The sequence below is a fragment of the Oncorhynchus clarkii genome, chromosome 8 (assembly GCF_045791955.1).
Source record: "Oncorhynchus clarkii lewisi isolate Uvic-CL-2024 chromosome 8, UVic_Ocla_1.0, whole genome shotgun sequence".
In the NCBI taxonomy this organism is placed as follows: Eukaryota; Metazoa; Chordata; class Actinopteri; order Salmoniformes; family Salmonidae; genus Oncorhynchus; species Oncorhynchus clarkii.
The window spans coordinates 13,656,200-13,798,755 of NC_092154.1; the positions used below are offsets into that span (position 1 = coordinate 13,656,200).

The 142,556-nt window shown below is 43.0% G+C and overlaps 3 protein-coding genes across 8 annotated transcripts; 1 reads left to right on the forward strand and 2 right to left on the reverse strand.

Annotated features, from left to right (window-relative positions):
- Positions 1 to 2,363: 2,363 nt before the first annotated feature.
- LOC139414977 (calpain 3b) lies at positions 2,364 to 37,310 on the reverse strand. Its single transcript, XM_071162658.1, has 23 exons — positions 36,751 to 37,310; positions 29,797 to 29,866; positions 27,763 to 27,881; positions 25,858 to 25,991; positions 25,440 to 25,608; positions 25,255 to 25,338; positions 24,700 to 24,797; positions 24,447 to 24,524; positions 24,159 to 24,319; positions 23,793 to 23,965; positions 22,031 to 22,042; positions 20,691 to 20,899; positions 17,106 to 17,142; positions 13,489 to 13,518; positions 12,044 to 12,136; positions 10,973 to 11,050; positions 10,819 to 10,876; positions 10,405 to 10,469; positions 10,034 to 10,102; positions 6,942 to 7,020; positions 3,972 to 4,088; positions 3,542 to 3,600; positions 2,364 to 3,428 (listed from the first exon to the last, which is right to left on the reverse strand). Exons 1-23 carry the CDS (start codon positions 37,117 to 37,119, stop codon positions 3,402 to 3,404), a joined length of 2,388 nt encoding a protein of 795 aa, XP_071018759.1. The 5' UTR covers positions 37,120 to 37,310; the 3' UTR covers positions 2,364 to 3,401.
- A 2,609-nt stretch (positions 37,311 to 39,919) lies between these two features.
- On the forward strand, positions 39,920 to 55,158 carry LOC139414978 (nuclear receptor binding protein 1). Of its 6 annotated transcripts, none has more exons than XR_011634924.1 (19): positions 39,920 to 40,468; positions 40,820 to 41,071; positions 41,218 to 41,340; positions 44,146 to 44,247; positions 44,350 to 44,439; positions 46,491 to 46,531; positions 46,669 to 46,763; positions 47,008 to 47,091; positions 47,187 to 47,245; positions 47,446 to 47,544; positions 48,957 to 49,089; positions 49,176 to 49,266; positions 49,500 to 49,550; positions 49,667 to 49,802; positions 50,262 to 50,315; positions 50,526 to 50,589; positions 53,137 to 53,192; positions 53,344 to 53,918; positions 53,975 to 55,158. XR_011634924.1 is itself a non-coding variant. In XM_071162662.1 (18 exons), exons 2-18 carry the CDS (start codon positions 40,841 to 40,843, stop codon positions 53,437 to 53,439), a joined length of 1,605 nt encoding a protein of 534 aa, XP_071018763.1. In that variant the 5' UTR covers positions 39,937 to 40,468; positions 40,823 to 40,840; the 3' UTR covers positions 53,440 to 55,158. The 6 variants fall into 6 exon arrangements, 4 of the variants coding, with proteins under 4 accessions (XP_071018763.1, XP_071018762.1, XP_071018760.1 ...); XR_011634925.1 differs by having other exon boundaries at positions 39,941 to 40,468; positions 40,823 to 41,071; positions 53,975 to 54,245; XM_071162662.1 differs by having other exon boundaries at positions 39,937 to 40,468; positions 40,823 to 41,071; positions 53,344 to 55,158.
- Positions 55,159 to 63,011: 7,853 nt separating this feature from the next.
- On the reverse strand, positions 63,012 to 79,308 carry LOC139415526 (macoilin). The gene is made up of 11 exons (XM_071163632.1): positions 79,142 to 79,308; positions 77,305 to 77,446; positions 76,827 to 76,953; positions 76,302 to 76,437; positions 75,846 to 76,024; positions 74,309 to 74,807; positions 73,729 to 73,887; positions 72,534 to 72,707; positions 68,184 to 68,310; positions 66,870 to 67,047; positions 63,012 to 64,714 (listed from the first exon to the last, which is right to left on the reverse strand). Exons 1-11 carry the CDS (start codon positions 79,216 to 79,218, stop codon positions 64,524 to 64,526), a joined length of 1,989 nt encoding a protein of 662 aa, XP_071019733.1. The 5' UTR covers positions 79,219 to 79,308; the 3' UTR covers positions 63,012 to 64,523.
- Between the last annotated feature and the right edge of the window lie 63,248 nt (positions 79,309 to 142,556).

Sequence of the window (142,556 nt, forward strand, 5' to 3'; positions counted from 1 at the left end):
GACCCTGATCTCTCTTTTGAAGAACATATCAAGACCATTTCAAGGACAGCTTTTTTCCATCTACGTAACATTGCAAAAATCAGAAACTTTCTGTCCAAAAATGATGCAGAAAAATTAATCCATGCTTTTGTCACTTCCAGGTTAGACTACTGCAATGCTCTACTTTCTGGCTACCCGGATAAAGCACTAAATAAACTTCAGTTAGTGCTAAATACGGCTGCTAGAATCCTGACTAGAACCAAAAAATTTGATCATATTACTCCAGTGCTAGCCTCTACACTGGCTTCCTGTCAAAGCAAGGGCTGATTTCAAGGTTTTACTGCTAACCTACAAAGCATTACATGGGCTTGCTCCTACCTATTTCTCTGATTTGGTCCTGCCGTACATACACGTACGCTACGGTCACAAGACGCAGGCCTCCCAATTGTCCCTAGAATTTTTAAGCAAACAGCTGGAGGCAGGGCTTTCTCCTATAGAGCTCCATTTTTATGGAACGGTCTGCCTACCCATGTCAGAGACGCAAACTCGGTCTCAACCTTTAAGTCTCTACTGAAGACTCATCTCTTCAGTGGGTCATATGATTGAGTGTAGTCTGGCCCAGGAGTGTGAAGGTGAACGGAAAGGCTCTGGAGCAACGAACCGCCCTTGCTGTCTCTGCCTGGCCGGTTCCCCTCTTTCCACTGGGATTCTCTGCCTCTAACCCTATTACAGGGGCTGAGTCACTGGCTTTACTGGGGCTCTCTCATGCCGTCCCTGGAGGGGGTGCGTCACCTGAGTGGGTTGAGTCACTGATGTGGTCATCCTGTCTGGGTTGGCGCCCCCCCCCCCCCCCCCCCCCCCCCCCCTTGGGTTGTGCCGTGGCGGAGGTCTTTGTGGGCTATACTCAGCCTTGTCTCAGGATGGTAAGTTGGTGGTTGAAGATATCCCTCTAGTGGTGTGGGGGCTGTGCTTTGGCAAAGTGGGTGGGGTTATATCCTTCCTGTTTGGCCCTGTCTGGGGGTGTCCTCGGAGTGGGCCACAGTGTCTCCTGACCCCTCCTGTCTCAGCCTCCAGTATTTTTGCTGCAGTAGTTTATGTGTCGGGGGGCTAGGGTCAGTTTGTTATATCTGGAGTACTTCTCCTGTCCTATTCGGTGTCCTGTGTGAATCTAAGTGTGCGTTCTCTAATTCTCTCCTTCTCTCTTTCTCTCTCTCGGAGGACCTGAGCCCTAGGACCATGCCCCAGGACTACCTGACATGTTGACTCCTTGCTGTCCCCAGTCCACCTGGCTGTGCTGCTGCTCCAGTTTCAACTGTTCTGCCTTATTATTATTCGACCATGCTGGTCATTTATGAACATTTGAACATCTTGGCCATGTTCTGTTATAATCTCCACCCGGCACAGCCAGAAGAGGACTGGCCATCCCACATATGCTCTCTCTAATTCTCTCTTTCTTTCTCTCTCTCGGAGGACCTGAGCCCTAGGACCATGCCCCAGGAATACCTGACATGATGACTCCTTGCTGTCCCCAGTCCACCTGACTGTGCTGCTGCTCCAGTTTCAACTATTCTGCCTTATTATTATTCGACCATGCTGGTCATCAATGAACATTTGAACATCTTGACCATGTTTTGTTATAATCTCCACCCGGCACAGCCAGAAGAGGACTGGCCACCCCACATAGCCTGGTTCCTCTCTAGGTTTCTTCCTAGGTTTTGGCCTTTCTAGGGAGTTTTTCCTAGCCACCGTGCTTCTACACCTGCATTGCTTGCTGTTTGGGGTTTTAGGTTGGGTTTCTGTACAGCACTTTGAGATATCAGCTGATGTACGAAGGGCTATATAAATACATTTGATTTGATATACGGTCTGATATACCACGGCTGTCAGCCAATCAGCATTCCGGGCTCGAACCATCCAGTTTATGATTAGAGTTGACGATCTAGCTAATGTGTTTTGCGTTTCCACTTCCTCATGTGGTGAATTAGCACTAATTGGCTTTAGGCCTATATATAATATTAGCGCACATAAAGATTAAGGCAAATTCATCTCTCCTGAACAAAAACATCTGAAAATTCAGGAGCCCTATTTTGACCATAAAATATAAAAGCATCCTAATTGTCAACCCAACAACTTATTTTTCTAATACCATCCTTAAAGCATTGTGAATGACTTTAAAAGATTACTCAAATGTATTCTATTGTGTGACACTGCACGAAAACATAATTTTTGGTACCACCAACTAAAAAAAAGTGTGGGAACAATGTTAGACTAGAGCCCTGTTCATTATAGACCATCTAACCGTTGTTCACATCAATGTTCAGTTCTGTTGGAGAAAACCAATCCGCCTTATTGGGTAGATGAGTTATCGGGTAATTGTGGCAATGCTTAATTTACATCATATTTATTTGAAATCTTAAACATTCATTATACAATTCAACATTAAGAGATTTGGTTTAGCTTTCAAGACTCAACAACTCTCATCCCATACTGTACATACTGGGACACATTCGTAAAAGTTTGAATTTAATGGAAGAAAAAAAAATGCTTCTGAAACAATCCAGTCCAACAACGTCATCACGGTCTCTCGAGATCTAAGTATCCACATGATATTATCACAGAGACTTACAGGAACACAACATTGATCTTGTAATGTAGTTACCACCAATGACTTAAAGGGGAATGGAAACACATCAGGAAGTAAAGCTAAGCAATGATATGTATTCAATCCACTAATGCTAAACATGTTATTTACAGTGAGCTGGCGTTCTTAAACCTTCCCCTTTAAGGACAGGCAATAACACTTGAAGGCTTGTAATTTAAAGCACTAGCCAAATGTACTGGAGCAAGGGTTCCCCATTCAAGTCCCTCGGTGCTGCCAGGGTGATACCTCTCACCAGTCGACACAAGTTGACATTCCAGGTGGTCTTTCTCTCCAGCCAACCTGTGTGTCTTAGAAGATCGCTATATCGTGTTAATATACTTTCTTGAGACATTACACACTTCTCTCGGCGTTGTGAGATATATCATTTGTGCAGCGTGACTGCAGAACATATCACCATTGCATTTCATTTGTTTTCTATGCTAGAATGAGAGTAATGGCAATGTCTTGAGAGAGAGAGAACATGGGGAATTGGCTGAGGTAGAGGAAGGCGATGTTGGTAGAAGCATGGCTGAGGGTAGACCAGAGAGCAGGACTCCCCTGATGGCTGGGTGATCTAAGCGATGTTGGTAGAAGCATGGCTGAGGGTAGACCAGAGAGCAGGACTCCTCTGATGGCTGGGTGATCTAAGCGATGTTGGTAGAAGCATGGCTGAGGGTAGACCAGAGAGCAGGACTCCTCTGATGGCTGGGTGATCTAAGCGATGTTGGTAGAAGCATGGCTGAGGGTAGACCAGAGAGCAGGACTCTGATGGCTGGGTGATCTAAGCATACATGGTCAACTGGAGCCACTGTAACAAGAGATGAAAAACAAACAGATTAAGACGAGATGAAAGAAAGCAGAAGAGGACAGGTGTTAATGGAGTGAATTCCTCTTTGTATGGACGTGACGTGACCTTTTTACCTCGAGGACGTTGAGCTTGATTGTGCCGTCTCCGTTTTTGTCAAAGGCATGGAACGTCCCTGCAAAGAGACCTCATACAGATCAAACAGTAGCTCTATCAATGGAGGCTGCTGAGGGGAGGACGGCTCATAATAATGGCCGGAATGGAGCAAATGGAATGGCATAAACACATGGAAACCATGTATTTGATACCGTTCCACCAATAGCTCTCTGGTCAATATCACAAGTCCTTCCTCTGCAATTAAGTTGCCACCAACCTCCTGTGACCGCCACCTATCTTTCTCTGTTATCTCTGACTCTTGTTCAATGAGATGAATGCCTGTTGATGTTTCTGGTGGAATTTACATTTATCAAACCAGTGTGAACTAACTGAATATTCCCTCTAGCCTGACGAAACAGGAAATGGTGTCAAAGTCCAGTGTGTACTTACTGAACATGCCTTCTAGCCTGACGAAGCAGCAGATGAAGCTGTCAAAGTCGATGTTGAGGTGCTCATCAGCGTAGCGCATCGTGATGATGTCATACAGCTGGTTGTTTAAGCGGAACCCTAAATGGAATGGGGGGGGGAAGTGGAATGGATACAAGATGAAGGATTTGCTGTAACCACAGTGGAAGATATTTTGTCATGTGCACAAGTACAGTAAAATGCCTTGCATGCTCTTTCCCAACAATACAATAAATCAATACACTGTATGTAGTACTCAAAAAAATACAAAAGTCAAGAAGAACTGTGATGGAAAATTGTGTGAAGAGACAGCCTTAAATGTTATTTTTGTCTTCAGTGTCATACTTAATCCTTGGTCCTGCCTGTGCTTAGTAAAGATATGTGGCAGAATGCCCTAAATATGTTCTATAAGTTAAAAGAGGAGACAGTCCCAAACACATGCAGGAACCAACCCTATGAACCATGCAAATATAACTTGTCTGTGTTAGCAGTATATAAGACAACTAACGGGACTGCCCCAGCAGAGCTCCTGACAGATGTGTACTGTGGTGCATCAAGTTTGCTGGAACCTCTCCAGTTAAATCAATCATCCTTTATTGTCAGTTAAGTTTGACTTTGAATGTCCCTGTGTAGAAGTTCCACGACATAACAAAAATACACAAGAATAGAAAGATCAAGAGAAAGTAAGCTATATACAGGGTCAAAGTTCCAGGGTCAGTGCCAGTACCATATTTACAATGCAGGGATACTTTTGGTCATGTAGTGTATGGGCATAAAAATGTAAAAAATCATGGACAGACAATTTTTACGCGCCAGGCTCCGTTCTGTGAGCTTGTGTGGCCTACCATGTTGCGGCATTGTTGCTCCTAGATGTTTCCGCTTCACAATAACAGCACTTACAGTTGACCGGGGCAGCTTTAGCAGGGCAGAAATTTCACAAACGGACTTGTTGGAAAGGTGGCATCCTATGACAGTACCACGTTGAACATCACGGAGATCTTCAGTAAGGTTTGAATGTAAATAAGAGTCCTTACAGTTTGAATTTAGTGGGGATTGAGATTCTACTACCAACGTTTGTCTATGAAGATTGCATGGTTGTGTGCTCAATTTTATGAACCTGTCAGCAATGAGTGTGGCTAAAAAGAATCCAGAATCCACTCATTTGAAGGGGTGTCCACATACTGCTATATAGTGTATGTATACGGGTAAGGTGACATCAGGATATCGACTCAGCAAAAAAAGAAACGTCCTCTCACTGTCAACTGCTTTTATTTTCAGCAAACTTAACATGTGTAAATATTTGTATGAACATAACAAGATTCAACAACTGAGACATAAACTGAACAAGTTCCACAGACATGTGACTAACTGGTGAGGACCTGCCTTACAACAGACCTACAAGCCCTCAGTCAGGCCCCGCTCAGCCTATTACGGACAGTCTGAGCACTGATGGAGGGACAGTGCGTTCCTGGTGTAACTCGGGCAGTTGTTGTTACCATCCTGTACCTGTCCCGCAGGTGTGATGTTCGGATGTACCGATCCTGTGCAGGTGTTGTTACACGTGGTCTGCCACTGTGAGGACGATCAGCTGTCTCCCTGTAGCGCTGTCTTAGGCGTCTCACAGTACGGACATTGCAATTTATGCCCTGGTCACATCTGCAGTCCTCATGCCTCCTTGCAGCATGCCTAAATCATGTTCACGCAGATGAGCAGGGACCCTGGGCAACTTTCTTTTGGTGTTTTTTAGAGTCAGTAGAAAGGCCTCTTTAGTGTCCTAATTTTTCATAACTGTGACCTTAATTGCCTACCGTCTGTAAGCTGTTAGTGTCTTAACAACCGTTCCACAGGTGCATGTTCATTAATTGTTTATGGTTAATTGACCAAGCATGGGAAACAGTGTTTAAACCCTTGACAATGAAGATCTGTGAAGTTATTTGGATTTTTACGAATTATCTTTGAATGACAGGGTCCTGAAAAAGGGACGTTTCTTTTTTTGCTGAGTTTATGATCAACAGAGTAGCAGCAGCGTATATGAAGATTGTGTGTGTATGTGTAGCGTCTGTATGAATGTGTGCTGGAGTGTCCGTGTGAGTGAGTGTGTAGCATGTGCATAGAGACAGTGCAAACGTAAATAGAAGGGTCATTGCAGATAGTCCATGTAGCCATTTTATTAGCTATTTAGCAGTCTTATTGCTTGGGGATAGAAGCTGTTCAGGAGCCTGTTGGTGTCAGACTTGAATCACCAGTAGTGGTTGCCGTTCTGAAGCAGAGAGAACAGTCTATTTGGGTGGCTGGAGTCCGAGCCTTCCTTTCACACCGCCTGATATAGAGGTCCTGGATGGCAGAGAGCTCAGCCCCAATGATGTACTGGGCTGTCTGCACAAGCCTCTGTAGCACCATGTAATCGAGGGCGGTACAGTTTCCGTACTAAGCCGTGATGCAGCCAGTCAAGATGCTTTCAATGGTGCAGCTGTAGAACCTTTGGAGGATTTGGGGGCCAATGCCCAATCCTTTCAACCTGACTGTTTGTGTGTGTGGTTCATAATACCCTTTTTACACTAGTACTGAGCCAAGACAAGCTTCACTGGCCTGGTTAAACATCCACTATAGCTGTTGGATTGGAACCATGCTGGAAAGGAAAATGTGAAAAGAAAATATCTAAGCCAACACTGTGTGCCATGGTTCGGGCCAGCACTCTAGTGTGAAAGGAGTAATCAACTCATGGCTCTCTGGGAAGACTTAAGTCCATTCACCTGGAGGCACGTTCAGCAAGACAAAACATTTTGGAACGTTCAGATACAAATATGTAGAACAAACACGCGTCTGACAAGTAGAATAATAAATCACGTCGACTCGATTCATGGTATTGCTATCTGTAACGTTAGAAAACGTTTGGCAACTGAACGTGGCCCTGCTGGGACTAAACGGCTGAACAAGTTTGTCCATGGAACTCACCTGCGTCATTGACTGCGTTCCTCATCTCAAAGCTGCTGATGGTGCTGGATTTGTCCTTGTCATACTTCTTGAAGATCAGCTGCACACAGTGAACACATAACGGTCAATCTCAATGAATTTCAATATTGGTCTGAAAATGATCTGTTGATGATCGCTGTGAATCCATCTCTCTCAAACTCTAGGTGGCATTCTGCCTACAGCTATTACCTTCGCCCACAACTACCTCATGTGAACTACAATCCCCACGCTGTGTTTTAATGTTTAATAAGCATTGCTTACGATATGGTTTTCAAAACATATGACCCTTATCTTATCTTTCATCAGCAAGAAAGAATCCTTCAAATAAAAAAGATGCACTTCCCGTAGCAGTTACAGATCCATACAGGTATAGAGCCTTCATCCTACTAAACTACACTGTAGCAGTTACAGATCCATACAGCTATAGAGCCTTCATCCTACTAAACTACACTGTAGCAGTTACAGATCCATACAGCTATAGAGCCTTCATCCTACTAAACTACACTGTAGCAGTTACAGATCCATACAGGTATAGAGCCTCCATCCTACTAAACTACACTGTAGCAGTTACAGATCCATACAGCTATAGAGCCTCCATCCTACTAAACTACACTGTAGCAGTTACAGATCCATACAGGTATAGAGCCTTCATCCTACTAAACTACACTGTAGCAGTTACAGATCCATACAGCTATAGAGCCTTCATCCTACTAAACTACACTGTAGCAGTTACAGATCCATACAGCTAGAGCCTTCATCCTACTAAACTACACTGTAGCAGTTACAGATCCATACAGCTATAGAACCTTCATCCTACTAAACTACACTGTAGCAGTTACAGATCCATACAGGTATAGAGCCTTCATCCTACTAAACTACACTGTAGCAGTTACAGATCCATACAGCTATAGAGCCTTCATCCTACTAAACTACACTGTAGCAGTTACAGATCCATACAGCTATAGAGCCTTCATCCTACTAAACTACACTGTTGCAGTTACAGATCCATACAGCTATAGAGCCTCCATCCTACTAAACTACACTGTAGCAGTTACAGATCCATACAGCTAGAGCCTCCATCCTACTAAACTACACTGTAGCAGTTACAGATCCATACAGCTAGAGCCTTCATCCTACTAAACTACACTGTAGCAGTTACAGATCCATACAGCTATAGAGCCTTCATCCTACTAAACTACACTGTAGCAGTTACAGATCCATACAGGTATAGAGCCTTCATCCTACTAAACTACACTGTAGCAGTTACAGATCCATACAGGTATAGAGCCTTCATCCTACTAAACTACACTGTAGCAGTTACAGATCCATACAGCTATAGAGCCTTCATCCTACTAAACTACACTGTAGCAGTTACAGATCCATACAGCTATAGAGCCTTCATCCTACTAAACTACACTGTAGCAGTTACAGATCCATACAGCTATAGAGCCTTCATCCTACTAAACTACACTGTAGCATTTACAGATCCATACAGCTATAGAGCCTTCATCCTACTAAACTACACTGTTGCAGTTACAGATCCATACAGCGATAGAGCATCCATCCTACTAAACTACACTGTAGCAGTTACAGATCCATACAGCTAGAGCCTCCATCCTACTAAACTACACTGTAGCAGTTACAGATCCACACAGCTAGAGCCTTCATCCTACTAAACTACACTGTAGCAGTTACAGATCCATACAGGTATAGAGCCTTCATCCTACTAAACTACACTGTAGCAGTTACAGATCCATACAGCTATAGAGCCTTCATCCTACTAAACTACACTGTAGCAGTTACAGATCCATACAGGTATAGAGCCTTCATCCTACTAAACTACACTGTAGCAGTTACAGATCCATACAGCTATAGAGCCTTCATCCTACTAAACTACACTGTAGCAGTTACAGATCCATGCAGCTATAGAGCCTCCATCCTACTAAACTACACTGTAGCGGTTACAGATCCATACAGCTATAGAGCCTCCATCCTACTAAACTACACTGTAGCGGTTACAGATCCATACAGCTATAGAGCCTCCATCCTACTAAACTACACTGTAGCAGTTACAGATCCATACAGCTATAGAGCCTCCATCCTACTAAACTACACTGTAGCAGTTACAGATCCATACAGCTATAGAGCCTTCATCCTACTAAACTACACTGTAGCAGTTACAGATCCATGCAGCTATAGAGCCTCCATCCTACTAAACTACACTGTAGCGGTTACAGATCCATACAGCTATAGAGCCTCCATCCTACTAAACTACACTGTAGCGGTTACAGATCCATACAGCTATAGAGCCTCCATCCTACTAAACTACACTGTAGCAGTTACAGATCCATACAGCTATAGAGCCTCCATCCTACTAAACTACACTGTAGCAGTTACAGATCCATACAGCTATAGAGCCTTCATCCTACTAAACTACACTGTAGCAGTTACAGATCCATACAGCTATAGAGCCTCCATCCTACTAAACTACACTGTAGCAGTTACAGATAGGTTAAGATAAGGTAGTTAAGCAAAGATCCATACAGCTATACAGTAGGCGCCTCTATCTGATGAAATTACACTTCCGCTACTCTTCCTGAGTTACACTTACGCACAGGTGTTCGGAGCATGCTATAGATAGCTAATTCGCACAGGTGTTCAGAGCATGCTAGATAGCTATATCGCACAGATGGTCACCTCTTGTCTTCCGTCTGTTTTCTGTAAACAAGTGCTGTAACATGGAGATATGGCCATGTGGGAACACCAATCCTATCAAGGTGGGTTTCAATTTAACACTTTTTAATTTTTTTAAATATTATTTCTCGCTGAAATGAAAGATAAGGTCCTTATGCTTCCAAAACCGTACTGCAAGTGATGCATGTTAATGTTCCGTTTGAGCGTCGGGGCTCTTAACAAAAAAAATGCAGAAGACTCCTCCTTCATCCTAACTTCCATTTAAGTCAACATTTCACTTAGTAGTGATGGCAACGGGAGACTAAGGGCAAATGCGATTTAAGGGGAAGTTTTCCCCTAAACCATCAGGCTCTGGAGAGCTATGGACCGGAGGATCCTACCTGCCAGGCTTTGATCTTACTCCACAGGTGTTTGAACTCCTGCAAGTTCAGTTTTCCTGTGCCGTCCGTCTGAGAAGTAGTTAAGGAAGAAACACCAGCCAATATTTTACCGTGTGAAGTAGTGGAGGCTGGTGGGAGGAGCTATAGGAGGATGGGCTCATTGTATTGACGGGAATGGAATTAATGGAGCAGAGACCATTTATGTGGTTTCCATGTTTGATGTGTATGATACCTTCCATTAATTCCATTCCAGCTATTACAATGAGCCTGTCCTCCTATAGCACCTCCCACCAGCCTCCTCTGGTGTGAAGAACTGCATTTCATTAGAAACGTTCAAATATAGTTCCAGTATTAATCATATGGGAGGATACATCCATCAAAGCGATCATGCTCCGGCAACTCTCTAAGCTGAAGCCGTCCGTCTTCATGTCATTATCTGTGGAGAAAAATATCATTTGGAAGACAAGTGCATACTACAGAGTGGACACTACGTAACAAGTGTACAAAAAGGACATGACAGGTGGACATCACAGGAGATTGGTGGCACCTTAATTGAGGGAGGACAGACTCGTGGTAATGGCTGGATCGGAATAGGTGGAATCGTATAAAATGTGTCAAACACATGGTTTCCATGGTTTCCCTGTCTTTGATGCCATTCCATTCGCTCCACTCCAGCCATTATTATGAGCCGTCCTCCCCTCAGCAGCCTCCACTGACGGACATAGTGGGCACAAGGGAAGAGGGAGGGTCTGGCATTAAAAATGAGGGATCATGACAGCACTCACGTTTTTCCAGTACCCTTTTCATGACCACCTTGAGCTCGTTGGCACAGATCTGCATGTCCTAGAGAGGGGACATATCTCCTTTGAGCTGTGTGCATGTAGACCCCTCAGTATAACCTATCCTTATCGCCCCCTCGGGTGTCACACCATCACTCACCTCCCCAGCAATCTGCTGGTAAATGGCCCTGAACATTTTGTGTTCTCCGCTCTCCTCATCCGGTTGCTGTGGTTTTGGCTGATTGGGAAAGTGAAAGAAAGAAACATTTAGAGAAGATCGATGGAAGTGAAGGCATGATGTTATCAGGTTTCAGGCTGGTTTAAAAAGTGGTATATCCCAACATGCACTACACAAAGCCATGCTAATTTTGATTGAATTGTGGATATCCATAGACAAATGGCAAAAGTAAAATCTGCCCTAAATGTCTATCATTTGTTTATTCATTACCCCTTTCCACCAGAGGAGGATCCGTGGTAACCAAACAATGGCAGATATCAGTATGTAAATACACAGTTCTGAGAACAGGTGCATTGTTACTGGAGATAGGTTGACCTTTTAGAGCTGATTGTGGATCAGTGGGGGTGTCCGGAAGTCTCTCCCTGGTCAGGACAGGAGATGCTATGTGGCCTGGGGTAGATTTGGTTTCAGCCCTGTCACTGACCCCGTATTTTAGTAGGTCAGAGGTTACACTGTGCTAATGGCTACATTGGAGAATGCAAAATGGTGTAAAATACCTACAGGTGGAATTGTGTCAAGTGCAACTTCACTGGCATGGTTTGGGTGCGTGCACACGCATAAACACACACCTACACACATATACATTCATGCTACACACACATCACAACTGATGCTACTAGACTCTTATTATTATGCAAATTCCCACCCAATTTAAACACTTGCCCCCCAATCCCCTCCCTATCTTGGCCACCTTGACAAACACATGCCTTCACAATAGGTTTCACCACAAACACCCCTCCCCTCTGCCCCCCTCCTCTCTCAAAGGAGAATACCCCTCCCCTCTGCCCCCCTCCTCTCTCAAAGGAGAATACCCCTCCCCTCTGCCCCCCTCCTCTCTCAAAGGAGAACACCCCTCCCCTCTGCCCCTCTCCTCTCTCAAAGGAGAATACCCCTCCCCTCTGCCCCCTTCCTCTCTCAAAGGAGAATACCCCTCCTCTCTCAAAGGAGAATACCCCTCCCCTCTGCCCCCCTCCTCTCTCAAAGGAGAAAAACCTTGACTTTCTCTTTCTTCTCCTTCTGAACCTCGATGTCATCTTGCTCAATCTCCTTGTTGGCCTTCGCTCTGTCTGATACAAACACGATGGGCTGGGGGTTGGGTGGATGGTGGGGGTGGGGTGGTAATGGTTGGGTGGATGGTGGCAGAATGGTAGTGGTTGGGGTGGTAGTGGTAGTGGTGGGGTGGGGGTGGGGGTGGTAGTGGTGGGGTGGACGGTGGTGGTAATGGGGGGGAAGGGGTGGATGGTGGGAGGGGGTAGTTGAAGTGACACACAGTGGTTAGAGATGATTGGTGGTATAGGTGGACATGTGACACAGGGGTTAGAGAGGATTGGTGGTAGAGGTGGACATGTGACACAGGGGTTAGAGATGATTGGTGGTAGAGGTGGACGTGTGACACAGGGGTTAGAGATGATTGGTGGTAGAGGTGGACGTGTGACACAGGGGTTAGAGATGATTGGTGGTAGAGGTGGACGTGTGACACAGGGGTTAGAGATGATTGGTGGTAGAGGTGGACGTGTGACACAGGGGTTAGAGATGATTGGTGGTAGAGGTGGACGTGTGACACAGGGGTTAGAGATGATTGGTGGTAGAGGTGGACGTGTGACACAGGGGTTAGAGATGATTGGTGGTAGAGGTGGACGTGTGACACAGGGGTTAGAGATGATTGGTGGTAGAGGTGGACGTGTGACACAGGGGTTAGAGATGATTGGTGGTAGAGGTGGACATGTGACACAGGGGTTAGAGATGATTGGTGGTAGAGGTGGACGTGTGACACAGGGGTTAGAGATGATTGGTGGTAGAGGTGGACGTGTGACACAGGGGTTAGAGATGATTGGTGGTAGAGGTGGACATGTGACACAGGGGTTAGAGATGATTGGTGGTAGAGGGGACGTGTGACACAGGGGTTAGAGATGATTGGTGGTAGAGGTGGACATGTGACACGGGTTAGAGATGATTGGTGGTAGAGGTGGACGTGTGACACAGGGGTTAGAGATGATTGGTGGTAGAGGTGGACATGTGACACAGGGGTTAGAGATGATTGGTGGTAGAGGTGGACATGTGACACAGGGGTTAGAGATGATTGGTGGTAGAGGGGAAAGACACAGAATAGAAGGAGAAAATGACAGTAAACTCACTGGACGTAGAACAACATTTCCATTAGCCTGGATCCCTTTCTGTTTGTGCTGTATAGCCAACTCCTGTGTTTGGTATAGTAATGGCCGTAGGAGTTGGGCTTCACAGCTTGAAGAGATCAGGGGCCACCGGGCTAATGTTCAATTGGCTTCAAGTCTACATGTGAAATGACACTGGTCGCAATGGTAATTTATTTAATCTTGCGAGAAGTGAAAGAGGATGTCATGAAAAACATCCAATATTCAATGTCTCGTCATAATTTGGGTAAATCAAAAGAAACTATGATGATGATGCACACACTGTACCTTTCCTTTCTTTGTCCTGTGTTTGCCTTGCTGTCGGCGTGAGGAAGAAATGGACAATAAACATACAAATGAAATGGAGAAGTTAACATTGAAATGAACAATGAACCATCAAACCCTGGTCAGTAATAGTAAAGAGGGAGAGAGAGAGAGAGAGAGAGAGAGAGAGAGAGAGAGAAGGGGAGAGAGAGAAGGGGAGAGAGAGAGAGAGAGAGAAGGGGAGAGAGAGAGAGAGAGAGAAGGGGAGCGAGAGAGAGAGAGGGGAGGGGGGTGGGGAGAGAGAGAGAGGGGAGGGGGGAGGGGAGAAAGAGAAAGGGGAAGATGTGGGGAGAGAGAGAGAGAGAGAGAAGGGGAGAGAGAGAGAGAGAGAGGGGGAGGGGGGAGGGGAGAAAGAGAGAGAGAGAGAGGGGGAGAGAAAGAGAGAGGGGAAGATGGAGAGAGAGAGAGAGAAGGGGAGCGAGAGAGAGGGGAGGGGGGAGGGGAGAAAGAGAGAGAGAGAGAGAGAGAGAGAGAGAGAGGGGGGGGGGAGAGAAAGAGAGAGGGGACGATGGAGAGAGAGAGATTGTCAGTGGTGGGACTATATTTTTCATTCAAGTTTGAGTGATGTATTAATTGTAGGCGGAGGACAAAGACGCAGACATACAGACATGAACAGGTGCATATGGACAACAGGTTGATTTGATTTGATTTATTAGGATCCCCATCAGCCGACGCCAATGGCAACAGCTAGTCTTACTGGGGTCCGACACACGAAAAAGACATTACAGACAAAACACTTTACAATTTAAAAACATGAACATGTAGTGTGTGTGTGCATCTATCAGTTCCACATACGTGTCAGTACATACACACAACTAGTAGGTCACATGAGAAAGAGGCGTTGTGCCGTGAAGTGTTGCTTTATTTGTTTTTTGAAACCAGGTTTGCTGTTCACTTGCTCTATATACAGTGCCTTGCGAAAGTATTCGGCCCCCGTGAACTTTGCGACCTTTTGCCACATTTCAGGCTTCAAACATAAAGATATAAAACTTTATTTTTTTGTGAAGAATCAACAACAAGTGGGACACAATCATGAAGTGGAACGACATTTATTGGATATTTCAAACTTTTTTAACAAATCAAAAACTGAAAAATTGGGCGTGCAAAATTATTCAGCCCCTTTAAGTTAATACTTTGTAGCGCCACCTTTTGCTGCGATTACAGCTGTAAGTCGCTTGGGGTATGTCTCTATCAGTTTTGCACATCGAGAGGCTGAATTTTTTTTCCATTCCTCCTTGCAAAACAGCTCGAGCTCAGTGAGGTTGGATGGAGAGCATTTGTGAACAGCAGTTTTCAGTTCTTTCCACAGATTCTCGATTGGATTCAGGTCTGGACTTTGACTTGGCCATTCTAACACCTGGATATGTTTATTTTTAAACCATTCCATTGTAGATTTTGCTTTATGTTTTGGATCATTGTCTTGTTGGAAGACAAATCTCCGTCCCAGTCTTTTGCAGACTCCATCAGGTTTTCTTCCAGAATGGTCCTGTATTTGGCTCCATCCATCTTCCTATCAATTTTAACCATCTTCCCTGTCCCTGCTGAAGAAAAGCAGGCCCAAACCATGATGCTGCCACCACCATGTTTTACAGTGGGGATGGTGTGTTCAGGGTGATGAGCTGTGTTGCTTTTACGCCAAACATAACGTTTTGCATTGTTGCCAAAAAGTTCAATTTTGGTTTCATCTGACCAGAGCACCTTCTTCCACATGTTTGGTGTGTCTATCAGGTGGCTTGTGGCAAACTTTAAACAACACTTTTTATGGATATCTTTAAGAAATGGCTTTCTTCTTACCACTCTTCCATAAAGGCCAGATTTGTGCAATATACGACTGATTGTTGTCCTATGGACAGAGTCTCCCACCTCAGCTGTAGATCTCTGCAGTTCATCCAGAGTGATCTTGGGCCTCTTGGCTGCATCTCTGATCAGTCTTCTCCTTGTATGAGCTGAAAGTTTAGAGGGACGGCCAGGTCTTGGTAGATTTGCAGTGGTCTGATACTCCTTCCATTTCAATATTATCGCTTGCACAGTGCTCCTTGGGATGTTTAAAGCTTGGGAAATCTTTTTGTATCCAAATCCGGCTTTAAACTTCTTCACAACAGTATCTCGGACCTGCCTGGTGTGTTCCTTGTTCTTCATGATGCTCTCTGCGCTTTTGACGGACCTCTGAGACTATCACAGTGCAGGTGCATTTATACGGAGACTTGATTACACACAGGTGGATTGTATTTATCATCATTATTCATTTAGGTCAGCATTGGATCATTCAGAGATCCTCACTGATCTTCTGGAGAGAGTTTGCTGCACTGAAAGTAAAGGAGCTGAATAATTTTGCACCCCCAATTTTTCAGTTTTTGATTTGTTAAAAAAGTTTGAAATATCCAATAAATGTCGTTCCACTTCATGAGTGTGTCCCACTTGTTGTTGATTCTTCACAAAAAAATACAGTTTTATATCTTTATGTTTGAAGCCTGAAATGTGGCAAAAGGTCGCAAAGTTCAAGGGGGCCGAATACTTTCGCAAGGCACTGTAAGATGGAAGGGAGTTCCACATGGCTCTGTATAATACTGGACGTTTCCTTGAATTTGTTCTGGACCTGGGGACTGTGAAAAGACCCCTGGTGGCATGTCTGGTGGGGTAAGTGTATGTGTCACTGCTGTGTGTAAGTTGACTATGCAATCCATTTGGAATTTCCAACTCATTCATGTTTCTTATAAAAACAAGAAGTGACACAGTCATTCTTTCATCAACTCTTAGCGAAGAGAGACTGGCATGCATAGTATTAATATTATCCCTCTGATTAGAATGAATAGCAAGACGTGACGCTCTGTTCTGGTCCAGCTGCAGCTTAACTAGGACTTTCTTTGCAGCGCTTGACCATATGACTGGACAATAATCAAGATTAGACTAAACTAGAGTCTGCAGGACTTGACCACATGACTGGACAATAATCAAGATAAGACTAAACTAGAGCCTGCAGGACTTGACCACATGGCTGGACAATAATCAAGATAAGATTAAACTAGAGCCTGCAGGACTTGACCACATGGCTGGACAATAATCAAGATAAGATTAAACTAGAGCCTGCAGGACTTGACCACATGGCTGGACAATAATCAAGATAAGACTAATCTACAGCCTGCAGGACTTACTTTGTGGAGTGTGGTGTCAAAAAAGCAGAGCATCTCTTTATTACAGACAGAACTCTCCCCATCTTTACAACCATTGAATCAATATGTTTTGACCATGACAGTTTGCAATCTAAGGAAACGCCAAGTAATTGAGTCTCCTTAACTTGAACAGCCACACCATTCATTACCAGATTCAGCTCAGGTCTAGAACTTAGGGAATGATTTGTACCAAATACAATACTATTACTTTTAGAGATGTTCAGGACCAGTTTATTACTGGACACCCATTCCAAAACAGACTGCAACTCTTTAAGGGTATCAGTGACTTCATTAGCTGTGGTTGCTGATGTGTACATGGTTGAATCATCAGCATACATGGACACACATGCTTTGTTTAATGCCTGTGGCAAGTCAGAGAGAGGAGAGAGAGACGCAAGTCCATTTACTAACCTCTATATGGTCTGACCTAATTGTATTTTCGGTTTCCCTGAAAGAGAACAGACAGACATTACTCATCACCATCGAAGGCACAAGATCAAAAGCATGGAAGCTTCATTTTTTCTGTCACCCATGACTGGCATGCCACACATACACACACACACACACACACACACACACACACACACACACACACACACACACACACATAAATGGCCATCCACAGAAACAAATTCATCCACACACTCATTCATAGAAACACCAACACACTGAAATACCCCGCCACCATAGCAACCCAGCCCCCCTCTCTCTCTCTCTCTCTCTCTCTCTCTCTCTCTCTCTCTCCCCTAACCCCTCTACCATAGCAACCTCTCTCTCTCTCCCCTAACCCCTCTACCATAGCAACCCAGCCCCCTTTTCTCTCTCTCCCCTAACCCCTCTACCATAGCAACCCCTCTCTCTCTCCCGTAACCCCTCTACCATAGCAGCCCTTCTCTCTCTCCCCTAACCCCTCTACCATAGCAGAACCTCTCCCTCTCCCCTAACCCCTCTCCCATATCAACCCCCCCCCCTCTCCCTCTCCCCTAACCCCTCTCCCATATCAACCCCCCCCCCCTCTCTCTCTCCCCCAACCCCTCTACCATAGCAACCCCTCTCTATCTCCCTTAACCCCTCTACCATAGCAACCCCTCTCTATCTCCCTTAACCCCTCTCCCATATCAACCCCCTCTCTCTCTCTCCCCTAACTCCTCTACCATAGCAGACCCTCTCTCTCTCTCCCCTAACCCCTCTACCATAGCAACCCCTCTCTCTCTCCCGTAACCCCTCTACCATAGCAGCCCTTCTCTCTCTCCCCTAACCCCTCTACCATAGCAGAACCTCTCCCTCTCCCCTAACCCCTCTCCCATATCAACCCCCCCCTCTCCCTCTCCCCTAACCCCTCTCCCATATCAACCCCCCCCCTCTCTCTCTCCCCCAACCCCTCTACCATAGCAACCCCTCTCTATCTCCCCTAACCCCTCTACCATAGCAACCCCTCTCTATCTCCCTTAACCCCTCTACCATAGCAACCCCTCTCTATCTCCCTTAACCCCTCTACCATAGCATCCCCTCTCTCTCTCCCCTAACCCCTCTACCATAGCAGCCCCTCTCTCTCTCTCTCTCTCTCTCTCTCTCTCTCTCTCCCCTAACCCCTCTACCATAGCAGACCCTCTCTCTCTCTCCCCTAACCCCTCTACCATAGCAACCCCTCTCTATCTCCCTTAACCCCTCTACCATAGCAACCCCTCTCTATCTCCCTTAACCCATCTACCATAGCAGCCGCTCTCTCTCTCCCCTAACCCCTCTACCATAGCAACCCCCTCTCTCTCTCTCCCCTAACTCCTCTACCATAGCAGACCCTCTCTCTCTCTCCCCTAACCCCTCTACCATAGCAACCCCTCTCTATCTCCCCTAACCCCTCTACCATAGCAACCCCTCTCTCTCTCCCCTAACCCCTCTACCATAGCAACCCCTCTCTATCTCCCTTAACCCCTCTACCATAGCATCCCCTCTCTCTCTCCCCTAACCCATCTACCATAGCAGCCGCTCTCTCTCTCCCCTAACCCCTCTACCATAGCAACCCCTCTCTATCTCCCTTAACCCCTCTACCATAGCATCCCCTCTCTATCTCCCTTAACCCCTCTACCATAGCATCCCCTCTCTCTCTCCCTTAACCCCTCTACCATAGCAACCCCTCTCTATCTCCTTAACCCCTCTACCATAGCAACCCCCTCTCTCTCTCCCCTAACTCCTCTACCATAGCAGACCCTCTCTCTCTCTCCCCTAACCCCTCTACCATAGCAACCCCTCTCTATCTCCCCTAACCCCTCTACCATAGCAACCCCTCTCTATCTCCCTTAACCCCTCTACCATAGCAACCCCTCTCTATCTCCCTTAACCCCTCTACCATAGCATCCCCTCTCTCTCTCCCCTAACCCATCTACCATAGCAGCCGCTCTCTCTCTCCCCTAACCCCTCTACCATAGCAACCCCCTCTCTCTCTCTCCCCTAACTCCTCTACCATAGCAGACCCTCTGTTACGGATACAGGTATCCTGTGTCTGTGTGTATCCTGTGTGTGTTTCTTTTCTCTCCTTCTCCCCTCACAGGTGAAAATCATTACTCCCCAATCAGTTAACAATCAACCCATCAATCAGAAGACACACCTCCTCCTGTTTCCTACCCTATCACAGTTCCTTTCCCATGGTTTAAAAACCCCATCATTTGTTTGCTCTAGAGCTCAATCTTTGTAATGCCATGTTGGTAGATCTCTGCTCTTGATAGATTTCAGTAGCACAATCTCTTTGTAATGCCATGTTGGTAGATCTCTATTCTTTATAGATTTCAGTAGCTCAATCTCTTTGTAAATGCCATGTTGGTAGATCTCTCTCTTTGCGTATTAACCTCTCTTTTGTTTGAGCACCTCCATATCACTTTGTCATCTCCTGTGAGTATTGTTTTTGCTTATGGTGTTTGCTGGTGGGAAAAGGGGAAACCAAGACAAGTCGCCCATGGGCATACACTACCCGTAGGTAAACTTTGTTAAAAACACTAGTTAGAACTGGGTGGACCACCCACTGTATTTTTGGTTAGTTAGTTAGCTGTTGTTGAAATAGGCTAGTCTAGCTTAGGGGTGTTTTTGCATATTTGTTTCTTTCCTTGGGTCCAGCTCAGCCCCTTTTCCTGCTCCCCCCCCCCCATTACCGTGTGTTTTACAATAAACCCTGAGTTTGACGGTATTATTTCAGTTGTCCTGGTTATTACGTTCACACTTTTACTTTGTCACAATTATAATTTACATGAGTTATGTTACGCGTCTCATTACCATCCCCCCTAGACTGTCGGGCCAAAAAGGGATTCGTAACACCCTCTCTCTCTCTCCCCTAACCCCTCTACCATAGCAACCCCTCTCTCTCTCCCCTAACCCATCTACCATAGCAGCCGCTCTCTCTCTCCCCTAACCCCTCTACCATAGCAACCCCTCTCTCTCTCCCCTAACCCCTCTACCATAGCTGCCCCTCTCTCTCTCCCCTAACCCCTCTACCATAGCAGCCCCTCTCTCTCTCTCCCCTAACCCCTCTACCATAGCAGCCCCTCTCTCTCTCCCCTAACCCCTCTACCATAGCAGCCCTTCTCTCACTCTCTCCCCTAACCCCTCTACCATAGCTGCCCCTCTCTCTCTCTCCCCTAACCCCTCTACCATAGCAGCCCCTCTCTCTCTCCCCTAACCCCTCTACCATAGCTGCCCCTCTCTCTCCCCTAACCCCTCTACCAATAGCAGCCCCTCTCTCTCTCCCCTAACCCCTCTACCATAGCTGCCCTTCTCTCACTCTCTCCCCTAACCCCTCTACCATAGCTGCCTCTCTCTCTCTCTCTCTCTCTCTCTCTCTCGCTCTCTCTCTCTCTCTCCCCTAACCCCTCTACCATAGCTGCCCCTCTCTCTCTCCCCTAACCCCTCTACCATAGCTGCCCCTCTCTCTCTCTCTCTTTCTCTCTCTCTCTCCCCTAACCCTTCTACCATAGCAGCCCCTCTCTCCCTCGACTCCCAGTCACTCACTCTGAGGTGCTGTTCTTCTCGGAGAAGACTCTGAGGATAAACTCTCCCTCCTCGTGGGGGTCAAAGGTTGAAGGGATGATCACGTACTCCCCGGGGGGCAGGCAGAATCGCTCGCTCACCTCACGCAGGTTGATGTAGGACTTGCATTTGGCCTTGGAGGCATTGTAAAGGAAGAAGTCTTTCTGCAGGTGCTGCTGGCTCCCAATCATCTGTAGAGAGAGAGGGGGATAGAGGATGGAGGGATAGAGAGAGAGGAGGGATAGAGGATGGAGGGATAGAGAGGAGGGATAGAGGATGGAGGGATAGAGAGAGAGGGGGATAGAGGATGGAGGGATAGAGAGAGAGGAGGGACAGAGGATGGAGGGATAGAGAGAGGAGGGATGGAGGGATAGAGAGAGAGGAGGGACAGAGGATGGAGGGATAGAGAGAGAGGAGGGACAGAGGATGGAGGGATAGAGAGAGAGGAGGGACAGAGGATAGAGGGATAGAGAGAGAGGGGGATAGAGGATGGAGGGATAGAGAGAGAGGAGGGACAGAGGATGGAGGGATAGAGAGAGAGGAGGGACAGAGGATGGAGGGATAGAGAGAGAGGAGGGACAGAGGATGGAGGGATAGAGAGAGAGGAGGGACAGAGGATGGAGGGATAGAGAGAGGGGAGGGACAGAGGATGGAGGGATAGAGAGAGAGGAGGGATAGAGAGAGAGGAGGGATATAGGATGGAGGGATAGAGAGAGAGGAGGGATAGAGGATGGAGGGATAGAGAGAGGAGGGATAGAGGATGGAGGGATAGAAAGAGAGAGGGGGATAGAGGATGGAGGGATAGAAAGAGAGGAGGGACAGAGAGAGAGGAGGGACAGAGGATGGAGGGATAGAAAGAGCGGAGGGACAGAGGATGGAGGGACAGAGGATGGAGGGATAGAGAGAGAGGAGGGACAGAGGAGGGATGCACAGGCACTGACTTATCATACTAGATAAAGGAATTTAAAAAAGTACTGAATCAGTGTAATAGAATAAAACAAATGTCTAAGGTAGACCTGGGTAGAATATGTTCAAGTATTTCACATATGTATTTGACACAGTTCTGCTAAAAGAATATGTGTTGTTTTCTGAAAGTCTCTTGTGTGTTTTTGGTGTGTTGTGTGTCGGCAATTTTATAACTAAGGTTTCATGTTGAACACACCAAGACAGAGCTACAAGTTAAGACAGAGGTACACCAAGTTTTACATTCTGAAGCGGAGGTAGACTGACACACATAAGTAGCACTTTGACCACAGTCAGGTGACTACTTGGATAGCTCTGACATCATCACAACAAGGTCCTCCAATCCTTGGCCATCATACCTCTTTGGGCACCTGAGGACAAGAACATAAGTCACTATCACCATGACTACATTGCCTATATGGTACACAAACACACTCCAGACCAGCTTGAACAAAACGGGAATTAGGTGCTCGACTGAGGGACTTGAAAATCCCCAAAACATTCCTTGCCCCAGGACACGCCAATGGGTGACTATCCAGGAAAATAAAGAAAAGGGCGCACTCAGTTTATGTATAGATCTGATCATTTATTGAACGAACATACAAACAGGCTTAAGTTTTGAGCGATTAGCTCTTTGGCTTAGAGTTTCCTTTCGCGAGGAAGGAGACTTCGTAAACCAGAAATCTCAATTTCTAACACGCTTCCTTCCAGAACCTAATTGAGCATCTGACCAAATGACGCACTATTTTAATTCTGGGTTAACCAAGATGAATATATGACTGATTTGATTTGAAATGCTAGAGCTAGGAGTTTTCCTAACCATACCACCTGACCTGGGCCATGTTCAGTAGGGCGCACCGTAGCAACATGTTTTGAAATGGTAAATAAATGTGAATATTTCTTCAGTAGTTTCGCCCCCTTCCACTCAATTTCGAAAATATGTATGTTGTTTTGTACCGACTGGTCACCACCCAGAAGAATGTCCCAGCATTTATCCTGGTTAGGTGATGGAGAATACCTCCAGTTGTGTCCTGTGGTTTATCAGGGAGTATAACCCACCTCGTAGATGGAGAATACCTCCAGTTGTGTCCTGTGATTTATCAGGGGGTATAACCCACCTCGTAGATGGAGAATACCTCCAGTTGTGTCCTGTGGTTTATCAGGGAGTATAACCCACCTCGTAGATGGAGAATACCTCCAGTTGTGTCCTGTGGTTTATCAGGGAGTATAACCCACCTCGTAGATGGAGAATACCTCCAGTTGTGTCCTGTGGTTTATCAGGGAGTATAACCCACCTCGTAGATGGAGAATACCTCCAGTTGTGTCCTGTGGTTTATCAGGGGGTATAACCCACCTCGTAGATGGAGAATACCTCCAGTTGTGTCCTGTGGTTTATCAGGGGGTATAACCCACCTCGTAGATGGAGAATACCTCCAGTTGTGTCCTGTGGTTTATCAGGGGGTATAACCCACCTCGTAGATGGAGAATACCTCCAGTTGTGTCCTGTGGTTTATCAGGGAGTATAACCCACCTCGTAGATGGAGAATACCTCCAGTTGTGTCCTGTGGTTTATCAGGGGGTATAACCCACCTCGTAGATGGAGAATACCTCCAGTTGTGTCCTGTAGTTTATCAGGGGGTATAACCCACCTCGTAGATGGAGAATACCTCCAGTTGTGTCCTGTGGTTTATCAGGGAGTATAACCCACCTCGTAGATGGAGAATACCTCCAGTTGTGTCCTGTGGTTTATCAGGGGGTATAACCCACCTCGTAGATGGAGAATACCTCCAGTTGTGTCCTGTGGTTTATCAGGGGGTATAACCCACCTCGTAGATGGAGAATACCTCCAGTTGTGTCCTGTGGTTTATCAGGGGGTATAACCCACCTCGTAGATGGAGAATACCTCCAGTTGTGTCCTGTGGTTTATCAGGGGGTATAACCCACCTCGTAGATGGAGAATACCTCCAGTTGTGTCCTGTGGTTTATCAGGGGGTATAACCCACCTCGTAGATGGAGAATACCTCCAGTTGTGTCCTGTGGTTTATCAGGGGGTATAACCCACCTCGTAGATGGAGAATACCTCCAGTTGTGTCCTGTGGTTTATCAGGGGGTATAACCCACCTCGTAGATGGTGAATCCGATGGTGTAAAGCTTGGCACCCTTGCTGCGGTCTTTCCTCCGGCCCTTCTGCATCAGTGCCACCATGACGGTGCACGCCACATGCTCGGGGTCGTCGGGGTCGTCGTCCTCCTCATACAGACGCATGCGGTACTGCGGGTTGGTCCAGAACGTGTCTGTGGAACATCAGAGACGTGGTCAGTGGGGGTCAATGTCTTCATTCTTACTAGGTACTAGTTTTGGCTAACAAGCAGCTGAGAAAGTGTGTAGTTGAAGCAGAATGAAGAGGGCATTATAACCATGATGTGCACCACTACAAATCAGTGTAGTTCAAACACTATTTTTTCCAGCCCAAAGTCAACCTTGTACCTGGGAAGTTCCTGCAGCCCCCGGCGGAGCTGCCTCGTACCCAGCGGCCCTCGTTGACCGCCACCGTCCAGCTATGGGACCTGTCGTCCAGAAGTGTGTCAGGGGTCAGGTTACAGATCTCCAGCTTGGTGAAGTTCTTTTTGAAGTCCTCAAAGGATATCCTATACGGAGAATATAGTAGAATAGAATAGATTGTTGTTTATCCATTTGCACAGGAATCCTTTGTTACAGTGCCCAGCCCTGATGTCAGAAACATTGACAATTATCAGAGGGCTTCGTTCAGCTCACCAAGTCTCGCTCGTCTCAACCGTCTTCTTCTTCAGCCTGGCCTTGTCTGAGCTGGAGATGGTGGACCATTCTTTGGACCTGCGGAGAGAAAATAAAAGTCCCCTTGTTACATGTAGGCCACGTTGTTATGTTATGACTATGTTATGTATTTTATGTTTCTCTTGCTGCGCAACCAGTTTCTGGAAGAATAAAAATGATGGATTGTTTATTGATTTGAAGAGTTGATTGGTTGGTTGATTGATTCTGCACTCACTTGGCATTCCACGGCCCTTTCCATAGCACCATTCCCCAGGGGTTCCGCATTTGAACTAGGCGAATCTTGGTATCCTTGGTAACCTTAAGCTTGTCACACTAAGAAAGACACCACTGGTCAGCAGTGAAAGACAGTTTGGCCCGCACCTCATATTAGTAGATACTGTGTTGTAACATATTCATAGACTTGTTGTTCTTTATTTATTTATTTGTTTTATGCCAGGTTTTATTTTATGCTATTTTCAAAATGCAATGTACAGATTCAATCAACAACAATACAATAACATTAATTCAGGTTGTTTATCTGTCTAATAATGTAAAGTGCTACGTTACAGTTTGGTAGAGGTTTGACCAGAGGCTTTGGCTTTGACCGTGGCTCCATGACCATAACCGTACCTCCTCTAGTGGCTCCATGACCATAACCGTACCTCGTCTAGTGGCTCCATGACCATAACCGTACCTCGTCTAGTGGCTCCATGACCATAACCGTACCTCGTCTAGTGGCTCCATGACCATAACCGTACCTCGTCTAGTGGCTCCATGACCATAACCATACCTCCTCTAGTGCAGTGATAGAGTAGGCGTGGCCTCTGACCAGTCCATTCGCAGTTTCAGTCTCACAGTGACTCGGCAGCAAGGCCTGCGAGAGAGATAGGATGGACAGACCATCAAAACAGAGATACAGGGTCGTGTGGTGCCTGGGTTCAGTCACAGTAGAAAGCACAGAGCAGACTGACTCACGTCTATGGAACAGCCCATCAGAGAGCCTCTCTCCAGGGCTTTCTTCATGATCTTGTAGAGTTCTTTTGGAGCCTCGGACATCTCAAAGAACTCTGTCACACCCCCAGTGAAGTCCTCCATGGCCTCCAGGGTGTTGCCACCTTTCAGGGCCTCGTAGGAACCGTGCAACCTGACCAGGAGACAACCATACAGTTTATGATTTTGTAGTAAACTTTACAAATTGTACATCATCTTGTATGATTAAGTGGAGAATACAAAGGTGTGAATTCACTTTGGTCAATCTGAACCAGGTTATGCAGGTCAACAGTGACGCAGAGGCTGGGTTGTCGTTGCTGCGGTTGTTGTTGTTGAGCACCCTTATTTTCCCCAAGGTGTATTATTAATAGACTTGTGTTGTGGCATCATCATTCACACTTACTTGGCGTAAGCCTTCTCCAGCAGAGCGCTCCAGAACTCGTTCTTCCTGAAGGACTTGGTGAACACCAGCTGGTTATTGGAGGTGGGGATACGGTCGTCCACCACGACGTCCACCCATTCGCCATAACGCCAGAACTGAGGGATAATGGAAGCAAGGGAGGTGATGAGAGTGAGTGAGAGCTGGGTTGTGTTCAGTAGGGAGAAAATGAGAAGAAAATATTGACACAGGGAGGTTCTACCTGTACTTTTCCAATTAGATCACAGAGTTTCATATTCCCATTGCAACATTTTTTTTAAGTGTGCCCTACTGAAGGTTCAGTGATTTATATTCAGTACAGGGAATATTTTTTGGCAAACATGAATAAGATGTAAACTCAGCAAAAAAATAAATGTCCCTTTTTCAGGACCCTGTCTTTCAAAGATAATTCGTAAAAATCCAAATAACTTCACGGATCTTCAATGTCAAGGGTTCAAACACTGTTTCCCATGCTTGTTCAATGAACCATAAACAATTAATGAACATGCACCTGTGGAACGGTCGTTAAGACATTTCAAACAGCTTACAGAAAGTAGGCAATTAAGGTCACAGTTATGAAAACTTAGCACACTAAAGAGGCCTTTCTACTGACTCTGAAAAACACCAAAGAAAAGATGCCCAGGGTCCCTGCTCATCTGCGTGAAGGTGCCATAGGCATGCTGCAAGGAGGCATGAGGACTGCAGATGTGACAAGGGTAATAAATCACAATGTCCGTACTGTGAGACGCCTAAGACAGCGTTACAGGGAGACAGGACGGACAGCTGATCATCCTCGCAGTGGCAGACCACGTGTAACAACACCTGCACAGGATCGGTACATCCGAACATCACACCTGCGGGACAGGTACAGGATGGCAACAACAGCTGTCCGAGTTACGCCAGGAATGCACAATCCCGCCATAAGTGCTCAAACTGTCCGCAATAGGCTGAGAGAGGCTGGACTGAGGGCTTGTAAGCCTGGTGTAAGGCAGGTCCTCACCAGACATCACCGGCAACAACATCGCCTATGGGCATGAACCCACCGTCGCTGGACCAGACAGGACTGGCAAAAGTGCTCTTCACTGACAAGTTTTGTCTCACCAGGGGTGATGGTCGGATTCGCATTTATCGTCAAAGGAATGAGCATTACACCGAGGCCTGTACTCTGGAGCGGGATCGATTTGGAGGTGGAGGGTCCGTCATGGTCTGGGGCGGTGTGTTACAGCATCATCGGACTGAGCTTGTTGTCATTGCAGGGAATCTCAATGCTGTGCGTTACATGTGGTACCCTTCCTGCAGGCTCATCCTGACATGACCCTCCAGCATGATAATGCTACCAGCCATACTGCTTGTTCTGTGCATGATTTCCTGCAAGGCAGGAATGTCAGTGTTCTGCCATGGCCAGCGAAGAGCCCGGATCTCAATCCCATATTGAGCACGTCTGGGCCCTGTTGGATCGGAGGGTGAGGGCTAGGGCCATTCCCCCCAGAAATGTCCGGGAACTTGCAGGTGCCTTGGTGGAAGAGTGGGGTAACATCTCACAGCAAGAACTGGCAAATCTGGTGCAGTCCATGAGGAGGAGATCCAATCCAGTACTTAATGCAGCTGGTGGCCACACCAGATACTGACTGTTACTTTTGATTTTCAGGGACACATTATTAAAATTCTGTTAGTCACATGTCTGTGGAACTTGTTCAGTTTATGTCTCAGTTGTTGAATCTTGTTATGTTCATACAAATATTTACACATGTTAAGTTTGCTGAAAATAAACGCAGTTGACAGTGAGAGGACATTTCTTTTTAGTAGGTTTTAGTAGAGTTTAGTAGGTCCTGAGTCTACATATATCGATTGAATAGTTCCCAGGTGATTTTGACCATGACCATACAGTACCTGGAAATGGAAGATACCAGCGTAGTTCTCTGTGAAACTCTGGTCTGATGGGATAACTCTGTACAGCAGCTTGTCATTCAGTGTCAGACAGGCAATAGCAGCAAGCAGCCAGCAGTCACCTGCAGGGAACAACAAAACATTTTGCCTCAGAAAAGAAAAAAATGAGCGTACACCCAGCCCATTTCAGTCAGCTTTCTTCCCTTTGGTGCCTAATGAATATGACCCTGATCATAGCACTGAATTCAACTGTAAGTGGATATAGGACTATGTAGCGCTATGGAATGTGTATGTTCATTCTTTATTGACACTGCTCCTTGAGGTGTGATCTAGAGGGAATGGACCCCCAGACAGAAACAGTAGCCTACAGTGCTACATCTACCTACAGCAAAAGAGGGTGAGACCATATGGTAAGTACATAGTACCATGGCTGAGTCAGGATCCCTATATACTACTGACTCTTTACGCCCAGCTTAAGGGTATCTACTTGCATGGCTATTTTCTGAACTATGTCAAAAACATGGTCTGGTGTAGTTTGACTGCGGCAGCCCCAGTGCGTTCTCAAGCAGGCATTTAGCAGATGTTATGGTAGAGGGGTTTCTGTTACACAGCACTCAAACACAAGTGCATGCCACGCGCGCAACACACACCCCACGCACACTGTGCACACACACACACACACCCTGCTGCAGGTGTCAGTCTTTTACAGTGAACAGTGTGGTTACTAGGGGGGTAACTTTTTGTCTCTCGTGCCTTAATTTCTCACACCATCTTTCCATCCTCACTGTCAACACAAGAGCTCCTTAATTGCATCCCCAGCTGTCTGTGCGTCGCAAACTTTGTCTGCCCTCTCCTTTTTCACTGTGCCGAGACACTATGGCTTCAGTTTGAACAGGGGCCGCTAATTAGCGAATGCTATTTGTGCTGTTAGATAACACCTGTCTAACTTTTGATTTTCTCACATCCAAGTCTGGCATGACTCAATGCTGAATCCTCACTGTCTACTTGTACTTGTCTACAGTACTCTACAGATGTTATTAGTCAGATGTTGCTGCTTCATACCATCGACCATGAGCATACTTTTAGCAACAAGAGTCTTACCCAGTGATGTCATACAGTGCATGATTTCTGTGGTCTTACCCAGTGATGTCATACAGTGCATGATTTATGTGGTCTTACCCAGTGATGTCATACAGTGCATGATTTCTGTGGTCTTACCCAGTGATGTCATACAGTGCATGATTTCTGTGGTCTTACCCAGTGATGTCATACAGTGCATGATTTATGTGGTCTTACCCAGTGATGTTATACAGTGCATGATTTCTGTGGTCTTTCCCAGTGATGTCATACAGTGCATGATTTCTGTGGTCTTACCCAGTGATGTCATACAGTGCATGATTTCTGTGGTCTTTCCCAGTGATGTCATACAGTGCATGATTTCTGTGGTCTTACCCAATGATGTCATACAGTGCATGATTTCTGTGGTCTTACCCAGTGATGTCATACAGTGCATGATTTCTGTGGTCTTTCCCAGTGATGTCATACAGTGCATAATTTCTGTGGTCTTACCCAATGATGTCATACAGTGCATGATTTCTGTGGTCTTACCCAATGATGTCATACAGTGCATGATTTCTGTGGTCTTACCCAGTGATGTCATAGAGTGCCTGATTTCTGTGGTCTTGCCCAGTGATGTCATACAGTGCATGATTTCTGTGGTCTTACCCAGTGATGTCATACAGTGCCTGATTTCTGTGGTCTTGCCCAGTGATGTCATACAGTGCATGATTTCTGTGGTCTTACCCAGTGATGTCATACAGTGCATGATTTATGTGGTCTTGCCCAGTGATGTCATACAGTGCATGATTTCTGTGGTCTTACCCAGTGATGTCATACAGTGCATGATTTATGTGGTCTTACCCAGTGATGTCATACAGTGCATGATTTCTGTGGTCTTACCCAGTGATGTCATACAGTGCATGATTTCTGTGGTCTTACCCAGTGATGTCATACAGTGCATGATTTCTGTGGTCTTACCCAGCTCTCCTTGACAGATGTCTGTCCTACTAGCTCCGTCTATGATGAACTGGGGGTTGTCACAGATTTCCTGCCAAACAAAGAAACAGAAGAGCAGCTGTAGCCATGGTAATGTTGTTGGGATGTGCTACGGGGTGTGGTACGTCTTGTGAGAGGGTCAATTAATTATCAGATAGTACTATGTCTTCTGGGGAATATCTTGACTGTACCATGATAATAACATGACTTACAAAGATATCACGCTACATTACTAGATGGATAAATGATTGTCTTATGCACAGCTTGAAGGCCTAAAATAGTCCGGTGTACTTTGGCAGAAACTAGGGTTGCACATTTTGGGGAATATTCAGAGGTGGAAACTTTCCGTGGGAATTAATTGAAATATATGCAAATTAATATTAATCCCATTTAAATGTAGATGTTTTTTTGCATTGGAAATATGTACCATATATGGAGACAGAAACAGAAACCTTTTACCTTATCATAAGTATACATAATTGCAAATGATTAAATCCTTCCAACATATTTTTTGTTTTTGTTATGAATTGAACTTTCATTAAATGAGTTGACTCTTCCCATGGGATGATTTCACTGAACAACAAAAGAAGGGGAATATTGAATGATTCCCAATGATCTCCCAAAAACGTTTTCAACATACATCTGTAAAATGATAGTCTAGGAACTAAAGCTTTGGTTGTCTTCCTGTCAGGCTTCCATGTCTTCTCCCTGGACCTCCTCAATGTCCACTTCCAGAACATCCGACTCTGAGGCCTCATCTTTACTGTCACTTTCCAACCTTGTTGAGGATGGCTTGTTGTCAGGCTCAAAAAGCCTCAAATTTGCCCAGATGGCCACCAATTTTAAAATCCTTGTATTGGTCAGCCTTTTGCGTGCTTTGGTGCGTGTGTTCCCGAACAAGAACCAGTTGCCCTCTGAGGCGGCAGATGTTGGTGGGATTTAGAGGATGATGGAGGCAACAGGGGAAAGAGCCTCAGACCCACAAAGTCCCTTCCACCAGGTGACTGATGAGATACGTTGGCACGACTGCCATATTGGATCTGCATCCCAAAGCCCTTGCTTGGAAGTGTACTTCGCCAGACTGCCAAGAACCTTGCCCTCATCCAGGCCAAGGTGGCGAGACACGGTAGTGATGACACCATAGGCCTTCTTGATCTCTGCACCAGACAGGATGCTCTTGCCAGCATACTTGGGGTCCAACATGTACACTGCGGTGTGTATGGGCTTCAGGCAGAAGTCTTCACGCTTTTTGATGTATTTCAGAACTGCAGTTTCCTCTGCTTGGAGCAACAGTGAAGTGGGCAGGGCAGTACAGATTTCTTCTCTTACATCTATCTGCAAGCAGTCTGAACATCAGACAGGATGGCATCGTCTCCCTCAATCCGTGCAATGGCTACTGCAATAGGTTTCAGGAGTTTCAGGCTGCTTACCCCTCTCTCCCAAAATACATCATCCAGGAGGATCCTCTTGATGGGGCTGTCCACATCGGCAGATTGGGATATGGCCATTTCTTGGAGAGACTCCTTCCCCTCCCGGAGACTGTCAAACATGATGACAACACCACCCCAACGGGTGTTGCTGGGCAGCTTCAATGTGGTGCTCTTATTCTTCTCACTTTGCTTGGTGAGATAGATTGTTGCTATAACTTGATGAACCTTCACATACCTAATGATTTCCTTGGCTCTCTTGTAGAGTGTATCCATTGTTTTCAGTGCCATGTTGTCCTTGAGGAGCAGATTCAATGCATGAGCAGCACAGCCAATGGGTGTGATGTGAGGGTAGGACTCCTCCACTTTAGACCAAGCAGCTTTCATGTTCGCAGCATTGTCTGTCACCAAGTGCAAATACCTTCTGTGGTCCAAGGTCATTAATAACTGCCTTCAGCTCATCTGCAATGTAGAGACCGGTGTGTCTGTTGTCCCTTGTGTCTGTGCTCTTGTAGAATACTGGTTGACGAGTGGAGATGATGTAGTTAATTATTCCTTGCCCACGAACAGTCAACCACCCATCAGAGATGATTGCAATACAGTCTGCTTCTCTATGATTTGCTTGACCTTCACTTGAACTCTGTTGAACTCTGCATCCAGCAAATGAGTAAATAAAGCATGTCTGTTTGGAGGGGTGTATGCTGGGTGAAGAACATTCAGAAATCTCTTCCAATACACATTGCCTGTGAGCATCAGAAGTGAACCAGTTGCATTCCTGCGTTCCTCCATTGAGTCAAAAAAACATAGGATTTGAGGACCTTGAGCTGTTTCTATCGAAAAGATGTCTGATTCATCATTGTCACCTCAAATAGAAGTAGAGGGACCTTTGTCAGAGGTTGATTGTTGTGAGTGCTGAGGGAACTTTATGCACTTGGCCAGATGATTCTGCATCTTTGTTGCGTTCTTCATATAGGATTTGGCACAGTATTTACAAATGTACACAGCTTTTCCTTCTACATTAGCTGCAGTGAAATGTCCCCACAGATTAGATAGCGCCTGTGGAATTTTCCTGTAAAGATTAGAAAGAAAATAGTAAAAAAAAAAAAAACAATTCCATGTACAGATAAATTGTTAAGAAGTTAAACAACTCCTTTATAAGATAAATGTTTTGAAATGAAACATGTATGGAAACAGGTGAATTAACACTCCTCAGTAAGCCAACTCAAGCAAACTAAAACCCACATGGTAGCAAAAACTAACTAGCAGAAATTGTTCACAAGTTAGTAATGATTTAAACACACTTTTCTGTATGCTACTATTTACTAGTTAACAAAAAAATAATTTATATCATATAAAATATATTCACCCCAGCCAGTATTGTAATCAAAGCTTACCATAAAGCATGTAGTCCTTGGCTCAGACAGTGTAGTAGTGTGGGCTCAGTAGCATCTCATTAGTGTGCAAGATCTTGAGAATCAGCTGTACATGTGATGGAAGAGTGCACTGTGTGTGCAGAGGGTTGCAATTCCATTGAATTGGGGACAGTTTAACTAAAATATGCCACAACACCTAGAATTGTCTTATATGTATCCCACAATAAAAGTTCACTGTTATGAGCAATCTTTTTTGATGAATTTAAGCTTAATTTACCATGAAAAATTCCAGAAAAATTCCGGAAATTTCCGGGAAAGTTTCCGATCCGTTGCAACCCTAGCAGCAACTAAGAGGCGTTTATTTTATACAATCTCCTATAGTGATTAACAGGTGTTGCCCAGGCATAAAACGTTGGTCAAAACACATGCATTCAAAACTGGAGTCAACCTCACTTTATAATCATGTCTTTATGAGTGGAATATGAAGAAGGGATGCAAGGCCCTGCCAAAAAAACTCTTTGCACAACCTAAGTGATAAGTGATAGATCCATAGGGAAAACATAGTAACAGTAGACCAAGCCATCTGCTCACAGCTATTTTAAGTGATACAGCGAAATGCAGTAGCGGCCTTAAAGTGGGGTTCTCATACCAAACATAGAAATAGTTATTCTACTGTATTTCTAGGATGCCAACAGAGCTGGGAAGGGCTGGCACAAAGAGGTATTGTGTTAAACTTTACATCCAGTTTTACAGTACAACGTAGCTGGTGACCGGATGTAAACTCTGTCATGTAAAGGCCTAACAGTATAAACATACTGTAGGTTTGCTTGCACAGTCATTTCAAGACAGGATTAAAAGTAGGAAGATCATGCACATAAACAAATTATACCACCTGGCAAACACAGTGTGCAGGTTTTTCTTAAAAACGAAATGACAAAAATAGGAAGAATTTGCACCGAAGCAGTCTGGCGACAGGAAATTATATAGGAGAGAAAAGGACTTGACCCCTGGGGAGAGGACTTGACCTCTGGGGAGAGGACTGGACCCCTAGGGTTGTTTCAGAGTCTGGTTGGTTGCTCTTATTCTTTGGTTGGGTTGAAGAATACTAGTTACAACCATGAATGAGACAACTTAGTGAATTATGACCTCTGCCATTAAAAGCAGCTGTCACAGGTCACAACCTCTAGAGTTTTCCTACCAAGGGTTAATGTATTTGGTAATACCTCTGGACTTCTCACTTAACCTGGACAAATGGATGCCAAAGGATCTACGTTGAGGGGAATGAGTTGAACTACAACCATGTTCAAATAGTTTGGCCTGCCTGTAGTGCAAGAAGGGTGGGCTTTGTGCTTTAGTGACTATTCCATTGGTTCCATTGCACCAGAAAATATCTAATATTATTTGAACCCAGGTCTTGATCTCATTATTGACGATAGAGAAAGTGAAAGTCCATCTACAGTCCATAATAATACCTGAATGAAATGTAATGTTCTGTTATTGGTGTGGATATATTTCGGTGTTTGTAGGAGTGTGTAGTGGTCACATCTTGTTTTATGGAAGCATATGTTAAAGCAGTATTGGAGGAGGTCATTATTAAAAGGGCTTGAGTTTCACGACTCAGTCATGGCTCAAGGGGACGAGTCAGCAAATTGACAAATACTTGGATCGGATCCATATGCACCAGCATGATTTCTCCACAACTTTAAGTGTGCAAAGAACGATTGCTTCACCACCAACTTAGACCAGTCTTACTGCTGACTTTGTGAGAGAGTTGAACTCGCATGGGCTTAAAATGGTTCAACTTCATCAGTGCTGGTGGATTTATAAAGGTACAATTTTGACCCAATGGCAAATTTCTCAATTTTTTTCTGCAACCTGATCAGGGCCAAATTCCGGAGCTCCCCGGGGTGGTTATATATAACATACAGTACAGTAGTTCTAATTATATACACCATCTGGAAAAATAGGTTGGATATACTGTTGGTACATACCAAGACATCATCTTTGTCTTAAGATGTCTCGAGACATCTTGAGACATAAAATTAAGATGTATTGAGACAGTTTGAGACATTGCAAATTTTCAAGACATCTAAATACATTTAAAGGTGCAATCCGCATTAGAAAACAATACAAAAGTGGGCCACCCTGCCTCTGTTTTGGTAAAAAGCTGAGGGATGGGCCTGGAGAAATGTAACCAATCAACATAGACAGAGCTAAGACTGACCAGCCAAGAGATCAAAATGTTAGCTTTAACCATATTCTGAGGTTATACATTGTTTACACAAGCTTATATTTTAGGTTCTTATGGGGTACGAACATTTAACTAAGCTCTTGAGGCATTAATAGTTATATTCTTCAATAATCAGTGGGTACATATCATTCATTTAAAAGTAAAAAAAATGGATGTAGCAACTGCAGATTGCCCTTTTTAAGAAACATTTTGAAGGCATGTCTTTTAACTTCTAATGGATATATGTATGGTTGACATGGTGTGGTATAGTTTTGTACACATGGGACGAAAGCGTAACACAATTCAGACCAGCTTGAACAAAAAAGGGAATCAAGTGTTCAAATGACGGCCTTGATAATCCAAAAAAAGCATTTCTTACCTCAGGACACTTCATGAGGTGACTATCCCAGAATGAGTTTTAGCATTGTTTTAGGTGCTAAATCCCTGAATGAGGCAGGTGCAACGTTTGCATCTGATGCAAAGGCTTAGTAAATCTGGGCCTTCAACCAAGTTTTCAATATCAAGTTAGTAAAGATCTGAGTTATGGTGGATAGAATGTCAGGTCAGCCTGTCCACTCCGGCAGTAAACCCCTCTTTGGCACCTACCTCATCACATGAGGTGCCCCATGGGTTCACAGGAAGGCTAACCTCATACCCCTGATTTAGACCTTGGATAATGTTGACCCTTTGGCTTTAAGTTAAACTTGGTCACATCGAGGTCAAGCTATCATGACTGCAAGTCAGTAAGACACCATTAGTCCTGTGACATTCCATGACTGGAAAACATTTGAGTAACACCAACTGTAGGCTTAAGCAATTTAATGCACTAACACGAGTCACTCCAGATTAGAGCTTTTGCTAAATGACTAAAATGTTCCATAGAAATGCAAACACACCCATGTATGAGCCTTCACAATGTCTTATTACAAGGACTCTTGTGAGGTTTATAATATGTTATCTCTCTTTGAAGTAAAATGTTCAACTGACTCAAAATGGCTGTTATTGTATTTAGTCAGGATCATCAAGAGATGATAATAAGACATTGTAAGGGATCATGCATGCTTACGACAAGTGTTACGCAATATAACAGCATTATAATGCATTGTAACTGCATTACACTTGCAGGCTTTGAGGTAACGTGTTACCCTATCCTTATTTTCATCTTGGAATGAGAATCCACCAACAACTACAACATAAGATTCACATACTGTTGTCTTACATGAATACCAAGACTGCAAACTCAAAAATACACTGGTTTTGCCAGTCGGAGAGTCTTGTAACAGCACACTGCCTAACAAGACTGATTATTGGTTGACTATAATATCCCAAATCTCCCTCTGCTCTCTCGCTGTAAGCCTCGTGGCGTGACTGGCGGTACCTTAGTGAGGCCTGCCTGTTGCAGAGTCTCAGCTGTCTGTGATTCTAGAACCTGATGATCCGCAGCTATGAGCCTACAAATATTCAGCAGAATTGCTCTCGCTTTCCCCCAGGTTATTTACCAGAAGTGATGTCATAACAATGTTTTTGCAGCTAATGAAGAGAGATTTGATCTTAGGCTGAGTGATAATACCTTACCACAAGTGGGTTGCTGTTTTTGTTAATCTACTTGTCTGCAGCCTTCAGCCCTAATATGTTTTTTAAAAACTTTGACACACTTCATCAAGAGCTGGGGTGGTAGGTGTAACAGAGTAGGTCCCATCCCTGGCCCGACTAGGGCTCAAACCAGGGACACATTGACCAAAAGCATTTCTTACTCAAAAAGGACAGAGAAGTTCTTTAGTAGAATCTAACTATCTATTTATTTTCCTTTTGTGATACTGTGGTCCAGTCTTTATTGCAATATACGTTCCAACCTTGAGGCAAGGTGTACTTCACCCCTGCTAGTGGGAAAACAGATGGCACTCACCGTTGGGCGCTTCCACTCAAATTCAATGGGAAATTTGCTGCTGTACCAAAGAGAGGAATCATTGGGTGGGAACAGAGGGTCTTCAAACAGGACTTTCTTGTGTACGTATTTGTCTCGCAACTCCAAGAAGTTCTTCAGGCGCTTGGCATCTTTGACGGCCTCGTTTCTGCTCAAAATGGCAGTGTAGATACTGTTGCTGGCCGTGAAGGGGTAGTCAGTCTTACCCTCAGGTACATCAGGTGATGCTTCAGTTTCCAACGCCACCTTCACTGAAGTTTCCTCAACAAGGGCCATCTTGGCTTTGTTTTCCCCCTTATGCGTGTCCTTGTTCCCCCTATCAGTGTGAGCTGCCCCCTTTAGTATGTACATTAGTCAGTCCAAATGAATGAAAGTGAGGATTCTTTTCAGATATCAATGCAAGAGCATGAACTTGCAAAACATCCCTGATAAACTTCCCTTCGTCCTTCCTCGTGCTTTCCTCTCACTCTCAGTTCCTTTATATGCTGGGGGCACTCACAATACCAAACACACCCTCCAACCCACACTCATAAACACACACTGACACTTTTGCCTTTGCAGGTCTATAAATAGGCCTCTTGAAAAGTGGGGAGGAGGCCGCTCTGAAAAGGACTACCGCTCCGAACATTTCTAAGTCTACAGTGTAGGTCTACAATTCACTAGGTGGGAGATGGCAGATTGGGAAAGCAGGCTTGGGCGTGGGCAAGCAGGCCCCACATACCAATATTATACATACCATGTAATGATACCTACACTAACTTTACCATGTCTCTCCATGATATCAGCTACAGTCAAGAACAATTTTGCTGATTGAATTTGAGTTCTTGGGTTGTGAAATGGATTTGTGGTGGGCCTGTAGTGTAGCTGATGAGGATGATGAATTGAACCTGTGGATTGCAAAAGCATTTTACATGACTCTCTGTCGTTCTCTGTGTCCAATGTTTAGTCTGTCCATCTGGGTGGTGTGCACTGTAGCCTTTACCAGTATGCACCAGGCAGGGGCCTGTACTGCAGCGCCAGCTGTGCCATCAGAGTCCCTGGGTTCGCGCCCAGGCTCTGTCGTGACCGGCCGCGACCGGGGCACAATTGGCCTAGCGTCGTCCGGGTTAGGGAGGGATTGGTCGGTAGGGATCTCCTTGTCTCATCGCGCACCAGCGACTCCTGTGGCGGGCCGGGCGCAGTGCGCGCTAGCCAAGGTTGCCAGGTGCACGGTGTAGCCTCCGACACATTGGTGCGGCTGGCGGAGGACGCATGACAGTCAGCCTTCGTCTCTCCCGAGCCCGTACAGGAGTTGTAGCAATGAGACAAGATAGTAGCTACTACAACAATTGGATACCACGAAATTGGGGAGAAAAAGGGGTAAAAATAAAAAAAATTAAAAAAAAGTATGCACCATTGATAAACATGAACCATATTGATCTGAGGGAAACAATAGCCATAGGATAATACAGTGCATTCAGAAAGACTCTTCCTAGAGCTGGCTGCCTGGGCCAAACTGAGCAATCGGGGGAGAAGGGCCTTGATCGGGGAGGTGACCAAGAACCCGATGGTCTCTCTGAGTTCCTCTGTGGAGATGGGAGAACCTTCCAGAAGGACAACCATCTCTGCAGCACTCCATCAATAAGGCCTTTATGGTAGTGGCTAGACGGAAGACAGTACAAGGCACAGTACAGCCCGCTTGGAGTTTGCTATAAGGCACCTAAAGGACTCTCAGACCATGAGAACAAGATTCTCTGGTCTGATGAAACCAATATTGAACTATTTTGCCTGAATGCCAAGCGTCACATCTGGAGGAAACCTGGCACCATCCCTGCAGTGACGCATGGTGGTGGCAGCATCATGCTGTGGGGATGTTTTTCAGCAGCAGGGACTGGGAGACGAGTCAGAATCGAGGAAAAAATGAACGGAGCAAAGTACAGAGAGATCCTTGATGAAAACTTGCTCCAGAGACTGGGGTGAAGGTTCACCTTCCAACAGGACAACGACCTGCACACAGCCAAGACAACACGAGAGTGGCTTCGGGACAAGTCTCTGAGTGGCCCGGCCAAAGCCCAGACTTGAACCTGATCGAACATCACTGGAGACACCTGACAATTGCTGTGCAGTGATGCTCCCCATCCAACCTGAACAGAGCTTGAGAGGATCTGCAGAGGGAATGGGAGAAATTCCCCAAATACAGCTGTGCCAAGCTTGTAGCGTCATACCCAGGGAAGACTGTAAGGCTGTAATCACTGCCAAAGGTTCTTCAACAAAGTATTGAGTATGAATACTTATGTAAATGTTGTATTTCCAGGGTTTTCAAAAATTGTCAAACATGTATAAAAACGTGTTTTTGCTTTGTCATTATGGGGTATTGTGTGTAGATTGATGAGGGAGAAAACAAAACAATGTAATCAATTTTAGAATAAGGCTGTAACATAACAAAATGTGGAAAAAGTAAAGGGGTCAGAATACACACTATGATAGGGCCAATGTCATATGGCAACTCCTGCTCTCTCTCTCTCTCTCTCTCTCTCTCTCTCTCTCTCTCTTCAGGCTCTCAGAATGACTTATTTGAAGGATTAATTGCTAGAATCTTAATTTGATTATGTGGATAAAGAATGTTTCTGCGTGGGGCATGCTAAAGGCTATGAGTGTCCCCTACTGGCTTACTAATTCCACTTCAAGCAGCTGATCTTTATGTTTTCAGAAGTCCTGACTCATCTACCCTGGTTGCAACCTGTTAGTTCATAGCAGAGAGTTGCAGGACAGTGTGTTGTAAATCGCAATCTCGGTTTGAGATGCACTTGATAGCTGATATCTTGTTGTGTAACGAAGTAGTTACACCGCGTGTTTTCCCTTTGGGACCTACAAAAAACGTAATACCTCTGTGAAAAGGTAGCTTGGCCTCACAATAGATGTATCTTGGGCCCTATGGGCCTAACCCACAGTGAGCACTATACTGACCTCTAGTGGCGATGACAACAGAATGCATGTCTGGCCCAATAATTGATTTTCTCCCCTACTGTGGGAATGGCCTATTAGAACGACAACAGTAACTCTGACCAATCAAAAAGCATATTTTACTTATTGGTACTATGATTCGGCCTATGAAATGTCAATCTAGACTATCATCGAGTAATAAACCAACGTGGAAGGAAAATCCACGCCCACTGCCGTCTCCGTTTTGATTACTTTTGTAGTGATTTGAGCCGGTGTGTGTATGTCGCCATTATTTTATCAACCGTGTAGACCTCGGTTCATAGTAACCTATTGCTTTATAATTGTGATATTAAAAAAATGATTTCATTTCGATTGTTTTTTTTTCTCCAACATAGGACTTTGATGTTTTTGCAACAACCGCAGTACTATAGTATCTAGCTAGCTAACTGTTTTTCGCTAGTTTGGCTGACTGGCCATCCAGCTAGGGACAAGGTTAGCAAAAATCTAGCATAATCTGTCATTTTTGTTTTAACAGCAATTCGGCGTGTTAAGTAGTTGGTGAGGTTAGTTAACTAACTGTCATCTTGCCTTTTGGTTAGCTAATATCCTCAAGGCGGCAAATCACGACATTATAGTTACGGTAACTGGTGGTGGCTACATAGCTAGCTGACTAGCGGATATAACTAGCTACAGTAGCTTGTTAGCAAATCGGATTTGAAAGAAGTTTGTAGTTGGAGTCTACTGATACGGAGCTGACAACATCATTCAAGTTTACAAGGTAGGTAACTATGCTAACTTCACGTTAGCCATTTTTAGAGGGGCCCTTTTTCATGTTACGCTGGAGAGGAGAACTAACGTTACCTAACTAGTTTATTCTGACTGAATCAATGTCTGAAATAAGCTGTCAGATAGTCAAGCCCGTCGTATCAGGTGCGTGGACAATATCAGGTTCAGCCCTGTTGAAGCAACGTAGCTAAATTCAACTGAATTTAAGAGTGCCTCAGCCTTTGACATAAATGTAATATCCGGGGTGGCAATACTGTGTGTGTGTGTGTGTGTACACAATACATTTACTCTTCTGGCAATGATGCATGAAGCATTTGAGTCTACAATTTGCCGGGTTTTGCAGTAGGTGTCCAAGCTTGACAAGATGTCAGAGGGAGAAGGGAAGCAGGTGTTGGACTCTGTCCAGGAGGGGAAACCAGAGTCTATGGTTGCTTCCCCCACCGGTCAGAGTGTGTCATCCGTGTCCCCCCCAGTGTCCACTGTGACACAGCCCCCTGCAACAGCGGCGACAGAGGACGAGGAAGAGGAGAGCGAGGACGAGTCAGAGATTCTGGAGGAGAGCCCGTGTGGGCGCTGGCAGAAACGCAGAGAGGAGGTATTCAATGAAAGAGAAAGGAGAAGGGTTACTCTTTGTGTAGTTAGACTTTTGGCCCCACAAATTTTGAACTTGTTTTTTTTACACAACTACTTTGAATCAGATGGAAAATTATTAGTGTAATCCAACACTGTTCTTAATTTTAGGTGAACCAGCGCAATGTCCCTGGGATTGACAATGCCTACCTGGCCATGGACACAGAGGAGGGTGTGGAGGTGGTGTGGAATGAGGTCATGTTCTCAGAGCGGAAGAACTTCAAACTGCAGGAGGTGGGTTGGGTTCTCAACCAGGGCTCAGCTGCAACAGAACCATGCTCTATGATCAGTTATCACCCATTCATCACCACCTCTGCTGACCGTCTAGCTATGAGCTTCCAGATCTTCTCATGACTGCAGATGCCCATCTGCTTCAAAAAGCACTCAAACAGACTTTATCAAGCTACTGTTGTAGCATTTATTTATTTTTAAATTACCTGATGTTTATTTGGTTAACATACACTTTGAGATTGCATTGTTCATTACAGACAGAGTTAAAAAGTAAGAACAATTTGTAGAAAGAAAAAAAAAGAATAGTAACACAAAATAACAATGTTATATACAAGGAGTACCAGTACCGAAATGTGCAGGGGTAAGAGATAATTGAGGTAATATGTTCATGCAGGTAGGGGTAAAAGTGTAAAGGCAATCAGGATAGATGATAAAACAGCAGCAGCCGGTGTGTGTGTTGTGAGCGTATGAGTAGAGTCAGTGCCCCCCTTCAGATTTGTGATGAACTGTTCAGCATTCTTATGGCTTTGGGGTTGAAGCTGTTCAGGAGCCTTTTGGACCCAGACTTGGCGCTCTGGTACCGCTTGTTGTGCGGTAGCAGAAAGAACAGGCTTTTACTTGGGTGGCTGGAGTCTTAGACTATTTTTAGGGCCTTCCTCTGACACTGCCTGGTAAAGGTCCTGGATAGCAGAGAGCTCGGCCCCAGTAAAGCACTGGACAGTTGGCACTACCCTCTCTAGCGCCTTATGGTTGGATGCCAAGCAGTTGCCATACCAAGCGGAGATGCAGCCAGTCAAGATGCTCTCAATGGTGCAACTGTAGAACTTTGAGGATTTGAGGACCCATGCCAAATCTTGTCAGCCTCCTGAGGGGAGATGAGGCATTGTCATGCCCTCTTCACGACTGTGTTGGTGTGTTTGGACCATAATAGGTCCTAAGTGAAGTTGACACAGAGGAACTTGAAGCTCTCGACCCGCTCCATTACAGCCCTGTCGATGTGAAAGGGGGTGTGCTCGGCCCTCCATTTCCCGTAATTTACGATCAGCTCCTTTGTCTTGCTGGCGTTGAGGGAGAGCGCTTGTTGTCCTAGTACTGTAGCCTGTCTCGTTGTATGTGATCAGGCCTACCACCATTGTGTTGTTTGCAAACTTAATGTTGGAGTCGTGAGCCACGTAGTAATGGGTGAGCAGGGAGTACAGGAGTGGACTAAGCATGCACCCATGCGGGGCCCTGTATTGATGCTTTGCCTTTTTGATGGTTCGTCAGAGTGTGTAGCGGGATTTCTTCTAAGCGTCTGGATTAGTGTCCCGCTCCTTGAAAGTGGCAGCTCTAGCCTTTAGCGCAGTGTGGATGTTGCCTGTAATCATTGGTGTTGAGCGTGTCACTGCTTTTCCTGCTTGAGTTTTTTGCTTGTAAGCCGGAATCAGGAGGATAGAGTTATGGTAAGATTTGCCTAAGCTCCTTAGTGCTCAGACACACCAATGGCGTTTGCTGGCCCAGAGTACTTAGCACCTGAACAGAGTGCGGGCTGTAATTTGTGAACCGACGGAGCACCTATTTTTGCATGTATATTCACGTGAAAATGTCTGCAGTCAGATGTCTACAGCATATGGTCGCTAAAGATCCACATTTGGTGCGACATGAGCGAGCCTTAGGCAAAGTGTTCCAACCTGTTGCTGCCAAACATATAGCAAAGTACTCTTTACAAAGTGTTATGAAAACCGTTCACAGAGGTTGTTGCATAATCCTCAGGCACAATCCTCTCGCACATTGTTTTTAAACCTTTGTCTGTGGGCTGGGTCATGTTCATAAGGGCGCATAACGTTTAAAAATGTTGTGAACGCAAAACAAAAATGAGCATTTCTTATTAGACAAGTCCAGATGGTGGTCCGTCTTCTGTTTGGTGATGAATAAACAAGACCCTGTCCTTGGCTGTGTTCCTCTCTGACTGTCTAGGCACTGAGCAGTCTGTTTGGAGCTTGTCAGTGTGCTCTCAGGCAGTGTAGTCTGCTTTCTGTTCTGCATGTCAACATGCTGTGTTGGTGTGTGTTGAATACAGGCTGAGCATTGAGTAGAATGAGCTCCCTTTAGTTTGATTAGTTTTTGTTGATCATTTTTAATAGTTCCCAGAATTCTCCCGATATTGCGTTTCTGAGTTTAGGTGGCAGGTAGCCTAGTGGTTAGCGCAGTGGTCGAATACCAGAGGCGACAAGCTAAATCTGTCGATGTGCCCTTGAGCAAGGCACTTAACCCTAATTTGCTCCGTAGTACATACTATGTACTACGACACCTATCCGGTGTATGTGACAACTTTAAAAATATATGTTTGTTTGACTCTGTGGGGAAAGTATGACTTGCAGAGATCCTGAACTAACCTTTGCTTTACCTCTTGCTTGGCAAGACCAGATCATATTCTGAGTTGCAATACCCTCCAATGTAATATGTGCAAGAACATTCTTGGCATTTCTTACAAGTCAAGATTGTTATCAGACATATAAGCCCTAGTTATTAAAAATATCCTGTGGCCACATCACCCACAAACAAATGTAGACCGGGTTAGACAATGTTTAAATAAATTACATCCCCATGGAGAAAAAAAGCAGGAACAGACATTAACCCAGGTTAAGGGGTTTTGTTTGTTATATTGAGTTTGTCTTAATTGGCCTTAACTTAGTGGATGATGAGAAAATGTAAATTTGGACTGAACGGTTGAGCTCATTGACATCAATCATGTTTATTAGTTGAAGATTGAGGTATGTTTGATTGCAAATATGTATATTTTTCCTTCTCCTTTTTATCACTGTCCAGGAGAAAGTCAAAGCGGTGTTTGACAACTTGATCCAGTTGGAGCATCTGAACATTGTCAAGTTTCACAAATACTGGGCTGATGTGAAGGAAAATAGGGCCAGGGTAAGAGATTTCAAATGCAGTAAAATAACTACCTTTTTTAATAGTAAGAAATATAAATGGAATGTATTACACAGGAAATGAACAACTTTTTTCCACTTGCAGGTCATTTTCATCACAGAATACATGTCTTCAGGAAGCCTGAAGCAGTTTCTGAAAAAGACCAAGAAAAACCACAAGACAATGAATGAGAAGGTACGGGGTGGATTATTAGTCTGTTTGGATCTTAAAAGGGCTGTTATTGCTAGATCATTTAAAAAACAACTTAAATGAATGATACAGTGCATTTGGGAAGTATTCAGACCCTTTCACTCTTTCCACATTTCATCACGTTACAGCCTTATTCTAAAATTGATTCATGTTTTTACACACACAATAACAAAGCAAAAACAGGTTTAGAAATTTCTGCTAATATTTATTAAAAAAAAATCTAAAACAGTTACATACAGTAAAAGTCAAAGGTTTGGACACCTACTCATTCCAGGGTTTCTCTTTATTTTTACTTTTTTCTACGTTGTAGAATAATAGTGAAGACAAACTATGTACACATATGGAATCATGTAGTAACCAAAAGTGTTAAACAAATCAAAATATTTTTGATTCTTCAAAGTAGCCAGCTTTGCACACTCTTGGAATTCTCTCAACCAGCTACATGAGGTAGTCACCTGGAATGCATTTCAATTAGCAGGTGTGGCTTGTTAAAAGTGAATTTGTGGAATGTCTTTCCTTAATGCGTTTGAGCCAATCAGTTGTGTTGTGACAAGGTAGAGGTGGTATACAGAAGCTAGCCCTATTTGGTAAAATACCAAGTCCATATTATGGCAAGAACAGCTCAAACAAGTGAAGACATGACAGTCCATTACTTTAAGACATGAAGGTCAGTCCGAAACGTTTTAAGAACTTTGAAAGCATCTTTAAGTGTAGTCGCAAAAACCATCAAGCTCTATGATTAAATTGACTGGTACTCAGACTCTTTACTCAGTACATTGTTGAAGCACCTTTGCCAGCGATTAGCCTCAAGCCTTCTTGGGTATAAAGCTACAAGCTTGGCACACCTGTATTTGGGGAGTTTCTCCCATTCCTCGCTGCAGATCCTCTCAAGCTCGTGTCAGGTTGGATGGGGAGCGTTGCTGCACAGCTATTTTCTGGTCTCGCCAGTGATGTTCGATCGGGTTCAAGTCCCTGCTGCTGAAAAACTCCCCAACAGCATGATTTGCAAATAAATTCATAAAAAATCCTACAATGTGATTTTCTGGATTTTTTTTCTCATTTTGTCTGTCATAGTTGACGTGTACATATGATGAAAATTACAGGCCTCATCTTTTTAAGTGGGAGAACTTGCACAATTGGTAGCTGACTAAATACTTTTTTTGCCCCACTGTATATACTGTACTCTATACCATCTACTGCATCTTGCCTATGCCGTTCGGCTATCGCTCATCCATATATTTTTATGTGCATATTCTTATTCATTCCTTTACACTTGTGTGTGTATAAGGTAGTTGTTGTGAAATTGTTAGATTACTTGTTAGATATTACTGCATGGTCGGAACTAGAAGCACAAGCATTTAGCTACACTCGCATTAACATCTGCTAACCATGTGTATGTGACAAATAACATTTTTATTTGTTTTTACAATATTGTTTGTAAGAAATGTAAGTGTAAACACTGTATAGCCTCTAGACATGGTGTAAAATGTTGATGTCATTGATGGGCAGTCCTTGCATCTATAGCTTTGTATATGACTGAGTGGTTCCATTTCTCCAGCTCCACCCAAGTCAAAGTTTATTGGTCGCGTACACAGCTGTTTACTGAAGAAGTGGCTGGGTGGCCGCTTTGCTATTGTTTGAGCCGTGCCCTTTTAAAGAACTGGTTTTAAATTGAAATTAACAAACAAAAATGAAACCAGGAAACAGGACTGACACAGAAAAAGCTGTATGCAGAATGTATGTCACCTGTATGCTCTTCCTGGTTTCCCAGTAGCTCAGTAAAAATCCCCCTCTTGGCTGCAGGCTGGGCAGTGTCCCATTTTATTTCATCTTGTGACAGCCCTATTTTTAACCGAACCTACAAAAGCCCACTGTTAATGCAGAACTTTCCCGCTGTTGCAATTTATACATTTTTTGCAATTAATTGCAGCCTATTCTGGTCATTTGACAGAAGTAACACTTCAAGAACCACATGGTAATCACATTTCAATTAGGTTTGAATATCATCTCTGTGCTGTCTGTCTGTTGTCTATCAGGCCTGGAAGCGCTGGTGTACACAGATACTGTCTGCTCTCAGGTCAGTCTCTCTCTCTCACACACAGCAGTACATATATCCATATTGGACAGAGCCAGTTCTGTTTTTTTCAAACTCTAAATTCTACAAATTTCACACTTCTCTTGAAGCTTCCTGTAACCTTTTTCTCCTCTCCCCAGCTACCTGCATTCCTGTGACCCTCCCATCATCCACGGCAACCTGACCTGTGACACCATCTTCATCCAGCATAATGGTCTCATTAAGATTGGCTCAGGTGCGTCTCAGATCTGTCAATCACGCTAAATGTCAACCTTTTCAGAGGTGTTGGTCTGAAGGGTTAAAACCGGGGCCTTGTTCAGTAGGGAGGAAACATTTTGAAATGGAGTAGCTGAACACAGATTTCATTATCCATTGCAGAAATGTTTTGCTACGGTGCACCCTACTGAACATACCCCAGGTGGCCCTTGCAACCTAACGTTCCCCATTCTCTTCGGACTAATTTGTGACTCGTCTGTTAGTGGCCCCAGACACCATCAACAACCACGTCAAGACCTGTCGGGAGGAGCAGAAGAGCCTGCATTTCTTTGCTCCTGAGTATGGAGGTAGATAACCTTTTGACCTTAGACAAATGGTCCCTTTTGAGAAACCATGTAGTTGAGCTGTTTTTCTACTGACATTGATTGACGTCTTTTTCTAGCTGTTGCAGACGTCACCACTGCAGTGGACATTTATTCCTTTGGAATGTGTGCCTTAGAGGTGAGTGAAGAGTGGTTTTGTTATTCTCACACTCGTATGACGGACAACTGAAAGAAATGAGATGCAAATCAACTTAATCATGAAGTCGATGACTAGCCTTGCTCCATGGAAACTGGAAGTTTTGTAGTCCAACAGTTTTGTCGTGTACTTCTTGTCCTGTTTCAAATCTTCTATTCCCCACATTCTCCTCGTCTCTTCAGATGGCTGTACTGGAGATCCAGAGCAACGGCGAGTCGTCGTATGTGTCCCAAGAAGCCATCAACAGTGCCATTCAGTTCCTGGAGGATCCACTGCAGAGGGTGAGTCGGGGACCCTGGCCTAGCAGCTAACACCCGCTGCTTGTTGCTGAAAGGGTATTACCCAGTCCAGCCATAACATAACTATAGTCCGCATAGACAGGTTGCCTGACAGGTTGCCTGACAACGTCACGAAAATGATGCGCTCGCATCGCAGGGGTAAAAGGCTGTGTTATGATTCTGAACGGACAGATGGCTAGCAACAATGACAAGTAGCAGCCATGTAGGGAATCGTAGGTTGCTCATTCCAGCTCGTATCTTGTTCTTTACACCATGTCTTGCTTTTGAAGTGTTTTGACTGTCTATGCTTATATGGCAAACATTCACTAGCTACCTAACCAACAAGGTATTTGAGAGACAAGTGCTTATTGTGCGACTGTATTTTTTTCAATAAACATTTGGAGACTAAATAGAGTTGACTTGTTGTCCGTAATCCTTCAAATTTAAGCCATCCCGTCTGTTTTTCCCCAAAGTTGGTTTTGTTGCTAAACAAACCACTATAGCCCATAGTGTTCTTAAAGGGATAGTTCACTCCAAAATCAACATGTCACCAGACCATTTTTGAGCTCTGAAAACATTTGAGAAACTTTGATTTTATTATTTACATTTCTCTTTATTGCCTGTATGTGTGTGTTTACCTGTGGCAGGAGTTCATCCAGACATGTCATTTCTCTTTAATGCCGGTGTTGTCCAGGACTGAACCTTGTGTTGTCCAGGACTGAACCTTGTGTTGTCCAGGACTGAACCTTGTGTTGTCCAGGACTGAACCTTGTGTTGTCCAGGACTGAACCTTGTGTTGTCCAGGACTGAACCTTGTGTTGTCCAGGACTGAACCTCGTGTTGTCCAGGACTGAACCTCGTGTTGTCCAGGACTGAACCTTGTGTTGTCCAGGACTGAACCTCGTGTTGTCCAGGACTGAACCTTGTGTTGTCCAGGACTGAACCTCGTGTTGTCCAGGACTGAACCTCGTGTTGTCCAGGACTGAACCTTGTCTTGTTAGTACCGGTGTTGTCCAGGACTGAACCTTGTCTTGTTAGTGCCGGTGTTGTCCAGGACTGAACCTTGTGTTGTCCAGGACTGAACCATGTCTTGTTAGTGCCGGTGTTGTCCAGGACTGAACCTTGTCTTGTTAGTGCCGGTGTTGTCCAGGACTGAACCTTGTCTTGGTAGTACTGGTGTTGTCCAGGACTGAACCTTGTCTTGTTAATGCCGATGTTGTCCAGGACTGAACCTTGTCTTGGTAGTGCCGGTGTTGTCCAGGACTGAACCTTGTCTTGGTAGTGCCGGTGTTGTCCAGGACTGAACCTTGTCTTGGTAGTGCCGGTGTTGTCCAGGACTGAACCTTGTCTTGGTAGTGCCGGTGTTGTCCAGGACTGAACCTCGTCTTCTTAGTGCCGGTGTTTTCTTGTGGTAGGAGTTCATCCAGAAGTGTCTGGAACAGGACCCCAGCAAGCGGCCCACGGCCAAAGAGCTGCTGTTCCACCAGGCCCTGTTCGAGGTGCCCTTACTGAAGCTGCTGGCAGCGCACTGCATCGTCAGCCACCAGCGTGAGTAACAAGACACACGCACACAGACACTGAAACACACTGCGACACACACAAACTCATTGGACTATCACTATCTTGTCATGTAGACATGATTCCAGAAAATGCTCTTGAGGACATGACGAAGAACATGGACCTCAACCTGGTGATCGTGGAGGTCAAGGACGGAGTTCAGATGAAGTGAGTCTTAGATCCAACTATCTCTTGGAATCCCAAAAAGATTGAAATGACTGTTAAAATCTTAAATTAATTTCAGATTTTTAGCCATCTCCACTAGCACATAACTGAGAAGGGAAGGAACTTATGGTCCCCAACTGCTGTTTAGTCTCCTATTGAGACACGCTTGATGTTGTTGTGCCTTGGACAGTGTGTTCCTGGTTAGTCTGCTGTTCACAATCTGTTGATGTCCACAGGCTTTCCCAGTTCCCTGCTCTTGAGCTGGACAAGTTCCTGGAAGATGTGAGGTAGGGGAATGTGTGTGTGTTTTTGTAGAGGGGTGTGTGTTTTTGTAGAGGTGTGTGTGGGGCGTCTAACTCACCCCCCCCCCCCCCCCCCCCCCTCTCTCTCTCTGGTGTATCAGGAATGGGATCTACCCGCTGACAGCTTTTGGGGTACCCGGCCCCAAGCAGCCTGAGCAGGAAGCAGTGAAGTCCCCCATCGTGCCCCCATCAGTCAAAAGCCCCACTCCTGAGCCTGCAGAGATGGAGACCAGGAAGGTAAGTCCTAAAGGAGGAGGGGGAAGTACAGAGCTGGAGACCAGGAAGGTAAGTCCTAAAGGAGGAGGGGGAAGTACAGAGCTAGAGACCAGGAAGGTAAGTCCTAAAGGAGGAGTGGGAAGTACAGAGCTGGAGACCAGGAAGGTAAGTCCTAAAGGAGGAGGGGGAAGTACAGAGCTGGATTGAAAGGCACACTGGACAGGGAAAAGGGGATTGATTGGGGAATTGAGTAGTTCAAGTATTGTTGAGACCCACATTGCAGTCAAAACAGGCTGAACTCCATAGGCATAATATAGAAAATCAACAAGTGTAGGTAGTAGATACAAGACACAAAATGTAGTACATATAAATGAAATAGATCAGTGTGTGTTTTTTAAAAGGGAGAGATATATTTTTGTCCAAAAATGTGTTATCTACTGGTTTGAATTGGCTTTGGACTACAAAACTCTTTCTGCCCAGGTCCTACAGATGCAGTGCAACATCGAGCCTGTTGATGAGGGCGCCAAACATCACGTAAGTTTCTCATGACTATTCATCGATGCTGATCTAGGATCAGGTCCCATCCGTCCATGTAATCTTATTCATTATGATTTAAAAGCCCTCCAACTCTGGGACGCTTTGTGAATACAGCCCGGGGTAAAGCCTGTCCTGTTCAGATTTCAAACCTTTAAAAAAATAGATAATCTATATACACACACATCTCTATTTTACGTCTTTTTCCAGCTTACACTGTTGCTGAAACTTGAGGACAAGTTGAACAGGCACTTAAGTTGTGATTTGTTACCAAGTAAGTATCCACACGTCTTTAGGGTTGATTTGGGGGTGTACAGAGCATGCTGTATTTATAAATACTTAGGCATTTGGATTGACATGGATTTAAAAAACAAACCTATACATGAGCTGCTTAAGAAGCTGAGATTTAAAGTTGCCTTTTCCAAAACAAATCGTGTATTTCTCTAAGCAGTAGGAAGCAGATTATTCAATCAACCTTTTTGTCTGTTGTTGATTATGGTGTTATTATTTATCAAAGTGCAGCTGAAACTACTCTTAAACCTTTGGATGCCATCTATCATAGTGCCCTTCGTTTTGTTAGACGACAGTTTTGATACCCATCACTGTATCCTGTATCAAAAGGTTGGCTGGACTTCGCTAAAGACATGTAGATCTCTACATTACTCTTTGTTTACAAGGCCGTACTTCAGAAACTTCTGTCTTATCTAACTTTGCTGCTAAAGTATAGACATCTGAGTTGCCTAACACGTTCACAGGGTTGGTAAACTCTCAAGGTTCCTAGGGTCTCCACCAAACTAGGTACAATGGGGAGAACAAGTATTTGATACACTGCCGATTTTGCAGGTTTTCCCTACTTACAAAGCATGTAGAGGTCTGTAATTTTTATCATAGGTACACTTCAACTGTGAGAGACGCAATCTAAAACAAAAATCCAGAAAATCACGTATGATTTTTAAGTAATTAATTTGCATTTTATTGCATGACATAAGTATTTGATCACCTACCAACCAGTAAGAATTCCGGCTCTCACAGACCTGTTAGTTTTTCTTTAAGAAGCCCTCCTGTTCTCCATTCATTACCTGTATTAACTGCACCTGTTTGAACTCGTTACCTGTATAAAAGACATCTGTCCACACACTCAATCAAACAGACTCTCCACAATGGCCAAGACCAGAGATCTGTGTAAGGACATCAGGGATACAATTGTAGACCTGCACAAGGCTGGGATGGGCTACAGGACAATAGGCAAGCAGCTTGGTGAGAAGGCAACAATTGTTGGCGCAATTATTCGAAAATGGAAGAAGTTCAAGATGACGGTCAATCACCCTCGGTCTGGGGCTCCATGCAAGATCTCACCTCGTGGGGCATCAATGATCATGAGGAAGGTGAGGGATCAGCCCAGAACTACACGGCAGGACCTGGTCAATGACCTGAAACCATTAGTAACACACTACGCCGTCATGGATTAAAATCCTGCAGTGCACGCAAGGTCCCACTGCTCAAGCCAGCGCATGTCCAGACCCGTCTGAAGTTTGCCAATGTCCATCTGGATGATCCAGAGGAGGAATGGGAGAAGGTCATGTGGTCTGATGAGACAAAAATTGTGCTTTTTGGTCTAAACTCCACTTGCTGTGTTTGGAGGAAGAAGGATGAGTACAACCCCAAGAACACCACCCCAACCGTGAAGCATGGAGGTGGAAACATCATTCTTTGGGGATGCTTTTCTGCAACGGGGACAGGACGACTGCACCGTATTGAGGGGAGGATAGATGGGGCCCTGTATCGGGAGATCTTGGCCAACAACCTCCTTCCCTCAGTAAGAGCATTGAAGATGGGTCGTGGCTGGGTCTTCCAACATGACAACGACCCGAAACACACAGCCAGGGCAACTAAGGAGTGCTCCGTAAGAAGCATCTCAAGGTCCTGGAGGGCCTAGCCAGTCTCCAGACCTGAACCCAATAGAAAATCTTTGGAGCGAGCTGAAAGTCTGTATTGCCCAGCGACAGCCCTGAAACCTGAAGGATCTGGAGAAGGTCTGTATGGAGGAAGTGGGCCAAAATCCCTGCTGCAGTGTGTGCAAACCTGGTCAAGAACTACAGGAAACATATGATCTCTGTAATTGCAAACAAAGGTTTCTGTACCAAATATTAAGTTCTGCTTTGCTGATGTATCAAATACTTATGTCATGCAATAAAATGCTAATTAATTATTTAAAAATCATACAATGTGATTATCTGGATTTTTGTTTTAGATTCCGTCTCTCACAGTTGAAGTGTACCTATGATAAAAATGACAGACCTGGGTTTGTAAGTAGCAAAATCGGCAGTGTATCAAATACTTGTTCTCCCCACTCTATATCTACTTTAAGTTTTAATGCACCTTATTGCTGGAACAAAATTTGAAATAGAGTTCATCTTGATGTTCTGGGGCCGTCTGGGCAATTTAAAGTATTGATTGGGGATTTATTTGTGGATAAATATAACTGTTTTTCAGGGTGATTTGTGATGTTATATTTGTGCATACCATGATTGTGTGTATTTTATTATACAGGGTGCATTTTGGTCTCTGTCTTCCCTGTCAAAATAAAGGTTAAATACAAAAGAAATGGACACATCAAGAGTTGTACTTTACCTTTTAAATGTATTTTCAGATTTTTATTGAACATGTAGAAAGAGTGACTGGTGAGAGATGGATTTTGTTTGAGGGCAGAAGGCCAGATTCAAACCTTTGCCAACACTGTAGATATGTGTGCCGGAGGGTGTAACATTATCACTAGACCAGCCAGGTCACAGGGTTTTTGACCTGTGTGTTTTGTGTACAGATGAGAATGTGCAGGAGCTGGCTGTGGAGCTCGTTCAGCTGGGATTCATCAGCGAGGTAAGACAAGGGGTCACAATCCCTGTGACCCCACAGCATGCCTGCAGCCCCAGGCTCAAAACACTCCAGCAGGATACAGAGGGCTGAGGATGAGGCATTCTGACACTTTGCCTTTCAAATGGGGTCCTGAATTCTCTTTTCTCTCGTCCAGGGCGACCAGCCACGACTCGCTTCGGTTCTGGAAGAGGCCTTCTCTAAGTTCTACAGCCGGAACGGATTCTTGAATCCGGTCACCGTCTCCTCATAGCAGAGGAGCCTCACCCTCTCTGTCATCAACACCCCCCCCCCCCCCCTTGTCCTCATCCTCTCACACAGGACTTTGCTGTCGTTCACAAAAAAAATTTGGGAAAGCTTTGCAGGGACACAGGGGAAGGTCTTGGCCTGTCCCTGTCCCACCCCTCACTAGGTGTTTTAGTATTTTTTTTTTGTACTTATGCTTCTAGTATATTTTGTGTAGCCATTTGCTTCTGTTTTAAAAGAAAAACGACTCGTCACTTTAGTCAGTATTATGAGCTATATTTTGAACATTTTTAAGTAGTTTTTACACACAACTATCAGAATTTTCGGTCTGTGAGCGAAAATAGCTTCGGTCTCGCGATGTACTTATGCATGGTGCTGTGTGTGGGCGGAGTCTGGTTGTGATTGGTCCTCTTCTCTACTTTCTCCCAGCAAACGAGGCATCTTCCTTTGATGTGAGTGTGATGCGCCCCCCCCGAACTTCCTTTTGTATTATCAGAATGAGATGTAGCTGTAGTTATGACGACACCTTTACCTGAGCTCAGGTGGGGAGTGGGAGAGCTGAATGCAGTCCAAATGTTGGGATTATTAATAAGTTATTTATCAATATGGTCTATCATGAACTTTCAGCACGGCGCCGGTTGGTTCTTTTCGTGAATGCTTAGTTCATTAGGATCCCCAGTAGTTGTTGCCCATGCAGCAGCTACTCTTCCCGGGGTCCACATACAAACGTTTCAATTTGAATTATTCTATGAGAAGGAACTTTGTCACTCGACTGTTTCTTACTCTTTAAAGTTTTATTTTGCAAATGTTAAAGTGGTCATGTGTTTTTTCCAATGTATGTTTTGGTGCCATTTCAGACGCAGTGAAACAGTATTCACGTAAGGACCTCTGGTTTACACTTTAAGACTATTGGCTTACCTCAGTAGTCACATTCCTTAACAAATAAATTGACTCATAACGTGTAGTGAATACATGCATGCACTCTTTATACCTTAAACTAAACTGGCTGCAAGTTAACAATTATCACTCCCTAATTAACACTACATTCCTATTCAATCAACCATTGTGAAGGGAAGATCTTTTTTCTTTACAGAAACTAAAGTGAGGAATGTGGTGTGGGCGAAGGCCTGTATGTTAAACTGAGAATAATGTATTGTCATAACAGACATACAGTATCAGTGTGGGAGTTACAGGACTGTATCGCTGATCCTCTGAAAGCACATGTTCTGCTTGAAATCAGATGCAGCACAGAATATACAAAGTCACAAACACCCACTTTCCTAGTATCTGTCGAGTCCACTTGCTGCTAGTTTGCACTAATGTACTGTTTTGGTTGTTTTAACTCGTCTTTTCAAATACAATAACTACTACTGCTTAGGTATGGTTTTAACCAGCAACGTAACGATTTGCATGTGTTAGGGGAGGGAGGGGTGTGGGTTTGGTAAGCGGGATACATGGGTTGGTATTTTTCTTCTATAGTGTATGTCATGCTGGACATAATGCTGTGTCTCGGGTAGGCAACCCTGGTCCTGGAGGGCCAGGTGTGTTGAATATTTGCAATCACTGAACTGATCAATTAGCTCCGTTGGTCAGGTGTGGTGCCTAGTTGGAACAAAATGTCAATGCACTCCAGGAACAGGGATGCCTCTGCTGTATCTGGCTCTGCAACACCTTTCTCCTTTTTAAATTTCACTTCCTGAAATAAACACGACACCTAGCACTTCAATGACTTGTTTGACTCCCTTCTGGTTTCTGTTGATTGTCTGTTTTGTATTTTATGTAATAGTGTTTTCCTTTTGAATGTTTGTCTGCTGAAGAATAGATAAACTGATGTCTTGCACAGGGTTAGGGTCGGTTCAGTCAGTAAACTGAAATTCGAATTTCACATTTTTTCATAGAAGTTGGTATTGGAATTTCAGTTTACTTCGGGAATGTAATTGACCCCAGCCCTGCTTGCATACCTATCATATTACCAGGTGCATGCAGAAAAACGGCATGCTCAAATTAGATAACTCCAGGTAACTGATGATGCGCCACTGATGGAATTGATCTTATAACCAACGTGTTGGTCTCAATAACCTGAATGAAGGTTTTTTTTCTGCAAAGCTCATTTCAAACTTAAGAAAAATCAGGTTCTGTGGTAACTGGTTAATGTGTACATTTTTATTATCAACTGTTTCATCAGAATAGTAAGAACAGTTGGAGTATGTATGTACTGCACAATCTTTGGGCACAATGTCATTGGTGACTAAACAACTAGTACTGTATTACACACACCAGTGTCATGCTGACAGAAACATTGATTTACTAAATTTAAAGCAATTACATCAAGCCTAAAGTATTGTTTCAGTAAACTGGAAACATTAATTCTAACAAAATGTAAATCTTTACATTTTGTGTGTGTGTAAAAAAGACTACAAAAACATTACATATCACTTCAATTTAAACACATTACTGTCTCACATTAAATAGTGTTTTAAATTTACGGGTAATTTTGCACATCGCTACACAATTTTTGGTCCACAAAATTCCATGTTATTCACAACGCTGACCAACTTTTATAGACAATATCAATTGTCAGATTACTTAACATGACTGGTAAATGGTACAGTGGTGTCAACCACATCTGTGTTCAAATACTATTTGAAATCTTTGAAATACTGTAGCGTTTGCTTTAGTCTGTCTCGAAGACTCAGATGGTCTGGGTTTGAACTCTTGCAACTAAGCTATTGGTTCCATTGTTCCAGACAAGCTCAAGGAAGTATTGATTTCAAATAGTATTTGAACCCAGGTCTGGTAGGACCTGATCTTCCTTTAACTTGAAGTGACACTGTCCAAAGGACCCAAAAGGTTGATAATCAAGGCCAGGGGTTTGTCCACTGGCAATACATGCACTGAATAAACGTTGCCCATCAATATAAGGCAAATGAATAAGAGAGAGAAACCGAAAACAACGACATAAGGACAGAGTTGCTAAGAGTGAGCTCAGACAGCCCAATTCTCTTCCAACCTAATCTTGCTCAACCCAAATCACATTACACGGTACATTGTGTCAGGATTCTGAATTGAAAAGCCAACAGTGTCCTAACGGACGAGCATCTATGAAATGTCATATTTACTGTAGCCAAGGGAGCTCAATGTTACATTAACACATCGCCGTAGGCGTCAGTAATCTCACAAGTCCTCTAAACTCAAATACTTATTCAGAGGAAAGACTGAGGAATATTTGCTTTGTGAATTAAGCACCTGTGAAGCAGCCAAAGGCTTTTTTGTTTCCCACCTCGCCAATGATTTATGGAGGGTTACTGAGAAGGTAATCATCTCAGACAGTTTATGTTTGGTGAGAACTACCGTATACAAATCCTTGAGACTGAGAATGTTGTTGAGCACTGTGACATCATCGCCACAACCAGGAAGTCTCTTGGGTGCTCTCCCGTTTCTAGGAGATAGACGTGTTACAAGTGACTGCACAGGCGGAGCCCTGCTCAAGAGAAGGCTTAAGATGGTCTACCGCATGTTTTCAACAGGTCGTGGTGGATTCTTATTTCTTAAGACACTGGTACATCAGCGCTCGTGGGTTGAGCACATAGCGCTCTGAGTTGAGGAACTTGGTGAGGTACGGCGGGCCGCGGCGTCATGAAGGACATGCCAGGACTGACAGCCATGACCTCGGCGATCTTGCGTTTCATCTCGCCAATCTCCTTATCCTGCTTGAGTACTTTTCTTGTGGGACAGAGGTACAGTAGAGTCACGATAAGCGATGGAGTTATAGATAAAAAATATAATTTATGAAGTCACTGAATTACTGTATCTGAACTCTCCTTACAGTGTCAAATCCTCACATAATAATCGGGCATACAGTATAACTGGAATATTCAAGCAAATCTTCCATTGATATCAATGCAAGATTTAAGTGAAAGTTCAAGCTACACGTGCATATCTCAAATTGGCAATCGGCTAAATCAATGCTATATAGAACTATAACATAATTCTACAAAGCTATAACATAATTCTACAGACCTATAACATAATTCTATAAAGCTATAACATAATTCTATAGACCTATAACATAATTCTACAAAGCTATAACATAATTCTATAAAGCTATGACATAATTCTGTAGACCTATAACATCATTCTATAAAGCTATAACATCATTCAATAAACCTTTAACAATTCTATAGACCTACAACATAATTCTATAAAGCTATGACATAATTCTATAGACCTATAACATAATTATACAAAGCTATAACATATTTCACAATCCAGACTACAATAAATGGTTTCCTAAAGAAAATCAAATCCAAACCTGGCCAAGAGAGCACTCTTCCTTGGCTAAATGGAGAAATCTGGAAATTGATGAAAGAACGAGATTATGCTCTAAAAATAGCCCTAAGATCCAAATTAGAGCATGACAGAACAGACGTAGGTTTACCATGTTGAGAAATAAGGTGATGAAAGAAATCAGACAGGCCAAGGCAAACTTTTTTATTAACATAATTGGTGAAGCAAAGGGAAATTCTAAACTGATCTGGGAGAATCTAAAAAAGTTAGCAGGGAAAGACCATAGTAACACTGCAAAAAGATTAGAAATCATGGTGAATAACAATCTAACACAGGATGCAGTCGAAATAGCAATCGCCTTCAATTCCTGCTTTATTGACTCTGTCAGGGTACTGACACAGAACCCCTCAACTGGTTTCTTGGGCTCAGTGCTAGTGAATGATGCTCAACCTGTCTTCATCATAAGGGAGGTTTCTGAGTCAAAGGTGAACAAGGTGATTAGCTCACTAAAGAACTCTAAAGCCAAAGATGTGTTTGGGCTGGACTCTACCTTTCTTAAAAACTACAAAGAGTCACTCATTGGCCCCATTACTAAGGTCACCAACACATCTATTGGTCTCGGGATGTTTCCAAGGGTATGGAAGTCGGTCATAATAACGGCCATCTTTAAATCAGGCGACCCTGCCGACGTGAGTAACTACAGGCCCATTAGTATACTACCTGTGGTGTCAAAGGTTGTTGAAAAGTGTGTAGCAGAACAACTGATTGCCCACCTCAACAACAGCCCCTTCACATTACACTCCATGCAGTTTGACTTCAGAGCGAAACTCTCCACAGAAACGGCCAACTGCTTTCTTCTTGAAAATGTGAAGTCCAAGATGGACAAAGGGGGTGTTGTTGGGGCTGTGTTTCTGGACCTAAGGAAGGCTTTTGATACTGTTAACCATGAGATTCTCATCACAAAATTGTCCAAGTTCAACTTTTCCCCTGATGCTTTGAGATGGATGAAATCATACCCTGAAGGCAGAACTCAGTGTGTCAGAGTGAGCAATGAGCTGTCGCCCACTCTTAGCTATGATGTGGGCGTGTCCCAAGGGTCAATACTGGGGCCCCTCCTGTTCAGCCTGTACATTAATGATCTGCCTTCTGTCTGTACTGGGTCTGAAGTTCAAGTGTATGCAGATGATACAGTGATACGTATATGTGCATGCAAAGAGCAAACAACAAGCTGCACAAGAACTCACTACTGTAATGGTCCAGGTTACAAAGTGGCTCAGTGACTCGTGTTTGCATCTCAATGTGAAAAAAACTGTTTGCATGTTCTTCACAAAGAGGGCAACAGATGCTACTGAGCCAGATGTCTATATGTCAGGGGAGAAGCTCCAGGTGGTATCTGATTTTAAGTACCTTGGCATCATACTTGATTCCAACCTCTCTACAGAGCTATAACATAATTCTATAGACTTATAACATCATTCTAGAAAGCTATGACATAACTCTATAGACCTATAACATAATTCTATGAAGCTATGACAATTCTACAAAGCTATAACATAATTCTATGAAGCTATGACAATTCTACAAAGCTATAACATAATTCTACAAAGCTATGACATAATTCTATAGACCTATAACATAATTTTATAAAGCTATGACATAACTATATAAAGCTATGACATAATTATATAGAGCTATAACATAATTCTGTAGACCTATAACATAATTCTATAAAGCTATGACACAGTGCCAGTCAAAAGTTTGGACCCACCAACTCATTCAAGGGTTTTTCTTTATTTCTCCTATTTTCTACATTGTAGTATAATAGTGAAGACATCAAAACTATGAAACAACACATATGGAATCATGTAGTAACCAAAAGTGTTAAACAAATCAATGTATATTTAATATTTGAGATTCTTCAAAGTAGCCATCCTTTGCCTTGATGACAGCTTTGCACACTCTTGGCATTCTCTCTACCAGCTTCACCTGGAATTATTTTCCAACAGTCTTGAAGGAGTTCCCACATATGCTGAGCACTTGTTGGCTGCTTTTCCTTCACTCTGCGGTCCAACATATCCCAAACCATCTCAATTGGGTTGAGGTCGTGTGATTGTGGAGGCCAGGTCATCTGATGCAGCACTCCATCACTCTCCTTCTTGGTCAAATAGCCCTTACACAGCCTGAAGGTGTGTTGGGTCATTGTCCTGTTGAAAAACAAATTATAGTCCCACTCAGCGCAAACCAGATGTGATGGTGTATTGCTGCAGAATGCTGTGGTAGCCATGCTGGTTAAGTGTGCCTTGAATTATAAATAAATCACTGACAGTGTCACCAGCAAAACACCATCACATCTCCTCCTCCATGCTTCACGGTGAGAACCACACATGCGGAGATCATCCGTTCACCTACTCTGTGTCACACAAAGACACCGAGGTTGGAACCAGAAATCTCAAATTTGGACTCATCAGATCAAAGGACAGATTTCTACTGGTCTAACGTCCATTGCTCCTGTTTCTTGGCCCAAGCAAGTCTCTTCTTATTAATGGTGTGCTTTAGTAGTGTTTTTTTTTGCAGCAATTCGACCATGAAGGCCTGATTCACACAGTCTCCTCTGAACAGTTGATGTTGAAATGTGTCTGTTACTTGAACTCTATACTGCATTTATTTGGGCTGCAATTTCCGAGGCTGGTAATTCTAATGAACTTATCCTCTGCAGCAGAGGTAACTCTGGGTATTTCTTTCCTGTGGCTGTCCACATGAGAGCCTGTTTCATCACAAAACTTGATGGTTTTTGCCGACAACACTTGAAGAAACTTTTAAAGTTCTTGAAATGTTGCCTATTGACTAACCTTCATGTCTTAAAGTAATGATGGACTGTCGTTTCTCTTTATTTTTCTTTGAGCTGTTCTTGCCATAATATGGACTTGGTCTGTTACCAAATAGGTCTATCTTCTGTATACCACCCCTAACTCTTCACAACACAAGTAATTGTCTCAAACGCATTAAGAAGGAATGAAATTCCACAAATACATTTTTAACAAGGCACACCAAGGCACATCATGAAGCTGGTTGAGAGGATGCCAAGAGTGTGCAAAGCTGTCATCAAGGCAAAGGGTGGCTACTTTGAAGAATCTCAAACATAAAATATATTTAGATTTGTTTAACACTTTTTTGGTTACTACATGATTCCATATGTGTTATTTCATCGTTTTGATGTCTTCACTATTATTCCAAAATGTAGAAAAAAGTAAAAATAAAGAACTTGGAAAGAGTAGGTATATCCAAACTTTTGACTGGTACTGTAATTCTATAGAGCTATAAAATAATTCTATAAAGCTATGACATAATTCTATAAAGCTATGACATAATTCTATAGAGCTATAACATAATTCTAGAGCTATAACATAATTCTATAAAGCTATAACATAATTCTAGAGCTATAACATAATTCTAGAGCTATGACATAATTCTATAGAGCTATAACATAATTCTAGAGCTATAACATAATTCTATAAAGCTATAACCTAATTCTAGAGCTATAACATAATTCTATAAAGCTATAAAATGATTATATAGCGCTTTAACATAAATGGGGAGGGGGACCTTGTGTTATCTCCAGCTGCCTGCGGGTGTCTCCCAGGGCTGAGAACAGGTCCAGTTTGATACGCGTCTCTGCACTCAGGTTGTACTCCAGGTGCTGAGCCTTGTCCTGCAGGGCTGACAGGGCAGAGAGCAGCACATCCTGCTCCTCCTGTTCCACATAACGATACTTCCCCAGGGCCTGGGATGGGATCGGGGAGAGAGACACTCGCAATAGCCCCAGGGCTACATAGAAGCAGACTGGTTGGCACCCAAATGGAGTAAGCTATATTTCACTGTTGTTGTAAAGCGAAGCGATGGTGAAACATAGCGAATTCAGTTTGGATGTCAGGCTAACAAGGGAGCGTGGACTAACAGGGCCGTGTTCAGTAGGTACGATACAGGAGAACACGGTTTGGAATTGAGTGTAAGGTGGTGGTTGTGCCTCCCGTTGTCCAAAAAGAAACGATTGGTTTCGTTTTCCGTTTTAAACCGTGTGTCCTACTGAACATGACCCTGGTGGTTTAGCAGTCATTCTGAGGTGCTTTTAACAGGATGTGCTTTGGTTCCCCAAACTTGTAGAATGCATTTTTTTTAATACTCGTTTTTGAGTGCTGAAGAATTGCAACGCCCTCATTAGAAAGCCAATTTTCCCAGTTCGGGAACATTACCACAATATATATTTCCAACAGTGATGGTGGATTGGTGGATGGCCAGCCATTCAAAAAACAATGTGAGCTGAATATTTTTTTAAACGCTCTAAGGACAGGGGTTCTCAGGGATCCGCGGAGGTACTGCAGGGGGTCCGCTGTCAGATCTCATTTAAAAAATATGAATATGAACAACAACAGATTAAATTAATTTTGGCCAAGCGATCCAAATAACTTTAGAGGGTGCTATACAATACAATGCAATATTATTAATCTACAATGTATGTTCTTAACCCTGGGCAACATGGGCCTGGGAGGGTCACAGGGTTATTGGTATCCACAGTACTCCACCAATTATATTTTTTCAACTCAATAGGTCTTGTATTGAATACTTCTCAATACATAAATGCACTGTAATTTCAGCTTGAAAACTACAACATTTTCTCTCCGATGCCAAGAGGCAGGCCTTTAAAATGTTCCTTCCCAGGGCCTGAAACTTGGTTAGTCTGGCCATGCACTACCGAAGTCATAGTAAAACTCTTTGTATGCTATTTTTTGTGTTTTGATTATGAGGGTCCCTGATGAATTTTCTCCGACCCCAAAAAGTTTGAGAAGTTTGAGAACCCCTGATCTGTAACATTGACTGCCTTCAGATTATTCACGCTTTTTCCAAAATGTGTTGTGTTACAGCCTGAATTTAAAATGTATTAATTTGAGATAAAAGTTTGACAAATTAATACAAAATGAAAAGCTGAAATGTCTTGGCTCCATAAGTATTCAACCCCTTTGTTATGTCAAGTCTAAATCATTTCAGGAGTAAAAATGGGCTTAACAAGTCACATAATAAGTTGCATGGACTCACTCTGTGTACAATAATAGTGTTGAACATTATTTTTTAAATAACTACCTCATCTCTGTACCCCACACGTACAATTATCTGTAAGGTCCATCAGTCAAGCAGTGAATTTCAAACTTAAGAAAAATCAGGTTCTGTGGTAACTGGTTAATGTGTACATTTTTATTATCAACTGTTTCATCAGAATAGTAAGAACAGCTGGAGCCCTTGAACTATAATATGTATGTACGGCACAATCTTTAGTCACCAATGACATTGTGCCCAAACAACTAGTACTGTATTACACACACCAGTGTCATGCTGACAGAAACATTGATTTACTAAATTAAAGCAGCAAACTTCCATGTGAAAAGTACACCAAGCCTAAAAAGTATTGTTTCGATAGAAAACTGGAAACATGAATTCTAACAAAAAGAGACCAAAAAATGGTAAGATTAATTTCATTAGTATTCATCAATTTGAAAAACAATTCGGGGTGTGTTTTCAAATTCTTTACATTTTGTGTGTGTGTGTGTGTGTGTGTGTGTGTAAAAAAAGACTACAAAAACATTACATATCACTTCAATTCAAACACATTACTGTCTCACATTAAATAGTGTTTTACCTCATATTTAGAAAGTAATGTGTATAGGCACATTCAATTTACGGGTAATTTTGCACATCGCTACACAATTTTTGGTCCACAAAATTCCATGTTATATCCATGTTATTCACAACGCTGCCCAACTTTTAAAGACGATATCAATTGTCAGATTACTTAACATGACTGGTAAATGGTACAGTGGTGTCAACCACATCTGGGTTCAAATACTATTTGAAATCTTTGAAATACTGTAGTCTTTGCTTTAGTCTGTCTCGAAGAGTTCAAACCCAGATGGTCTGGGTTTGAACTCTTGCAACTAAGCTATTGGTTCCATTGTTCCAGACAAGCTCAAGGAAGTATTGATTTCAAATAGTATTTGAACCCAGGTCTGGTAGGACCTGATCTTCCTTTAACTTGAAGTGACACTGTCCAAAGGACCCAAAAGGTTGATAATCAAGGCCAGGGGTTTGTCCACTGGCAATACATGCACTGAATAAACGTTGCCCATCAATATAAGGCAAATGAATAAGAGAGAGAAACCGAAAACAACGACATAAGGACAGAGTTGCTAAGAGTGAGCTCAGACAGCCCAATTCTCTTCCAACCTAATCTTGCTCAACCCAAATCACATTACACGGTACATTGTGTCAGGATTCTGAATTGAAAAGCCAACAGTGTCCTAACGGACGAGCATCTATGAAATGTCATATTTACTGTAGCCAAGGGAGCTCAATGTTACATTAACACATCGCCGTAGGCGTCAGTAATCTCACAAGTCCTCTAAACTCAAATACTTATTCAGAGGAAAGACTGAGGAATATTTGCTTTGTGAATTAAGCACCTGTGAAGCAGCCAAAGGCTTTTTTGTTTCCCACCTCGCCAATGATTTATGGAGGGTTACTGAGAAGGTAATCATCTCAGACAGTTTATGTTTGGTGAGAACTACCGTATACAAATCCTTGAGACTGAGAATGTTGTTGAGCACTGTGACATCATCGCCACAACCAGGAAGTCTCTTGGGTGCTCTCCCGTTTCTAGGAGATAGACGTGTTACAAGTGACTGCACAGGCGGAGCCCTGCTCAAGAGAAGGCTTAAGATGGTCTACCGCATGTTTTCAACAGGTCGTGGTGGATTCTTATTTCTTAAGACACTGGTACATCAGCGCTCGTGGGTTGAGCACATAGCGCTCTGAGTTGAGGAACTTGGTGAGGTACTGCGGTACGGCGGGCCGCGGCGTCATGAAGGACATGCCAGGACTGACAGCCATGACCTCGGCGATCTTGCGTTTCATCTCGCCAATCTCCTTATCCTGCTTGAGTACTTTTCCTGTGGGACAGAGTAGAGTCACGATAAGTGATGGAGTTATAGATTAAAAATATAATTTATGAAGTCACTGAATTACTGTATCTGAACTCTCCTTACAGTGTCAAATCCTCACATAATAATCGGGCATACAGTATAACTGGAATATTCAAGCAAATCTTCCATTGATATCAATGCAAGATTTAAGTGAAAGTTCAAGCTACACGTGCATATATCAAATTGGCAATCGGCTAAATCAATGCTATATAGAACTATAACAATTCTATAAAGCTATGACATAATTCTATAAACCTTTAACAATTCTATAGACCTACAACATAATTCTACAGAGCTATAACACAATTCTATAAAGCTATGACATAATTCTATAGAGCTATAACATAATTCCACAAAGCTATAACATAATTCTATGAAGCTATAACAATTCTATAAAGCTATGACATAATTCTATAAAGCTATAACATAATTCTATGAAGCTATGACAATTCTACCAAGCTATAACATAATTGTATAGACCTATAACATAATTCTATAAAGTTATAACATAATTCTATAAAGCTATAACATAATTCTATAAATCTATGACATAATTATATAGAACTATAACACAATTCTATAAAGCTATGACGTAATTCTATAAAGCTATGTATGACATAATTCTATAGACCTATAACATAATTCTATAAAGCTATGACATAATTCTACAGAGCTATAACACAATTATATAGACCTATAACATAATTCTATAAAGCTATGACATAATTCTACAAGGCTATAACATAATTCTATGGAGCTATAACATAATTCTATAAGGCTATAACATAATTTTATGAAGCTATGACAATTCTACAAAGCTATAAAATAATTCTATAAAGCTATGACATAATTCTACAGAGCTATAATATAATTCTATAAAGCTATGACATAATTCTACAAAGCTATAACATAATTCTATAAAGCTATAACATTATTCTATAAGGCTATAACATAATTGTATAGACCTATAACATAATTCTATAGAGTTATAACATAATTCTATAAAGCTATAACATACTTCTATAGACCTATAACATAATTCTATAAAGCTATGACATAATTCTACAGAGCTAAAAACACAATTCTATAGACCTATAACATAACTCTATAAAGCTATGACATAATTCTACAACGCTATAACATAATTCTATGGAGCTATAACATAATTCTATAAGGCTATAACATAACTTTATGAAGCTATAACATAATTCTATAAGGCTATAACATAACTTTATGAAGCTATAACATAATTCTACCAAGCTATAACATAATTGTATAGAACTATAACATAATTCTACAAAGCTATAACATAATTCTATAAAGCTATAACATAATTGTATAGACCTATAACATCATTCTGTAAAGTTATAACATAATTCTATAAAGCTATAACACAATTCTATAAAGCCATGACATAATTCTACAGAGCTATAACATAATTATATAAATCTATAACATAATTCTATAAAGCTATGACATAATTCTACAGAGCTATAACATAATTCTATGGAGCTATAACATAATTCTATACGGCTATAACATAATTTTATGAAGCTATGACAGTTCTACAAAGCTATAAAATAATTATATAAAGCTATGATATAATTCTATAGACCAATAACATTATTATATAGAACTATAACATAATTCCACAGAGCTATAACATCATTCTATAAAGCTATGACATAATTCTACAAAGCTGTGACATAATTCTATGAAGCTATGACAATTCTACAAAGCTATAACATAATTCTATAAAGCTATAACATAATTCTATAAAGCTATAACATAATTCTATAAAGCTATAACATAATTCTATAAAGGTATGACATAATTCTATAGAGCTATAACATAATTCTATAAAGCTATAACATAATTCTATAAAGCTATAACATAATTATATAGAGCTATAACATAATTCTATAAAGCTATAACATAATTCTATAAAGCTATAACATAATTCTATAAAGCTATGACATAATTCTATAGACCTATAACATAATTCTATAAAGCTATGACAATAATTCTACAAAGCTATAACATAATTCTATAAAGCTATAACATAATTCTATAAAGCTATAAAATGATTATATAGCGCTTTAACATAAATGGGGAGGGGGACCTTGTGTTATCTCCAGCTGCCTGCGGGTGTCTCCCAGGGCTGAGAACAGGTCCAGTTTGATACGCGTCTCTGCACTCAGGTTGTACTCCAGGTGCTGAGCCTTGTCCTGCAGGGCTGACAGGGCAGAGAGCAGCACATCCTGCTCCTCCTGTTCCACATAACGATACTTCCCCAGGGCCTGGGATGGGATCAGGGAGAGAGACACTCGCAATAGCCCCAGGGCTACATAGAAGCAGACTGGTTGGCCCCCAAATGGATTAAGCTACATTTCACTGTTGTTGTAAAGCGAAGCGATGGTGAAACATAGCGAATTCAGTTTGGATGTCAGGCTAACAAAGGAGCGTGGATTAACAGGGCCGTGTTCAGTAGGTACGATACAGGAGAACACGGTTTGGAATTGAGTGTAAGGTGGTGGTTGTGCCTGGAGTTGTCCAAAAAGAAACGATTGGTTTTGTTTTCTGTTTTAAACCGTGTGTCCTACTGAACATGACCCTGGTGGTTTAGCAGGTGCTTTTAACAGGATGTGCTTTGGTTCCCCAAACTTGTAGAATGCATTTTTTTGGAGTGCTGAAGAATTGCAACGCCCTCATTAGAAAGCCAATTTCCCCAGTTCGGGAACCAATGCACCACATGACCACAATATCTATTTCCAACAGTGATGGTGGATTGGTGGATGGCCAGCCATTCAAAAAACAATGTGAGCTGAATCTTTTTTTAAACGCTCTAAGGACATGATTCTTTCTTTGTTTTTTGTAAAAGAGGTTTTTAGATATTCACAAGTTAAGTGGAAGTAGTAACAGTTGTATTGGGTTGTATTACTAAATAACTAACTAGTAGCCTATGATGAATTCACTTTAAGATGTACAATGTTTTATGAAAGACTTGGCTTCTGCCTCTGCAATGTCTGCATGCTTCATGATGTATATGTCACCACAAGAAAACAATAATCACAAACAACAAGATATTAATATATGTGAAACGAATACAGTTAGCATACAGTATCGATGAATGCAAATACAAAGTTCCCACATTACAGTACGTTGAGTTCAGGCCAACACAAACAAAACTGAAGATCTGAAAGTCCTCAAAGCACTGGCCCAAACACCATTTCCTGCTACTCAAATCCACAAACACAAATAATGACACAGATAGTCACACGCAACAAGCCACAAGTCTACAAAACGGCATATCCAAAAACACAAGACAACGGAGTATCATTTCAACAACGAGCAAGACGTGAAAACTCACAAACTCGACACGTACATTCGTACGGAACCCACTCGTGTGAAAGAGTAGTACTTTTTTTGTTTTTACCTCCACTTCATTCACTAGAGCTATTAGACGGCCCTCTTTCCCTTGACTCTCCAGCTGTAGTTGTTTGTACTCTGTCTCTAGATCTTTTTCTTTTTTCCTTAACATTAGGGTCACAGAGTGTTCCTGCCTAGTGTGGTGGAAGATAGAGAGAATAGTACATGCTTTGTTTCAGGTGGTCAGAGAGGTGCTGCTTATTTGTGGGATTTGGGAGGTGGTTGGGGAGGTGGTTGGGGAGGTGGTTGGGGAGGTGGGGTAGTCCAAAGACAAAGAAACAGGACAACATCAACAGCAAGCGATCTTGGGATTTTTTTTGGGGGGGGGGGGGGGGGGGGGATTTTGAAATCCATCTGTACTTTTGTTTGCGTAAAACAAATATTATACTTCACTAAATATTATGCTTTTTTTTACTATGATTGTTGTTACCGGCTGCAATGAAAAGAAAGTTAATAGTACAGCAAATAAAAGAAAGAAAAGCAAGTGTTGGTGAAATTAGGATCTGGAGCAGGGGTTCTCAGGGATCCCTGGAGGTACTGCAGGGGGTCCGCTGTCAGATCTCAAATGTTTTTTTAATGAATATTACTAACAACAAGAGATGAAATTCATTTTGGCCAAGCGATCCAAATAACTTTAGAGGGTGCTCTATACAATACAATGCAATATTATTAATCTACAATGTACAGTGCCTTGCGAAAGTATTCGGCCCCCTTGAACTTTGCGACCTTTTGCCACATTTCAGGCTTCAAACATAAAGATATAAAACTGTATTTTTTTGTGAAGAATCAACAACAAGTGGGACACAATCATGAAGTGGAACGACATTTATTGGATATTTCAAACTTTTTTAACAATTCAAAAACTGAAAAATTGGGCGTGCAAAATTATTCAGCCCCCTTAAGTTAATACTTTGTAGCGCCACCTTTTGCTGCGATTACAGCTGTAAGTCGCTTGGGGTATGTCTCTATCAGTTTTGCACATCGAGAGACTGAAATTTTTTCCCATTCCTCCTTGCAAAACAGCTCGAGCTCAGTGAGGTTGGATGGAGAGCATTTGTGAACAGCAGTTTTCAGTTCTTTCCACAGATTCTCGATTGGATTCAGGTCTGGACTTTGACTTGGCCATTCTAACACCTGGATATGTTTATTTTTGAACCATTCCATTGTAGATTTTGCTTTATGTTTTGGATCATTGTCTTGTTGGAAGACAAATCTCCGTCCCAGTCTCAGGTCTTTTGCAGACTCCATCAGGTTTTCTTCCAGAATGGTCCTGTATTTGGCTCCATCCATCTTCCCATCAATTTTAACCATCTTCTCTGTCCCTGCTGAAGAAAAGCAGGCCCAAACCATGATGCTGCCACCACCATGTTTGACAGTGGGGATGGTGTGTTCAGCTGTGTTGCTTTTACGCCAAACATAACGTTTTGCATTGTTGCCAAAAAGTTCAATTTTGGTTTCATCTGACCAGAGCACCTTCTTCCACATGTTTGGTGTGTCTCCCAGGTGGCTTGTGGCAAACTTTAAACAACACTTTTTATGGATATCTTTAAGAAATGGCTTTCTTCTTGCAACTCATCCATAAAGGCCAGATTTGTGCAATATACGACTGATTGTTGTCCTATGGACAGAGTCTCCCACCTCAGCTGTAGATCTCTGCAGTTCATCCAGAGTGATCATGGGCCTCTTGGCTGCATCTCTGATCAGTCTTCTCCTTGTATGAGCTGAAAGTGTAGAGGGACGGCCAGGTCTTGGTAGATTTGCAGTGGTCTGATACTCCTTCCATTTCAATATTATCGCTTGCACAGTGCTCCTTGGGATGTTTAAAGCTTGGGAAATATTTTTGTATCCAAATCCGGCTTTAAACTTCTTCACAACAGTATCTCGGATCTGCCTGGTGTGTTCCTTGTTCTTCATGATGCTCTCTGCACTTTCAAACGGACCTCTGAGACTATCACAGTGCAGGTGCATTTATACGGAGACTTGATTACACACAGGTGGATTGTATTTATCATCATTAGTCATTTAGGTCAACATTGGATCATTCAGAGATCCTCACTGAACTTCTGGAGAGAGTTTGATGCACTGAAAGTAAAGGGGCTGAATAATTTTGCACGCACAATTTTTCAGTTTTTGATTTGTTAAAAAAGTTTGAAATATCCAATAAATGTCGTTCCACTTCATGATTGTGTCCCACTTGTTGTTGATTCTTCACAAAAAAATACAGTTTTATATCTTTATGTTTGAAGCCTGAAATGTGGCAAAAGGTCGCAAAGTTCAAGGGGGCCGAATACTTTCGCAAGGCACTGTATGTTCTTAACCCTGGGCAACATGGGCCTGGGAGGGTCACAGGGTTATTGGTATCCACAGTACTCCACCAATTATATTTTTTCAAGGTCTTGTATTGAATACTTCTCAATACATAAATGCACTGTAATTTCAGCTTGAAAACTCCAACATTTTCTCTCCGATGCCAAGAGGCAGGCCTTTAAAATGTTCCTTCCCAGGGCCTGAAACTTGGTTAGTCTGGCCATGCACTACCGAAGTCATAGTAAAACTCTTTGTATGCTATTTTTTGTGTTTTGATTATGAGGGTCCCTGATGAATTTTCTCCGACTCCAAAAAGTTTGAGAACCCCTGATCTGTAACATTGACTGCCTTCAGATTATTCACGCTTTTTCCAAAATGTGTTGTGTTACAGCCTGAATTTAAAATGTATTAAGTTGAGATAAAAGTTTGACAAATTAATACAAAATGAAAAGCTGAAATGTCTTGGCTCAATAAGTATTCAACCCCTTTGTTATGTCAAGTCATTTCTGGAGTAAAAATGGGCTTAACAAGTCACATAATAAGTTGCATGGACTCACTCTGTGTACAATAATAGTGTTGAACATTTTTTTTAAAATAACTACCTCATCTCTGTACCCCACACGTACAATTATCTGTAAGGTCCCTCAGTCGAGCAGTGATTTTCAAACACAGATTCAACCACAAAGACCAGGTAGGTTATCCAATGCTTGCAAAGAACGACGCCTATTGGTAGAGGGGTAAAAATGTAAAAACAGACAATGAATATCCCTTTGAGCATGGTGAAGTGTGGATGGGTATACACCCAGTCACTACAAAGATACAGGCGTCCTTCCTAACTCAGTTACCGGAGAGGAAGGAAACCGCTCAGGGATTTCACCATGAAACCAGTGGTGACTTTAAAACTCTTACAGAGTTTGGCTGTGATAGAAGAAAACTGAGGATGGATCAACAACATTGTAATTACTCCACAATACTAAGCTAAAATGAGAGAGTGAAAAGAAGGAAGCCTGAACAGAATAAAAATATTCCAAAACATGCATCATGTTTGCAACAAGGCACTAAAGTAATACAGCAAAGAAATGTGGCAAAGCAATTAGCTTTTTATCCTGAATACAAAGTGTTATGTTCGGAAAAATCCAAAATAACACATTACTGAGTACCACTCTCCCTATTTTCAAGTATAGTGGTGGCTGCATCATGCCATGGGTGTGCTTGTAATTGTTAAGGGCTGGGGAGTTTTCAGGATAAAAAAATAAATGGAATAGAGCAATGATCATGGCAAAATCCTAGAGGAAAACCTGTTTCAATCTGCTTTCCACCAGACACTGTGAGATGAATTCACCTTTCAGCAGGACAATAACCTAAAACACAAGGCCAAATCTACACTGGAGTTGCTTAGCAAGAAGACAGTGAATGTTCCTGAGTGGCCGAGTGACAGTTTTGACTTAAATCTACTTAAATATATGGCAAGACCTGAAAATGGTTGTCTAGCAATAATCAAAAAACAATTTGACATAGCTAAAGAATGTGTATAATAATAATGGGCAAATGTTTCACAATCCAGGTATGGAAAGCTCTTAGAGACTTACCCAGAAAGACTGTAATCACTGTCAAAGGTGCTTCTACAAAGCATTGACTCAGGGGTGTGAATACTTACAGTATGTAAATTCGATTTCTCTATTTCTTTTTCAATACATTTGCAAAAATTTCAAAAAACATGTTTTCACTGTCATTATGGGGTATTATGTGTAGATGAGTGAGAAAAGAATATTGAATCCATTTTGAATTCAGGTTGTAACACAACAAAATGTGGAATAAGTCAAGGGGTATAAATACTTTCTGAAGGCACTGTATATAGTGTGCACTACTTTTGACCATAGTACTATGGGCCCTGGTCAAAAATAGTGAACTACACAGGGAATAGGGTGCCATTTGGGACGCAGCCTCAATAGCATCTGAGGGTAAAGGTTGTTGCGTTACATGCAAGTCATACATTTATATGCATTTGAATACAATATAATGGCGGAAGGTGAGAGAGTGAGTGCCATACCTGTTTGGTAGACTACTACGAGCTAAGATGGCCGCCTCCTCTAGTTTGTGAGCCTGGAGTTCGGCCAGCTGTTTCTCTATGGAGAGCCTGGCCTCTGTCTCTGCTCTGGTCTTCTTCTCTAGCACGGCGCTGATCTGCTTGTCTTTCTGCTTGGTCTTGGTCAGAGACAAGATCCTGAAACACAGAGTCAAACCACAATGTTCTAGACCAGGGATGGGCAACTGTTGCATTCCCCCTTTTGTAGGCCTGAGGCCTGTGGGTACGCAGACTCATGAGCCACTGCGGCCTAGTGGTGGCCCTCACCCACATCAAAGTTGCCCATCCCTGTTCTAGACTATTTGGTCTGTAACCTACATGGTACCCAGAGCCCTATGGGCCCAATAAGGTGCATTTTGCATGCAGCATTGGTGTATGTGAATCAATACATTCCATTCCCACTAAATTGGTTAGAAGGTTCAAAACGTGAAAAAGATTTCAGTAGCACTTCATGTGATTTTCCAAAGCTAAAGTATAATTTCAGCCAGTAGTTTTGAAAGAAGTGCTCACGAGCCAAAACGGGTCCCTGAAAATGTTGCACAATTGGGTACTACGTAATTCATTTCATGTTCCGTCCTGTTTTTTTGGGCAATTTGTATGAAATGTTTTGAATTCCAATGTGTAAAATATGTTATGAATTTGTAAGTGCTTAAGATCCCGGACTGCATCTTTAATTAACATAGTTATTTCATTTTAGTATAATCACATTATTGTATCAAGGTACTGCACCACTTTGCTTACTTGTGCTAACCTGGCTTGAGTACAATACTCAGTGTAATAGTGCCATATGTGGAGGGTGGTGGGGTAGAGGGGGGACATGACATAACATTTCAAACAGAGTGTCAGTGCATATGATAATTATAAACAGTAAATGTTTTATTGTCACATCCACTAGAGAGGTGCATGGAATGTGTTGTTTTACAGGGTCAGCCATAGCAAGTGACTTGCTCAAGGGCACATCTACAGATCTTTCACCTTGTCGGCTCGGGTATTCAAACCAGCGACCTTTCGTTTACTGGCCCAATGCTCTACCCACTAGGCTACCTGCCTAGTAACCAGCAGGGGGAGCCAAAAACAGTGTATGGCAGACAGACAGGGCACTAGGGTCACTATGTGAGGCAAAACAAAATAGACCATAAAATGCAATGTTATCACTCACTTGCTCTGGAGCAGATCGTTGTTCTGCCTGAGCAAAGACACCTCGGGCCTCAGGCTGTGCTCGCTGTTGGTCAGGTTGCAGACGTGGCTGCGCAGCTCCTGCTCACCTTGTCTGCTGGCCTGCAGCTCGCCCTTCAGCCTCCTCATCTCCTGCTCCAGCCTGGGAAATGGGGGAGAGGGGGAGGGAGAAGAGGTGTAGAGAGAGAGGGGGAAATATATAGAGGGAGGTGGAGAGAGAGGGAGGTGGAGAGAGAGGGAGGTGGAGAGATAGGGAGGTAGAGAGAGAGGGAGGTAGAGAGAGAGGGAGGTAGAGAGAGAGGGAGGTGGAGAGATAGGGAGGTAGAGAGATAGGGAGGTGGAGAGAGAGGGAGGTGGAGGGAGAGGGAGGTAGAGAGAGAGGGAGGTGGAGAGAGAGGGAGGTGGAGAGAGAGGGAGGTGGAGAGAGAGGGAGGTAGAGAGATAGGGAGGTAGAGAGAGAGGGAGGTAGAGATAGAGAGAGAGGTAAAGAATAAGAAGAGACATCTCTCTGTGTGTCTCCAAAGCCAATGAAATCAAAGTGAATGGCGGCGGAGTATCCCTACTTCGTGATTTGGTCAGCGTGAGGATTTGGCGTGACCGGGCCCTTGTCTGTGGCGTGCCGATTGGGGCTGACCGTTTTGGACCCGTTCTTCTGCTTCCTTTCAGACCTGCCAGTGGGAGGAGGCGAAGGGATGTTAGCGGCGCCAGGGGACATCCTGCGTGCTTTGGGGGAGGAGGATGAGCTTTTGGCAGCACGGGGGACTTTGCCGCCTTGCTCCTCCTGAGGTAGATTTTCGGTGGTGGCCGAAGACTCAGTCGACCCTCCTCCTGTCGACCTTCCTCCTGTTCCACCGTCGGTGGGGGGGTCTCTGGGTTTGGAGGACGGGGGTGGCTGGGGATTTGAGTCTCCCAGCGTTGTTGCCTCCACACCCCTCTCGGTCCCTCCCTGCTCCACTCCACTGTGGATCTGGAGGCAGTCCATGGTGAGTCTCTCGTCAGACGCCACAGCACCGTTCTGACACTGGTACTGACTGGACTCAGGTTTAGGCCTCCACTTTGAGTCTGCAGGGGGAAAGAGCTATATTTCAAAGACAATATCTAGCTACAGAGTATTGGACTCACAGTGAGATGTAACATTTATCTGCTTCCTACACGCATAGAGATATTAAAGTGGAGCATTAACTAAAAATGTCCTCCTTTGGCATTATATGAGTTCCAAATGGCTCCACTTTCTCTATGTACTGAACTACTTTGACCAGGGTCCATCTCAAGGGTTTAACCTGAAAACAACTGCCTTACCAGGGCCCATTTAAAGGGTTTAACCTGAAAACAACTGCCTTAGCAGGGCCCATCCAAAGGGTTTAACCTGAAAACAACTGCCTTAACAGGGCCGATCTAAAGGGCTTAACCTGAAAACAACTGCCTTAGCAAGGCCCATCTAAAGGGTTTAACCTGAAAACCAGGGACCATCTACCAGGGCCCATCTAAAGGGCTTAACCTGAAAACAACTGCCTTACCAGGGCCCATCTAAAGGGTTTAGCCTGAAAACAACTGCCTTGGCAGGGCCCATCCAAAGGGTCTAACCTGAAAACAACTGCCTTAACAGGGGCCATCTAAAGAGTTTAACCTGAAAACAACTGCCTTACCAGGGCCCATCTAAAGGGTTTAACCTGGAAACAACTGCCTTGGCAGGGCCCATCCAAAGGGTTTAACCTGAAAACAACTGCCTTACCAGGGCCCATCTAAAGAGTTTAACCTGAAAACAACTGCCTTGGCAGGGCCCATCTAAAGAGTTTAACCTGAAAACAACTGCCTTACCAGGGCCCATCTAATGGGTTTAACCTGAAAACAACTGCCTTGGCAGGACCCATCCAAAGGGTCTAACCTGAAAACAACTGACTTACCAGGGCCCATCAAATGGGTTTAACCTGAAAACAACTGACTTACCAGGGCCCATCTAATGGGTTTAACCTGGAAACAACTGACTTACCAAACAAAGTAGTACTACCATTGGGGAATCATCTCATAACAGTGTAAAACAGTGCAGAAATTAATGAGTAGTAGGCACGCTGTACTTACTGCCTTTGCAGCTGTACTTACTGCCATTGTCGTCTGTGATGCTCTTGGGGTAAAGCTGCAGGCCCAGAGGTAGGGACTGTTCCAGGAGGTGCATATGGAAGTTGTTTTCGCTCTGCACAGCTTTCTGCGTCCGCAGTTTGAAGATGCTGGTGAAGTAACATGTGGCGTCGAACCCCAGATAGACAACAGGGTAGCCAATGCTGGGGGGAAGGGGGGGGGAGCAGGAGAGAGAAAATAAATATTAAATAATGGCCTACATTATTGTGTGTCATGATGACAAACACGTGCATGAGCAGAGTACGCCACTTGTGATTCATTGCGATTTTAAGACGTTAGCTTAAACCCACTCAATTCAAGCGGTTGTGAAAATCCTTGGCATTTAGAAAGTATTTACAGTGTATAAACTGGGTTTGTTTGGAAGATTCTGCTCGAGGGTGAATATTTGGTGAGAAGTGCTTTGTGTTTCAATCGACCTACCAGTGCGCGGCGAAGAGATGAGACAGGTTGGCGTGGGAGTTGTTCAGATCTTTGAGCCTCAACGAAGCATCCGTGTACACCAGCATCACCCACAGGGACACCCACAGGGACACCGTTGACATACAGATGCCTTTCTCTGAGAAGAATAAATCTATTATTATAAAAAACATCACAACTTACCAAGAGAAAATACTAAGCTATGTTCATAGCTAGTGTAGCTACCACCAGAACTGTGCTTTTACAAACAAAACAGCATAATGTGGTTCCATTTCTATGTAACAGGTTGAAACATTCAATTACGTCAAATTTCATCATTTATATTATGTCAGATTTCATAATTGTAAAAGTTTACATAATGGAAGGTTTCATCTGTTACCGGAATGGTTTGTTTAAACTCTTTACAGAAACGTGTGACTTGTTAGACATCAATTAAATAACATTCCACATTATCCTTATCTAAGGCATTCCACAGCTAGGCAATACAATACATATTGTTAAGCTGTAAAACAGGCTTGATATACTTACCTGTGTGCCAAATGTAATTGAATAAGACATATGTGCTGGCTGCGAAGAACAACCAGTGGAGGGGGACAAAAATGAAACAAAAGATGTCCAGGGTGAACGCCGCACACACAAACACCACACAAATCACCTGCAACAGAGAGACATTATGTTGGTGCTGTGTTGGACAGCTACATTTTATTCTGTCTTGCTTGAGTTTCGAACAAGATGACAATGGCTGTGGTATATAACAGGTTTATAACATTTATATAACAGGTTGCAAGGCCTAAAACTATTTTCAACAATATTTTGATCTCAATACTTTACTGTTATTGACTTCCATCTAGTAGACCATTAAGGTAGGGTTGAATCCCAAATGGAACCCTATTCCCTGTGATATAGTGCACTACTTTCAAAAGTAGGGTTCTGGTCAAAAGTAGCGCACTATATTATAGGGAATAGGGTGCCATTTGGGACACAAGATAACTGATAAAGTCCTCACCAGCCCATGGCAGTGGAAAGTGGTGTAGACGCTCCTGAAGAATAGCCAACAGGGCCACAGGTATTCCAATCGAAACTCCAGTATAAAATCTGCCAGGAGCACCAGAGTCCACACGATCATAAACTTCAGAAAGGTGTAAGCGCTGCAAAACAGGCATAAGAGGAGGATATGAAGAGTTTAATTCCAAAACGCTATATATCCATTTTCAGAAATGTTGCTAAATTAGTTTTTTTTTTTGTTTAAAGAACTATGGTGGAAAAATGTCAAAATCATGTTATAATACTTTTATTGCATCAAATGGTTGTTTTATCCAACAGAATAGAGTATTTTGTTAACTATTGCATGTGTGTTCTACTGAGGATGGGCCTCTGGGAAATAACACTGACAGGAGATTTACCATGTCTTTTGGGTGATAGAACCTAAAGAGCATTCCAGAGCATGAGTTCTATACAGGGCCAGACACTTGTCTCTACACAATGAAAACTGCTGACACAGCAGATGCTGTCTGCTATGTATTATAGGTATCTTTCATACAGATCTGAACCTTGTGACCAATTCTATATATCTGTTGTTCGTCATGTAGGTTGGAAGGGGTGTATCTTAGCTATAAAAGTCCTTTGTACTTTTGTCTCGGGGCTCTCAACGAATCATCTGAGCGTGAATCTTCGACCGGCCATGAGCAGCCATCATTATCGTAGAGCATTACATCTATTCACATTATATGTGTGTGTTGTATTGACCTGCTTCCTTATTAATAAGTGTTTAAAGATTTTTAAGTATAACTGTGAAAGATACTGTTACTTTTATGTAAAATGTGTGCAAAACATTTGGAAGTCTTGCTTCATTAAATATAATAAACAAACTTATGCATATAAAGCTTCATTAAATTAGGTGATCCATAGACTCATATAGGGATTCATCTCATTAGGCAAATAATGTAATCACTAAATCATGATTCATGACATTATTTTACATTTGGGAACCCAACCTAGTTTTATATAGGCTATCATCTTGGAGAAAATAGACACTTGGATAAGATAATGCCTACATTCTCTCATTATAGACTACACTCCTGTCTTGTTTTCAACAACTCCTTTGTTCGTGCGCTCGACACCTACATAGCGTACTGTTATTACATCAACCCCTTTTTTGTTTGGTAACCATGACAACGTTTCATCCGCGATACTGGGTACCAACCCCCCCCCCCCCACACACACACACACACAAAGGAAATGAAAGAGGAGATGATCTCAATTGAAATGTATATTCTAGTCCTTTTTACCAGACGCGCTTTTCCAGAGCAACTTCCAGTTCGTGCATTCATACACTGAACATACCTCAGCGCTTTGTCTCGTCACAAAGCGGACATCGCGAATTCTCTATTGGTCTAGACACGCTGTCTGTAACTAAATGCCTGAAATGCCTACCTGGTAGTAAGCTGACGTTGTACGAATAGGTTTAAGTAGGCCTATATCTATTAAGGTCAGAGCATATAATAATAATAATAATAGCCTACACGATTTTTGATTATTGTAGCATAATTGAATGGTTAGCCTTCAAATGAGAGAATATAGCCTGAATCATGTACTGTAAAAACTACCCACATCAAGTTGCAAAGGCTTATTTTTCAAGTTGACTCCACTATAATGTTTGTAGGCCTATTTAGCAACCACAATGTCATTTTCCATATCATACAGCGTCCAAGAGTAGGCTAAAGGGAAGAAGCAATTATTGTGATAAAAATAGACATCAGGTGAGAATGACGAAGATGCGCATTACACAAAGCCTAGCAACAACAAAAGCAACGGCATCCGGTCGATGCGTCACCTCACTATACCTTTCAGATATCTCCTCCGTAATTTTTATCTTTTTCATTTTCCGTAGCTTGCTTGCGTCCACATAACGTTTCTTCATTGTATGGCTTCTATTCCTTGTGCTCTAATAAACCGCAAAAAGCGGCAATCAATGTAGAAAAAAACGAATATGGATGGCCTTGTTAGAAAACAACCTGATATTTTGAGTCTTTGTGTATGAATGAAACTCCACCACGGATGCTACTGTGCGCATGTGCAGTACTTCGACGTCTCAAGCGCGCGATGGAGACAACACTCACATGAGTGCTATACGGGATCATTGGGATGTCGCTACCCCAAACCCTAGGATTCCGGATAGCACGGACCCTTCTGTGGCCACATCCTTTTATTATAAACTAGTGGCTACATCGAGCTGAGGGGAGAATCATAGTACTTAGGCTATGAAAAATGTTTGAAAGCAAAGAGAAACGGCCCAATAGTCGAGGAGCTGGACAAGGACGACAAAATATTCCCCTTTCAGCTCAGGTACGAAATCTTGCTATCAGCTCTCTCACTGATACAGTTTGAGTTAAAGGGATTATTCCAGGTCATAGGTTAGGTGTCTTCTAGGCCTATATGTGTCTCGTCATAGCCCTATTCGGATGATTCGTTTTCATGTAAGGAGTACACTTTTTTGAAATAGAGGAAAGTAGAGAACAGCTGTGTAGGTCACATGTAGACCTACTAAATAGCCCTAAACATCAATTTACATTAGTAGGTACTTAAACCTGATCTGGAGCCTTTATCAGGGGTATGCTCATCAAGGTTGGGATCAATTCCATTTCAATTCGGTCTTTTCTGGAAGTACATTTAGGCTTAACTTCAAACATGTCAGCCTCAGCTGTAAGTGCATAGATCATAAACGTGCAAAAGATATATTCAACATATTCATAAAGTCTTTAGGTAGTTACTATTCACTTATGTCCCTCCCCATCTCATGGGAGAATAATTGATGTGTCTGAAATGGCATGCTATTCCATATAGTGAACTGCTTTTGACCAGGGCCCATGGCTTTGGTCAAAATAGTGCACTAGGGCATACCCACTCAGCACAAACTCAGTTCAACATCTAGTTTTGATTTACATTTGGTTGAGTTATCAACTAAGGTGAATTCAACGTGAAATCAATCAAACATTTCACCATGCCATTAGATTTAGGTTAAAAGTTGGGTTAAAAAGAAAATACAAAATGCTCTTATGTTGATTACTTTTTACAAATCCAATTTGTTTTCCATGTTGATTCAACGTCATCACAGACACTTTCAGACACAGACATGGTTATCTGGTGAACTGGAACCATGGTGAATTCAATTTTATTGTTTTATCTGTGCAACTATCCAACCATATTTGAAAAACATGCTTTGTGTGCTTGTGTCATCTTTTGTCCTTACAATCAACATTGCTACCTGCCCTAGACTACCTGCCCTAGAGTACTGTCACATATACTCCCTCTCCGGCACTCGTGGTCACCAGGCTGCTCATTATTACACACACCTATCACCATCGTTATGCTCACCAGCCACTCATCAGACTCACCTGGGCTCCATCACCTGCCTGATGTCACTCCCTTTGGTTCTTTCCCCAGGCGTTATTGTTTCTGTTCCAGTGTTCATGTCTGTACACTACCTGTGTCTCTTGTTTTGTTCTATGTTAATTTATTCATTAAAGAACCTCCCTGGACTTGCTTCCCAACTCCCAGCGTACACGTTACAGCCACTCATTTCATTTGTTATACTTTTTGTGTATGCTATGCATAGCCGCGGGAAGTAGGGGTGCTGAGGGTGTAAATCAAAGTAAACATTTGTAGTAATAAATCAAAAATTTAAACTGTATTACTGGACGGATATAGCTGTCTGCAGCGTCAGTGCGGGCAAAAAGATTTGTTCAGGCCCCCCATCAACAAAAACATTCTCAGCAAAAAATACAATTTCCCTGTGCAGTCTCCTCTCTCTACAGCCACTTCCACCACTTCCTGCGCTTACAGGAATAAGTACTCCAACTGCTCTAGCCTGGCAAAGAAGTGGAGCTGAACCACCCTCAAGTTGCCACCTGGCGTCCTGCGTCCAAGTGCACCAACTGATCGCCTGCCCTGAGACACCATGAGATGATAGGCTCACCTGTCAACTTAATGAATCAACTTCACTTTATTTAATATAGCTGTAAGCTGTACGTTTGTATTTAAGCCCTTTCTATCCTCTCTACAGAACAAATTAGACTAGGAACATTTCAAGTTTGACTGTTGGGGGACTGGTTTGCTGGACGGCCATGTGTATCATAATGACTTGTAGTTTACATTTTGACTCAAGCATCAAACTACAAGTACACTTATTTTTACAACTTCACTCAAGATTAAAAAATATATATATATGTATCAAGGACATGATAAGAGTTTGCAATGTTATGCAAAGACACAAGTGCAGCCACTTAACAAGGCCACTGAGCTATGTGTTGATAAAACAACTTGGTTTGGTATACAGCTGAAGGAAGGGCATGGAGGAATGTAACCACTCAACTGATCAACGTGATAGTTCTAAACATATTTGGAGGCGATACAATGTTTACAAAAACTCAAAACATAAAACATTTAGTGATACAACCTTTGCATTATGATGGGGTTCTAAGCTCATGGTACATTTAAAGGTTATATTCTCCAAGAATTACCATTGAGCAGAATTACTTATCCCAGACTGTGCCTTTAAAATAAAAGGGTGCAGTGTTGTTCATTGGCCCAGAGAGGTCAATATTGTATAGAGCTAACTTGAGTAGTTATAGCATGACTTGAGTAGTTATAGCATGACATTCAAGGACAACCAAATTAAGTGATGTGTCGTTTACATAGCGGGGTTCGTTGTGACCTTCCTCTATACATTATACACTTTCTACTACCAGCCAATCACAGTGTTCATCAATGGTGTAGAAAGTTAGTTTAAAGTATACTGTAGCTATTGGGTGACTGGGTTGAGTGATTCTCTTGCTGAACAGTACTGTGGACTCGGGACTACATGATATGTACTTGATAGGTACATTTCCAATCTCTTCCTTCCAAATGGAAACAATTCCACATATATGGATTATCCAGGCATAAGTGATCAGTCTGAAAGATCATCGGGCTACACTATATATTAAAAAGTATGTGGACACCCATTCAAATGAGTGGATTCGGCTATTTCAGCCACACCCGTTGCTGACAGGTGTATCAAATCGAACACACAGCCATGCAATCTACATAGGCAAACATTGGCAGTATAATGGCCTTAAAGAAGAGCTAGGTGCGGCAGGTAGCCTGGGGCAGCAGGTAGCCTAGTGGTTAGAGCGTTGGACGAATCCTTGAGCTGACAAGGTAAAAATCTGTTGCTCTGGCCCTGAACAAGGCAGTTAACCCACTGTTCCTAGGCCGTCATTGAAAATAAGAATTTGTTCTTAACTGACTTGCCTAGTTAAAAAAAAAAGAGCTCTGTGATTTTCAATATGGCACAGTCATTGGATGTCAAGTTTCTGCCCCTAGAGTTAACCTGGTCAACTGTAAATGTTGTTATTGTGAAGTGGAAACCTCTAGGAGCAACAATGGCTCAGCTGCAAAGTGGTAAGCCACACAAGCTCACAGTATGGGACTGTTGAGTGCTGAAGCGAGTAAAAATTGTCTGTCCTCGGTTGCAACACTCACTACCGAGTTCCAAACTGCCTCTGGAAGCAATGTCAGCACAAGGACTGTTTGTCTGGAGCTTCATGAAGCAGCATACCACCCTGCATACCACTGCTGGCTTGCTTCTGAAGCTAAGCAGGGTTAGTCCTGGTCAGTCCCTGGATGGGAGACCAGATGCTGCTGGAAGTGGTGTTGGAGGGCCATTAGGAGGCACTGATTGGGGACACTGCTCTGTGTAGGGTGCCGTCTTTCGGATGGGACGTTAAACGGGTCTCCTGACTCTCTGTGGTCATTAAAGATCCCATGACACTTATCGTAAGAGTAGGAGTGTTAACCCCGGTGTCCTGGCTAAATTCCCAATCTGCCCATCAAACCATCACCTAATAATCCCCAGTTTACAATTGGCTCATTCATCCCCCTCCTCTCCCCTGTAACTATTCCCCATGATGAATCACGCTTCACCATCTGGCAGTCCGACCGATGAATCTGGGTTTGGCGCATGCCAGGAGAACACTACCTGCCTGGATGCATAGTGCCAAATGTAAAGTTTGGTGGAGGAGGAATAATGGTCTGGGGCTGTTTTTCATGGTTTGGGCTAGACCCCTTAGTTCCAGTGAAAGGAAATCTTAACTCTACAGCATACAATAACATTCTAGACAATTCTGTGCTTCCAACTTTGTGGCAACAGTTTGGGGAAGGCCCTTTACTGTTTCAGCATGACAATGTCCCCGTGCACAATGCGAGGTCCACATAGAAATGGTTTGTCGAGATCGGTGTGGAACAACTTGACTGGCTGCACAGACCCCGGACCCCATTGAACATCTTTGGGATGAATTGGAATGCTGACTGCAAGCCAGGCCTAATCGCCCAACATCAGTACCCGACCTCACTAATGCTCGTGTGGCTGAATGGAAGTAAGTCCCCGCAGCAATGTTCCAACATCTTGGGGGAAAGCCTTCCCAGAAGAGTGGAGGACGTTATAGCAACAAAGTCGGGACCAACTCCGTATTAATGCTCATGATTTTAGAATTCGATTTTCGTCAAGCAGGTGTCCACATTCTTTTGGTAATGTAGTGTATGCCAAAACAACACTATATGCGCACACACACGGGGCGGCAGGGTAGCCTAGTGGTTAGAGCGTTGGACTAGTAACTGGAAGTAACTTGCAAGTTCAAACCCCCGAGCTGACGAGGTACAAATCTGTCATTCTGCCCCTGAACAGGCAGTTAACCCACTGTTCCTAGGCCGTCATTGAAAATAAGAATTTGTTCTTAACTTACTTGCCTAGTTAAATAAAGGTAAAATAAACATGCACAGACACAAACCATACATATTGTATGTGTTATGAGACTTTTCCACAAACCTTTCAAGGACGTGATGACAACGGAGGGAATTGTGCCAGGCTCCACGTCTAGAAATACACTATCTTTAATCTGTCCTTCCATTTCTGTTAAATCTACTTGTGTTGTGTGGTTAATCCACGTGTCAGCGGGAGCTGGGGGGTATATAACAGAATGTCCAACACACTGAGGACTGTTCCCAATGCTGTCATGTCCACTCTCACCTTCCTGTGTGTTTGGGTCTCCTTGCTGTTCTAGAGGTGGCAGCTACCTGGGCGGATAATGTAGAGGACTCTTCAACTGTAAGTGGGTTGTTCTGTGGGTATTCTATAGCCCAGGCAGTGCTTTAGAATCACCTCAATATTTATGTTTTGTATAACATGAATATCGATATCTATCTCATCACTACATCTAGCCTACATCAAGTAATGGAGCAAAAAATGTTCACTCTATACTGAATATACGCTGAGTGTACAAAACATTAAGGACACCTGCTCTTTCCATGACACAGATTGACCAGGTGAATCCAGGTTAAAGCTATGATCCCTTATTGATGTGACTTGTTAAATCCACTTCCATCAGTGTAGATAAAGGGGAGGAGACAGGTTATTAAAGGATTTTTAAGTCTTGAGACAATTGAGACATGGATTGTGTATGTGTTCCATTCAGAGATTGACCACCCAAAGGTCATCCATCCAACAGGACACAACTGTGGGAAGCATTGGAGTCGACATGGGCCAGCATCTCTATGGAATGCTTTCAACACCTTGTCGAGTCCATGCCCTGACGAACTGAGGCTGTTCTAAGGGTAAAAGTGGGTGCAACTCAATATTAGGAAGGTGTTCTTAATTTTTTGTACACTCAGTTTATATGGTCAGTCAGTAGTATAAAACATTTAGATTGCTGATGTCTGGATGAAATCTATTGACTTTTCTATATTGTCTATCTTGACCTGAAGGATGATGAGTGTAGGACCATATCTAGTCATTTTCTCTGTCATCCAAGAAGCATTTATTTTTGTCTTAGTAGCTAGTAACTAACTGGTCTCATGTTTATTTTATATCTCATCAGAGCCTCAGAGCGGTCAATAAGCATAACGACCTGAGGAGAGGAGTCCAATTTACGACCAGCAACATGTTGAAAATAAATCAGTTGCCTTAATATTAATATTACTACATTTTCATACCACTTTTATCGTATTGAGCTGGTTGTATATCATATAATACATTTGATAATGAACATCAATGATAAGATTTTACTGGCAATTGTTATGAAACCAGTAACTAGCCTACTGATTTTGCTGCACTCGTTCTGTCTAAGGGTTCTAAGGCCTAGTTACATGGTCTGGAACCTGACTCGTTCTGTCTAGCAGTCTGAGGCCTAGTTACATGGTCTGGAACCTGACTCGTTCTGTCTAGTGGTCTAAGGCCTAGCTACATGGTCTAGAACCTGATTTGATGTGTTCATAAATGTGAGAGGTAAGCATGTGTGACCAGGTTTTGTATGCCCTCTTGACCTCGTGGTCCAGGCAGATTATTATTTGTTCAGATGGTGGTGAAGATAAACCTACAAAATGGAAAGCACTTCTAATGCTTGTAATGCTTTTCACAACAATTTTTCTTAGCTACATCATGATAAGCAGTTCTTCAATCAACAGTGGGTAATCTGGAAACTTCATCAAAAGCATTGGCATAATAGGCTTACTGAGGTTGTTGTTAGCTGTCTGTGCTGGGACTAGTCTCACTGTTCCCCTGGCGTCTTTCTCTCTACCTCAGAGCAGGAACAAGGAAGCCCAAGCTAGTACCTGCTCCATGAACCACAGCCCCTGGAACCAAAGAGAGATCAGCAGTACACTCCCTCCTCCTCCACCACCCCTCTCAGAGCCACATACTGCACAGACATGGCACATCTGAAGCACTGGCAACATCACCTGAAAACAGCTCCTTCTACTCCTATAATAGTCACAGCCAGCCAGCCAGACAGACAGACAGACAGACAGACAGGTTCTAATAGTATTTGTTTTCTTTCAAATATGTTAAGATTTTGATTGAGTCAAGCGTAGCTAAAGTATTTGAATAGACAGATTCCATTGTCTACATGATCATCAGATCAGAGACACATGAATAACTTATGAGCAGAACTGTAAATACTTGTGGTTGTTAGTTTTGTGGGAGACCAGACTCTGAGACTTGTAAGGTCTAATTTGTAAATCGGAGAGATGTTATGAATGGACGACTTAGAGAATATACCATATTTCAGATGCTTTACAGATATTAGGCTGAGTTAAAGTAATCATCTGACCCCAGGGGAAAGGTAGGAGGGTTTCTTCAATTTCCTGCCTTCACAAAGACAGATCCAGTCACTGTGCACAGGAGGGACGTGTTTCCCTTGATGCCTAATCCTCAAGTGAGGGAAGAATCTTATTGCTTTACCATATGGCTCACCTAATACTGACACCATCCTCCCCCCTTTACCGTTTCTCTATTTTCAACCAGCCAGCAGTTGTGGAGATAACCTGTGTAAGGCCAGCTACAATAGCTCCTGGAGTAATATCATCCACTCCTGGACTGACGAGGTGAAGGTGCATCTGTGTACTGTATATAAACATATTATAGCAATGAATAGCATTTTATGTAGCTCTTTTCACCAAGGTCTCAAAATGCTTTCCATTCTGAAAGGCTAACTCACCTATCATCCACCACCCACCATTTAAAAAAACATTTGCCTTTATCATATTGATTCAGTATACATATTTCACTCTATTACAAACAAAACATACTGTTCAGGGTATCACAACAATTTGTAGGCTTCTCACAGAGCGTCATGATCATGCTATAGACACGCTCTTGTAAGAGCCTGTGTTTTGTTTCTGCTCTCATGGCCATCCAGATTGGCTGTACTGTGATACCCTGCTCCTACTACAAGGACTTCTATGTCAATCACTACTGTTCTTCTCAACAGGATCATACCATATTTCATATATACATGAGCCACCCATTCACATGGCATTGTCCTTCTCAGTCTCTATACATTTTGTGGCTCTCCAGTACTGTCTATCCCTGCTATACTGTGGCATGTTATGGTTCAGATAATGTGTGTGTGTGTGTTAACCATGTTTTAATGTTTTATGCTCAGACCTATTACAGTGGAAACTACAACAACCACCCCTACAAGTCATGATGCACCTCTGGAGACTGTCCTGGTGCCTGTGATAGCAGACTGTGCAGTAAGTGGCTAAAAGCAACACAATCAAACTCACATTTGTTATTGAACTCAATTACCTTTGCCTGAATTATATGATTCAAATTCCATTTGCAACTTTATCTATTTTGTTATTTTTGTAACACATTGCTTTTTCTGCTAATGACAGACAATAAAGTTAATCTAAGCCATTTATTTTGTTTCTCACAATCTATTTGTTTCTCTCTCTTACTCTCTGTCCCTCCCTTCTCATAGCCAGCCCCTGCCTCTATGCTGATAAGTACACCAACTGTGCTGACACGGCCAAGCAGCCGGGGCTGCAGCAACAGTCATGTCACCTCCTGGTGTCCTGTCTCCTGCAGGACTCATCAGACGGTCTGATCAGCCAGAGACATGTTCTGACCAATCATCCTGATAGACAACAACAATCATCCTGATAGACAACAACAATCATCCTGATAGACAACAACAATCATCCTGATAGACAACAATCATCATGATAGACAACAAAAATCATCCTGATAGACAACAACAATCATCCTGATAGACAACAAAAATCATCCTGATAGACAACAACAATCATTCTGATAGACAACAAAAATCATCCTGATAGATAACAACAATCATCCTGATAGACAACAACAATCTCCTAATAAACCTGGTCATGACTAAGGTGTCCTCCGTCCTGCAATAAATAATCATCCTTTGGTTAAGTTGTAAAATGCAACTAAGGGACAATACTTACTCTTTCCCTTTCAGGTTTGTGGCTGCTTCTCTGCCAGTCGTATAATGAAAGCAATTTCTAAACTGTTCTCAGGTGACGTAGGGCAAAGAACCTATGGTAAATTCTCCCCTGGCACCCCAATGATCTTGGCAAAACAGTACGCACAGGGACAAAACTGATGACTTCATCTGAGGTGTTAGGTGAGGGGGAGGGATGAACCAACTGATAGAGATCTACTTTTGGTAGGGTCCAACACGGAAAAGTAAAACTTCACATACAATGGAGCCACCCCAACAGAGCCCAATGTCAGAAAGGATGACCCCCGGGGGCCTCCCGGGTGGCGCAGTGGTTAAGGGCGCTGTACTACCAGAGACTCTGGGTTCGCGCCCAGGCTCTGTCGAAACCGGTTGCGACCGGGAGGTCCGTGGGGCGTCGCACAATTGGCCTAGCGTCATCTGGGTTAGGGAGGGGTTGGCCGGTAGGGATATCCTTGTCTCATCGCGCACCAGCGACTCCTGTGGCGGGCCGGGCGCAGTGCACGCTAACCAAGGTTGCCAGGTGCACGGTGTTTCCTCCGACACATTGGTCCTGCTGGTTTCCGGGTTGGATGCGTGCTGTGTTAAGAAGCAGTGAGGCTTGGTTGGGTTGTGTATTGGAGGACGCATGACTTTCAACCTTCATCTCTCCCGAGCACGTACGGGAGTTGTAGCGATGAGACAAGATAGTAGCTACTAAACAATTGGATACCACGAAAACGGGGTAAAATTCAACAACAACAAAAATTCACACCCTTTGGCAGTCTGGGCTTAACACAGTAGGACCGGAAGCAACCGCTTGGTTCAGGGACTTTGCATCCGCTAAATAAAAGAACAAACATGTCTATCTGGAACTTTCCACAATGTTTACCTTCTGACCGTGGCCCTGACTCAAAGTCAGATGAAATTTAACAAGGTATATTAGTTTGAACATTTCTGCAAAGTAGGTATAAATGTGTCAGTGGAACTTTGAAGAAAAAAATATTTTTACTAGTCGTCATCTGGTTTTCAATGTTTACTTCCCACCCTCTTCTTGTAAAACTACATGACTCCCTTCCCAGTGAAAACAAGGCAAAGCAGACTAGATGAGTGTAAATGACAGTGAAGTGCAGGATACGAGGAGTAACATAGGAAGTGTCTCAGTAACACAGGAAGCTGGAGAGAGGACTTCCTGTCTGCTGAGGTGAGGACTTAATTGAGGCATTCAGAGCTCTCACGTAACTCCTCAAGGTCAGAACTCTTCAAGTGAGGAGCTTGGCCGCAGATGTTTGAAGTTTGAAGTAGACAGAATCCAGACTCACTGATCCCCTTTGAATGAGGCTCTACTTGGGTGTCTTACTCCTCCATGCTCACCCTCCACATGTCATTTTACTGGATTGATGACCTGCATCCGATGGTCAGGGATGGAGAGAGCAGAGGTAACGCTGCCTCTCACCCGACTCTCCGTCCCTCCGCTCTGCCTCCATGTGCTTTGAAAAGGGGACAGACACAGTCTTCCATCTTTGGCCTGAATGCCAAGCGTCACACCTGGATGAAACCTAGCAGCATCCCTACGGTGAAGCATGGTTGTGGCAGCATCATGCTGTGGGGATGTTGTTCAGTGGCAGGAACTGGGAGACTAGTCAGGATCGATGGAAAGATGAACGGAGCAAAGTACAGAGAGGTCCTTGATGAAAACCTGCTCCAGAGTGCTCAGGACTTCAGACTGGGGGGCGAAAATTCACCTTTCCTTCAGGCCAACGACCCTAAGCACACAGCCAAGACAACACAGAAGTGGCTTCGGGACAAGTCTCTGAATGTCCATGAGTGGCCCAGCCAGAGCCCAGACTTGAACCTGATCGAACATCTCTGGAGAGATCTGAAAATAGCTGTGCAGCGACACTCCCCATCCAACCTGACAGAGCTTGAGTGGATCTGCACCAAGTACAGGTGTGCCGAGCTTGTAGCGTCATACTCAAGAAGACGCAAGGCTGTAATCGCTGCCAAAGGTGCTTCAACAAAGTACTGAGCAAAGGGTCTGAATACTTCTGTAAATCTGATATTTAAAAAAAAATATATATACATTTGCAAAAACGTCTAAAAACCTGTTTTTGCTTTGTCATTATTGGGTATTGTGTGTATATTGATGAGGGCATTTTTTTTCATCCATTTTTTAATAATGTAACAAAATATGGAAAAAGTCAAGGGGTCTGAATACTTTCCAATAAACTGCGTTTGTGTATACTTTCCAACATGCTCGCGTGTGTTTACGTCTATGTCCATATGCATGCTCGGGGGTCGCAAATGTTATGCCACTCCTTTTTTTGAGGTTATGGAAAACCACTGGGACACATGATAGTGGCAACAAATAGAGTTGGGTTGGATATACACTGAACAAATATATAAACACAACATGTAAAGTGTTGGTCCCATGTTTCATGAGCTGAAATAAAAGATCCCAAAAATGTTATATGCACAAAAAGCTTATTTCTCTAAAATGTTGTGCACAAATGTGTTTACATCCCTGTTAGTGAGCATTTATCCTTTGCCAAGATAATCCATCCACCTGACAGGTGTGACATATCAAGAAGCTGATTAAATAGCATGATCATTACACAGGTGCACCTTGTGCTGTGGACAATAAAAAGTCCATCTAAAATGTGCAGTTTTGTCACACAACACAATGCCACAGATGTCCCAAGTTTTGAGGGAGCGTGCAATTGGCATGCTGAGTGCAGGAATGTCCACCAGAGCTGTTGCCAGAGTGTTCACTACTCTACCATAAGCCGCCTCCAACGTCGTTTTAGAGAATTTGGCAGTACGTCCAATCGGCATCAAAACCGTAAACCATGTGTATGGCATTGTGTGTGCAAGCAGTTTGATGATGTCAAAGTTGTGAACAGAGTGCCCCACGGTGGCGGTGAGGTTATGGTATGGGCAGGCATAAGCTACTGACAACAAACACAATTGCATTTTATTGATGGCAATTTTAATGCACAGAGATACCTTGATGAGATCCTAAGGCCCATAGTCGTGCCATTAATCTGCCGTCATCACCTCATGTTTCAGCATGATAATGTAAGCCTGCCACACACACACTATACGATACGTTTATTAAACATAAGAATGAGTGTGAGTTTTTGTCACAACCCGGCTCATGGGAAGTGACAAAGAATTCTTATAGGACCAGGGCGCAAATAATAATAATATAATAATCAATCATTTTGCTCTTTATTTAACCATCTTACATATTAAACCTTATTTGTTCATCGAAAATTGTGAATAACTCACCACAGGTTAATGAGAAGGGTGTGCTTAAAAGGATGCTCATACCTCTGCAATGTTGGGTTGTATTAGAGAGAGTCTCAGTCTTAAATAATTTTCCGTAAACAATCTGTGCCTGTATTTAGTTTTCATGCTAGTGAGGGCCGAGAATCTACTCTCACATAGGTACGTGGTTGCAAAGGGCATCAGTGTCTTAGTGCAATTTGCCAAGGCAGGATACTCTGAACGCAGCCCAAACCAGAAATCTGGCACTGGCTTCTGATTAAATGACATTTTCACAGAACTGCTTGTTGCAATTTCGATGAGGATCTCTTGTTCAGACATCGGTAAGTGGACTGGTGGCAGAGCATGAAAGGGATTACGAATCCAGTTGTTTGTGTCATCTGTAATTTCGCACCCAACTCACTCAGGTGCTTCGTTATATCACATTTGACATTGTCTGTAAGCTTGAGTTCATTTGCACACAAAAAAATCATACAGTGATGGAAAGACCTGTGTGTTGTCCTTGATATCGCAGACAGAGAAGAGCTCCAACTTCTTAATCATAGTCTCAATTTTGTCTCGCACATTGAATATAGTTGCGGAGAGTCCCTGTAATCCTAGATTCAGATCAGTCAGGTGAGAAAAACATCACCCAGATAAGCCAGTCGTGTGAGAAACTCGTCATCGTGCAAGCGATCAGACAAGTGAAAACTATGGTCAGTAAAGAAAACTTTAAGCTTGTCTCTCAATTAAAAAAAACGTGTCAGTACTTTGCCCCTTGATAACCAGTGCACTTCTTTATGTTATAAAAGCCTTATATGGCTGCTGCCCATATTGCATAGTGCAGAAAATACACGAGAGTTCAGGGGCCATGCTTTAACAAAGTTAACCATTTTCACTGTAGTGTCCAAAACATCTTTCAAACTGTCAGGCATTCCCTTGGCAGCAAGAGTCTCTCGGTGGATGCTGCAGTGTACCCAAGTGGCATCGGGAGCAACTGCTTGCACGCACGTTACCACTCCACTATGTCTCCCTGTCATGGCTTTTGCGCCATCAGTACAGATACCAACACATCTTGACCACCAAAGTCCATTTGATGTCATAAAGCTGTCCAGTAATTTAAAAATATCCTCTCCTGTTGTCCTGGTTTCCAGTGGTTTGCAGAAGAGGATGTCTTCCTTATTTGACCCCCCATAAACATAACAGACATATACCAGGAGCTGTGCCAGGCCCGCCTCACACATATAATTCACTGGCTTGTATGCAAAGCAGTAATTGTTTCAAAACATCTCCTGCCATGTAACTGATGCGTCGTGAAACAGTGTTGTTTGATGAAGGCATTGTCTGTATAGTTTTTTTGGCCTTTTCCCCCAGCATTGTCCCAGACATAGAACACAGTCATCTGGTAGCCAAAACAAAGTGAAAGATCGCTGACTATGCCGACTAATACTATGCTAATCATTAATCAATCCAAGTGATTTTGGAGACTGTTAGAGACTAAAATGTATGACCAAAAACAGCTGATATTTTAGAACAAATGTTTACAGATTAACAAACAGCAAATTTTTGAGACTCAAATATCAGACTGCCTGAGATGTTTCAGAACCCAATCCCTATGAAGTAAAAAACATATTCTGAGTAGGAGAGAAACATGGCCCATCCGAGCAGGAAGCTACAGAGAGGGCAGGAGTCAAGTGTTATTTCATCAGCTGGGGAAGATAAGGGGGATGAGTCTTTCCTGTGCCAATGGTCCGAGCGATAGGAGTGGGGGCACTGGGCTCGGCCACACATGATAAGCCCAGCTATGCCATCCTGTGGGCCTTATCACGTGTACCAGTGCAACTCGACAGTTAGTCTTACGGCAAATCAAAACAATTCTGAGAAGAAAATAGAGAGAGGGAGAGATAGACAGACAGAAAGAGAGACAGAAAGAAAAAGAGAGAGAGAGAAAAAAAGAGAGAGAGAGAGAGAGAGAGAGAGAGAGAGAAAAAGAGAGACAGAGAGACAGAGAGAGTAGGGGAATGTGATGTGTGTGAGATAAAGATACATCTTAGACAGTGGGAGAAATATCTGAGTTTTTGTCCAGACTATGGACAGGCAGTTCATTTAGTCTATGTTGTTATCGCAACGCATCATCTCACTACGACAGGAAGACAGGAAGCTAAAGGAAACAGACTGGCGGCAGTATCTGTTTGAAACTGCCCAGGAAACCGTTAGTAGTGCCGCTAATGGCTGAAATGTGTCACAAATCATACATTTCTGTCAGAGTGAGATTACTGTCACGGAGTTTCATGTTACATTGTAAAATAATAGTGAAGACATAAAAACTATGAAATAACACATATGCGGTCCAACTCATCCCAAACCATCTCAATTGGGTTGATTGTGGAGGCCAGGTCATCTGATGAAGCACTCTATCTTTCTCCTTTTTGGTCAAATAGCCCTTACACAGCCTGGAGGTGTGCTGGGTCATTGTTCTGTTGAAAAACTAATTAATAGTCCCACTAAGCGCAAACCAGATGGGATGGCGTATTGCTGCAGAATGCTGTGGTAGCCATGCTGGTTAAGTGTGCCTTAAATTCTAAATAAATCACTGACAGTGTCACCAGCAAAACACACCCACACCATCACACCTCCTCCTCCATGCTTCACGGTTGGAACCACACATGTTGTCACGCCCTGGCCATAGAGAGGCTTTTATTCTCTATTTTGGTTAGGCCAGGGTGTGACTAGGGTGGGCATTCTAGTTTCTTTATTTCTATGTTTTCTGTTTCTATGTTTTGTCCGGGTATGGTTCCCAATCAGGGACAGCTGTCTATCGTTGTCTCTGATTGGGAATCATACTTAGGCTGCCTGTTTTGCCACCTGAGTTGTGGGTAGTTGACTTTGTTAGTGGCCTGTATAGCCTTAGTAAGCGTCACGGTCGGTTTGTTGTTTCTAGTTGGCGACATTCATAAATAAAATAAATGTACTCTCACCATGCTGCACCTTGGTCTGGTCATTTCCCTGACGACGTTCGTGACACGTGCAGATCATCCATTCACCTACTCTGCATCTCGAAAAGACATGGCGGTTGGAACCAAAAATCAAACATTTGGACTGATCAGACCAAAGGACAGATTTCCACCAGTCTAATGTCCATTGCTCGTGTTTCTTGGCCCAAGCAAGTCTTTTCTTATTATTGGTTTACTTTAGTAGTTGTTTCTTTGCAGCACAGTCACATAGTCTCCTCTGAACAGTTGATGTTGAGATGTGCCTGTTACTTGAACTCTGTGAAGCATTTATTTGGTCTGCAAGGCAGTTAATTCTAATGAACTTACCCTCTGCAGCAAAGGTAACTCTGGGTCTTCCTTTCCTGTGGCGGTCCTCATGAGAGCCTGCTTTCATCACAGCACTTAATGGTTTTTGCAACTGCACTTGAAGAAACTTTCAAAATTCTTGAAATGTTCCGCATTGACTGAATTTCATGTCTTAGAGTAATGATGGACTGTCTTTTCGCTTTGCTTATTTGAGCTGTTCTTGCCATAATATCGACTTGGTCTTTTACCAAATAGGGCTATCTTCTGTATACCACCCCTACCTACTATAGTCACAACTCAGTAGTGTTGTTTAACACTTTTTTGGTTACTACATGGTTCCATATGTGTTATTTCATAGTTTTGATGTCTTCTATTCTACAATGTAGAAAATAGTAAAAAATAAAGAAAAACCCTGTAATGAGTAGGTGTGTCCAAACCTTTGACTGGAAATGTATATATCATCTTAATTTAAAAGTGTACTATGCAAAAATCGCTCCGCCATTTCCTGGTTGCTAAAATTCTATTATTTTCTTAATTTCAGTTCCTGTGTCAAAACAAGCCGAACCACTGTGAAATATCTTTTCCATAACCCAAAATATTGTATTTCCAGCTGTTTGAAACTGGTCTAGAAAACCAAAAGTAATAGATGCAAAAAGGAATGGGAAGCCGAGACCACAGTCTCTGAACACATCAATTAACATCTATTACATTATACATATCTATGTACACATCAATTAACATCCATTACATTATACATATCTATGTACACATCAATTAACATCCATTACATTATACATATCTATGTACACATCAATTAACATCCATTACATTATACATATCTATGTACACATCAATTAACATCCATTACATTATACATATCTATGTACACATCAATTAACATCCATTACATTATACATATCTATGTACACATCAATTAACATCCATTACATTATACATATCTATGTACACATCAATTAACATCCATTACATTATACATATCTATGTACACATCAATTAACATCCATTACATTATACATATCTATGTACACATCAATTAACATCCATTACATTATACATATCTATGTACACATCAATTAACATCCATTACATTATACATATCTATGTACACATCAATTACATTAAAAGCAAACACAAAACATGAAAAGCAAAACGCAATCATCCGAAACATACACATTCTTCAGTAAAAAGGCCCTCTAACATCCGCCTGAATTACCTGAGAGGCATCAATTTTAAGGACTTTGGAGATCATTCCACATGAGAGGCGCAAAAAAAACTAAAAGCAGGTTTTCCTAACTTGGTGGAGATTGAGTTAGAATGCAGGATGCAAAAGGCAGGACAATTGATTTGAACTCGATCGAACAGTTTGAGCCTAACTTCAAATAAAGTAAAAACAAATTCAGTTATATACTTCAGCACTTGTTTACATTGTATTTTGTACTCAGTGTTTGATTTGACTCTCAGAGGAGAAATTATATACCATTTCCCATAATCAAAATCAGAGTAGATCCCTTCACAAACACTCATTCCATAGGTTCTCATTCGTTAATGGAGCCCAAGTCAGTTTCTAACTGAAGCATAGAGTGGCAACAGCGCTGCTCGCTTCCTTTCATCCATTGGTCTGAGATTGTAGGTGTGGCTCCCGAGTTGTGCTGTGGTCTAAGGCACTGATTCTCAGTGCAAGAGGTATCACTACAGTCCCTGGTTTGAATCCAGGCTGTATCACATCCGGCCGTGATTGGGAGTCCCATAGGGCGGTGCACAATTGGCCCAGCATTGTCCAGGTTTGGCCGGGGTAGGCCAAAGAATTTGTTCTTAACTGACTTTCCTAGTTAAATAAAGGTTAAAATATCATAACTGACTCCCTCTCTGGGTTCTAAAGCTCTCATTGCACACTGAGGTTGTAACACCTTGATCTATTTCACCTGTCTTTGTGCTTGTCTCCACCCCACTCCAGGTGTCGCCCATCATGCCCAGTGTATTTATACCTGTGTAGTCTGTTGCCAGTTCGTTTTGTTCATCAAGTCTACCAGCGTTTTACCCCTTGTTGTTGCTGTCTGTTTCTGTTTTCTAGTTTTCCCGGTTTTGACCATTCTGCCTGCCCTGAGCCTGCCTGCCATTCTGTACCTTGTCACGTCACACTGGATTACTGACCTCTGCCTGTCCTGACCCTGAGACTGCCTGCCGTTCTGTCCCTTTGGAACTCTGATCTGGATTACTGACCTCTGCCTGCCCTGACCCTGAGACTGCCTGCCGTTCTGTCCCTTTGGAACTCTGATCTGGATTACCGACCTCTGCGTGCCCTTGACCTGTCGTTTTGCATCCCCACGTTCTAGTAATAAACTTTTGTTACATCGACACTGTCTGCATCTGGGTCTTCCCTAAAATGTGATAGAGGTATACATTGGGCTTCACGTAAACTACGTCTCTCGAATAACAGCCGCCTGCCAATGTCCTACGCCTTATGTCAGGGAGCGGAAGGTCACTCGATGTCAACACTACGCTTCCCTACATTGTCCTATCCGGGGTATCTCAAACCCTTTGGCCTGTACAGTATATCTGGGGCCCCTGTTTCATCGTTGTTGACCTGTACTTCCCAAGAGTGGACGTGGGGGTAGATCTTTGGCCCCACATTTGGTTGAGAGAGATTGTATAACTGCCTTAATTTTGCCATAATAAATACAAATAAATTTGAGCTTAACATTTGGCCCCAAGATAGAAGAAATAGGACGATTCAGCAACAAGAGTTGTGGATGTCACTAAGATTTCAGTTAAGGCCTCTGGTTTAGGGTAGTGGTTTCTCAATAAAGCCTTAACGCCATCAGGGGCTCACATGAAAACAATGTTTCCATTTCACGACGAGATGGACCCTTTAAAAAGACTGCCCATCACGCCCATTGTTGGGCGTAACCCTTGTCCCAATTCAAAAACAGAGGGAGTGAATCTAAACACGATGCATTGCAATGCATTCCCCCTTATCCCTGAGCATAACCGAGTGAAGCAACAATTCTTGGCATTGTTGGTGGGGGAGAAAGCTCTCATTAGAGTCTGTTTCTGTCACTAACGATGAACTGGATATCATTCGTATTTGTACTCTCTTCTTTTTTTGATTTGTTGTTTTGTTGGCATTGCTAGCATTTCAACAGTGCATTACCAGCATTGAGTCAGGACTTAATTACCGGTTTTCAATTTAGCGTGCATGTTCGTTTTGATGAACAAGTCACTCGTCAACTGTGTCCTTTATCTTTGTGATCAGAATCATTTCATTGGCTTCATTACTCAACCATACAGTGAAAGCCTGGAACTTCTCCTGTGGTCCTCAGATACCTGTTCCTCCCCTTACATGCGAGGAATAGGCCTGTCGATGGCTTAAGTTGTAAAAGCCCATTCCTCAGCAGCAGTTTGTTTTTCATGCAAACTCCTACCTCAACATTCAGATTCTGCGAATGAGTGCAAATCGCTACGCTCGGAAAATATGTGGAAAGTGCATGACGGGGCAAAATTCACAAATATACATGTCAGGCCTGAGAGATGCCTAATGCCATCCAAATATCGCATGAGAGTGGGTTATTTTTCTCTCGCGCCGGCGCTCTCACTACAGAGCCCCCCCCCCCCCCCCCCCCCCCCCAATAATAAATAGTCCCTGACTTTACATTGGCTTATCTGAGGCTCTCTGGGTAATCTGACGCAGACGCTCGCCAGGCCTGACAGTCGTGTAAAACATTTTAGGAAGGGGAGGGGGCTAACATTCCTGTTTTCATCTGTTTGCCATTACGCAGTGTCCTTCTGGCCTAGGAACTAAATGCATACGCTTCACTCAGGAATGGCTTGGTCAAGCACAGGTCAATCCCTCATGCCATCGTATCTCGACAGCACGGCAGACACTGCATTCTGGAAACCGTGGTGTTTGATGTGGGGCAATGGAGGCTGCTGAGGGGGGGACGGCTCATAATAATGGCTGGAATGGCGCAAATGGAATGGCATCAAAACACATGAAAACCATGTGTTTGATGTATTTGATACCGTTCCACGAATTCCGCTTCAGCCATTACCATGAGCCCGTCCTCACCAATTAAGGTGCCACCAACCTCCTGTGATGTGGGGATATGTTTTCAGGGTGGGGCCCCATCTGGAAGACTAGCTCAAAGAGTATCACTCTGAACGTTAGAGCAGAAATTGATAGCCTGGTGCCAGATCTGTTTGTGCTGTCCTGCCAACTCCTGACAATGACCCTTGGAGTTGGCAAGACAACACAAACAGATCTCTAGGACCAGGTTAGGAATGTATGCACACTCTGGTAAACAATAAACATGTACTCAAATGTTTGCTCTGTCATTTCTAGAATAGATTTGAAACTACATAACACATAGAGTTTTGCATTGTGGGGAAATCCTTCCACTGCACCCTGCATCACAGTAAACAAGTTTAAACAAGTTGTTGTTGTGGGATACTGTTACATTGTTCTATCATTTATGGTTCTTTCACCAGATATACAGTAATTACAACACCACTGTAAACCGCTGAGACTTGACAACTGGAATGTGGGAGTTTTCTGTAAAGCTAATTTATCTTGTGTTTTCACATAACAAACAATTGCCATCTACCAATTCACGGCAATCAACAATGCCTCCAAACTATCTTGGGACTTTGAGTTTGAGATGATCCATTAATTTCCCATGTTCTGACCACAGGAGGTTGGTGCACCTTAATTGGGGAGGACGGACTTGTGGTAATGGCTGGAGCGGAATAGGTGGAATGGTATCAAATATGGTTTCCATGTATTTGATGCCATTCCATTAGCTCCGTTCCGGCCCTTATTAAGTGCCGTCCTCCCTCAGCAGCCTCCTGTGGTTCAGACTGATGCTAAGGTTTTTCTCAGCAGCTTTGTATGCAAGGCTAGGGCCATTTTGACAGTCGTGAGATTTCGGTGAGAAGATTTTAAGCAAAGCAGCGAGCATTATGGCCCTCCATCCATATGCATGCAATCACAAAGGGCCCATATGTATACTGTACATCTGGGTGCTGCCTCATTTAGCAATTAGCAAACCCCGTAATCCCTTACATGTGGAAAAACATTTACACAAATGGTTTATGTCTGGCCCCTAAAAAAAGAGGCACGTTTTCTGCAATTTCTACATTCAGCTGGGAATTAACCTACATTATTCAACTAATCAATTGATAGTTGGAATTACTATAATTTCTGTGTGAAGAGGGCTTACTCTGTATTATGATGTATTATACAACGGGTGGTTTAAATCATGAATGCTGATTGGTTAAAACCGCATTCCAAAGTGACATTGTTGTACATACTCTGGTTGGAGGCTTAGCTAACACGACTCATTAATTATGACATTGAAACATATACGCACATTAATTTTCTCCCTTAGATATACGGATTATCATACTGCTCGCGTGACAACTCACTCTGCCCTTTTTATCCTCTTGGTTCTACCGACATGATTCTCTAACCAGTCTCTCTACATCCTGTGCATTGAAAGCCCACTCCCCATGTTCTTCAAGTCAGGATGTTTTTTCATTCTTGTTTTTTTTTTATCCCTGGCTTTCCGATTTCTATGGGAAGTGCTGGGTTGCGGCCCAATCATTTGATTTTTTACTAAGATGTGCCGATAAGGCAGCCGGGTCGCAGGTTGATTGCGGCATGGAGCCGCATGAGAAAAGGGTGGGGGACCATCAATTAGCCCTCTTTTAAAGCAGCCTGGGTAAGATAAATCAATTAGAGCATTGTTGCAGGGAGGCCCTCTGTATAAAAGGCAGCTCAGCATCAGCATCCACAACAGAGGAAGTCGTGATCTTTGATCCAAGAATTATATGGATTTTTTTCCTGTTTGTTGGAGTAGATTTTGAATCTGACAGTCAACTTTTAGAATAAAGAGAAGGAAATTAGATAATTTCTAGTTGAATAAAAATTGATAAAGCAAGGATTAATCTTTTAACTCAACTCAACACACAGTAGTATTACAATGTGCTGCCCCCAAATACTGTAGTTTACCACTAGTCCACAATTCAAAGTAAGGAGAATTGGAGCTTATCGCTTACATTTCATGCAACAGACTGAGACTCTGAGATTTTGCTTTCATTATCTTTGTAATTGAGGAAACTAGAAAGCAAAATATGCTTTATCTCAGTGTGTGAGCAATTAGAAGGGTCCCTAGACACTGCATAGTGTAACTGAACTAAGTCCCCTCATCCTGTGTAGTTTAACTGAACTAAGCCCCCCTCCTCCTGTGTAGTGTAACTGAACTAAGTCCCCCTCCTCCTGCGTAGTTTAACTGAACTAAGCCCCCCTCCTCCTGTGTAGTGTAACTGAACTAAGTCCCCTCATCCTGTGTAGTGTAACTGAACTAAGTCCCCCTCCTCCTGCGTAGTGTAACTGAACTAAGTCCCCCTCCTCCTGCGTAGTGTAACTGATCTAAGTCCCCTCCTCCTGCGTAGTGTAACTAAACTAAGTCCCCCTCCTCCTGCGTAGTGTAACTGAACTAAGTCCCCCTCCTCCTGCGTAGTGTAACTGAACTAAGTCCCCCTCCTCCTGCGTAGTGTAACTGAACTAAGTCCCCCTCCTCCTGCATAGTGTAACTGAACTAAGTCGCCCTCCTCCTGCGTAGTGTAACTGAACTAAGTCCCCCTCCTCCACCTGACTGTCAAACTACATGTAAGCCTACAGGCTGTCCTCGGGCCACATATTATCACTTTCTAACCATTGAGGCTGGCTCTGTATGACAGGGAAGTACAGTATGTCTTCACAGAGCCAAAGTCTTTAACTGATATGTCATCAGCTAATGACCAAATTAGTGTTTTCTCTCCTTTTTCTATCCCAACCTCCCACAACCCCTTTCTTTTCACTTAGGTTCCAAATGGCAACGATCCTCAGAGGTTTCGCAAACGTCAGTAGCTAGAGCATACCCATCTGGCACTCCGGGCAGGTTCAATCTACTGCCCATCTGGCACTCCGGGCAGGTTCAATCTACTGCCCATCTGGCACTCCGGGCAGGTTCAATCTACTGCCCATCTGGCACTCCGGGCAGGTTCAATCTACTGCCCATCTGGCACTCCGGGCAGGTTCAATCTACTGCCCATCTGGCACTCCGGGCAGGTTCAATCTACTGCCCATCTGGCACTCCGGGCAGGTTCAATCTACTGCCCATCTGGCACTCCGGGCAGGTTCAATCTACTGCCCATCTGGCACTCCGGGCAGGTTCAATCTACTGCCCATCTGGCAGTCTCCTACTGCCCATCTGGCACTCCAGACAGGTTCAATCTACTGCCCATCTGGCACTCCGCCCACCAGGCACTCCAGACAGGTTCAATCTACTGGCAGGTTCAATCTACTGCCCATCTGGCAGTCCAAGCAGGTCTCTACTGCCCACCACTCCAGGCAATCTACTGCCCATCTGGCACTCCAGGCAAGTTCAATCTACTGCCCACCAGGCACTCCAGGCAGGTTCAATCTACTGCCCACCAGGCACTCCAGACAGGTTCAATCTACTGCCCATCTGGCACTCCGGGCAGGTTCAATCTACTGCCCATCTGGCACTCCAGGCAGGTTAAATCTACTGTTCACCTTGCACTCCAGGCAGGTTCAATCTACTGCCCACCAGGCACTCCAGGCAGGTTCAATCTACTGCCCACCAGGCACTCCAGGCAGGTTCAATCTACTGCCCATCAGGCACTCCAGGCAGGTTCAATCTACTGCCCATCAGGCACTCCAGGCAGGTTCAATCTACTGTCCACCAGGCACTCCAGGCAGGTTCAATATACTGCCAACCAGGCACTCCAGGCAGGTTCAATCTACTGCCCATCAGGCACTCCAGGCAGGTTCAATCTACTGCCCACCAGGCACTCCAGGCAGGTTCAATCTACTGCCCATCAGGCACTCCAGGCAGGTTCAATCTACTGCCCATCAGGCACTCCAGGCAGGTTCAATCTACTGCCCACCAGGCACTCCAGGCAGGTTCAATATACTGCCAACCAGGCACTCCAGGCAGGTTCAATCTACTGCCCATCAGGCACTCCAGGCAGGTTCAATCTACTGCCCATCAGGCACTCCAGGCAGGTTCAATCTACTGCCCATCAGGCACTCCAGGCAGGTTCAATCTACTGCCCATCAGGCACTCCAGGCAGGTTCAATCTACTGTCCACCAGGCACTCCAGGCAGGTTCAATATACTGCCCACCAGGCACTTCAGGCAGGTTCAATCTACTGCCCACCAGGCACTCCAGGCAGGTTCAATCTACTGCCCATCAGGCACTCCAGGCAGGTTCAATCTACTGCCCATCAGGCACTCCAGGCAGGTTCAATCTACTGCCCATCAGGCACTCCAGGCAGGTTCAATCTACTGCCCATCAGGCACTCCAGGCAGGTTCAATCTACTGCTCAAGGTATTTGAAAGAAAACAAATACTATTATAACCCAGGTCGGATCTGCGCAACCATACATGTGCATAGAGAGGAACAGATGTAGGTAATACAGTATGGGAATGCGTTGTGGGTACTAACAAATGAGGGAATGCAAGAACCACCATCAATACAAAGAGTATGAACACAGATAAATCATACAATGGAATTTAATGCAATCATTTAACTTCAACTGGATTCCAATGGTGAGTCAGACGAATTGCTTCAATGACATGAGATATACTGGTTCTGTGTTACCACATAAGAACTGCCATTGCTCGAGTATTGTCTTGGACAGTAGTTTAATAGTGTATGTGACTCGGGTCGGATTGGGCTCGAATTCCCTCCAGCTGTTGATACGTGCCTGGGGTTTACTTGTCGACTAGGTGCTATGGAGTCACATTCTATGGTGCACTATAGAATGTTATACACATTGTGTGTGTATCTCACTTAAATAGCATGTAGGTCCAACGCTATATAAACAAGATCCTGGCTTGCGATTGTTCTTGATTACCAACGTCTAACATGCTGATTGCCCGGCTGCATAGGCCTTCCTCTTAGCCCCCTTATCAGGGTGCACAACTGTTCTCCTCCTGCCTGGGCCACAGGAAACTAAGGGTGGGGTGACTTTTAAGGGGGGTGGGGTCGTGTGTGTGTGTGTGGACAGTGAGGGGACAGCAGGCGGAATTATTATGCTCTGAGGCACGCCAGTTTGTCCTCCTCATTCCGACCACCTGCTCCCGCCGGCAGAGGTGGAAAATACCAAACCGTCATACTGTAGTAAAATTAAAGATACCTTAATAGAAAATGACTCAAGTAAAAGTGAAAGTCACCCAGTAAAATACTACTTGAGTAAAAGTTTAAAAAAATATTTGGTTTAAAATATACTTAAGTATAAAAAGTAAAAGTACAAATAATTTCAAATTGCTTATATTAAACAAACAAGAAACCATTATTTTCTTGTTTTTTTTATTTACGGATAGCCAGACATAATTTGTGTTTAGTGAGTCCTCCAGATCAGAGGCAGTAAGGATACCCAGGGATGTTCTTCTTGATAAGTGTGTGAATTGGACCATTTTCCTGTCCTGCTAAGCATTCAAAACGTAAAGAGTACTTTGGGTGCCAGGGAAATTGTATGGAGTAAAAAGTTCATTATTGTCTTTAGGAATGTAGTAAAAGTAAAAGTTGTAAAAAAATATCAATAGTGAAGTAAAGTTCAGATACCCCAAAAAACTACTTAAGTAGTACTTTAAAGTATTTTTGCTTAAGTACTTTACACCACTGCCCGCCAGGCACACCATTCTGCCATTCCATCACAGAAATATCCATGAAAACGTGCCGGGGCCAGGCTACCTCCCTGTCCATTCCCATCCCCCACGGGTTATGCATTACTTTTTATAGTATTTCTAGGAAAGGAGAGGGCCCCTCCAGCAGCAAGGCAATGCATTTCCTGGGAGACTGTGGAGTTTAGGTGTTCACAGAATAGACTAGATTATCATGTTCATCATTTGTGACAATATTTTGACCCATTCCATTGGAAGGTCGCTTGGCATCATAAAACATACAGTACCAGTCAAAAGTTTGGACACACTTACTCATTCCAGGTGTTTCTTTATTTTTACTATTTTCTACATTGTAGAATAATAGTGAAGACATCAAAACTATGAAATAACACATAGGGAATCATGTAGTAACCAAGAAAGTGTTAAACATATCCAAATATATTTTATATTTGAGATTCTTCAAAGTAGCCACCCTTTGCCTTGATGACAGCTTTGCATACTCTTGGCAATCCATGTTATGGACAACATGTACTCCATGCGTCTGTGGAGTACAAACTGTAGCCCTCACCACCATCAAACTATAGACAGCTTTTCCCAAAACCATACATTATACAACACCTATACAACACCTGTCATTGCCAAAATTCTAAAGATGGAAACCATGTGAAACAGAAGGGTGCCGACATACCTTCAAGCACACATATAAGCCTACCATACATATTCATTTTCAGGCATAGTCACATAGCTGTAGTCCTTGCTCATATCCAAGCTGAAAGTAGTTTCATCACTGGGCCGGTTGCTGGAAAGGTAACTCTGTGGAGCAGCTGCAGGTTGAGAGTGCAAGAGAAGGCCTGGTTTGTGATGGATAGACTTGGGGTTGCTCTCCGGGAGTGGGTCAAAGCGGATCCCCTTACAGATGGGCAACAGATGCACTGCAGATCAGAGCTCAAGGTTGGGAGGACCGCATTTTTGTAATTTGGGACGTAGCAGTATATGAGTGATGGTGACCCCTCAGAGACCCCTGGGTAAATACTACAGTCCCCATGGTTACACATGCATGAAAGGAATACTCCAGTTTGCTTTACGCTTTAGTTTGAAATGGTACAGTGCCTTGCGATAGTATTCGGCCCCCTTGAACTTTGCGACCTTTTGCCACATTTCAGGCTTCAAACATAAAGATATAAAACTGTATTTTTTTGTGAAGAATCAACAACAAGTGGGACACAATCATGAAGTGGAACGACATTTATTGGATATTTCAAACTTTTTTAACAAATCAAAAACTGAAAAATTGGGCGTGCAAAATTATTCAGCCCCCTTAAGTTAATACTTTGTAGCGCCACCTTTTGCTGCGATTACAGCTGTAAGTCGCTTGGGGTATGTCTCTATCAGTTTTGCACATCGAGAGACTGAATTTTTTTCCCATTCCTCCTTGCAAAACAGCTCGAGCTCAGTGAGGTTGGATGGAGAGCATTTGTGAACAGCAGTTTTCAGTTCTTTCCACAGATTCTCGATTGGATTCAGGTCTGGACTTTGACTTGGCCATTCTAACACCTGGATATGTTTATTTTTGAACCATTCCATTGTAGATGTTGCTTTATGTTTTGGATCATTGTCTTGTTGGAAGACAAATCTCCGTCCCAGTCTCAGGTCTTTTGCAGACCCCATCAGGTTTTCTTCCAGAAAGGTCCTGTATTTGGCTCCATCCATCTTCCCATCAATTTTAACCATCTTCCCTGTCCCTGCTGAAGAAAAGCAGGCCCAAACCATGATGCTGCCACCACCATGTTTGACAGTGGGGATGGTGTGTTCAAGGTGATGAGCTGTGTTGCTTTTACGCCATTGCATTGTTGCCAAAAAGTTCAATTTTGGTTTCATCTGACCAGAGCACCTTCTTCCACATGTTTGGTGTGTCTCCCAGGTGGCTTATGGCAAACTTTAAACAACACTTTTTATGGATATCTTTAAGAAATGGCTTTCTTCTTGCCACTCTTCCATAAAGGCCAGATTTGTGCAATATACGACTGATTGTTGTCCTATGGACAGAGACTCCCACCTCAGCTGTAGATCTCTGCAGTTCATCCAGAGTGATCATGGGCCTCTTGGCTGCATCTCTGATCAGTCTTCTCCTTGTATGAGCTGAAAGTTTAGAGGGACGGCGAGGTCTTGGTAGATTTGCAGTGGTCTGATACTCCTTCCATTTCAATATTATCGCTTGCACAGTGCTCCTTGGGATGTTTAAAGCTTGGGAAATCTTTTTTTATCCAAATCCGGCTTTAAACTTCTTCACAACAGTATCTCAGACCTGCCTGGTGTGTTCCTTGTTCTTCATGATGCTCTCTGCGCTTTTAACGGACCTCTGAGACTATCACAGTGCAGGTGCATTTATACGGAGACTTGATTACACACAGGTGGATTGTATTTATCATCATTAGTCATTTAGGTCAACATTGGATCATTCAGAGATCCTCACTGAACTTCTGGAGAGAGTTTGCTGCACTGAAAGTAAAGGGGCTGAATAATTTTGCAATTTTTCAGTTTTTGATTTGTTAAAAAAGTTTGAAATATCCAATAAATGTCATGATTGTGTCCCACTTGTTGTTGATTCTTCACAAAAAAATACAGTTTTATATCTTTATGTTTGAAGCCTGAAATGTGGCAAAAGGTCGCAAAGTTCAAGGGGGCCGAATACTTTCGCAAGGCACTGTATGTACATAAGAGACATTGCAAGAAATGTCTAAGTGGTAATTATCTTCAACCTACTCGTATCACTCTAATCCCTACATTGACGGAAACAAATCTACACAGTTCTTAGCAGTTTAAATGATCAAGTATACTGTCAATAATGTGGAACGTCAAAAATGTCCAGCCTCAGAAATTTCTAAGTTATGAAACCCCTTCTGTCTGTCCATTGTCTCCTCAGCCTACGGCAGCTGCAATGGGCCATCTTCGTGACATTCTCCTTCTTCCTTCACACTACAAGCTTTATTAACCCCAGCCACTAAGCCTAAACTCCATCACGAAGCTACATAAGCCTACTATCTATAGATGCACAGTGTGCTTGTTAATGGGGCTGCACAGTTCTCCACTCCTCTACTTCACTCCTCAGTCAAATCTTCATAACAGTTATATCAGCACCATGATATGCTGTATAGCAGTAATTCTATTGGGAGTAATTGTAAGGGTCTTTAGGCCATGATAATAATTATACAGTGGTATCCACGGTGGTAGAATCAAAAGTAATATGAGCAGCAGCTGAAGCAGAAGAACTCAATAACAGCATAAAAGTAGTCATAATATTTCACTGGTGCAAATCATAGACCCCTGCAGCCTCACTCTAATGGCAATCTAGACTGACCTTCTGTGCACTTTCCCCAAGTCAGTAGACTCCCAACACACCGCTAGTGTAAATAGAACCTCTACCAACTAAAGCACAGTGCTCTGAGGCGTAGGGTGGAGTGAGGTGGGTCAGGGGTGTGTGACTTGTGAATCACAACCACCAGACATGCGGCCTGTGAATCACACAGGGTTACTCAACAACAGACACGGGGGGGGGGGGGGGGGGGGGGGGGATTAATGTCAGGCAGAGGTTACTGTGGGAAGGAGATGGGGTCTGGTCTTTTTCCATCATTGTAACAAATCCAAACTAATTTGTTTAGCAGATGTCACAAAGTGCTCATACAGAAACCCAGCATAAAACTCCATAAAACAAGAAATGCAGATCTAGAAGCACAGGATCTCAGGTTCCACCAAGCAACACTCTGCACAATAACCCCCAGTTAATACTGGCAGTGAGACATTGGCAATTAAAATAATTAATCAACACTGCGAAGGGTCACCAAAGCTGTGCATTCCGATCACTGCACAGAACACTCCGGGAATCCTGTTCAAGATTATTGGAAAACCCTGGAATGTTGGGGGGGGGTGATCATCGGACATTCATGTAATAGGCATCTGGTCCATAAAGGAGCGCCGAGACTGTATCGTCCAGTGGGGGAGAAACAACTGTACCAGGCTTTTAGTGGGGGAGATAAGAAATTGGTGCTTTAAGTGGTAAGTAATAGATATAAGTCATCATGAGAAAGGAAGGCAGCTGTGAACACAGATATTAAGGGGGTGTTCAGTAAACAGGACAGCTTGTTTGACAAAATATAACTAAACTGAACTAAAAATATAAACGCAACATGCAACAATTTCAAATATTTTAATGAGTTACAGTTCATATATGGAAATCAGTCAATTTAAATTATTTAATTAGGCCCTAATCAATGGACTGGGAATACAGATATGCATATGTTGGACACCGATACCTAAAACAAAAAAGGTAAGGTCGTGGATCAGAAAAGCAGTCAGTTTCGGGTGTGACCACCGTTTGCCTCATGCAGTGCAATGCATTTCCTTCGCATAGCGTTGATCAGGCTGTTGGTTGTGGCCTGTCGAATGTTGTCCCACTCCTCTTCAATGGCCGTCCGAAATTGCTGAACATTGGTGGGAACTGGAACACGTTGTCGTACTTGTCGATCCAGAGCATACCAAACATGCTCAATGGGTGGTCTGTCTGGTGAGTATGCAGGCCCTGGACGAACTGGGACATTTTCAGCTTCCAGGAATTGTGATCCTTGCAATGTGCATTATCATGCTGAAACATGAAGTGATGGCAGTGGATGAATGGCCGACAATGGGCCTTAGGATCTCATCACAGTATCTCTGTGCATTCAAATGGTCATAGGTGAAATGCAATTGTGTTCGTTGTCTGTAGCTTATGCCTGCCCATATCATAACCCCACCGCCACCATGGGGTACACTGTTCACAACGTTAAGATCAGCAAATTGCTCGCCCACATGTCTGCCATCTGACCAGTACAGTTAAAACCGGGATTCATCCGTGAAGAACACATTCCTCCAGCGTGCTAGTGGCCATCGAAGGTGAGCGTTTATCCACTGAAGTCGGTTAATATGCCTAGCTGCTGTCAAGTCAAGGCCCTGGAGAGGATGACGAGCACACAGATGAGCTTCCCTGACAGTTTGTGCAGAAATTATTTGGTTGTGCAAACCCACAGTTTCATCAGCTGTCCGGGTAGCTGGTCGCAGATGATCCCGCTGGTGATGAAGCCGTATGATGAAGCCGTCTAGTATCTAGACCTGACGAATATGTGACACACCGTTTAATAAAGAGCGCATTGTTTCTTCAACATAAACAAACCATGTCAGAAATGATGCTTCCATACAATACCACTATAGAACATAAATAGGACAGCACTTTGGTAAATAAACTTAATATGTAAATGTACGTTTATCTACCGGAGTGCTGTCCTATTTGTGTTCTTTGGATTATATACGAGGATCCAGCAGCACCCGATTTAAGTTTATATAAAGTGGAGTCGAGCATGTTGTTTATCTTTACAAAAACACTATACAAATGTGGAAAACACAATTAAGACCACCACCCACCATGCATTACAAGTTACATCTCGCCCACAATTATGGATCAGGATGTCCCCAGTTTACCTGCCTCAAAGCATGTTAGTGCACTGAACATGTTCAGCCACATAACCCATTGTTTTGGGACTACTGCTAATCTACAGCGGAGGACAATAGATAACAACAGTTGGTAGCAAACAGTTGGTAGTAAACAAACACATTGGAATCTGTAGATTTCTGTAAAAAGACATTGATTTTGGGAACTGTAAAATAACAAAGATCCCAGGTTATCCCTTTTAGTTGAGAGCCCATCACAGCTGTAAAGGTATGTCATGGCCCTGTAGAATATAGTTAATTAGGGTAATTGTTAATTTATATTTTACTTAACTAGGCAAGTCAGTTAAGAACAGATTCTTATTTACAGTGACAGCCTACACCGGCCAAACCCTAACGATGCAATGTCATGCGTCCTCCGATACACAACCCAACCAGCCATACTGCTTCTTAACACAGTACGCATCCAACCCGGAAGCCAGCCGCACCAATGTGTCGGAGGCTACACCGTGCCCCTGGCAACCTTGGCTAGCGCGCACTGCGCCCAGCCCGCCACAGGAGTCGCTGGTGCGCGATGAGACAAGGAGATCCCTACCGACCAATCCCTCCCTAACCCGGACGACGCTAGGCCAATTGTGCGTCGCCCCACGGACCTCCCGGTCGCGGCCGGTTATGACAGAGCCTGGGCACGAACCCACGGACTCTGATGGCACAGCTGGCGCTGCAGTACAGCGCCCTTAACCACTGCGCCACCCGGGAGGCCGCATCACAGCCGGTTTTGATATAGCCTGGAATCGAACCAGGGTCTGTAGTGATGCCTCTAGTAGTGCAATGCAATGCCTTAGACTGCTGCGCCACTCTGAATCCCATGAAAGACCATCATCATCCTCCCTCTTTTCTCTGATACGTTCCCCTTATCATCTCCCCTCAAACCACCTCACATTTTCACTATCATTCTCCCAGGCCAAGCTATCATTCCTAGAAAGATATACAATACTGAATAAACTAGGAATATCAACTTAACAGGCTTCAATAGTAAAATCATTGGAGATGTCTATGCAGTGTAAGTTGTGTAATGTGACAGCACGTGGGGCTCCGAGACAAAGGAACGCCTTTTGGGGCCAAGGACTTGTATATTTTCCACAAATCTGCCTTTTATGGTGGCTTGTGACTGAACGAAGATAAATTGCTTAATGGCTTTCCTGGAATGTGGAGTTCACAGACAGGCTAGATTCAGATAGTGATTGGTCCTGATAAAAATAACCAGCTGTTGTTGATTTTTGTGTGGGCCTTTTTTGTGCCGACTTGAGACTTTGATGTGGCAGATTTTTCTCCAGTCAAGGTAATAGACTAAATCATTTCCATGATACATAGTACATTCTACAGAGGTTTTTAAAGACTAATAGTGCGTAGTACTACCGTTTAGTGGAATCAGTGTTAATGGCGATACAATACCATTTGCAGTGTTGTCCCATTGGGGCCACCGTAACTTGATTGAATCTCAGGACAGCTTGGTTTTACCTTACGGTGCCAGACACCTGCTCTTCTCAGGATGAGGATCTGGCAAACCACAGACACACCCTGTATCCAGCCAATCACAGCCGGATCCATGACCCTTGACAACTACAGCTTCCAGCCATCAATGGCTGCCCCACGGGGACTTGATTCAAAAATGGGGAAAAAAATGTGTTTGGAGAAGAAACAACCACATAATTAAAGTGGGTTACAAGAGAGTCTCTACAGTGAAAAGTGAATACATGAACACTCATTAAACAGTCTGACTACAAACACTCTTCCAGCTACTGATCAAAACAGTGCAAGAAGAATGGCATTTTCTTGTGTTATCAGTGCAGAGGCTGCATGGTGTTGAAAAGACATTTCATTAATAAATTCAAGTTTGAGTTGAAAGTGTATTGTCCCTTTAAGACCCCATATACAGCCCATATGTGTGGGCCAGTGTGTTTGGATATAAATGTAACAGGTGACACTCTGAGTCGTGATGTTTTGAGTAAAGATGACATCACAACTTCTATCAGGGTCTGAACATATCTGAACAAAAATATAAACGCAACATGTATGTAACATTGAATTACAACAGGACATCTTTCTCCAACGGGAGCAGAAGACAAGAGAAGTAACATAATTGAGCACACTTACATTCAAATATTCCTTTTAACAGTGTTTCCCCTATATTAATTTAGGCTAAATTGTTGCCACCCCAACCAAAATATGATTTAGTAGATCTAGGATCTACTTTGATCTAGTAGTAATCCCCCCCCCCCCCCCCCCCCCCAGTATCTTCTGAGCATGTGCAGGATTTTCAACTTAACACACAGTCTCGACTCCTCTTGTGGAGAAACTTCCCTTGTGCCTTTCTCACTGTCAATCGTGAATGATGATTCTTCAAGTTTTACAGGTGAAAGTTCCATGCAACATCTGCATACCAACCACTTGATCTGAATCAGTTTCAATGGTATACGCATTTAGATCTTCTTCAGTTATAGACTAACGTTTCAAAGTAGCCTACAGTGTTGTTTTGAATTATGGACCGTAAGCGAATTTCAGAGCAGATTGTTAACAAACTGTAACATAGCCTACCTGTGTTTAGTTTCAATCAAAGTACATATTTTGCCAAGTGGCGCACGCTGTTCTGTTTTGGCCACACTAGAGAAAAATATGACGATATGATCTCAATCATTCTAAAATCGAAATTTTATTAAATGAGTCAGAATAGCCTGTTCTCTACAAGTAGAGCAGAAACTGTGCGTAAAGTAGAACATCTTGGGACCTTTGTAAAAAGTTGGATCCGCAGCCACTCCGTTTCCTAATTCTTCAAACCTCATATGAAACGTGACTTCTGTCCGGAGCTGTATACCATCTCAAAACCAAATAACAGCTACAATGCTAGCTAACAGCAAAGCTGCATAGCTAGCTAGCTAGCATAGAATGCTAAAAACCCCATCGACAGCTCCTGCTCAAGATTACGGTGAACATTCCATTGAGTTTATGTACAAAGATATATTTTAAACAACAGAATTCCGACTTAGTGCAAGAATAAAGTTTACATGGAACATAGTATTTCACTGCTTTTAGTAGCAATAGAGCGATATTTACAAACTTTTTACGTGAGAAATAGAAAACACAGCTAACTATCTTCTCTTAAAGGGTGATGGGAAATTAACCTGACTACTCTATAGTTTTTTGATGATCTAATTTATTGTACAAGCTCTGCTACTAAACCTATGATACAGTATATTTGGCCAAACTCAAATTACATATTCCGATTCTTATAGATTTTTAGAAATAATAACCCCTAAAGTGATCTGATTGACCCAGTCCACTCTAAAATCTGCTTTTTCAAAATAAAAAGTACAACCTGTTATTGTGGCAAAAACAGTTGCATTCTTAAAAACACACAGCTTGAAAGTCACCTTTCAGTGGGATTTGTACATTTTCCCTTCTGTTGCAATCTATTTGAAATCTATTTGCACTCCTTGGTTGATTTCCACAAACTGCTTTTAACCAAAAAAATTCTAAACTGAATCATCCCACATTTCAACACAGCACCATCCTGTTCACTTTCCAAGCACTGAGATGACACATGACAAATCAGCTACTTACTCAGCTAAATCTCTATTGTTCATATTCTCATCATTATGTATACAGTATTTCAGTTTCTGTCTGTTTCTGTTTGTGGTGAAACGGGAATTCCATACTTGTGACCTGAGATGTCTTACAGCTCCAAAAGAAAGTCAAGCAACTACTTTATTGATCAAGCAAATATAGTATTTTTGTGTGAAAGCCAAGGCAGTTCAAAGGCAAGACACATATTTATACAAATAACAGTGAGGTGGCATGTAACTGACTGAGTTCAAGAGGAATACCTATGTGAGAATGCTGTTCATCGACTACAGCTCAGCATTTAACACCATAGTACCCTCCAAACTCGTCATCAAGCTCGAGACCCTGGGCCTCGACTCCGGTGCAACTGGGTACTGGACTTCCTGACGGGCCGCCCCCAGGTGGTGAGGGTAGGTAACAACATCTCCACCCCGCTGATCCTCAACACTGGGGCCCCACAAGGGTGCGTTCTGAGCCCTCTCCTGTACTCCCTGTTCACCCACGACTGCGTGGCCACGCACGCCTCCAACTCAATCATCAAATTTGCGGACGACACAACAGTGGTAGGCTTGATTACCAACAATGACGAGACGGCCTACAGGGAGGAGGTGAGGGCCCTCGGAGTGTGGTGTCAGGAAAATAACCTCACACTCAACGTCAACAAAACTAAGGAGATGATTGTGGACTTCAGGAAACAGCAGAGGGAACACCCCCCTATCCACATCGATGGAACAGCAGTGGAGAGGGTATTAAGTTTTAAGTTCCTCGGCGTACACATCACAGACAAACTGAATTGGTCCACCCACACAGACAGCATCGTGAAGAAGGCGCAGCAGCGCCTCTTCAACCTCAGGAGGCTGAAGAAATTTGTCTTGTCACCAAAAGCACTCACAAACTTCTACAGATGCACAATCGAGAGCATCCTGTCGGGCTGTATCACCGCCTGGTACGGCAACTGCTCCGCCCACAATCGTAAGGCTCTCCAGAGAGTAGTGAGGTCCGCACAACGCATCACCGGGGGCAAACTACCTGCCCTCCAGGACACCTACACCACACGATGGCACAGGAAGGCCATAAAGATCATCAAGGACAACAACCACCCGAGCCACTGCCTGTTCACCCCGCTATCATCCAGAAGGCGAGGTCAGTACAGGTGCATCAAAGCTGGGACCGAGAGACTGAAAAACAGCTTCTATCTCAAGGCCATCAGACTGTTAAACAGCCACCACTAACATTGAGTGGCTGCTGCCAACACACTGACTCAACTCCAGCCACTTTAATAATGGGAATTGATGTAAAATATATCACTAGCCACTTTAAACAATGCTACTTAATATAATGTTTACATACCCTACATTATTCATCTCATATGTCTACGTATATACTGTACTCTATATCATCTACTGCATCTTTATGTAATACATGTATCACTAGCCACTTTAAACTATGCCATTTTGTTTACATACTCATCTCATATGTATATACTGTACTCGATACCATCTACTGCATCTTGCCTATGCCGTTCTGTACCATCACTCATTCACATATCTTTATGTACATATTCTTTATCCCTTTACACTTGTGTGTATAAGGTAGTAGTTTTGGAATTGTTAGTTAGATTACTCGTTGGTTATTACTGCATTGTCGGAACTAGAAGCACAAGCATTTCGCTACACTCGCATTAACATCTGCTAACCATGTGTATGTGACAAATAAAATTTGATTTGATTTGATTTGAATCAACATGAACCTTTACAGTTTCTGTCCACCTATCAGGTGGCAGGTAACCAAGGTATGATCATTATAATGAATGCATATGATAATATTTCAAAGTCACTAATTATATTTCCGTATACACTTCAAATAAAAGATAACGCTTAAACAAAAGGTTTTTAATGTGTGTCCATTTATGTTCACCACCCATTTCTTAACATCGTAATTCAGCACCTTTTTTCCCCCCATGTGGCACATTACTCTAACAAGCTGGTGGAAACTAATATGGCTGCTCTCTCAGCCTGTTCTCCAACCATAGAAGTACTTAATGGATAGAACGTTTAGAAGGGGGTTATAATATCCCTCAACATGTGGAAGCGATTCTCAATAGGTCTGGAAATAGGTCCACTGGGTTGAGCTCCAAGACTAACAGAAATGTATTGCTGGCAGAGTTTGAATATACAGCGCCTTAAGAAAGTATTCACACCCCTTCACATTTTGTTGTGTTACAGCCTGAATGTAAAATGTATTAAATGGAGATGTTGTGTCACTGATCTACACACAATACCCCATTATGTCAAATTGGAATTTTGTTCGTATTTTTTTGTTGTTGCATTCAGTGTTCAATAATAGTGGTTCAATAATAGTGGTTAACATGATTTTTGAATGACTACCCCATCTCTGTGCCCCACTCATACAGTTATCTGTAAGGTCCCTCAATCAAGTAGTGAATTACAAGCACAGATTCAAACATAAAAGCCAGGGAGGTTTTTCAATGCCTTGCAATAAGGGCGCCAATTGGTAGATGCTGAATATCCCTTTGAGCATGGTGAAGTTATTCATTAGGCTTTGGATGGTTTATCAATACACCCAATCACTACAAAGATACAGGGGTCCTTCCTAACTCAATTGCTGGAAAGGAATGAAACTGCTTAGGGATTTCACCATGAGGCCAATGGTGATTTTAAAGCAGTTACAGAGTTCAATGATTGTGATAGGAGAAAACGGAGGATGTATCAACAACATTGTAGTTACTCCACAATACTAACCTAAATGAGTGAAAATAAGAAAGCATGTACAAGGCACTTAAGTAATACTGGAAACAATGTGGCCAAGAAATTAACTGTTTGACCTGAATACAAAGTGCTATGTTTGGGGCAAATCCAACACAACACCATTGAGCACCACTCCGCATATTTTCAAGCATGGTGGTGGCTGTATCATGTTATGGGTATGCTTGTCAAGGTCTAGGGAGTTTTTCAGGATAAAAAGAAAACAGAAGAGCGAAGCAAAGGCAAAATCCTAGAGGAAAACTGGTTCAGCTTGTTTTCCAACAGACACTGGGAGACGAATTCACCTTTCAGCAGGACAATAACCTAAAACACAAGGCCAAATCTACAATCAAGACAACATGTAATGTTCCTGAGTGGCCTAGTTACAGTTTTGATCAAAAAATCTATGGCAAGACTTGAACATGTCTGTCTAGCAATGATCAACAATCAACTTGACAGAGCTTGTAGAATTGTATTAATAATAAATGGGCAAATATTGTAAAATCCAGGTGTACAAAGTTCTTAGAGACTTACCCAAAAAGACTCACAGCTGTAATTGCTGCCAAAGGTACTTCTACAAAATATTGACTCAGGGGTGTATAAATGAGACATTTCTGTATTTAATTTTCAATACATTTGCAAAAGAATTGAAAAATATGTTTTCACTTTGTCATTATGGTGTATTGTGTGCAGATGGGTTTTTTATTCAATCCATGTTGAGTTCAGACTGTAACACAAAATGTGGAATAAGTCAAGGAGTATGAATACTTTCTGAAGGCACTCGAGCTGCTGTTTGACTTGACATGAAACTGAACTCGTTTTTGATTCCGGCGCTGAGCTAGTGTGTAGCAGCTAATTGCTGTATGACGCGTGTTTGCAGAATGTTAACGGGCCCCTCCAGAGGGAGTAACACCAATATTTCGGCATAATTCTTATACAGTGTAGAAATGCATGTTTAGTTTCACCCTCCAAACACAGGCGTATGGCTCCTTACCACCACACTCCCCTCTCTCTTACAAGCTTTCGCACATGTACTGTTGAGGCGAGTGACTCTGACCTTACAATGGCTAGCCCCAAGTTGTTATATTTTTTGCTTAGCTTTATGCTATTTGCCTCATGCTTAGTTGACTATGAACTTGCTTGTTTACCAAACCGTGGGACAGTCTATGTTTGTTCCCACACTTGGGACTCTGACTCTATATTGGTTACACGGACTCTTGGCCTCCCATCCTATTCTAACTACGTCTTGCTGTCACGTTCGTCGTATTGATGACACCAAGGCGCAGCGTGATATGAATACAAACTTCCTTTAATAAAGAAAGAACACTAAACAAACTAACAAGATAACAAAACAACCGTAACGCTATATAAACCGAGTGCTGACAGGCAACTACACATAGACAATAACTCACAAAACCAAAATGGAAAATTGCAACCTAAATAGGATCCCCAATCAGAGACAACGATAAACAGCTGCCTTTGATTGGGAACCAATTCAGGCCACCATAGACCTACATTTACCTAGACGTACCAAAACCTCATAGATATACAAAAACCCTAGACAAGACAAAAACACACATACCGACCCTCGTCACACCCTGACCTGATCAAAATAATACAGAAAACATAGATAACTAAGGTCAGGGCGTGACACTTGCTGGCTTTGTATTCATGTTACCTGATGAAATTGCTGTACAATATGATCTTGTTGCCATCTAATGCACATTAAAATGTTATAAATCAACACTGCAGAGCATTCTCCCTGTCCTCTGCCGTGCCCTGATTGTATTACTGCTGATTATATCTGGAAATGTGCTTGTACACCCTGGCCCATCTATTGTTGCTAACCCCAATTGTGATTTGTGCTCTGATATCTGCTTCACTGACTTCCGCTCTCATAAAAGGCCAGGTTTTCTGCACGTTAACACTAGAAGCTTATTACCTAAAATGGATCAATTGAAAGTGTGGGTTCACAGCTCCAATCCAGATGTGCTGGTCATTACTGAGACATGGTTAAGAAATAGTGTTTTGAACACTGATGTTGACCGTTCTAGTTATAACCTTTTTCTGCAAAACAGATCTTCCGAAGGTGGTGGAGTGGCAATATTTAACAAGGAACACCTTCAGTGCTCGGTTGTCTCCACCAAGTCTGTCCCAAAACAATTTGATTTTCTGGTTTTACGCATTAAACTTTCAAATAACTCTTTGTTGACTGTTGCTGGGTGTTATTGGCCACCATCAGCACCGGCTTGTACCCTAAATGCCCTATGCTCTCTCCTGGCCCCATACACTAAGTCTGAATTTTTCCTGCTAGGTGACTTAAACTGGGACATGTTTAAACCACCTGACCAGGTCCTAAAGCAATGGGACTCCCTAAATCTTTCTCAGATTATTACCAATTCCACAGGGTATGACTCCAAACACCCAGAAAAGGCTACTCTCCTTGATGTTATCCTTACAAATAATCCTGATAGGTATCCGTCTGGTGTTTTCTGTAATGATCTTAGTGATCACTGTTTTACAGCCTGTGTTTGTAATAGCTGCTCAGTGAAACAACCTATCCTGACCTGTCATAGACGGTTGCTAAAAAACTTTAATGAACAAGCCTTCCTTCATAATCTGGCTTCTAAAATCAGCTTGATCCCCTCTGTCGAAGACACTTGGACCTTCTTTTTTTATATTTTTAGTGGTACCGTTAACAAATACATTCAGCCCTGGTTCGACCGTGACTTGGCAGAGTTACTCCACCTCAAGAATTCCATTTGGTAAATTCACTCGGCACACGCATACTCAGGCTGACTGGCTTTCATTTAGGCAAATTAGAAATAACTTCACTCAGGCTATCCAGAAGGCCAAAGTTATTTACTTTAAGGTGAAGTTTTCTCTCTGTGGGTCTAACCCCAAGAAGTTCCAGAAAAGGCTCAAAGACCTGTAGAATAAACCCTCCTCCTCACAGCTGCCCATGTCCCTTAATGTTGAAGATGTGGTTGTTACTGACAAGGAGCACATGGCTGAGCCCTTTAATCACCACTTCATTAAGTCAGGATTCCTATTTGACTCCATGCCTCCTTGCCCGTCCAACATTTCCACATCTCCCACCCCTTCTAATGCAACTATCCCCAATGCTCCTCCCTCTTTTCCCCTGCCCCGCTACAAAGTTTCTCCCTGCAGGCGGTCTCTGAGTCCAAGGTGCTAAAGGATCTCCTTAAATTTGACCCCCAAAAAACATTGGTTTCAGATTGTTTAGACCCTTTCTACTTTAAGGTTGCTGTCCCTATCATCACCAAGCCTATCTCTGACCTTTTTAACCTGTCTCTCCTCTCTGGGGAGTTTCCCATTGCTTGGAAGGCAGCCACGGTTCATCCTTTATTTAAAGGGGGAGATCAAGCTGATTCTAACTGTTATAGGCCAATTTCTATTTCGCCCTGTTTATCAAAAGTGTTGGAAAAACTTGGCAGTATTCAACTAACTGGCTTTCTTGATGTCTATAGTATTCTCTCGGGTTTGCAATCTGGTTTCTGCTCAATTTATGGATGTGTCATTGCAACCTTAAAGGTCTTAAATTATGTCACCATTGCCCTTGCTTCTAATCAATGTTGTGCTTTTTATTGACTTGGCCAAAGCTTTTGGTAGGGTAGAGCATTCCATTCTTGTGGGGCGGCTAAGGAGTATTGGTGTATTGGTGTCTCTGAGGAGTCTTTGGTCTAGTTTGGTCTAGTTTGCTAACTACCTCTCTCATATAGTGCAGTGTATAAAGTCAGAACATAAAGTCTCAATCCCTGCCTGTCACCAAGGGAGTACTACAAGGCTCGATTCTAGGCCCCATGCTTTTCTCAATTTACATGACTACATAGCTCAGGCAGTCGGAAGCTCTCTCATCCATTTATATGCAGATGATAGTCTAATACTCAGCTGGCCCCTCCCTGGATTTTGTGTTAAACGCTCTACAAAAAAGCTTTGTTAGAGTCCAACAAGCTTTCTCTGCCCTTAACCCTGTTCCGAACACCTCCCAAACAAAGGTAATGTGGTTTGGTAAGAAGAATGCCCCTCTCCCCACCGGTGTGATTACTACCTCTGAGGGTTTAGAGATTAAGGTAATCACCTCATACATGTACTTGGGAGTATGACTAGACGGTACACCGTCCTTCTCTCAGCACATATCAAAGCTGCAGGCTAAGGTTAAATCTAGACCTGGTTTCCTCTATTGTAATCGCTCCTCTTTCACCCCAGCTGCCAAACTCTCCCTGTTTCAAATGACCATCTTACCCATACTAGATTACGGAGACGTAATTTATAGATCGGCAGGTAAGGGTGCTCTCGAGCGGCTAGATGTTCTTTACCATTCGGGCCATCAGACTTGCTCCTTATAGGACACATCACTGTGCTCTATACTCCTCTGTAAACTGATCATCTCTGCAAACCTGTCGCAAGACCCACTGGTTGATGCTTATTTATAAAACCCTCTTAGGCCTCACTCCGCCCTCTCTGAGATACCTACTGCAGCCCTTATTCTCCACATACAACACCCGTTCTGACAGTCACATTCTGTTAAAGGTCCCCAAAGTACACACATCCCTGGGTCGCTCCCCTTTTCAGTACGCTGCAGCTAGCGACTGGAACGAGCTGCAAAAACACTCAAACTGAACCGTTTTATCTCCATCTCTTCATTCAAAGACTCAATCATGGACACTCTTACTGACAGTTGGGGTTGCCTTGCGTGATGTATTGTTGTCTCTACCTTCTTGCCCTTTGTGCTGTTGTCTGTGCCCAATAATGTTTGAACCATATCTATATATATTTTTTATTATTAATATTGATTAACCGGGCATGCACATCTACACTTTCCTCCATGTTCACAGCCCATACAGTCTCTGGCACATCCCACACTCCTAGAGTAAACAAACCAAACAATCCAGGGTCAGGGTGGCTTCGCTAAGGAAGTGGCCGTTATTTATAATAAGGGCTTTGCTCAGGGAGTGAACATTATTTATAATAAGGGTTACATGGAGAAAATCGGAACTCTCTGAAATGAAAATGGATGGCCCTCCCTTCAACAAAATATATTTTACCTAAACCATCCCTGAACACTTGAAAAAAAAACAAGTGACCCTCCCCTATAACTAAAATAATAATAAAAACATGAAGTGGATAGCAGAGAACATGACTACGGTTTACCCTCTTGGACAGACCAGAGCCTTAGATATGCAGTTTTAGTCCTGCGGGCATTACATAGCAATGCAGGAATATCGATAGTGCACAGGGCTGCGGGCCAGAAGGTTGTGGGTTCGCAGACTGCCATAGACAAGAGTAGGGGTGGAAAGATATCCTTTATTCTAAAAGGATTGCATTAATCTATTATTGTATTTGCAGATCAGATTTAAAAAATCATTTTCTAAACATTTTATGCAATTCTACGTCATTTTACATATTTGCTAAATATTTTTTAATACCACACAAATGACAGAAATTACAGGCTAAGAATGGACAGAGATAAACCTGTTTGTTAATCTTATCATATTTCTCCATGTCAAATCAGTGTGTCTTGTTTACAATGGATGAGGAGCTGCATCGGGCACATGGTGGCATCGGGCACACAGCGACATTGGGCACATGGTGGCATCGGGCACACAGCGGCATTGGGCACATGGTGGCATTGGGCACATGGTGGCATCGGGCACACAGCGGGATCGGGCACATGGCGGCATCGGGCACATGGTCGCATCGGGCACATGGCGGCATCGGGCACATGGTGGCATCGGGCACACAGCGGCATCGGGCACACAGCGGCATCGGGCACACAGCGGCATTGGGCACACGGCGGCATCGGGCACATGGCGGCATCGGGCACATGGTGGCATCGGGCACACGGCGGCATCGGGCACATGGCGGCATCGGGCACACAGCGGCATCGGGCACATGGTGGCATCGGGCACACAGCGGCATCGGGCACACAGCGGCATCGGGCACACAGCGGCATCGGGCACACAGCGGCATCGGACACACAGCGGCATTGGGCACACAGCGGCATCAGGCACACATCAATATATAGCCTAATAAGCAACTAATTCTAAAATGTGAGAAATATTGAGAAATATTTAAATTCATCAACTACAAATTGCATGACCCTTCCTTGGACTAGATTTTAAACATGCTAAACCTTTCCCTTGACTGAACTTGAAAAAAGCATGACACTCCCTCATTTTCCTCCAGGTACCCCTTATGTACATTTCCATCCATTCCTAATCGCTACGGAGAACAGCCCAGCTATCTATGACAAGGCGGAGGACCATCCACTCTCCTCCTCCCTCTTCTGCAATGGAATTGAATGATCAAGGATGAATAGAGCTGAGTGGTAATACTGGAGTTTTACCGGTAAAGCTAGAGGCTAGTTAACCTACTCCTTCGACCAATAAAGCTTGCTAGCTAGCCAGCCAGGTAGCTACTGTTAACTGTTAGCAACTGTGGAAAATTGGTTCCAAAGCATAAGAGTACCTGTAACAGGGCCATTAAAAAAGATGGTACCCCTATATTTGTACAGAAAATCAATTAGGGGTCAATGTCTAAATATTGCCCCCAGCATTGATCAAAGCATTGAACACTTACCCACCTCATTTTCAAACGCTTTTAAAACACAGAAACGAAATGAGGAAACTGTGGATAAAATCAATTCACATTTTATTTGTCACGCTTTGTAAACAACAGGTGTGGACTAACAGTGAAAAGCGTACTTACGGGTCCTTCCCAACAATGCAGAGAGAAAGAAAATAGCGAAATAATAGAAAAGTAAAACTCGTAATAATAAAAGTAGTAATAGATACATAATGAGTAACGATAACTTGGCTATAAACAAGGGATACCAGTACAGAGTCGATGTGAAATCTTATCAAACACTTCATGAGAGCCTATGAGCTCGTGTTGCGCAACATTTCTATAGGCTATGCAATTGCATGAGAAAACAGAGTGATGGCCTCTGTTAACAAGAGAAGGTTCCCATCAGCTTTCTATAGGCTAGGCCTACTATATTTATTTCTCAACTTTACTAATATTAAGCACATTGCTTATCTTTACAACAGGAGTATTGCCTACCTGGCTGGCATGAAAATGAACCACGGGAAAAGCGTCCTCCATTCGCTTTAAGTACATAGATTACATGTATTTTTTCCCCTCTGCCCCCGTTTCCAGACAGATGCATGATAATGAGCCTTTCTAAATCAAAACAAATTTCACACATATTATTTAGTATATGTAAAGACGAGATTAAATCAAGAATAGTCTGATGGGTGACAATATTAGCCTGTCACTTGAGAATTGTATATTATCACTTGTGAATGATGCCCAGAATAAGGCAAGAAACATGACCTTTTCCGAATAATAGTTACACACCTCATGTAGCCTAGCCCATAGACCTATATGTTTTGATAAGGTTTCTATCACAACTAAATTGGCAAAACAACTTCTTAAAATTAACCACATTAATCTGCTTTCCAAGGGGTGTAGAGCCTAACTGGCATAAGCAGCACGTGAGTTTCAAGTTTGGGGAAGATCATTTTCACCATAAACATGCACCTTTATAATTAAAGCATTATATGCATAATTGCATTTGTGGTAACTTTTGATAATGCTAATGGAATATTGTTGCTTATAGCCTACTGCCGAAAGTGCATTGCTGTGCTTATAATGTGATGAAATAGCCTAATAGTTTATCGTTCTGATCTGTTGCGTTAGCCACATTGCTTCAAAAAGTTTTGGGATACTAGTGGTTGTATTAATTTGGGATCTATCGCATCCCACAACTGTCTCATACTATGTTTGGAATATTTATTTCTCACATAGAACAGAATAGGTAAACTTTTGTACTTTGGGGGATAGTAGATTTACATATGCTAGTGCTTTTGCTGTTTGTTAGGCCTACTCATCTTGTTGGCTGACGAAAAATAAATGTGGACAGTTCTTCCAATATCTTCCATATGCACCTTGGAATTGGATAAGTATGAGTGCAATTGCGTCCCCAATGTGTCTGTCTTCACTTGTATCCTGTGAGAAAGATCTGTTCGTGTGATGGGGAGCCATGCGAGTGAGAGGTGCTTCAGAGCATGCAGTACTCAAGGAGAAGGGCACAACGCAGCACTCTGGGCCAAGGGCACAACGGCAACTGGCCACAAGAGTGATGGATTTTTTCGGGGTGCATTAAGTCCACACAAAGGGGATGCCGCCGAGAAATTCAAGGCATTATCAAGTGCTTGACAAATTGTGAATGAGAGACTGATGAAGTGTGTACAGCCTGTGCAAAAAAACAAAGCAGAACTCATGCCTTTCAAGCTATTTTTTTCAAATCATCATTAGAGTCGCATCATGCAGCCTTACAATGTATTTAAAATCAAAACATATAGTCCAACATTTGTAGAACAACTAAAGTTACATTAATACCTCTTTGTTAACCGCTCAACACAGAATAGGGACGTGCGCACTCCCTCAAATCATTTAGAGAATATAATTTATATTTAATTCAGCTTTGTTCAATTGTTTTGTTCATACTATAAACTAATATAAAACAATGCCACGGAATTCTAAGAAAAACTTGTCTGCAATCACTGGCTGATGAAATGTAGTGAAATTTCAGAACAGCCTAAATTTGTCGGGGGAGGGACTCTACAACGTGTCAGAAGTGTTCCACAGGGATATTGGCCCATGATGACTCAAATGCTTCCCACAGTTGTGTCAAGTTGGCTGGATGTCCTTTGAGTGGTGGACCATTCTTGATACCCATGGGAAACTGTTGAGCGTGAAAAACCCAGCAGCGCTGCAGTTCTAGACACAAACCGACGCACCTTACACCTACTACCATATCGCATTCAAAGGCACTTACATTTTTTGTCTTGCTCATTCACCCTCTGAATGGAATACATACAACCCATGTCTCAATTGTCTCAAGACTTAAAAATCCTTCTTTAACCTATATCCTCCCCTTCATCTATACTGATGGAATTGAATTTAACAAGTGACATCCATACGGGATCATAACTTTCCCCATAGATTCATATGTTTTGTATACTCAGTGTGCACCTACTGTAGCAATGTCATCGTATTTGTGGTTTGCCACTGGCACATTGCAGTTGGGAAGTAAAGTGAAAGTCGAACAATCACTTCCGTTGTTTGACTGTGCCCATACCAACATTAGAAAATGAGGTGGATATTATTGATCTGACTGAGTTCTAATCGCGCTCTTTGCGAACGAGTGGAATGTTCTCCTGCGTCCCCCGGATTTACCTTTTTAGCAGCACGTTCACCACTCTCTCAAACAGCTAACTCCGCCCTCTCGCGGCATAGGCGAGGACCTGAGACGTGAAACGAACTATCCCAGGCTTGAGACGTGAAACGAACTATCCCAGGTCGGAGTCGGCTCAAGTAGGCAACGAGAGACGCTGCTGACAGCATGTTTGAGCGGTAATTCAAATTAACCTACATCACTGCAGTTTACAGTCTATACATAATAATTGTGTACTCACTTGATAACAATAAGACATTGGATTGCACTATGTTGTTGTAGCCCAAAACGTAGGCCTAATCAATAGTGGAGCTTTGCGTGCCGTAAAGGACCGCAGAGAAGAGCAGAGCACAGACTTGAGGAACACACAGATCTGCCGTTTGTGATTTTTTGTATTTATTTTACTGTTGAAAAGCGATATCCCAAGTATAAATACAGTGAAATACAGACACTAAAGTGTAAATTATGAGACAAAGTGTGTTTTTTTTAGACACAACTGCAAATTTCAAGGAGTAGGGCAGTCAATGAGTTGGTCTGATAGAAATCTGTGATGTCATCGATCTCCCCCTTGTTTGAAGAACAATAGAGGAAAAATAGAGATCAAAAGATGAAAGTCCCCCCACTATATGATGACGTACTTGGTGATGACGTACCTGGACCACCTATGGAGATGTAAGTAAATCAGGTGTTAAATGAGGTGAAAAGGAAACTGGAGTGCCACTTTAACTTTTTCTTGCACTTGACATAATTAGCATACAGCCCTAATATTTAGCTAATGAATAGCCTAATGTCTAGCTAATATTTAGCTTTTTGCTTCGGCTCCACATCACTACATTTTAAGATTTATTAGTCACGTGTACAGGACACACATGACAATAATAGTATCGTAGCAGCAGTTGTGATGTGTGTGCGTGTGTGGGTGAGTGCATGCGTGCTAAGGTGTTGAGAGTCAGAGGAGGTGGTCAGTCCCACTGTTATTATAATAGCAGAACTACAAGTAGGTCTAGCTAACGTTAGCCAACTTGAATGAAATAAATGTCAAATTACACTTAAACTTATACTTGTTTACTTCACTTTAATGTGCTATAAATGGACTCCTTTGAGTAATTTACTCTGGCGCATTTGGCACCGGCGCACTGCAGTAGGGAAGTAAAGCAGAAGTCGAATCCCTCACTTCTGTTGTCTAGCTGTGCCCATAGCAACATTAGAAAATGAAGTGGATATTCTTGATCTAATTGAGTTCTAAATGCGCCTGCTTCTTTGAGAAAGAGTGGACTCATGAACAGTGGTTTGTTCGTTATGTTCGCTTACGTCCCCCGGATTTACCTTTTTAGCAGCACATTCACCACTCTCTCAAACAGCTAACTCCGCCCTCTTGCAGCACATGCCGAGGGCCAGAGACGTGAAACGAACTATCCCAAGTCGGAGTCGGCTCAAGTAGGCTATTCAAATGAACATACATCCCTGCAGTTCACACCCTATAGACAATAATTGTGCAATCACATGATTTAAAAAAACAACATGTATTTAACATTTATTTTAACTAGGCAAGTCAGTTAAGAACAAATTCTTATTTACAATGACGGCCTAGGAACAATGGGTTAACTGCCTTGTTCAAGGGCAGAACGACAGATGTTCACCTTGGGGATTCGATCTAGCAACCTTCACGGTTACTAGTCCAACACTCTAACCACTAGGCTACCTGCCTATTGTTTATAACAATAATAAATGAATCATTGCACTATGTTGTTGTAGCCCAGATACACTATATATACAAAAGTTTGAGGACACCCCTTCAAATGAATGGATTCGGCTATTTCAGCCACACCCGTTGCTGACAGGTGTATAAAATCGAACACACAGCCATACAATCTCCATACACAAACATTCGCTCAGCGAATTTCAATCTGTCACCGTCATAGGATGCCACCTTTCCAACAATTCAGTTTGTCAAATTTCAGCTCTGCTAGAGTTGCCCCGCTTAACTGTGAATGCTGTTATTGTGAAGCGGAAACGTCTAGGAGCAACAATGGCTCAGCCTCGAAGTGTTAGGCCACACACCCTTACAGAACGGGACTGCAGAGTGCTGATGCGTGTAGCACGTAAATATCGCCAGTCCTAGGTTGCAACACTCACTACTGAGCTCCAAACTGCCTCTGGAAGCAACGTCAGCACAATAACGGATTGTTGGGAGCTTCATGACATGGGTTTCCATGGCCGAGCAGCCGCACACAAGCCTAAGATCACCATGCGCAATGCCAAGCGTCGGCTGGAGTTGTGTAAGCTCACCGCAATTGGACTCTGGAGCAAAAGGCTGTATCACATCCGGACGTGATTGGGAGTCCCTTAGGGCGGCGCACAATTGGCCCAGCATCGTCTGGGTTTGGCCGGTGTAAGCCGTCATTGTAAATAAGAATTTGTTCTTAACTGACTTGCCTAGTTAAATAAATATTAAACAAAAAAAAAACATTATCTGGAGTGATGATTCACGCTTCACTATCTGGAAGTCCAACAGACGAGTCTGGGTTTGCGGATGCCTGGAGTACGCTACCTGCCCCAATGCATAGTGCCAACTGTAAACTTTGGTGGAGGGGGAATAATGATCTGGGACTGTTTTTCATGGTTCGGGCTAGGCCACTTAGTTCCAGTGAAAACTTAATGCTACAGCATACAATGACATTCTAGACGATTTTATGCTTCCAACTTTGTGGTTACAGTTTGGGGAAGGCCCTTTCCTGTTTCAGCATGATTATGCCCCCGTGCACAAAGCGTGGTCCATACAGAAATGGTTTGTCGGGATCGTTGTAGAATAACTTGACTGGCATGAACAGAGCCCTGACCTCAACCCAATCGATCACCTTTGGGAGGAATTGGAACGGTGATTGCGAGCCATGCCTAATCGCCCAACATCAGTGCCCAACCTGACTAACGCTCTTGTGGCTTAATGGAAGCAAGTCCCTGCAGGAATGTTCCAACATCTAGTGTAATGTTTTCCCAGAAGAGTGAAGACTGTTATAGGAGCAAATGGGGGACCATATCCATAATAATGCCCATCATTTTGGAATGAGATGCTCCACATACTTTTGGTCATGCAGTGTAGAATACTTTACCTGTCTAAAAACGTAGGCCTAGACCTAATCAATAGTGGAGCTGTGCATTGCCCGAGGACCACAGAGCACAGACTGGAGGAACCCACAGATCTGACATTTCATAATCTGTTAAAGACGTCTTCCAGTGATTTTGGAAATGTTACTGTTGAAAAGTGACACAAGGATAAATACAGTAAGTACACACACTAAAATGTCACAAAATCTGTTATGAGCAAAAAAATAATGTTTTTTAGCCCCATCTGCAAAGTTCAAGGAGTAGGGCAGTCAACGAGCTGGTCTGATAGAAATCTGTGATGTCATCAGCCTCTCCCCTTGCTTGAGGAACAATAGAGGAGAAATAGAGAACAAGAGAGGAAAGCCCCCCCCCGTCCCACTATGTGATGACGTACTTGGTGATGACGTACCTGGACCACCTATGGAGATGTACCTTTTGTTAAGTAAATCAGGTGTTAAATGAAGTGAAAAGGAAACTGGAGTGTCACTTTAACTTAGTTTTCTTGCACTTGACATAATTAGCCTACAGCTCTAATATTTAGCTACTAAATGGCCTAATGTCTAGCTAATATTTAGCTTCTTACTTCGGCTCCACATCACTACGTTTCAAGATGTATTGGTCTTACGTATAGGATACACATAGTATACACCATCCAATGAAATGCTTACTTGTAGGTTCCTTCTCGACAATGCAACACCAATAACAAATAATAAAAGATAAGAATACAAACATAAAGTAAATAGCTCAGTAGAATATATATATATTTTTTAGCATAAGTAGAATACACAAGGTACAATTTATAGTCCAATATTTACACATGTTTTGGGGAAGAGAGGATTGGGGGACAAGTGTTTAAATTGTGCAGCATTTAGCAATCATAAAAAGAGTCTGGTAGCAAAAGTTGTGATGTGTGTCTGTGTGTGTGTGTGTGTGTGAATGTGTGTATGTGTGTGTGTGTGTGTGTGTGTGTGTGTGTGTGAGTGAGTGAATGTGTGCTACGGTGTGGAAAATCAGAGCAAGTGGTCAGTCCAGTTAAAGTGTTCAACAGTCTCATGGCTTGTAGATAGAAACTGTCTCTGATCCTGTTGGTATCAGAGCTCATGCTCCGATATCGTCTGCCCGACGGTAAGGGAGTGAACATGTCGTGGCTGGGGTGTTTGGGGTCTGTGATGATGCTGCAGACCTTCCTCAGGCACTGCTTCTGAGAAGCTGTCCTGGATGGGTGGGAGCACGGTCCCAGTGATGTACTGGGCCGTCTTCACCACCCACTGGAGGGCCTTGCAGTCGTGAACCGCGCAGTTCCCGTACCAGGCTGTGATACAACTGGTCAGGATGCTCTCGATGGTGCAGCAGTAGTATCTGTAGAGTACTCAGGGTGGCATGCCAAATTTCTTCATACACCTTATGAAGTAGAGACTCTTTTGTGCCCTCTTGACAAGAGTGGTGGTGTTGTTGGTCCATGTCAAGTCCTCGGTGATGTGGACGCTGAGGAACTTAAAAACTGCTGACTCTCTCTACTGCAATCCCGTTGATATGGATCGGTTCATGTTCCCTCCTCTGCTTCCTGAAGTCAGCAATCAACTCCTTTGTTTTGCTTTGGTTTTAGAGAAGGAGTGCACAAAATAGACATGTCTGTCAGTCAGATGGCTAGTTGCTTGCAGAGACTTCTATTACAGTAACATTGAAGGGCTCTGGCTATTATTATTTAGCCAGCTAGAAGGATGAAGTAAGAAGCTAACGTTAAATGGCGCCTACTTCAGCAGGAGCAAAAAATAGGCTAATAAGTTCTAATAAAATATAAATAATAATAATAATACATGGGACTTAAATAGCTTGTCAAGAACCCAAAGTCGCTTTACAATTATTGAGTCAAAACAAATCATCAGACTAAACAAAAACATGAACATAGACAGGGGTGGGCTCAAGGAAGGGAGAGAGAGTGATGTATCAATGTATCAGTGTATGGGGAGGGTAGGGTCGGGGTTAGGATACAAACCCGGTTTATTGGTAAGGGAAGGGATTGGGTTTAGGATACAAATCCGGCTTAGGGTAAGGGGTAGGGTAAGGGTTAAGTGGTGCTCAGTATGGTGGAGAGAGGAGTGTCTTTGTAGTGTATTGCTTTACATGTGTGTGTGTGTATGTCTTTTGGGTGGCGGCGGTGGGGGTAGGCTTGTCAAAGAGGTGGGGCTTTAGGAGGGACTGAAAGATAGTGATGGACTCAGAGTCATGAATTTATTGATGAAGGGAGTGCTAGAGCCCAGGAGGAACCCTGGAGAAGGCCCTGGCACTGAAGCTCTGGAGCTTCAAACTGGGGATGACAAGGTGGCCTGCTGTGGTGGAACGTAGTGAACGTGTGGGTTGTTAGGGGAGAATAAGGTCTGAGAGGTGGGGGGGGGGGGGGGGCAAGCTGAGGAAGGGTTTTGTCGGTCAGAAGGATGATCTCGTAATCAATGAGTTGGAGACAGGGAAACAGCGGAGTTCACAGAAGACACGGGTGATGTGCTGCCACGACTTCAGAGGTGGAAACATAGGAATTAATAGGAATATATGGGAATTAACGGGAATATATGGGAATATATGCAAATTAATATTAATACCATTTAAATGTAGATGTTTTTTGCATTGGATATATTTACCATATCATATGGAGACAGAAACATAAACCTTTCACCTTATCATAAGTGACATAATTGCAAATGATTAAATCCTTCCAATAGAAATGTTTAAAAACTATTTAGTTACAAATTTAACTATAATTAAATGAGTTGACTCTTCATATGGGATTATTTCAATGAACAACAAAAGAAAGGGAATATTGAATGATCCCCAACTATCCATCGCATCTCCCAAAAACGTTTTTCAACATACATCTGTAAAATGATAGTAAACTAAAGCTTTGGTTGTTGCCTGTCAGGCTTCCATGTCTTCTCCCTGGACCTCCTCAATGTTCATTTCTTGAACATCAGACTCCGAGGCCTCATCTTCGCTGTCACATTCCAACCTTGTTGAGGATGGCTCGTTGTCAGGCTCAAAAGCCTCAAATTTGCCCGGATGGCCACCAATTTTTCAACCCTTGTATTGGTCAGCTGCTTGTTTTAGACCAAGCAGCCTTCATGTTTGCAGCATTGTCTGTCACCAGTGCAAATACCTTCTGTGGTCTAAGGTAATTGATGACAGCCTTCAGCTCATCTGCAATGTAGAGACCAGTGTGTCTGTTGTCCCTTGTGTCTGTGCTCTTGTAGAATACTGATTGAGGAGTGGAGATTATGTAGTTAATTATTCCTTGCCCACGAACAGTCAACCACCCATCAGAGATGATTGCAATACAGTCTGCTTTCTCTATGATTTGCTTGACCTTCACTTGAACTCTCTTGAACTCTGCATCCAGCAAATGAGTAGATAAAGCATGTCTGGTTGGAGGGGGGTATGCTGAGCGAAGAACATTCAGAAATCTCTTCCAATACACATTGCCTGTGAGCATCAGAGGTGAACCAGTTGCATACACAGCTCGAGCAAGACTTTCATCAGCATTTTTCTGACTACGTTCCCCCATTGAGTCAGAAAAACTTCTGATTCAAGGAGGACCATGAGCTGTTGCTATCGATAAGGTGTCTGATTCATCATTTTCACCTCGAATAGAAGTAGGGGGACTTTTGTCAGAGGTTGCTCGTTGTGAGCGCTGAGGGAACGTTATGCACTTGGCCAGATGATTCCACATCTTTGTTGCATTCTTCACATATGATTTGGCACAGTATTTGCAAATGTAGACAGGTTTTCCTTCCACACTAGCTGCAGTGAAATGTCTCCACACATCAGATAGTGCCCGTGGCATTTTCCTGTAAAGATTAGAAAAAAATAAGTAAAAAAACAACAAATACAATTCCATGTACAGTTAAATAGTTAAAAAGTTAGATTAAACAAATCCTTTGTAAGATACATGTTTTAAAATGAAACATGTATGGAAACAGGTGAATTAACACTCCTCAGTTAGCAGGCTCAAGCAAGCTAAAACCCACATGGTAGCAACAACTAACTAGCAGAAATTGTCAACAAGTTAGAAATTATTTAAACACACTTTGCTGTACGCCACTATTTACTAGTTAACAAAAAAATCATGTATGTCATAGAAAACATATTCACCCCACCCAGTATTGACATCAAAACTTGTAGTCCTTGGTTCAGACAGTGTAGTAGTGTGGGCTCAATAGCATCTCATTAGCTTGCAAGATCTTGAGAATCAGCTGTACATGTGATGGAAGAGTGCACAGCACATGTGATGGAGTCTCAGCCTCCAGTATTTATGCTGCAGTAGTTTATGTGTCGGGGGGCTAGGGTCAGTTTGTTATATCTGGAGTACTTCTCCTGTCCTATTCGGTGTCCTGTGTGAATCTAAGTGTGCGTTCTCTAATTCTCTCCTTCTCTCTTTCTCTCTCTCGGAGGACCTGAGCCCTAGGACCATGCCCCAGGACTACCTGACATGATGACTCCTTGCTGTCCCCAGTCCACCTGGCTGTGCTGCTGCTCCAGTTTCAACTGACCTGAGCCATAGGACCATGCCCCAGGAATACCTGACATGATGACTCCTTGCTGTCCCCAGTCCACCTGACTGTGCTGCTGCTCCAGTTTCAACTATTCTGCCTTATTATAATTCGACCATGCTGGTCATTTATGAACATTTGAACATCTTGACCATGTTTTGTTATAATCTCCACCCGGCACAGCCAGAAGAGGACTGGCCACCCCACATAGCCTGGTTCCTCTCTAGGTTTCTTCCTAGGTTTTGGCCTTTCTATGGAGTTTTTCCTAGCCACCGTGCTTCTACACCTGCATTGCTTGCTGTTTGGGGTTTTAGGCTGGGTTTCTGTACAGCACTTTGAGATATCAGCTGATGTACGAAGGGCTATATAAATAAATTTGATTTGATTTGATTTGATGGAAGAATGCACTGTGCGTGCAGTGTTGCAATTCCATTGAATTGGGGATATTTTAACCAAAATATGCCACAACACCTAGAATTGCCTTATGTGTATCCCACAAAAAAGGGTCACTGTTATAAACTAACTTTTTTTGATGAATTTAAGAAAAATGCCTAAAGTTCCCTGGCATAACTGCCCATGGAAAATTTCCTGCAAAATTCCTGAAAATTCCTGAAAAGTTTCTGAAAAGTTTCTGACCCTTTGGAACCCTAGTGAGAAGTCAGGCTGCAAAGTTCTGAACCATTTGGAGCTCATGGAAAGAGCTTGAGTTGCAGTAGTCAAGAAGGGAGAAGGATTAATGCATGTATGAGTGTTTCAGCAGCAGGACGGGAGAGGGAGGACCTGACTTTGGCAATGTTGCGGAGGTGGAAGAATAAGGATTTTACGGTCTGTGCTATGTGGGGGTCAAAGGAGAGGGTGGAGTCCAGGATGACGCCAAGGTTGCGTACGTGGGGGGAGGGTGAGACAGTGGTGATGTCAATGGCGAGGGTGGATTTAATGCCTAAGAGGAGGAGTTCCATTTTCTCACTGTTGAGCTTTAGGAAGTTTTTTTGCATCCATGTTTTTATTGCAGAGAGGCAGGATTCAATGTGGGTCAGAGGTGGGTTGAGGAGGGATTTGGTGCCGAGGCAGGTCTTGGTGTCATCGCCATAGCAGTGGCAATCAAGGTTGAAGTGATGGAGGATCTGACCAAGGGGGAGGATGTACTGTAGATGATGAAGCGATGGGACCCAGCACAGAGCCCTGGGGGACATCTTGTCAAATCAACTAAAATAAATCTAATCAAATTGTATTTGTCACATGCGCCGAATACAACAGGTGTAGACCTTGCAGTGAAAAGCTTACATATACAACCTTAAACAACAATGCAGATAAGAATAACACATAATTAAAGAGTAGCAGTAAATAACAGTAGCGGTGCTATATACAAGGGGTACCGGTACAGAGTCAATGTCAATGTACGGGGTTACCGGTGTGGAGGTAATTGTTCAGGAGTCTTATGGCTTGGGGGTAGAAGCTATTTAGGAGCTTCTTGGACCATAGACTTGTTGCTCCGGGACCGATTGCCGTGCGGTAGCAGAGAGAGCAGTCTATGACTAGGGTGGCTGGAGTCTTTGACAATTGTTATGGCCTTCCTCTGACACCGCCTGGTATAGAGTTCCTGGATGGCAGGAAGCTTGGCCCCGGTGACGTACTGGACCGTACGCATTACCCTTTGTAGTGCCTTGTCAAACAGTTGCCATACCAGGCAGTGATGCTCTCGATGGTGCAGCTGTAAAACCTTTTTAGGATCTGAGGACCCATGCCAAATCTTTTCAGTCTCCTGAGGGGGAATAGGTTTTGTCGTGCCTTCTTCACAACTTTCTTGGTGTGCTTGGACCATGTTAGTTTGTTGGTGATGTGGACGCCAAGGAACTTGAAGCTCTCAACCTGCTACACTACAGCCCCTTTGATGAGAATTTTCCTGTAGTCCACAATCATCTCCTCTGTCTTGATCACGTTGAGGGAGAGGTTGTTGTCCTTGCACCACATGGTCAGGTCTCTGACCTCCTCCCTATAGGCTGTCTCATCGCTGTCTGTGATCAGGCCTACCATTGTTGTGCCATCAGCAAACTTAATGATGGTGTTGGAGTCGTGTCGGGCCGTGCAGTCACGAGTGAACAGGGAGTACAGGAGGGGGCTGAGCACGCACCCCTGAGGGGCCCCGTGTTGAGGATCAGCGTGGCGGATGTGTTGTTGCCTACCCTTACCACCTGGGGGCGGCCCAACAGGAAGTCTAGGATCAAGTTGCAGAGGGAGGTGTTTAGTCCCAGGGCCCTTCTTAGTGATGAGCTTTGAGGGAACTATAATGTTGAACGCTGAGCTGTAGTCAATGAATAGTGTTCTCACATAAGTGTTCCTTTTATTCAGGTGTGAAAGGGCAATGTGGAGTGCAATAGAGATTGTATCATCTGTGGATCTGTTGGTGCGGTATGCAAATTGGAGTGGGTCTAGGGTTTCCGGGGTAATGTTGTTGATGTGAGCCATGACCAGTCTTTCACACCATTTCATGGATGCAGACGTGAGTGCTACTGTTCGTTATTTTTTTAAATGTAACCTTAATTTAACAAGTCAGTTAAGGACAAATTCTTATTTACAATGATGGCCTACCAGGGAACAGTGGGTTAACTGCCTTGTTCAGGGGCAGAATGACAGAGTTCTACCTTGTCAGCTCGGGGAATTGATCCAGCAAACTTTCGGTTACTGGCCCAACGCTTTAAGCACTAGGCTATCGGCTATCTCCCATTTAGGCAGGTTACCTTAGTGTTCTTGTGCACAGGGACTATGGTGGTCTGCTTGAAACATGTTGGCATTACAGACTCAGACAGGGAGAGGTTGAAAATGTCAGTGAAGACACGTTCCAGTTGGTCAGCGCATGCTCGCAGTACACGTCCTGGTAATCCATCTGGCCCTGCGGCCTTGTGAATGTTGACCTGTTTGAAGGTCTTACTCACATCGGCTGCGGAGAGCGTGAACACACAATCATCCGGAACAGCTGATGCTCTCATGCATGTGTCAGTGTTACTTGCCTCGAAGGTAGCACAGAAGTTATTTAGCTCGACTGGTAGGCTTGTGTCACTGGGCAGCTCTTATCTGTGCTTCCCTTTGTAGTCTGTAGTAGTTTGCAAGCCCTGCCACATAGCAGTTATTTAGCTTGTCTGGTAGGCTCGTGTCACTGGGAAGCTCTCAGCTGTGCTTCCCTTCATAATCTGTAATAGTTTGCAAGCCCTGCCACATCTGACGAGTGTCGGAGCCAATGTTGTACGATTCGATCTTAGTCCTGTATTGACACTTTTCCTGTCTGATGGTTCGTCGAAGGGCATAGCAGGATTTCTTATAAGCTTACAGGTTAGAGTCCCGCTCCTTGAAAGCGGCAGCTCTACCCTTTAGCTCAGTGCGAATGTTGCCTGTAATCCATGGCTTCTGGTTGGGGTATGTACGTACAGTCATTGTGGGGACGACGCCTGCGATGCACTTATTGAAAAAGCCAGTGACTGAAGTGGTGTACTCCTCAATGCCATCGGAAGAGTCCCGGAACATATTCCAGTCTGTGATAAAAAAGCAGTCCTGTAGTTTAGCATCTGCTACATCTGACCACTTTTTTACTGACCAAGTCACTGGTTCTTCCTGCTTTAATTTTTGCTTGTAAGCAGGAATCAGGAGAAAATAATTATGGTCAGATTTGCCAAATGGAGGGCTAGGGAAAGCTATGTACGTGTCTCTTTGTGTGGAGTAAAGCATTTTTCCCTCTGGCTGCACATTTAACATGCTGATAGAAATGAGGTAAAACTGATTTAAGTTTCCCTGCATTAAAGTCCTCGGGCACTAGGAGCGCTGCCCCTGGATGAGCGTTTTCCTGTTTGCTTATGTTGAGCGCGGTTCTAGTTCCAGCATCGGTCTGTGGTTGTATGTAGACAGCTACGAAAAATACAGATGAAAACTCTCTAGATAGATAATGTGGTCTACAGCTTATCATGAGATACTCTACCTCAGGCGAGCAAAATCTCAAGACTTCCTTAGATATCGAGCTCCAGCTGTTGTTCACATATATGCATAGATCCCCGCCCCGTGTCTTAGCAGTGGCTGCTGTTCTGTTCTGCGGATGGAGTGTATAGCTCACCAGCTGTATATGTTCTTAATGTCGTCGTTCAGCCACGACTCGGTGAAACATAAGATATTACAGTTTTTAATGTCTCGTTGGTAGAATATATACTAGCGTTCAAAAGTTTGGAGTCACTTCGAAATTTCCTTGTTGTTGAAAGAATCAATTTCAAAGATTTTACTAAGTTACAGTTCATATAAATAATTCAGTCATTTTAAATAAATGTATTAAGTCTTAATCTATGGATTTCACATGTTGGTCACAGATACCTTAAAAGACACTGTAGGTTAGTATCTGGTGTGACCACCATTTGTCTCATGCACCATGTGCACCACCAAGTCAGAACAGTAGTCAAAATTAAGAGCGGAAAATAGACCAAATTATTATGGTGAGGCACATGGGCTACTAACAGCTTACTACACAACATACATTTAGTATTACTTTACTAGCTACAGTATGCATATCTCCCTGACATATTACATAATTTATGCAGCAGCATACAAGACATTTTTGGACTCACCTTGTTGTGCTGTGCTCACTTGAACAGGAAGGTGGTGCGGCGGTCCTTCGTGGGCAAATTTTGTCCTCAAACTTTGTCATCAAAGTCTGGCATTCTCTGGATTTATGGTGCTTTCAAGACAACTGGGATCTCTGAATAAAAGTTTGAATCATGATGACGTCAGTGATCTTCAGGTCGTAGCTCTAGAAAGCAGCCTGAGTTTCCGATTTACAATTCAATTTTTTTTTACAATGTCTTGAACTCACTAAAGTCAGATTTTGCAGTTCCGATTTAATAGTTGTTTTGAGCGTGGCACAACTCATGCTTCATTGACAGTATGGCCAATGTTGAATGTCATAATTTTAATCTAGGAAAAGAGACCCTTAATCTTAGACTTGGGAGCACACAGCCACTCCGCTTAATAGCAGGCTAATGATTGCTTTGCAATGCTTGCAGTTAGCCACTGAATCCTTCCAAATCACTCATTGTTGAATTTGCGATTTATGTCCAATGGCCGATGATCTATAATTTCTCTTCATTATTTCTCTTCATATGACAGGGATTAAAAAGGATTTTCCGGTAGATTGTCGACTTGATTCAAGTTGATGACTGCTAGCTAAAATTTTGAAAGTTTGATGTTGACATGATCAGTCCAATCAAAGCTACTGTAGAAATAACTTGATTTGACCTTGAGCCTTCTTGGATGGGCACTTCTAATCTAACTCTATGGCAGCACCCAACGGGCTTGAATATTCGAGCTCTACCCTTAGACTTGGCGGTGAGGCGGTGTCCCCATGAGTGACAGAACACTGAGCCAATCACGGTGCAACGCTTCGTTTTTTTTGCTGGCTTGCCCCACCACCACAGAAAGCACTGAGCTAGGCTGAAACACCTGCATTTTGGAGCTCCATTACTCAAGAAAACAAAAAATAGACCATGTTTGTATGTGGCTTTATTAACTCAATGATATACAGTGGGGAGAACAAATACACTGTAATCATACAGTGTGATTTTCTGGATTTTTGTTTTAGATTCCGTCTCTCACAGTTGAAGTGTACCTATGATAAAAAATTACAGACCTCTACATGCTTTGTAAGTAGGAAAACATGCAACATCGGCAGTGTATCAAATACTTGTTCTCCCCACTGTATATATTATTTTACATTGTTTGCAAACTGATATGTGACATGTATTAATGCCTTAATAACATGCAAAACAGGCAAGCCCCCCCCCCCCCCCTAAAAATGTGGGGCTCAAAACAAGTGGGCCTCTGCCCCACCTGCCCTGAATGATGGGTCGCCTCTGGTGCACGTCGATCCAGCGCATCCCAAACAGGCTCAATGGGTGACATGTCTGGTGAGTATGCAGACTGAAAAACAAAAACAATTACTATATTAATTGCATACTAATAGTCTGGAAAAACTATTAATTAATAACATTTTAATAATTGTATTGAAGTGTGATGATAGTACATTTATAGTATACTTAAGATATACTAGAAAAGTACATCTTGTATTTGAGGTATATTATTAGAATTTGTAGTGTATTTACTATACTTTAGTATACATGTAATATATAAAAATAAAAATAAATATCTTGCTTGGGTGGAGAGAAAGGCCTCTGTCTGACCATGGTTTTACTTCTGTGGCTAGTCATAGCAGAGGGGGGCTCGGATGGGTAGCCTAAGAGAAAATGGCAATATTAGTACTCACATTTGCTGCATGTTGAATAGGACAGCATTTTACTCTGCTAAACACAGAATTGCAAAATTGAGGGATGAACTCATACACACAATCTCTCAATTTTGAAAGCAAGCTAGTTAGCTATTGAAACATAATTGTTTTGTCCTTACAACTTTACATGAACTGTAGTTTGCACGTTTTACTATTACTTTGCAGCATTTTGTACCACATTGGCCAGCAAGCACTTTCTTTTTTACTGAAGAGACACCTTGCAGTTTTGGAGACAGCTTCACGTTTGGATACAAAGGGTGTGTGGTATCGTTAGTACTAGTATGGATTGGAGTAGTACAGTGCATTTGGAAAGTATTCAGACCCCTTGACTTTTTTCACATTTTGTTACAGCCTTATTCTAAAATTGATTCAATCCCCCCCTTATCAATCTACGCACTATACCCCATAATGACAAAGTAAAAACAGGTTCTTAGAAATAAATAAATAAATGTAATATCATTTACGTAAAAAGTCAAGGGGTCTGAATACTTTCCAAATGCACTGTACATCCTAGCCATGTCATGCTCTCTGTACATCAATCTTAGTCTAGTGTAACCAACATACTGGGTACGAACTCAAGTCTCCTGCGCACCAGAAAAGCATAGGCCTGCTAAGATGAAGCTGATGACTCGGGGAGCCAATGCAACTCTTCAGGTCTCAAGCAAGGTTAGGCTAACTCATCATGCATGTGTGGTAACTGGACCACCTCAGTTAAAATTCACCATCCTTTCTCTTACAGAGACCCATCTGATCCAAATATGATTGACAGGGTTCAAACAAGAGTCTTCTGCAAATCAGAAGATTACATAAGTCCGCTAAACCAAAGCCTGTAGCCAATGAAACTCTTCAGGTATCAGGCATGGTTACTCACCAATGACTAACCAGGAAGTAGTGGTTCGGTGAACAAGCACATGTGTTAAGTAACTTTGCCTGAGACCAGAAAAAATCCATTGGCTCCCTCAAGCTAAATTGCTTAAGTTTTGGCATATTAGGCTAAAATGTTCTTCTGCTGTACAGGACACCAGGCTCAACCCACAGAGTGTGACATTGCTAGGATGTACAGTACTACTACATGGGGGTGTGGTGTTGGTCTCCTGGTGCACACCTCCAGGAAGCTATGACCAGAGATTACCCATGATGTTGCACAACGATTTAAGTCAATAGGTCCTCATTTTAGTCAAAATATGATATATTTGGGCTTGAAGTTGGAAATCCGAAGTGGGAACTTCGTGGAAATTGGTGCCAATGACTTGCAAGTTCTTTCTGACTTATGTGAGTTATAGGCCTGGCTTTAGTTAATTTGGAACCACGTACAAACGTGTTAGAGCTAACACGTGTTTGCTTCTTACTTCCTGTTCACAACCTATTGTTACTGTTGCTTTACTGGCTTACTGATGTCTACAATACACTTTTTACTATTCGAAGATGATGGATGGGCTGACGCCGGTGAAACGGTGAGTAAGAAAAGAGCTACAGTATATTATTATAACAACAGTATAACAGTGTAGCTAGCTAGCAAGTAGTAGTTGCTCACTAATTATTCAAGTTTGGCTGGCTAGCTAGCTACAGCTAACTGAGCAGTAAAGTCAATCCATATGAAGTAAGCTATACAGTATAGCTCAATTAGTAAATAACTGCTTTACCAGTACTAGCCCTACCGCATTGCCTTAGTTTTATTACCAAATGCCTTAGTTTTATTACCAGTTTTGTCTCCAGAACTGCTTTGGGAAATGCAAAGCAGCATTTCTCAAACTCGTTCCCCGGGATCCCAAGGAGTGAATATTTAGTTGTTTGCCCTAACACTATACAGCTGATTCAAATTATCAAAGTTGGATGATTAGTTGATTATTACAGGACTGAGGACTGTCGCAGACCAAGTACAGGCTGAGCAAGCAGAAATATTTTAATATTGAGATAAAGTGAAGATGTGGATCAAATTGTTGTCACGCCCTGGCCATAGAGAGGCTTTTATTCTCTATTTTGGGAATGCCAGAGTGTGACTAGGGTGGGCATTCTAGTTTATTTATTTCGATGTTTTCTATTTCTTTGTGTTTGGCCGGGTGTGGTTCTCAATCAGAGGCAGCTGTTGATCGTTGTCTCTGATTGAGAATCATACTTAGGTAGCCCTTTTCCCACCTGTCTTTGTGAGAAGTTAACTTTGTTTGATGGCACATAGTCTTAAGCTTCACGGTTTGTTTTGGTATTGTTTATTGTTTAGTTGGCGACATCTACTATTAAAAGTATGTACGCTCACCACGCTGCACCTTGGTCCTCTTCTTTTAACGGCCGTGTACATTTAAAAAAAAAAAATCACTGAATCGGTCCATGTTTTGTTTTGTTTTGTTTGTCATTCAATGCCTGTTCTGATAATGTTTACATAACCAACTACAATTACAAGCTGAGCAAACAATGGAATGGACAATACATGATAACAATGTACAGAACACCCACGTTCATTATAGTCCTCTCCTGTGCTCCGGTAGGTTCTATCACACATTGACTACTGATGGTTCCGAAATGCCACATAGACATTTTAATTGTTATGGGGGTCCTCATGAGCACCACTAAAATTAGAACCAAGTCTGTGCTCTAATAAGCCTCCACTTCCTCCTCTCTTGGCTACAACCTATATTACACTATACACATTCTGTTACCTAAACACTGGTGTTATTGTTCAGAGAATACAAGCTAACTGGTAATGTTGTTTACCTTTACTCTTAAGAAATGTAGGATATCGGAAACAGCTGAATGGTAGCAAGCTAGCATAGTTATAGGTACTGTTATGCTTGAAACAACTTTTGGAACCAATTATCCACTGTTGATAATAGTTACCAGTAGCTAGCTAGTTTTAGCTAGCATTATTGGAGACGGTTAGCTACCCTCTAGCTTCACCAGTAAAACTTCAGAATTACCACTAAACTCTGTATTCATCCTTAAGCATTTCATTGGATGGTGTATACCATGTGTATGCTGTACATTTGACTAATAAAACTTTAAACTTGATCTTTCAATTCCGTCGCAGAAGAGGGAGGAGAGTAGATGGTCCTTCGCCTCGTCGTAGCTACGTTAGCTGTGCTGTGCTCCTTAGCTATTAGCGAAGCTACCCTGACCCTGGCTT

Coding starts and splice junctions, on each gene's coding strand:
- LOC139415526 (XM_071163632.1), bottom strand. CDS start 79,218: ATGAAGAAACGTTATGTGGACGCAAGCAAGCTACGGAAAATGAAAAAG. Junction 73,888..74,308: donor CACGCTGACCAAATCACGAA/GTAGGGATACTC, acceptor CCCATTTCCCAG/GCTGGAGCAGGAGATGAGGA. Junction 64,715..66,869: donor GCAGCTGGAGATAACACAAG/GTCCCCCTCCCC, acceptor TCTGTCCCACAG/GAAAAGTACTCAAGCAGGAT.
- LOC139414977 (XM_071162658.1), bottom strand. CDS start 37,119: ATGTACATACTAAAGGGGGCAGCTCACACTGATAGGGGGAACAAGGAC. Junction 24,525..24,699: donor AAAGGGCCGTGGAATGCCAA/GTGAGTGCAGAA, acceptor TTCTCTCCGCAG/GTCCAAAGAATGGTCCACCA. Junction 7,021..10,033: donor GTAAGATCAAAGCCTGGCAG/GTAGGATCCTCC, acceptor CACTGTGTGCAG/CTGATCTTCAAGAAGTATGA.
- LOC139414978 (XM_071162659.1), top strand. CDS start 40,841: ATGTCAGAGGGAGAAGGGAAGCAGGTGTTGGACTCTGTCCAGGAGGGG. Junction 46,764..47,007: donor TCTCATTAAGATTGGCTCAG/GTGCGTCTCAGA, acceptor CTCGTCTGTTAG/TGGCCCCAGACACCATCAAC. Junction 49,090..49,175: donor CTGCATCGTCAGCCACCAGC/GTGAGTAACAAG, acceptor CTTGTCATGTAG/ACATGATTCCAGAAAATGCT.